The 114,317-nt window shown below is 50.6% G+C and overlaps 5 protein-coding genes across 8 annotated transcripts; 2 read left to right on the top strand and 3 right to left on the bottom strand.

Annotated features, from left to right (window-relative positions):
- Positions 1-18,590: 18,590 nt before the first annotated feature.
- On the top strand, positions 18,591-34,197 carry EPHB4 (EPH receptor B4). The gene is made up of 17 exons (XM_070412699.1): positions 18,591-19,065; positions 21,724-21,794; positions 22,030-22,317; positions 23,188-23,584; positions 24,575-24,730; positions 24,894-25,226; positions 25,545-25,669; positions 26,009-26,174; positions 27,418-27,520; positions 27,708-27,772; positions 27,885-27,998; positions 28,100-28,347; positions 30,321-30,536; positions 30,818-30,967; positions 31,358-31,551; positions 31,745-31,900; positions 33,121-34,197. Exons 1-17 carry the CDS (start codon positions 19,014-19,016, stop codon positions 33,248-33,250), a joined length of 2,964 nt encoding a protein of 987 aa, XP_070268800.1. The 5' UTR covers positions 18,591-19,013; the 3' UTR covers positions 33,251-34,197.
- A 1,400-nt stretch (positions 34,198-35,597) lies between these two features.
- On the bottom strand, positions 35,598-64,226 carry ZAN (zonadhesin). The gene is given in 41 exon segments (XM_070413751.1): positions 35,598-36,326; positions 36,402-36,445; positions 36,539-36,635; positions 37,461-37,601; positions 38,030-38,168; positions 38,257-38,301; positions 38,303-38,457; positions 38,984-39,057; positions 39,331-39,504; positions 39,757-39,928; positions 40,117-40,246; positions 40,724-40,971; positions 41,306-41,447; positions 42,173-42,384; positions 43,757-44,064; positions 44,405-44,529; positions 44,727-44,891; positions 44,990-45,237; positions 45,903-46,044; positions 46,280-46,488; positions 47,285-47,461; positions 47,768-47,862; positions 48,216-48,327; positions 48,622-48,802; positions 49,044-49,291; positions 49,592-49,733; positions 50,893-51,095; positions 51,799-51,968; positions 52,084-52,188; positions 52,930-53,073; positions 54,307-54,452; positions 54,915-55,039; positions 56,472-56,588; positions 56,766-56,907; positions 58,889-59,073; positions 60,192-60,818; positions 61,826-61,913; positions 62,097-62,368; positions 62,532-62,678; positions 63,164-63,226; positions 64,184-64,226. Coding segments are annotated over 41 exon segments (6,537 nt in total). The 3' UTR covers positions 35,598-36,291.
- Positions 64,227-73,938: 9,712 nt separating this feature from the next.
- On the bottom strand, positions 73,939-76,267 carry EPO (erythropoietin). The gene is made up of 5 exons (XM_070411511.1): positions 76,255-76,267; positions 75,564-75,709; positions 75,218-75,304; positions 74,778-74,957; positions 73,939-74,611 (listed from the first exon to the last, which is right to left on the bottom strand). The coding sequence occupies exons 1-5, from the start codon at positions 76,265-76,267 to the stop codon at positions 74,453-74,455; spliced, it is 585 nt and encodes a 194-aa protein (XP_070267612.1). The 3' UTR covers positions 73,939-74,452.
- Positions 76,268-86,804: 10,537 nt separating this feature from the next.
- On the bottom strand, positions 86,805-99,583 carry POP7 (POP7 homolog, ribonuclease P/MRP subunit). Of its 3 annotated transcripts, none has more exons than XM_070412697.1 (2): positions 99,306-99,583; positions 86,805-87,486 (listed from the first exon to the last, which is right to left on the bottom strand). In XM_070412697.1, exon 2 carries the CDS (start codon positions 87,474-87,476, stop codon positions 87,054-87,056), a length of 423 nt encoding a protein of 140 aa, XP_070268798.1. In that variant the 5' UTR covers positions 87,477-87,486; positions 99,306-99,583; the 3' UTR covers positions 86,805-87,053. The 3 variants fall into 3 exon arrangements, with proteins under 3 accessions (XP_070268798.1, XP_070268799.1, XP_070268796.1); XM_070412698.1 differs by lacking the exon at positions 99,306-99,583 and adding an exon at positions 96,813-96,914; XM_070412695.1 differs by lacking the exon at positions 99,306-99,583 and adding an exon at positions 87,795-88,043.
- A 4,339-nt stretch (positions 99,584-103,922) lies between these two features.
- GIGYF1 (GRB10 interacting GYF protein 1) lies at positions 103,923-112,720 on the top strand. Of its 2 annotated transcripts, XM_070412692.1 has the most exons (27): positions 103,923-104,491; positions 105,187-105,338; positions 105,416-105,474; positions 105,586-105,696; positions 105,791-105,920; positions 106,034-106,129; positions 106,263-106,374; positions 106,485-106,593; positions 106,968-107,008; positions 107,230-107,400; positions 107,626-107,879; positions 108,010-108,118; positions 108,857-108,991; positions 109,187-109,287; positions 109,498-109,669; positions 109,791-109,957; positions 110,053-110,153; positions 110,238-110,354; positions 110,476-110,576; positions 110,698-110,780; positions 110,883-111,023; positions 111,106-111,333; positions 111,569-111,753; positions 111,850-112,010; positions 112,102-112,265; positions 112,348-112,477; positions 112,577-112,720. In XM_070412692.1, exons 4-27 carry the CDS (start codon positions 105,662-105,664, stop codon positions 112,627-112,629), a joined length of 3,096 nt encoding a protein of 1,031 aa, XP_070268793.1. In that variant the 5' UTR covers positions 103,923-104,491; positions 105,187-105,338; positions 105,416-105,474; positions 105,586-105,661; the 3' UTR covers positions 112,630-112,720. The 2 variants fall into 2 exon arrangements, with proteins under 2 accessions (XP_070268793.1, XP_070268794.1); XM_070412693.1 differs by lacking the exons at positions 103,923-104,491; positions 105,187-105,338; positions 105,416-105,474; positions 105,586-105,696; positions 105,791-105,920 and having other exon boundaries at positions 105,934-106,129; positions 106,282-106,374.
- The last annotated feature ends 1,597 nt before the right edge of the window (positions 112,721-114,317 follow it).

Here is a 114,317-nt window from a genome sequence, read left to right as displayed (position 1 = left end):
ATGCTTTTATTTATCTTGTCTTAAAACAAATTTTCTTGAACCTACTACACTCCCCCATCATCACTCTATTTCTTTGTTGTTAATTCCTTATAGCAAAACTTCTTATATGAGCTGTCTATACTAGTCATTTCCAATCCCCTCCTCTTTCTCCTTAAACCCACTACACTTAGGCGTTTGCCCCCCAGCAAAAGGGAAACTGCTCATCAAGTCAACAGTGACTTCCAGTTGGCCAGTCCTCATTTTACTAAACTCCCAGCAGCATTTGACATACTTGCTTACTGCCTTCTCCAACACCTTCTCATGTGGCTCATAGATTTCCTCCTGTTCTCTCTCTCTTTTGCTGGTTCTTCCTCAACTCTCCTCCTTTTAAAAAATAAAATAAGATTTTAAAAATATATATATATTTAATATATTTTATTGATTTTTTACAGAGAGGAAGGAAGAGGGATAGAGAGTTAGAAACATCAATGAGAGAGAAACATCGATCAGCTGCCTCCTGCACACACCCCACTGGGGATGTGCCCGCAACCAAGGTACATGCCCTTGACCGGATCGAACCTGGGACCCTTCAGTCCGCATGCCGACGCTCTATCCACTGAGCCAAACCGGTTAGGACTAAAATATATTTTTATTGATTTCAGAGAGGGAGAGAGAAATAGAAACATCAATGATGAGAATCATTTATCAGCTGCCTTCTGCACGCCCCCTATTAGGGATCAAGCCTGCAACCTGGGCCCTGACAGGGAATCTAACTGTAATCTCCTGGTTCATAGGTCGATGTTCAACCACTGAGACATACTGCCTGGGCAAGATTTTTTGTTGTTGTTGTTCATCCTCACCTGAGGATATTTTTCCATTGATCTTTTAAAGACAGTGGAAGAGAGAGGGAAAGACAAAAAAAAAATCGATGTGAGAGAAACACATTGATTGGTTGCCTCCTGCACACACCCTGACCAGGGCCCAGGCTGGGGAGGAGCCTGCAATCAAGGTACATACCCTTGACCGGAATCGAACCCGGGACCCTTTGGTCCTCAAGCCGACACTATCCACTGAGCCAAACCAACTAGGAAAATTTTTTTAATTGATTTTGAGAAAGAAAGAGAGAGGGAGGGAGAGAGAAACATCAATGTGAAAGCACAACTTCTCATCAGATTATACATTCTTCTCCAGTGCACATGGAACATTCGTAAGGATATACCATATGTTGGGTCACAAAACTAGCATCAATGAATTCAAGAAGATTGAAATTATACCAAGCATATTCTCCAACCACAATGCCTTGAAATTAGAAATCAACTGCAAAAAGGAAGTAAAGAAATCCATAAATACACGGAGATTAAACAACATACCACTAAAAAATGACTGGGTCAAAAAAGAAATAAAAGATAAGATCAAAAGATATATAGACACAAATGAGAATGACAATACAACATATCAAAACTTCTGTGATGCAGAGAAAGCAGTAATAAGAGGGAAGTTTATATTATTAAAGGCCCATCTCAAGAAACAAGAGAAATCCCAAGTAAACTATCTAACATCACATCTTAAAGAACTAGAAAAAGAAGAACAAAAGCAACCCAACATCAGCAGAAGAAAGGAAATAATAAAAATTAGAGCAGACTTGAATAAATAGATAATAAAAAGACTATACAAAAAATTAATAAAATGAAGAGCTGGTTCTTTGAAAAGGTTAATAAAATTGACAAACCCATGGCTAAACTCATTAAGGAAAAAAGGAAAAATACCCATATAAACAAAATCAGAAATGAGAGAGGAGAAGTCACCACAGATATACAAAGGATCATACTAGAATATTATTAAAGACTACTAGAGGCCCAGTGCACGGATTTGTGCACATGGAAAGAAAATTAATTAGAAGAAATATTTTAATATCGCTACTCACCTTTCTCTATAATAGAAGTGTCAACCAAATTCACGATCAACAATAACATATTGAAACACACATGTGCAGCCCTAACCGGTTTGGCTCAGTGGATAGAACGTCGGACTGCGGACTGAAAGGTCCCAGGTTTGATTCTGGTCAAGGGCATGTACCTTTGTTGCGGGCACGTCCCCAGTAGGGGGTGTGCAGGAGGCAGCTGGTCGATGTTTCTCTCTCGTCAATGTTTCTAACTCTCTATCCCTCTCCCTTCCTCTCTGTAAAAAATCAATAAAAAATATATTAAAAAAAAAAAAAGAAACACTCGTGTGCAATTGGTGCCAGCAAGAGCTTTATATGTATCACACATGTGTGAATCAAATTAGCCTTTTATATAGAGAGAATAAACTTGCTTAATTAGACCTGCTTTCTGATTTAGCTAAACTTTTTCCAGCCCAGTGAAACACCCCAACTTCTCTTTCAGGTAATTGTCAGCAACACAGCAGTAAATATCAACACGAAGCACATTATTATTGTAGATCATGCAGGGAGAACAAAGGGTAAAATATTTAACTGCAGCAGTGTTTGACTATATTCTGCAGAGTGAGAAAACCTGAAGTCATTTTCAGGGTCCACCATTTCTTACTTCTTTTCAGTTGGGTCAAGTTTCTAAACTTTCTAAATCTCTGTTCTCTGGCTAATGAAAAGAAAATAGGATTCTACCAAGTCTCCTATCTACCTACTCCAAGACTTCTGTGAGGATCAAATGAGATGAGGCACGTGAAAATGCTTCACAGACATTTGGTTATAGTGTAAAATGTTTGCACCTGGCTATAAAGCAAGTCGTGTTCCTGGGCCGAAGAAACTCTAAGGAGGCTAGTCACTAGGGCAGTGATGGCAAACCTATGACACTCATGTCAGAGGTGACACGCAAACTCATTTTTTTGGTTGATTTTTCTTTGTTAAATGGCATTTAAATATATAAAATAAATGTCAAAAATATAAGTCTTTGTTTTACTATGGTTGCAAATATCAAAAAATTTCTATATGTGACACGGCACCAGAGTTAAGTTAGGGTTTTTCAAAATGCTGACACGCCAAGCTCAAAAGGTTCACCATCACTGCACTAGGGAGAGGAAGCCGGGCTTTGCTCTATGATGTCATTACCCGGTGCTCACAGTGGTCGTTTCAGGGCTGGGCTGGGCTGTGGGCCTCATTTTGCACCATGGGGTCTTGGCAGCATTGGCTGCAATTTGGTGGGGTGTTGCTCTAGGGTGGTGGTGAGACCTGTGTCCCACTTGGGGGAAGCTCAGTGTAGGTTTATTGGCACCAGGTCTGCAGTGCTGTTTCTTTTTAAATAGCCAGTGCAGGTCATGGCAGCTCTTGCATTTAGTGCCTGCCCCCTGGTGGTCAGTGTGTATCATAGCTATCGGTCAGATGGTCGGATGGACACTTAGGCTTTTATATATAGAGATATGCCACCAAATTCAATAACCTAGGAGAAATGGACAAGTTCCTAGAAATATATAACCTTCCTAGACTAAATCATGAAGAATTGGAAAATCTAAATAAACTGATCAGCAGTGAGTAAATTGAAACAACCATCAAAAACCTCCCCAAAGCCCTAGTCAGTTTGCTCAGTGGTTAGAGTGTCAGCCAGCAGACAGAAGGGTCATAAATTCTATTCCAGTCAAGGGCACATACCTTGGTTGCAGGCTTGATCCCGGCCCTGGTGGGGTTGTGTCTGGGAGGCAACAAACCAATGTGTCTCTCTCACATTGATGTTTTTTTCTCTCTGTCTCTTCCACTCTCTCTAAAAATCAATGGAAAAACTGTCCTCAGGTGAGGATTAAAAAAAAACACACAAATCTCCCAAATAATAAAAGTAAAAAAAAAAAAAAGTCCAGGACCACATGGTTTCACCAGTGAATTCTACCAACCATTCAAAGAAGATTTTAAACCTATTCTTCTCAAACTCTTTCAAAAGATTGAAGAAGAGATAATACTTCCTAATACATTTTATGGGGCCAATATAACCCTGATACCAAAACCTGGCAAAGATAACACAAAAAAAGAAAACTGCAGACCAATATCTCTGATGAATACAGATACAAATATCCTAAACAAAATACTAGCAAATCAAATACAATAGTACATCAAAAAATGATACATCACGATCAAGTGGAATTCATTCCATGGACACAAGGATGGTTCAACATACACAAATCGATCAATGTAATACACCACATTAACAAAAAAAGAATAAAAAGTATAGGATCTTATCAATAGACGCAGAAAAAGCTTATGATAAGATACAACATCCATTTATGATTAAAACACTCAATAAAATAGGAATAGAAGGAAAGTACCTCAACATAATAAAGGACATATATGATAAACCCTCAGCTAATATCATACTCAATATTGAAAAACTGAAAGCTTTTTCAAAAAATACATTTTTATTGATTTCAGAGAAGAAGGGAAAGGGAGAGAGAAAATAGAAACATCAGTGAGGAGAGAGAATCATTGATTGGCTGCCTCCTGCATGCCCCCTACTGGGGATCTAGCAGCAAACCAGGCATGTGCCCTTAACTGGAATTTGGAATTGAACCTGGGACCCTTCAGTCCCCAGGCAGACAGTCTATCCACTGAGCCAAACCAGCTAGGGTAAAAAGCTGAAAGCTTTTCCTCTAAGATCAGGAACAAGACAAGGATGTCCAGTCTCACTACTCTTACTCAACATAGTGCTGGAAGTCCTAGCCAGAACAATGAGGCAAGAGAAAGAAAAGGCATCCAGGTAGGAAATGAAGATGTATAACTGTCACTTTTTGCAGACAAATGATCCTGTATATAGAAAACCCTAAAGACTACACCAAAACACTATTAGAAACAATAAACAAATCAAGTTGCAGGATACAAAATCAATGTGCAAAAATCCATTGCCTTTCTGTATACTAACAACAAAGCTTCAGAAAAAGAAATGGGGTGGTGGTGCAGAATTCTTTTTGCAACTGCAACCAAAAGAATAAAATACCTAGGAATAAATTTAACAAAGAACGTGAAAGACCTATACACTGAAAATTACAAAGCATTATTAAAAGAGATTGAAAAAGACACAACAAAATGGAAAAATATCCCATGTTCACGGATTGGAAGAATCAACATAGTTAAAATGGCCATATTACCCAAAGCAATGTATAGATTTAATGCAATCCCCATCAAAATCCCAGTGTCATTCTTTAAAGAAATAGAATGAGAAATCATCAGATTGTATGGAACCACAAAAGACCCCAAATAGCCAAAGCAATCCTGAGAAAAAAAGAACAAAGCTGGAGGTATCATGCTACCTGACTTCAAATTATACTACAGAGCTACGATAATCAAATCAGCATGGTATTGGCAGAGAAACAGACACACAGATCAGTGGAACAGAACAGCAAGCCCAGCCATAAAACCACATGTATAAGGACAAATAGTTTTTGACAAAGGAGCCAGAAACACGCAATGGAGTAGACAGTCTTTTCAATAAATAATGCTGGAGCCCTAGCTGGTTTGGCTCAGTGGATAGAGCGTTGGTCTCTGAGCTGAAGGGTCCTGGGTTTGATTTTGGTTAAGGGCACATGCCTGAGTTGTGGGCTTGATCTCCAGTGGGAGGTGCACAGGAGGCAGCCAATCAATGATTATCACTCATCATTGATGTTTCTGTCTCTCCTTCTCCCTTCCTCTCTGAAATCAATAAAAACATATTTTTAAAAAAGAAGATGTGGTACATATGCACAATGGAATACTACTCAGCCATAAGAAAGGATGAAATAGCACCATTTGCAACAACATGGATGAACCTTGAGAGCATTATGCTAAGTTAAACAGGTCAGTTAGAAAAAGCTAAGAACCACCCTAGTTGGTTTGGCTCAGTGGATAGAGCATTGGCCTGTGGACTGAAGGGTCCCAGGTTTGATTCCGACCAAAGGCACATGCCCAGGTTGTGGGCTTGATCCCCAGTAGGGGGCGTGCAGGAAGCAGCTGGTCAATGATTCTCATCTTTGATGTTTCTCTCCCTCTCCTTTCCACTCTAAAATCAATAAAAATATTTTTTAAAAAGAGAGAAAAATAGCTAAGAACCATATGATTTCACTCATATGCTGGATATAAAACTGAAACTCATGAACACAAACCTCAGTGTGGTGGTTGCCAGAGGGAAGGGGTGGAGGGAATAGTGGGTCGTAATACTAGTATATGGTGACAAGAGAAGATCTGACTTTGGGTGGTGGGCACACAGTGCAATATACAGATCTTATACCATAGAAACCCACACCTGAAACCTATATGTTCATGTTGACCAATGTCACCCCAATAAATTTAATTTTTTTTAAAAAAGCACAACTTTGCCCTGGCCGGTTTGGCTCAGTGGATAGAGCGTCTGCCTGCGGACTGAGGGGTCCCGGGTTCGATTCCGGTCAAGGGCATGTACCTTGGTTGCGGGCACATCCCCAGTCGGGGGTGTGCAGGAGGCAGCTGATCGATGTTTCTCTCTCATCGATGTTTCTAACTCTCTGTTCCTCTCCCTTCCTCTCTGTAGAAAATCAATAAAATATATTTAAAAAAAAAAAAAAAAAAGCACAACTTTGATCAGCTGTCTCCTGCATGCTCCTTACGGGGATCAAGCTCACAATCCCAGCATGTGCCCTTAACCGGGAATTGAACCAATAACCTTTTAGGTGCATGGGATAATGCGCAACCAACTGGCTCACACAGGCCAGGGCCCATCTCTCCTTTTTAACTCAGGAGCACCCCAAGATGTTGTTAGAGAAATAGCCAAGAGGTCACTGTAGACTGGCAGCTCTATTGAGGACTGGAAGCTCAATTCTCAGATTTCTTTTCACATTTACACCAAGCTTGTCAAACTCAAAGGCTAACATGGGCCAAATAAAAAAGGTTTAAGTTTATGTAGGCCGCAAAAAAAACAAAAGCTTCAATTTTCATAGAAATGTAAGTTTATTTCAATAGAGACATGCTGAATACAAAGGGCTGAAATAAACGAGTAATCGTTAACAAAATAATAGAACATTTTACTAATAAAAATTATTTTTTCTTGAACACTAACTTACCAGACACTGAATAACTGCACAAATTAATAAATGTAACACAAATAAACCTATTTTTCTTGTTCTCCGAAAGCAAAATATTTCTTGCTGCGCACACCAAACAAGTCAGTCTAAGAGTAATCATTCCCTGCTAGTATTAGTGGAGAGAAATGGTGCGCCTGCGTGTAAGGCACGTAAGGGAAATGAATGCAACATGATTACTAGTATAGTAATCAGTCATTAGTGAACGTTGTAGTTCATTATTAATAATTATGTATAGCAGGATATTATAAAAATTAAGTTACAAAATTTTTATTAAAACATTTCTTACATACCATTATATTGGCTGGGCCATAAAAATATTCGTTGTGGGCCGCATGTGGCCTGTGGGCGTGAGTTTCACATGCTTGATTTACACCCCTTCTCTATATGATCTCATTCAATCTTAGAGTTTTAAATACTATCTGTAATCTGGAAACAGCCTAAGTGCCCATCAGCAGATGAATGGATTAGAAAAATGTGGTACATCTACACAATGGAATACTATGCTGCTATAAAAAAGAAGGAACTCTTACCATTTGCAATGGCATGGATGGAACTGGAGAGCATTATGCTAAGTGAAATAAGCCAGTCAATGAAGGAAAAATACCACATGATCTCACTCATTCATGGATAATAAAGACCATTATAAACTTATGAACAAAAATAGATACAGAGGCAGAGCTGCCTCGAACGGACTGTCAAACTACAGCGGGAAAGCCTGGGAGGGTTGGGGGGGGGGGGGGGGGTAAAAGATCAACCAGGACTTGTATGCATGCATAAAAGCATAACCAATGGACATAAGACACTGAGGGGTAGGGGAGGCTGGGGGATTGTTAAGGGCGGGGAAAAAAAGGAGACATGTAATACTCTTTGTAATACTTTAAGCAATAAAACAATAAAAAAGTAGAAAAAAATAATAAATAAATAAATACTATCTGTAATAATAAAAGCGTAATATGCTAATTAGATTGGACAGCTGAACGACCTTCCCGAGACTTTCTGGATGAAGCCGGGGCTGCGAGGGCCGAGCCCCTTGCATGAATTTCATGCATCAGGCCTCTAGTCTATATATATATAAAAGCCTAATATGCAAAGTGTCCCCTTGGGAGTTTGACTGACCGGAAGTTCGGTCGCTCACTATGACATGCACTGACCACCAGGGGGTAGCATGGATCAAAGGAAGGCCCTGGATGGAAGGGAGACCCCAGCAGCTGCTAGGGACCCTACCCGTGCACGAACTTTGTGCACTGGGCCTCTAGTCTCTATAATAATATCCCCAAGAGTGTACCTCCAGCCCCAATCTCTACTTTGAATCTCAGACTGTATGTCCAACTACATACTAACTTCTCTGCTTGGACATCAAACAGGCAACTCAAACTCAGTATGTCCAAAATCAAATGCCTACACTTACCCCCACAACCTGCTCCTCTTCTGATCCTCCCACCTTACCTTGGGGTTGTGCTTGAATACTCTTTCTCATACCCAACATCCAACTCATTAGCAACTCCTTTGCCCTACTTTTAAAATATAACCAGCATCCAATATCAAACCACATCTTACCACCCTCCTACAAGCCACCATCATCTCTTACCTACATTATTGCACTAGCCCCCTAACTGGTTTCCGACTCTACCCTTGCCCCTACAGTCTATTCTCAATAGAGCAATTAGAGTGATGTTATTAAAGCAAATATTAGTCATGGTGTTCCCCTTTTCAAAACTCTCCAATGGTTTCCCATTTTCCTTATGCACAGGGTATCTGTACTCACCTCCCGATTCACAGACTACAGTCCTACTCTAAGTTTATGCCTGTCGCCTTGTCATATGTACTGACAGCGTTTGCTTTGCTCAGACATGACCCAGAGTGGTCTATACATGATATGGCCAACCCACCCATGAAGCCCTACCGATTTCCGTCCTTCCCCACCACCTCTGCTCACCTGCTCCTGCCCCACAATGGCCTCTGGCCTGGCACTAGAAAGTGCTGCGGTTCCCAGGGCGTGAGCCTCCTTTGTCTTCTCAACTCAAGTATCACCTTTAGTGAAATCTTTCCCGCCAACCCCGTTTAAAATTGAGCCATGCAGTGGTCGGCAAACTGCAGCTGGCAAGCCACATGCGGCTCTGTGGCCCCTTGAGTGTGGCTCTTCCACAAAATACCACGTGCGGGTGCCCATGTACAGTGTGATTGAAACTTCGTGGCCCATGCGCAGAAGTTGGTATTTTGTAGAAGAGCCACACTCAAGGGGCCAAAGAGCCGCGTATGGCTCGCGAGCCGCGGTTCGATGACCACTGCAACCGGTTTGGCTCAGTGGATGGAGCATCGGCCTGCGGACTGAAAGGTCCCAGGTTCGATTCTGGTCAAGGGCATGTGCCTTGGTTGCGGGCACATCCACAGTTGGGGGTGTGCAGGAGGCAGCTAATTGATGTTTCTCTCTCATTGATGTTTCTAACACTCTCTCCCTCCCTCTCTGTAAAAAACCAATAAAATATATTTTTTAAAAATTTAAAAAAATTAAATAAAATTGAGCCATGTTGTCCTTCCTACCCCCTTTCCTACTGTTTTTTTCCTTGTAGCCCTTAACACCATCTACTCTATGTCGTTTACTTGTTTCTCTTGTTCATTGACTGCCTCCTCTCAATATAAAGTTAAGCTCCACGAAATGGTAACGTTTGCTTTCTTGGCGGCAGTACGTGTAACAGTCCCTGGCATCCGGGCGGCCCTTGGTCAGCATCCATGCGGGGCTGGAGGGACCTGGAGGGACCTGGAGGGACCTGGCAGGGCTGGAGGGACCTGGAGGGCCTGGAGGGCCTGGAGGGACCTGGAGGGACTGGAGGGACCTGGAGGGACCTGGCGGGGGGCTGGAGGGACCTGGAGGGACCTGGAGGGACTGGAGGGACCTGGCAGGGCTGGAGGGACCTGGAGGGGCTGGAGGGACCTGGAGGGACCTGGAGGGACCTGGAGGGGCTGGAGGGACCTAGAGGGGCTGGAGGGACCTAGAGGGACTGGAGGGACCTGGAGGGACCTGGAGGGACCTGGAGGGACTGGAGGGACCTGGAGGGGCTGGAGGGACTGGAGGGACCTGGAGGGGCTGGAGGGACCTGGAGGGACCTGGAGGGACCTGGAGGGACTGGAGGGACCTGGAGGGGCTGGAGGGACTGGAGGGACCTGGAGGGGCTGGAGGGACCTGGAGGGACCTGGAGGGACTGGAGGGACCTGGAGGGACCTGGAGGGACCTGGAGGGGCTGGAGGGACCTAGAGGGGCTGGAGGGACCTAGAGGGACTGGAGGGACCTGGAGGGACCTGGAGGGACTGGAGGGACCTGGAGGGGCTGGAGGGACCTGGAGGGGCTGGAGGGGCTGCAGGGACCTGGCGGGGCTGGAGGGGCTGGAGGGGCTGGAGGGGCTGGAGGGGCTGGAGGGACCTGGAGGGACCTGGAGGGACCTGGAGCGCCTGGCTGGCTCCTCCCGAGGGCAGCGGCCCGCCCACCTCTGGGAAGGGAAGATGGCGGCGCCCGGAGTGGCCTCAGAGGGCGGGCAACGACCGAGAGGGTGCGGGCCCGCTAGAGCGTCCACGCCGCAGCCCGCCTCGCAGTCGCGCCCGGGAAGGCGCGAATCCTGGGCCTCCGTGCGGGCCTCCTCCTCGCCGTTTTTCCAGGGGCGGGGAGAGCTCCGCTCCTCCTGAGGTTGCTGGGTCAGACCCGCCTGGCGCCTCCCCACCCACTGGGATCCCGGGGCCTGAGGCTGTCGGAGAGGCTGTGAGATTTAGTATCTTGGTTTTCCTCCCCTGGTGTTGGCTCCTGGCTCCTAGTTGGCGACTTCGGAGTTCCGGCCCAGCCACCAGCTCCAAGGAGCCCCTAACACCTACCCAGCCCGCCCCTCGGGGCGAGGACATTCAATGCGCCCGCTCCGGGAGAGCCTCGCCCCCGAGAGCCCCGCCCCCCGAGAGCCCCGCCCCCCGGAGAGCCCCGCCCCCGGAGAGCCCCGCCCCCGGGGAGCCCCGCCCCCGGGGAGCCCCACTCCGAGTTCAGGCTCTCAGTGCTAATCCCTGGTGACCCACCCTCCGTGCCCCAGCCGGGAGCTCCCCAGGGTCCAATCTAATGAGTCCGGACCCCCTCCCGCTGGCCTCTGGGGCAGATGAGCCCTTGGCCACCGCCCCTATAATTTCCTGCAGACCCAGCAAACAAAAGGCTCGGGAAGAGAGGCGAGGCTGCGCGGGGCGCCCTTCCTGCAGGAACAGCTGATGGAGCAAACTGGCCCGGAGGGAGCGGAGGGGAGGGATGCGATTCTAGGGTTCCCAGTGGCAGGCCAGACTCCAGGTCTCGGGGAGGTAGGAAGTCCAGGGACGTGGACGTGGAGGGCCCAGGCATGTCACCTGAGTTTGCCGGGCTCTACGAGGTGCCTACTGCCTTGTGGGAGTGATGTCAACCTTAGGGAATGGAGGGGGTGGAGGAACGCGGGTTCAGGTGAGCTCTCGGCCCGCGGAGGCTGGAATGGTGGGGGCTGGGAGAAGCCCGAAGCCCTACGTCATCTCCTCTGGGGCCCAGCCTACAGCCCCCTGGCCTGACCTGCTACCCTCTGTGCGGGCCCCACCCAAGCGTGATTTCCTGCCCCTCCCCAGGCACAGAGCTTTCCCTTGGCAAGCTCCACGAACCAGCCCAGGAGCTTCTTGTCCCTTCAGGACCCTGATCGCCTATCCCCCCACCGCAAATAGTCCTTCTTAAATTCCCTCCTACAGCCAATGTCCCTGCCCCATTCCTGTCAAGGACACAATGGTAAGGGAAGGGCCACATCCAGTGGGTGGGGGGATGTTGGCATGGAGGGGGGGCTTGGCCTCATATCCTGTCAGTCTGCCAAGGGAAGAGAGGAAACAAAAGACTTCCCCCTGCTGGGACAATGAGCCTCCCACTGCCGCTCCCCCTTTCTACCCCCCCTCTGCTCCCCCCCCCCCCCATCACCACCACCAACAACCTCTCCCTTTTAGCTCTGACCTGCAGCCTCTTTGCCTCCTTCTAACCACCACCTCCTTGCCCTCAGGTAGCCTTGGCCTCTGCTGTGAGCTCTGCCCTTCTCCTTCCCTCCTTCTTACCAGGCCCCTCTGATGCTCACTCCCAGTCGTAGCTGGTTCAGATCCCTGCTTTCCCATCAGTGCTCAGGGGCCCTTCTTCTATCCCCAGCACCAAGATTAGAGGCTGGATGGGCAAGGCTCTGGTGAATGTTAGCGGGGAGGTCACACCCCTTTCAAGGCTGGTGGAAAGTAGAAGCTCTGCAAGAGAAAGGCTTCAAGTCAGAGGGAGGGAAATGCCCTCGGCCTGGCCTGGGTGAGAGGAAGAAGGAAAGGGCCTTGGAAGTGGGGCTGGAAGGCGTCCTGGGTGCAGTGGGAGAGCCCCTCAGAGGAGTCAGGCCTACCTGCTGACGACTGGTGAGTGCACTGGGCAGGTCACCTAACCGTTTGAGCCTGTCTCATCTTTAAATTATTTTTCATCATCACCCGAGGATATGTTTTCATTGATTCTTTAAAGAGAGAGGAAGGGAGCGAGAAACATTGATCGGTTGCCTCCCACACACAACCCAACCAGGGATGAAACCCTCAACCTTTTTGGTGTACAGGACAATACTCCAACAAACTGCACCACCAGGGTGCCTGCCTCTGCTTTTTTAAAGTAGATGTCATAATAACACCCATCCTGCCTGTCTAACCAGGTTCTTATGATGATCTAAATATGATAATGTTTGTTTTTTTTAAAGGTGAAGTAGTAGGTTTTCCTCAATCTTCCCAGTCTATAGTCTCCTCCACACCCCCATTCCCAGTCCCTGCAGCTTACATCACCACATATGCTCAAAACTCCCAAACTTGCAATCTCCAGCCAAAAAGCTGTCTCTGAACTCCTAAATAGGACACAGCGATCTCAAACTCAACAGGCGCCTCATCTTCCTCCCTCATGGTCTGGTTCACTAGCTCCTACCAAGCTGCCCAAATATGAAACTTGAATCATGCTTGATTTCAGCCTCCCCCATCCCCACAACTAGGTTGTAAGTCCTGCCTACTTTAGCTTTTTGACATCTCTTAAGTGCTACCCTAAGATACACACACACACACACACACACACACACACACACACCTATGTCCATCCAAAACCTCACTGTCATTTGGAGAACTGCATTTAGTTTCTCTGTCTTTTTCTTTTTAAAAATATATCTTTATTGATTTAGAGAGGAAGGGTGAGGAAGAGAGAGATAGAACCATCAATGATGAGAGAGAATCATTGATCAGTTGCTTCCTGCACGCCCCACACTGGGATCAAGACTGCAACTCGGGCATGTGCCCTGATTGGGAATCGGACCGTGACCTCGTGGTTCATAGGTCAGTGCTCAATCACTGAGCCATGCCTGGCTGGGCTCTGCCTTCAGTCTTTATCCCTTTTAATTCATTCTCCAAAGTTGTATAGTGGGATCTTTCTAGACAAATCCACTGATGTTTCTTTGCCTAAAATACTTTAATGGCTCCCAAGGTATTCAGAATAAGTATATACTTCTGGAAGATCCTATAATGGCCAAGGTTGGCCTTGCTCACCTCTCCAGCTCATCCATTGTCACTGTCCTTGCACTCTACACCCTGGTATTATGAACTCTTGGCAGTTTGGGGGCAATCTCACCATGTTTATGCTTTTGTATCTGCTCCTTCTTCCTCCTTTAAAGCAACATTCCTGCCAGTCTCCTTTATGACTCATTTAGAGAGCATTAGCTTCTCCAGAAAGCTCACCTTCACCCTGCAGGCTGGATAAGGTGTGCTTCCTTCCTAATCCCACAGGATCTTGTGTATGGCACCATTTATGCTCAATACACTTCCTATGTTAGAGGTTCCATGGCTATTTCTATCCCTGGCTGTCAAGTCCTGAAAGGCAGAGGATGACTTTGTGTCCCCAAGCCTGGCCCGTAGTGAAATGTTCAATAAGTAATTTCTGAGGAGCCCCGGCCAATGTGGCTATGTTAGTTGGAGTGTTGCCCCATATACCAAAAGGTTTCAGGTTCTATTACAGGTCAGGGCACGTGCTCAGGTTGTGAGCTCGATTCCCAGTGGTGGAAGGTGGCGGGGGGGGGGGGGGGGGGGGGGCGTGCAGGAGACAGATGATCAATGATTCTCTCTCATCATTGATGTTTCTATCTCTCCCTCCCTCTCCCAAATCAATAAGAATATATAAATATCCTATATAATAAACGCCTAATATGCTAAGTGTCCAGTCGTCTGGTCATCCGTTCAACCAATCAAAGCGTAATATGCAAATGACATGCTAAGACCACTCAACCGCTCGCTATGATGTGCACTGACCACCAGGGGGCAGATGCTCTGACCGGTAGGTTAGCTTGCTACTGGGGTCCAGCCAATCGGGACTGAGCGAGAAGGGCCAGACACACCTTGGAGCCTTCCCGAGTCCTTTCCTGGCCCCGATCATTGCACCAGTGGGGTCCCTAGGCCTGGCCTGTGCCCTCTCACAATCTGGGACCCCTCGGGGGATGTCAAAAACAAGTTTCGTTTTGGCCAGATCCCAGGCTGAGGGACCCCACTGCTGCACGAATTCGTGCCCGGGTCTCTAGTATATGCATATATTTATTTACTAGTATTTACTATGGGCCAAACAGTATATGTTGAAGATCTGTTGTACCTGCTTTCATGAAATTTAGGGCCACATACAAGTGAATATACAATCACTAATAAATTAATAAAGGCTTTTATGTGTGTGTCTAATACAACTTTGTATATGATGATTTCAGAAATATTTGTGGTAATCAGATGAGGCCTGGGTTCAGATTTTGTCAGTCCTGAAGTTTATATAATTTGGGGAACCCTTATTAAGAAAATACAATTATGAATATAAAATTAGGTATAAAAGTTAATGTTTATTTAGATTGAGAAATCACAACCAGTTGCAAATGTTAAGGTGATAAATACCATAAATATTACAAAAGCTTGATAAAAAGTTATTTATGACTAAAGATGTTAACCATTTGTCATACATTGCAAATGAAATACCACATGTCTTGCTGTCATTTTATTGTGGTGTTTTATATTTTTGTTGTACAAAAGTTGTGTATTCAAATGTAATCACATATTGTTTTTTAAAAAGCTAGATAAACAACCCTGGCCGGGTAGCTGAGTTGGTTAGAGTGTCATAAATAACTACTGAATACACCTTTATAATACTTTCATGTCCTGCCCTGGCTGGTGTGGCTGGGTTGGGCTTCATCCTGTGCACCAACAGGTTGCTGGTTCAATTCCTGGTCAGGGCACATGCCCGGGTTTTCGGCTCGATCCCCAGTAGGGGTTGTGCAAGAGGTAGCAGATCAATGTGTCTCTCTCTCATCATGTTTCCCTCTCTCTCCCTTCCTCTCTCTCTTAAAAAAACAATTTAAAATATTCTTAAAAAAAAACATTAAAAAATACTACTTTCATGTCCTACCTTTTTCTTACAGGTATACTCTTTGACCACCTCTTCATATGATGATGATTTTGTATTATTTTCTATTCTCTCTATATCTCAGTCTTCCCTCTAGTATGAACTATTTAATTTTTCCTTCCATTATTGGATTTATTTATTTATTTATTTATTCTCACCCAAGGATATGGGGATATTTTTTAAAGAGAGGGGAATTAAGGGAGGGGAGGGAGAGAAACATTAACATGAAAGAGACACATCAATTGGTTGCCTCCCACAAGGGGCTGTGAAACCCTGCAACTGAGGTACTGCCTTTGGCTGGGAATCGAACCCGCAACCTTTTGGTCCAACACTGTAATCTCTGAACCAAATCGGCCAGGGCCCATTATTGAATTTATAAACATCTTTTGGCTCATCATTGGTAAGATGAAAAGCCTCTATCAAATTCCTTTCCAACAAGAGGTATAGGATTCCAGACCATTTCAAAGGTTCTCATGCAGTGACTCACCTTAAAAACTGTTTAAATTGATGGCACTCATTAACCAGGGCTTTGGCAGGAGCTCCGTAGGTGAGGGCTGCTGAAGTGTAAACTTCAGGAGCTTCCAAGTACATTTAACTTGACAGGCTTATATGGGCCAGAGGACGGGGCCTGGGATATGGAAAGAAGAGTGACAATTTCTACAATGTATGATGAAAAGAGATGACCTGTTGTGTGTTATTTTAGTATGTATAGGAAAAGTTCTAACTCCAAGACTAATCCAAACTGTAATGATGTGGATAGCAAAAAGAAAGCCCTGCCAGCTGTTGGGGGGTTAACTGGGGTGTGGGGGTGCTCCACATAGTTACTGTCATGGCGATAAATGACAGCAGCATATTGATCATAGGCAGGGAATGGGGTGACAGCCTAATATTTGGGGTGGGAGGACAGTGACATGCCCTAAGTGCTCTGATAATGAAGAAAGGAGGGCCTGAGATTTGTTTGGGCTGGTTGAGGTAGTGATATGCCTGCTACCTGTGTAATGGTGGATATGGAGTTAGCTTGCCTAGGAAGTAGTCTTGGATGGTCAGAGTGTGGAGGAAATGACCTCACACCTACAGGATAGACCAAGGGTGATTCCTTAGCATTGATTGGAGTGAAAATCTCAGCCATCATCTCCATGAAAAGGGGAAGTAATGGGATCTCTGCCAGATTATAAGATCCTTGTGGCCAGAAGCCATGTTTTACAAATCTTGCAAATCATCTGTCACATAGTAGATGCTCCATACGTTTCATTTTATTCATTCTTTTATTGGTATGTACTAGGTACTAAGAACTGGATTACATGCTGGGGTGTGGGAGCTGAGGACCCAATGATATGGGATCTACTGGGTATTTTCTTACTTAAGATGCTCTATTCTCTCTAGTTGAGGGGAGAGGGGTCTGGTACTCAGGGGTCAGAAATACAGGGTTCAAGTCTACAGTGAGGGTGAGCTATTACACTATTTCACCCCTCTGTCTTATCAGCTCTTCACTCACCCTGCCTCATTTCTCTGTGCATCTTGGTCTCTACCATTTAAGCCATGCACACCTCCACCCCATCATGATGAATCTGATTCATCCATAATGATGCACCACCCCCACCTCCACCACCAAGTGAGAAAAATCAAGCGGAGCCCAGGAGGAGACATAACTTTTGGAGGAAAGAAACTGAATGTAGAGTAAAAGCAGGGAAAGGTGAGGGAAGGGGCGAGTGTAACCTGGAGGAGAAGCTGACTTAGATCAGAGAGGGAGGAGGGTGGTATTCCCAGTCCCGGCCTGGTCTGCATGACTCCAGCCAAGCCGGCTGTTTCCTGCCCTTTGTGACCCCCCCACCCAGGAGCAGGACCCAGGCTGGGCAGTGAGGAAGGGCAGGGGTGTGGGGGAGCACCACTTGTGGCAGGAAGATAAGTGAGCTGGGACAAGAGGTCACTAGAGGCCTGGCTGTCCTCTCTGGGGTGTTAGAGGCACTTGGCAGCCCCCCAGGCATCAGTGACTCCTCCTTCCCCCTCTCTTGGCTCCTCAGCTCCTCCAGACTCTGTCCCCCTTAAATATTTTCTGAGTTTAAGCCCTTTCCTTCTAGTTCTCCCACTGGAAGACTCCTGCTGCACCCTCCATCCACCCCTGGACTCACACTAGGTGCCCTGATGTAGAAGGGGGTTGGTGGGAAGTTGACTGCTTTCCTAGACCCTCCCCTCTAACTGATGATATGGGGGGAGGGTGGTGGCAATGAGAGGAAGAGCCCTCCCAGCCATCCCGAGGGCCCCCAGGAGCCAGACAGGAAACAGCTTCAGGAAAGACAGCAGCAGCCCCGGCCCCAGCCCCAAGGGTCAGGACAGCGGGTGGCGCGGAGCCCTCCCAAACTTGAGAGTAAGAATGAGGCCGGTGAGTTGGGAATCCATCAGGACCCCTCACTCGCTCAGACCCACCTACCTTTTATCTACCCTTGCTTCCTAGACTTTGTATGTTCCTCCCCATCTCAACCCAGTTGCCTCACTTCCTCCCCGCACTTTCCAGCGCTAGGTTGAGTGCATAGTAAGTCCCCGATACTGTACTTAGTTCGTTGAATGATTGTGTGAACGTTCACTCCAGGGTTATCTAAGCTGAGATCGCTGCCTCCGGACCCCCGGGGCCACCCTCCATCCTCAAAAGCTTCCCCCAAACACGTTCCCCAGCGCCAACTAGGGGGTGGGGGGCTAATCCAGAAGAATCCGAAGTCCGCAAGAAAATAATGCGCACCTCTGGGGGGCTCTCCGCGCAGCTGGGTGTTTTCTCCGCTCCCTGGTCGGCCGGGTTTGGGTCTGCCCCCGGGGTCCCTGGGCCCCGATCCGGACACGCGAGATCCGGGTGGGAGCACACAGCCCAGTGCACTTCTGGGCGGCCCCGGGCTCCGCGCCCTCCGCCCCTCCCCCTTCTCCCAACTTTCTCCCAACTTTCCGAACTGCTGCGCTCGGCGCCCCGCTCCGCTTCCCTCATGAATTATTCAGCAGCGCGCGGTCCAATCAGCGCGCCCCGGCCCCCCAGGCCGAGCCGGGCTGGGGGCGGCCCCCCCCGCTCCCGCGCGCCCCTCCCTCCTCCGCCAGGCGCCGCCTGGCCCAGTCCCGGCCCCGGCCAGCCCAACCCGGCGGTCCGGCCCCGCTCCGCAGCCTCCCTCCCGCTCCGGCTTCCACCCTCCCCGCCGGCGCGGAGCGCAGTCGGCTCGCAGCGCGCGCAGCGCCACTCTAGGGAGGGGGCTGGAAAGCGCGAGACAGGCCCACCCCCAGCCAGCTGGGGCGGGACCCCGAGGCCCCGGAGGGACCCCGACTCCAGCCACGTCTCTCTCGGCTCCCGCCCGGCGCGTCCCCTGCGAGGACGCCCCCCGCCAGCCCGTGCGGTGGGGACGCGGGGCCACACCTGGGCGCCGCCGCCCGGTGCCCGGCGCGCCCGCATGGGCCTGCGCTGAGGCTCCGACCGAGAGTCCCGCGCGGGGAGTCGGCGTCTGCCCGCTCAGAGGGGGTTCAGAACTGGGGGGGCTAGCGCCCCCCAAACTCAGATCGGATCCGACCGGAGTGAGGCGGCGCCATGGAGCTCCGGGCTTTGCTCTGCTGGGCTTCACTCGCAGCCGCTCTAGAAGGTGAGTTTCCTTGACGGCGTCCCGCCACTCCTGGGGCCCCCAAAGTTGGGCCTCGGAGTGGAGGGGCCGACCTCTCCCTACCCTTACCCAGCACCTCAACCCCGAACACTTCGGACCAATAGTGCTAGACCGGGCGGGGGGCGGGGAAGAGGCGGCCCAGCGGGGAGTGGAGTTTTCTTTTGTTTGGAAAAGAGATGGAGTCGGGCTCAGTCCTGGGACGTCCCCCTGCCCAGGCTCCCCAAACTCTCACTCCGGACTTCAGACGCTTTCGGTGGCCTTTCCTTTCCTCCCTACTCCAACCTTCAAAACTCTCTTCGAAGTTTCTGACCCTCTTCTCACCTCGGCAAAAAAGAAGGAAAGGCTTCTGGAGAAACAACTGCAGACAAGGCAGAATTCGGTGCTAGGCCATAAACTGCCCCCACCCCTCATTCCTTGGCATTTACACCTGGATCCTGCAATTTCACACGCCTCTGTCGGGATGGCCACCTTCCGCACTCACACTCGGAACACATCTCCCAAAGCCACTACCCCTGCCACAGAGAGGCCCCCTTCCTGGTGCCCCCGGCTTGCACCCCAGTCCTTTAAATGCTCTCTGGACCCCAGCCCTGCCCAAGTCCTAGACAAGCTGGCTGTCCTCCAACCCTGCAGGCCAGCAGAAACTGACCTGTGCAGCCCCTCTGTCGTCCTGACTCGGCCTAATGACCACCTACCGCCTCATCTTTCTAAATTTCTAATTTTTCTATATTCTCCCCCAGATTTCCCTCATCCTTGAGCCTCTCCCCTTCCTTCACCTCCTAGAGGGGGAACCAAGAGCCCTATAAACCCTCCTGATCTCCTTTCAATGAGCTGCTCCTCCCCCCCGCGCCCCTCCTCTTCACTGCCTGGAATCAAAGGGGTCTTTGGGGAGGGGGTTTTAGGGCGGCTGCTGAGGAGGAGGAATCAAAGGCAGTTGGAAACCCCTCTCCCTCAGGCTGGGCAGTGCTGCTCTGGGCTGGGGATCAAAGGCTGGGAATGGGGAGAGGGAAGACTGGCCCGGCTCAGAGAAAGAAGGTGAGACTGGGAGAGAAGAAAGCAGAGCGGAGAGAAAACCCACCCGGATGAAGTGGAGTGAGAGGAAAAGAAAGATGCCAAGAGGAAGAGGGAGTCACTTCTAATTGCCGTTAGGAAGTGCTTTCTAGGCCCCAGGCCCATGCTCAGGGCTTTATATTTTCATGGTTCCCACAGCCTTGTGGGTGGGAGGGATTGTTCTCCCATTTTACAGATGAAGAGCCTGAGGCTTAGAGGAGTTAACTAGTTTATCCAAGGCTGGGTGAAAAGTGGGAGACAGGAAAGAGGAGAGAGATGGCTAGAGAAATGGAGGTGGACAGAGGGCTGGAGAGAGGTGAGAGGCAAAAGAACTAACAGATCAAAGAGAGCTCCAGGAGGAGGCAAGACCAGAGAAAGTGAGCCACCCAGAGCACAGGAACAGCCCTGAAACAGACAGCGTGTAAATTGGAGACAGGAAAACACTATCCAGGCTGGAACAATGGAGGGTGGAGACGGCAGCCTCTATCCACCCCTTTCCCAGAACCCTGGCATCCTGTCCCCAGCATGCTGGTCTGTCTCATGGGGGCCTGGGCCTTACCTGGGCTGGCCAGTCTCGACTAATCCCTTGCCTAGGTGGATATCACTTGGTCCCTGGGAAGAGGTTGCCTCACCCACTTGCCCTCCCTTCTCTCCAGCAGCCCCCCATGCTGGGAAGTGGGGACCTGGTCCCAGGTGTGCTGCTAGCTGCCCCCCTAGGGGCCGTCCACATTGCCTCTGCCTCCAAGGGGATTCCCCTACCTTCCCTCCACCCTCAGCTGCCAGGGCCTGTGCAGTTTCCCCTAATCCACCGCTTCCGCCAGGGGCCCACCCCTCTCTGGTGTTCCTCCCCCAGGCTGAGCTGAGCCAGGTGCGTTCACCACCCCGCATACACACACCCCTAAAGTCTCCTCCCCTTTTCCTCCCCATAACCAAATCCAGATGTGAGGCCTCTGCAGGCTGGGGCCAGGGCGGGAACCCAAGCATCCCAGCCTCCAGCACTTCCTCCTCTGACACCAGTGAGCTGAAGGGAGGGGATGGAGTCGGGGTTCTGGCTGGGCCTCAGGAGCTGAGCACCACCTTCCTGAATCTGCAGGACTGGAGTGTTGGGTCTCAAAAGGGGTGGGGACATGGAAGAGGAATAGAGTTGGGGGCAGGGAGGCAGCAACTTGGGGCTTGGGGAATTGACCCTGGAGGCCCTGGCCCTGGAAGGGTGTCCCCTTGCCAGCAGCCCTTTGCCCACCACAAGGTCAAGGCCAGGTCCGGGCTCTAGTTTAATCCTTTCTGAGCTGTTTGTCTTTCTCCCTCTTCCAGTGTTTGCACCTTCCCCTATCCTCCAGGGTACTGCCATCCAGGGAGGCCTAGATCTGGGAGTCCTAAGAGGCAGCCAGCCTACCAGCTGTTAGGGATGGGGTAAACATTGAGAAAAAGGCAAGAAACAGGAGGGCAAGGCTCACTCCCCTCCTCATCTCTTGTCTCAGCCTGACTGACCCCTCCAGCTTGGAGCTAGGAGGACCCCCACTATCTCCGTTCTCAGGCATCTGGTCTTCCCAGTGTCTCCCCTAAGCCCTCACTGGCTCTGTCTGTCTGTCTTAGAGACTCTGCTGAACACAAAATTGGAAACTGCCGATCTGAAGTGGGTGACGTTTCCTCAGGTGGATGGGCAGGTAAGAGCTGGGCCCAGGAGCTGGGGTTCAGAAGGGAAACTGAAGGACGAGTAGCACCAGTGCTGACCTGCTTCCCCTGCCACTGGCCCCCAGGTCCCAGCAGCAGGACCCAGTGTCCCCTGAGCTCTTGCTCTCAGAGGCCCCCTTCCCTAGCCACTCCTGCTCCATGACGAACACCCTCCCACTGACCTTTAAGCCATTCAGCAGCCCCCATGCTGACCCCTTCTGCCCACAGTGGGAGGAGCTGAGCGGCCTGGATGAGGAGCAACACAGCGTTAGGACCTATGAGGTGTGTCATGTGCAGCGAGCCCCAGGCCTGGCCTACTGGCTGCGCACAGGCTGGGTCCCCCGGCGAGGTGCTGTCCACGTGTACGCCACCCTGCGCTTCACCATGCTCGAGTGCCTGTCCCTGCCCCGAGCTGGGCGCTCCTGCAAGGAGACCTTTACAGTCTTCTACTTCGAGAGCGACGCCAACACGGCCACAGCCCTCACGCCTGCCTGGATGGAGAACCCTTACATCAAGGTATCCACTCAGGGCACAGCCGCGGGGCAGGCCTGTGGTCTAGGGGCAGTGGAGGTGAACTTCCAAGGCCCTTGGTTGGGGTACTGGGAGCAGGAGCCTCAGGTCTGGAAGGGAAGAAGGTGGTCTGCTCGGTGGAGCAGCAGCATGCAGTTGGGCTGCCGGCCTGGCCGCCAGGGGCGGTTCTCTCAGTCACTCTACTCTACTGGACTTAGGCCACCCTGCACTCCCCCCTTTATTTTCCTGCCCCTCACCCTGGAGTGGCTTCTCTCTGCCTCTTCTTCCCACCTACTATGTCTTCTGAGTTCCAGCTCCTTTGGGTACCTTTGCTGAGGTGCCGGGCTGTGGGGTCCCACCTGTTGTAGCACTCCTCATACTTTGTAACATATCCGCGTTGCCTTCATTTCTGATTCCTCCACACTGAGTTCAGGACCTGGCATAGAATAGATACATTTAAAAAAAAATACATTTTATTGATTTTTTACAGAGAGGAAGGGAGAAGGATAGAGAGTTAGAAACATGGATGATGAGAGAGAAACATCTATCAGCTGCCTCCTGCACACTCCCTACTGGGTATGTGCCCGCAACCAAGGTTCATGCCCTTGACCGGAATCGAACCTGGGACCCTTGAGTCCGAAGGCTGACGCTCTATCCACTGAGCCAAACCGGTTAGGGCAGAATAGATACATTTTGCGTGTTGACAAGGTTTTGTAGGATGAGTGAATGAACAGAAAGGGGGAGTGCGGGACAGTCTGGACACATCACAGGAGCTCCGAAAGTATCCGCGGAAGGATGAGCCAGGAACAAGACAGCCCGCTGGGTCCTTGGGGCATGGAGGACTGCAGCAGTTGAGTCTCTTCTCCGACCCGGCAGGTGGACACAGTGGCTGCTGAGCATCTGACCCGGAAGCGTCCTGGGGCTGAGGCAACTGGTAAAGTGAACGTCAAGACGCTGCGTCTGGGCCCACTCACCAAAGCTGGCTTCTACCTGGCTTTCCAGGACCAGGGCGCCTGCATGGCCCTGCTGTCCCTGCACCTCTTCTACAAGAAGTGTGCCCAGCTGACCGTCAACCTCACCCGCTTCCCGGAGACAGTGCCTCGTGAGCTCGTGGTGCCAGTGGCAGGGAGTTGCGTGGCTGACGCTGTCCCTGCCTCCGGCCCCAGTCCCAGCCTCTACTGCCGGGAGGACGGCCAGTGGGCTGAGCAGCCGGTCATGGGCTGCAGCTGTGCTCCGGGGTTCGAGGCCGCCGAGGGGAATACCAGGTGCCGAGGTGAGGGCTGGCACGTCCCCAAGGAATTGTGGCCACTCCGTGTGGGGAAGGCCCTGTACCCTGGTCTTGGACCCACTTTTTAAATTTCCACTTGGAACAGTCTTTGCTCTCCTAGGCACTCAGTTCCTGGGGGGCCTCTCTTCCTGCCCTGCCCATTCCCAGCGCAGTTCTGAGCCTTCCTCACTTACACATTCTTCCTATGTCCACTCCGTTCTGGACCTGGAGGCCGTCCAGGGATGCAGGACCTTGTTGGGCTGAGAGGACAAAGGTGTCATGGTCTCTACTCTTGTTCGTTATGGTTCCTGGCTATTTTCATAGCCCAGTATGACAGATGAGGCAAGCATGTCAGATTCTGTGTGTGTTCCTCACCACTTCATGTTACAGTGGCTGTTAGTTCGGCTACTGTGTCTTGCTAAGAAGCACACACATCGCTATGTCACAAACTCTTCTTCATTTTATGATCATTGTATTTCAATTTGCTTGATTTGCTTTATAATCCAGTGTGTTTTGTGGTGTGCATTTCAAATTGTTGTTGTGAGCCTTGGTCTTTGGGGTGAGGGGTTGTGGGTACTAGGGTTAAACCCTGGTCTGGAGGAGGTTCCTTCTCTTCGATGTGAGATTTCCGAGCTCCTCCTGCCCTGTTTCCCCCTTTGCACTTCATGCAAACTTAAAAGCAACTGCGTGTTTTTTTGTTGTCACTAATCCTCACCTGAGGATATTTTTCCATTGGTTTTTTTAGAGAGCGTGGAAGAGAGGGAGGCAGGAGGAGGGTGAGGAGAAAAACACATGATGTGAGAGAGACATGTCTACTGGTTGCCTCCCACATGTGCCCCTACCAGGGCCAGCGAATGTATAGGTACGTGCTCTTGATGGGGAATCGAACCCGAGACCCTTTGGTCCCTGGGTCGATGTTCTAACCACTTAGCAACACTAGCCAGGGCCAACTGCATGTTTTTTATGCATGTTTATTGAATGCTTGCTTCCTTTCAGCCTGTGCCCAGGGCACCTTCAAGCCTCTGTCTGGGGAGGGGTCCTGCCAGCCATGCCCAGCCAACAGCCATTCCAACACCATTGGCTCACCCATCTGCCAGTGCCGCGTAGGGTACTTTCGGGCCCGCACAGACCCCCGGAGTGCACCCTGTACCAGTAAGTGACCAGTGGCCCCCATCCCAGCCTCCACCTTCCCAGGCCTTCCTCTTCTTGACCCTGGCTTGCTGGTGCCCAGCTAAGTCAGTGTGGCTGCCTATTTGTCCCACTACCCACCCCTTCCATTTGCTCAGCCTCTGTCTGGTTTCCTGGTTTCCTGCAGCCTCTCCCTCGGCTCCAAGAAGTGTGGTTTCCCGCCTAAATGGTTCCTCCCTGCGCCTGGAGTGGAGTGCCCCCCTCGAGTCAGGTGGCCGGGAGGACCTCACCTATGCACTCCGCTGCCGGGAGTGCCGCCCTGGGGGGTCCTGCACACCCTGTGGAGGAGACCTGACCTTCGACCCTGGCCCCCGGGACTTGGTGGAGCCCTGGGTCACAATTCGAGGGCTGCGTCCTGACTTCACCTACACCTTTGAGGTCACTGCCTTGAATGGGGTATCTTCCTTAGCCACCATGCCCGCCCCGTTTGAGGCTGTGAATGTCACCACTGACCGCGAAGGTGAGACTGGCGGCTGGGGGCAGCCTGTGGTCAGATGGGAGTGATGTTGGTGGGTAGAAGAAGCCAGCGAGGTGTAAAGGGGGAAAAGGCAGAGGCTATGGAGTGGGATCCCCAGGAAGTATGGAGTGTCAGGGCTTTGGGCGCAAGAGGCAGAAAGAGAGTGAAAAAGTTGCAAGGTGGGCTGGAGAGTTGAGGATGGAAGTCAGAAGGGATTCTTGGAACGTCTGCAGGGTCAAGACAGGGGTAGCCAGCAGAAGTGTTAAAGGCAAGGGACAAAATGCTAAGTGGAAGAGCCCCAACATGTCTTGTCTCTCACAGTGCCACCCCCAGTATCCGACATCCGGGTGACTCGGTCCTCACCTAGCAGCTTGAGCCTGGCCTGGGCTGTTCCCCGGGCACCCAGTGGAGCAGTGCTGGACTATGAGGTCAAGTACCATGAGAAGGTGAGACCAGGGACCACCCCTGGGGTTGGGGGTGGGCAGTGCGACGTGCTCTAGGAGTGGAACGCTGAATGGCAGACACTTGAATTCCAGCTCTGTGAGACCCTGGGCCAGCCCCTGGGCCTTTCTGAGCTCAGCATCCCCATCTGTAAAACAGTCGCCTTATCACGTAACTATTAAATGAGACAGTAAATGCAACGCTCAGCACAGTGCACAAAGTCCTCGCCTGCTACATTACAAGACCAAGATGCTCACTATGGGGGTGCAGGGCAGGGGGAGGTTGGAAGAACAGCGGAAACTGGGGGCCTCTACTTATGGCCAACCCCTCCTCTTCCTGGACAGGGTGCAGAGGGCCCCAGCAGCGTTCGGTTCCTGAAGACCTCGGAAAACAGGGCAGAGCTGCAGGGGCTGAAGCGGGGAGCCAGCTACCTGATCCAGGTGCGGGCACGCTCTGAGGCTGGCTATGGACCCTTCGGCCAGGAGCACCATAGCCAGACCCAGCTGGATGGTGAGCCTGGGACTAGGCATGGGAAGGGTGCTACTCCTGAAGGACCCCTAAAGTCACACTCCCATGCTCCTTTTTCTCTCAACTGAGAGGTATTTTGTCCTGGTGAAGAGAGCAGAGCGTGCAGAAACCCAAACCAACAACTGAGTGTGAGGAGCTGCTCAGCAACCTTCCCTCAACTGTGTGACCTTCAGCAAAAACTTGATCCCTGAGTTTCAGCTCTCTCATCCAAAAAAAAAGGAAATATGAGTCCTCTCTCACAGGGCTCCAGGGATAAATAAGATGAAACCTGTTAGTTATAATATGCTGGCCCAGTGTTTTACTTTTTTTTTTATTGATTTCAGAGAGGAAGGGAGAGGGAGAGAGAGATAGAAACATCAATGATGAGAGAGAATCATGGATCGGCTGCCTCCTGCACGCCCCACACTGGGGATCGAGCCCGCAACCTGGACATGTGCCCTGACCAGGAATCGAACCCAGGACCCTTCAGTCTGCAGGCCGACGCTCTATCCACTGAGACAAACCAGCCAGGGCTAAACAGTTTTATTGAGATATGATTCATAAACCAGACACTTCACCCATTTAAAGTGTATAATTCATTGACATTTAGGATACCCACAGAGTTGTGCAACCATCACAATTTTGGAACATTTCAGCACCCCAAAAAGAGAACCAATACCCCTTTCATCACCCCCCAGCCCTTGGCAAATACTAATCTACTTTCTGTCTCTATGGATTTGCCTGTTCTGGGCATTTCATACAAATGGAATCATACAATACATGGTCTTTTGTGACTGGTTTCCTTTACTTAACATAATGTTTTCAAGATTCATCCATATTGTAGCATGTATTTGACTGTGTGGCTGTGGCACATTTTATTTATTCATTCATCCATTGATGGACATTTGGGCTATTTCCACTTTGGGGCTATGAACCCTTTCATTTTTATTTAGCCTTTGGAACCTTTCGTTCAAATGGGACTGTTTGTGGTCACCAGTATTTAGAACCAGATCAAACCCACCCTGGCAGAAATAAGGCCGGAAACGCCCTCCCTTGCCCTGAGGGGCTCTGTAGGGGCCCACGGCCCACGAGAAGCAGTTTGAAAATCCCACTATGCTTCCCCCACCCTGCTTCTCCTCCGTCCTCCCCCACCTGCCACACGGCTCTCCGGGGAGCCACAGCTCATTCAGTTGGTGGGGCCCTCAGTGGTCATCAGGTTTTCCTGATCATGGTTTTTCTTCCCCAGAAAAGGAGAGCTGGCGGGAGCAGCTGGCCCTGATTGCAGGCACTGCGGTCGTGGGTGTGGTGCTGGTCCTGGTGGTTATCGTCATCGCAGTTCTTTGCCTCAGGTGAGAGCTCGGGGCGCCTGGAGGCCCTGTGAAACCTGGCCTCTTGCTCCGGGGCAAGCCTCCTTGGCTGCCCCAAGGGCCCATTTCCACTTGGAATCTTTTCTGATCCCCGCTCCTCTCCTCCCGTCCTGTCTCTCTGGGAACACATATGTGACTCCGTTTACCTTTTCTTTCCCATTGGCTACAGGAAGCAGAGCAGTGGGAGAGAAGCTGAGTACTCAGATAAACACGGACAGTATCTCATTGGCCACGGTAAGTAGGCCTATCCTCAAGGAAACAGGGCTGGGGCAAGGCTGTGTGCCAAGAATTAGGGCATCTGAGTGCAGGAAGTTACCTGGCTAATGGGCCCCACATGATTCCTCAGGTACTAAGGTCTACATTGATCCCTTCACTTATGAAGACCCTAATGAAGCTGTGAGGGAATTCGCAAAAGAGATCGATGTCTCCTATGTCAAGATTGAGGAGGTGATTGGTGCAGGTGAGAGGCAAGAAGACTGGACGCCCAGGAGGGAAATGGGGTGGGGAGGGAAAGCAGGGCCAGACTGGGGGGAGAGCTGACGCTTGGCATCCTTCCTACAGGTGAGTTTGGGGAGGTGTGCCGGGGGCGACTTAAGGCCCCGGGGAAGAAGGAGAGCTGCGTGGCCATCAAGACCCTGAAGGGTGGTTACACCGAGCGGCAGCGGCGGGAGTTCCTGAGCGAGGCCTCCATCATGGGCCAGTTCGAGCACCCCAACATCATCCGCCTGGAGGGCGTGGTTACCAACAGCATGCCAGTCATGATTCTTACTGAGTTTATGGAGAACGGTGCCCTGGACTCCTTCCTGCGGGTGAGCCCCCTGCCTCCAGCCTCCCCCGTCCACCTGTGCTCCCCCAAAGCAGCCAAGGAGCTGAGAGCCCTGGGCAGATGGTGGATTCCACATCACTCCCCCTTCGCCCGTCATTCCCCCTTTAGGAAAGGTTGGGGTCCTGGGACTGGCCCTTCCTTAGGCCTTGGGGGGAACTGGCCTCTCTGTGGGGCAGCTGACCCTCTCCCTTCCTCTCTCTAAAATCAATAAAACTATCCTTGATGAGGATTTAAAAAAATAACATTACATTTAATCAAATTACAATTTCCTGGATCTTCTAATACTCGGTCGATATCCACATTTCCCCGGTTGTTTCCAAAATGTCCCTTACTGCTGGCTTATTCAAACCACCATGCAGTTCAGGAGCAAGCGTTACACCTGATGGTTCTCACTTTTGAGCCTGACATGCTGAAGAACTGGGCTACTTGTCCCCTTGAATGTCTCGCCCTGTGGATTTATCAGATTCTTCCCTGTGGGGTCATTTAGCTTGTTTATCTATATTTCCTGTAAGAGAAACTATGCCTAATGTTTTGATACATTCAAAATTAAACATTGGTGGCCAGCCTACGTCGGAGGTGCTGTGAATTTCACATGGCACCCCATCAGGAGACACGGGCCACCTGGCTCCCCCATGAGTGATGAGGAGGTTGACCTGGAGTAGTGTGATGATGGCCTGACCCTCCCTTGTGGACACAGGTGTCTATTCCCTTGGTACCCGACAGAGATCCTGTTGCAGGGAGGGGAAGAGGGCCTCTTTTAGAAGAGATGGCATTTGGGTCAATGGGAAAGAGCCAGCCTTGAGAAGATGGGGGAAGAATGGTGTTGGGGGCAGAGAGGAGCGACCAGAGTGGTCAACAAGAAGCAGAAAGGCAGGTGAGGCTGAACCTGGGGAGCAGAGGAACCTTGGTGGGTCTTAATGTAGGTGGTGGCCCTGCCACATGGGCCTCTTGGCCTTGGTCAGGAATTTGGATTTGATTAGAAGTTCAAGGGCAAGTCTTTGGAGGGGTTTCAGTAGGAGATCCCTTTGGTGGGTGCCGGGGAGCAAGAGTGGAAGGAAGCCAGAACCAGTGAGGAGACTTGTAGCCATTCAGGCCATGAAGGTTGGCTCGGGGTGCAGAGAAGAGGTTGGATTTGGGGTATGTTTTGGAAGCAGGGCCAGCAGAACTTGCTGATGAACTGTAAGTGGTGGGTGAGGGGGAAAAGAGGAAGAAATCATGGAGGTGCCGAGGTCTATACTCTGAGCATCTGGCAAGTGGTATTTCCACGAACAGGTCAGAGGCCTGGGGTGTATTCAGGCTTGGAAGTTTGATTCAGAATTCTGTTTTGGACTCTTGTGTCCCTGGCCCTGCAGAGCTGCCAAGGGGCCCCTGCATGCTAGCTGAACCCAGACGATGGGATTAGTTAACCATTTCTGATTGCTTGGCTTACCTGGTGAGAGCAAACTAACGGTCAAGGACAGTGTTTAGACCTTGGTTTTGATGCTGTGGTTGCTGATGGTACCTCGATTCCTCACTGTTCTCTTGATTCTATCCACAGTCCAAGAAGGCTGAGCTAGATTTTGGCTCACAAGAGTGTGTGGTAGCTCACAGCACACTCTTGTCAGAACTCCGTTGCTCTTAAATAAAAAGCATTTGTTGAGTATGCCCTGGGTATAAAGCACTGTACTAGATTAAAAGGAAGAAAAATTTTAAATCTCTCCTTACGGTCTAATTAAGAGAGTGAATGTATACATTTGAAACAGGAACAGTTATGAGCATTGTGTTATAGTGTAGTAAGAGCTCAGAGAACCTGGGGTAAGAGAAAGGAGGAGGGCTTACCTGGGAAGTCTGCAGGCCTGTTCTACAGGTGAACACGAGATGGATCTGAAGTGCCAAATATGGTTTAGAATGTGGAAGGAAGGGGGAATGGAGAGAGAGCTATCCTAATCATGCCCCTCTCTCTTGCTTGGTCTCCAGTTGAACGATGGGCAATTCACTGTCATCCAACTGGTGGGCATGTTACGGGGCATTGCCTCAGGCATGCGGTACCTTGCTGAGATGAGCTACGTTCACCGGGACTTGGCTGCCCGGAACATCCTGGTCAACAGCAACCTTGTCTGCAAGGTTTCAGACTTTGGCCTTTCCCGATTCCTGGAGGAGAACTCTTCTGACCCCACCTACACGAGCTCGCTGGTGAGGCTGAGGGACTGACATAGGAACTAGGTTCTTAGGGCCAGGTGGGCAGGAAAAGGTGGGTTGACAGCTCTGATCTAGGGACAAGATGAAGGAGCAGACCACAGGAGTGGGGGGATCCACTTAGGGAATCTGACTTCTGGTTGTGGAGGAAAAGAATTGCGTTGGGGAGCTGGGTGTTTGGGTCCCAGGAAGAAAGGAGATCTGAGCTAGGGGAAAAGCAAAGACTGGGATCAGAGCGGTTGGGTCCCTCAGCTCATCTTTGCTTTCCTCATCTTTAGGGAGGAAAGATTCCCATCCGATGGACAGCCCCTGAGGCCATTGCCTTCCGGAAGTTCACATCTGCCAGTGATGCCTGGAGTTATGGGATTGTGATGTGGGAGGTCATGTCTTTTGGGGAGCGGCCATACTGGGATATGAGCAATCAGGACGTAAGTGTCCCATGATCCTACTGTGTTTTCTTGAATGTTCTCACCAGGGATATGGGTGGGGGTGGGGTTCCCAGAGAGCTCATCACTGCTGGCTCCTTGAGATAATGAGAGGAGCACAAAGAAGAATTGATCTTTGTGCCCAAGAGCATGTTTGGTCACAGGACACAGGATGGAGGTCATGGTTGGGAAGTTATGCATCTGGATCACAGCCCAAGAGTGGCTAGGGCTTTGAGTCAGGGCCAGCCTCAGCCCCAGCCAGGAGGACCCCTAGATTTGCCATCTGGAGGGCTGTTGCACCCATCCAAGCATCTGCTAAGTCACCATTTCCTTGGGGTCCTTGGCATCCTCGTTCTCCCTGGACATCCTCACCCAGTTCTTCTGTCATTCTAGGTGATCAATGCCATTGAACAGGACTACCGGCTACCCCCTCCCCCAGACTGCCCCACCTCCCTGCACCAGCTCATGCTAGACTGTTGGCAAAAGGACCGGAATGCACGGCCCCGCTTCCCCCAGGTGGTCAGTGCCCTGGACAAGATGATTCGGAACCCTGCCAGCCTCAAAATCGTGGCCAGGGAGAATGGCGGGTGAGGACTCCTAAGAATGGGCCCTCCTTGCTGCACTCTGCCACCACTGCCCCCCTAAAACCTCCAAAAAAGTGTGTTCCTTTGTCGGTATGTGGGATTGTCCCTGTCCGCCTCTCCAAGGCTGGGCTCAGTGTCGTCGACATCCTGCCACAGCCCTGGTACTCAGTGCATCCTCCCCATCCTTGCCTTCCAGGGCCTCACACCCACTGCTGGATCAGCGGCAGCCTCACTACTCAGCTTTTGGCTCCGTGGGTGAGTGGCTTCGAGCCATCAAAATGGGAAGATACGAAGAAAGTTTTGCAGCCGCTGGGTTTGGCTCCTTCGAGCTGGTCAGCCAGATTTCCGCTGAGTAAGTCATGGCAGGAGCTGGAGGTGGGGGGTAGAGCCAAGCCAGAGGGGCACCTGGGGACCAGAATCCAGCCCACAGGTTCATCGGGGGCCTTTGGGGTCAGCTCCTGGTGCCAGCTATTCTAGAGCTCTCCAAGCAACAACAGCTGCTGGGGCTGAAAGCCCAGGGAATCTTCCCGGCCAGCTGTGCCCGCCTCACCCTCTTGCACCATTTCAGCCCTCGGTCATGTCGCTCCCGGCCTGGCAATCTGTATCTATCTTTGTGCATCTATCTACATTCCAGACCCTGCTCTCACATTAACAACGTGTCAACTTTGGATGTTTTCTCACCCATAAAAGGAGAAGATTGGACTAGGTTTTGGAGAACCTTTCCAGCTTTAATGTTAAACGGTTTTATTATTTCAACGCTTCCCAAATACTTCTTTCCCCCTTTAGTTGGCTCTCTCTGGTACGTCTCCTTTCTGCCCTCCCATCTCTCTCCCAAGGACTCTTCTGGCCCCAGATCTGAGTAACAGAAATAGAAGAAAAAGAAATCTGGAGCCAGGGGCCCTGGAGGCCCTCTCCCTGGGGGGCAGGTCACAGGCCAGTCTGCCCCACCGGGCTGGGCGCCCTCCTCACACAGTGTTCCAACCTCTCCTTGACACGGGTCTAGCTCTCCTTTCCCGCCTCTTCTTTTTCTTTTTTCCCTTATCTCAGTCTCCAGGCCTCGGGATCGGGGGGCGGGGGGGCGGTTTGTTTCCCCCCTTCCCTCCCCTTCCTCTCCACCCAGCCCTTCCTCTCCGGCCTTTTCCTTCTCCTTCTGACCGCCCCTTTCTCCTCTAAAGCAATCTGTGCATCCCCTCCCCCCATTTTGTGGGCCTTTCTTTCCTTCTCTGATTCTCTGCCTTAATCCTTCCTGGAGCTTCCATCCAGGCAGACCCCGCCCCCCAACCTCCCGCCTTTAGACCCCGCCCCCTTGGCCGGGGGCCTGCTGGATACTTAGGTCCCGTCCCCTACTAAGGCTGTGGAAACTGCCCTGCCTGCCCGGCAATTATTCACGTGTGACCCTTCCCCTCCCTCCCACCTCCACCTTCTCCCCCTCCTCCACCCCCACCCCCACCCCAGTCTCCCGCTGGCCTTCCTGATTGGCTGGCCATCCGGAGGCGGTGACCAGGTTTCTGGAGCTAAGCTAGGAGAGTGGTCCCAGCAGCCTTATGGCCTCACCTAACTCTTCTTCCTCAGGGACCTGCTCCGAATAGGAGTCACTCTGGCGGGACACCAGAAGAAAATCCTTGCCAGCGTCCAGCACATGAAGTCCCAGGCCAAACCTGGTGCTCCAGGGGGCTCAGGAGCGCCAGCCCCCCAGTACTGACCTGCACCTCTTCACCTGGCCCACAGCTCTGGAGCAGCAGGAATTCCCATGCTGGGGACACCGCTCCCCTTCTTTTGGGGGCAGAGTCAGGTGGGGACCCAAGAGGCCCCCATCCCTGCGCCCCATTGGATTGCACTTTGAACCTATGGGGGTGGGGAACTGGCAATTTGGAGAGACAGGATTTGGGGATTCTGCCATACGGGGGGGAGTGTAGAAATAACGTTCCCCCCGCGGGTGGGTGTGCCCCCAGGTGGGTGTGCCCAGAGGGAAAGGAAGTGCCCATAATCTGCCAACTCCCAGGGGTGGCTGTGTGCAATCCCTGCAGCTTCCCTTTGATCCCCAATGAGGGCCCCGGGTGCCCCTCCTCACCTTGAAGGGCTGCAGACCCTGTAGACCAAAGAGAAGAGGGTGACAAGCCTTTAAGCTCGGGAGTGGAGCACCATAGTGGGAAGCGGGGAGGGTGTCGTGGCCCAGGGACAAAATCATTGGACTTGGGTGTCCCAACCTTGCTGCTGTCTCCACCCAACTCAGTTTGCCCTTGTAAATGCCCCTCCCCCATCTGCTGCCTTCATATTGAAGGTTTTTGAGTTTTAATTTTTGTTTTTGGTCTTATTTTTTGCTTCTTTCTTTTTCTGTTTTTGTGGTTTTTTTTTTTACTGTCCTTGTCATAACTTTTTGTGTCGGAAGGGACCTGTTTTGTTATCACCTCCTTTGCCCAAGTTGAAACAGGAACCCATCATTGTGTCTATTTTCAGAACAGTGCCTTGGTCATGTCACAGCCCCTAGACAGTTCCCTGCCCTGCCAAGTATCCCCAAATAGTGTCCATGAGGGGGTGTGGGGGGCAAGGTGGAAGTAGAAACCAGAGACAGACACTGGTGCTTGGAGGGGTTCTTAAATTATATTTAAAACAGTTTTTTTTGTATAAATAAAAGAAAATGGGAAGTTCCCAGCCCCAGGGTGTGTTTGAGGTGGTGGGGTGGGGGCAGTGGGAGATGAGTCATTGGCAGCTGCTTCTAACGGCTCTGGATGGCTCTGCCAAGAGCCTGGGGCACCTCCGGGGTGGGGCTGGCCCCCCTCCCTTGCCCTGGTTCCCTAGCCCTGGAAGGGTGCTTGTTTGAGGCAAAGAGGAGGCCTTGAGCTCATAGTTCTGCTCTATAGCCCCCTAAAGTGGGGGGGAGAATCCACTGGGATGGGGGTCCAGTCAGATGGAGACAGATGTAGACCAGATGTTGACAACGGGTGGGTTTAAAGACAGAGGGGGAAAGTGTCTGCATTGGCCGTGGGGGAGGTGCGGAGAGCTGGGGTGGAGGATGCAGGCCCCCACGTGTGTACACATAACACAGATGCTGGGCTGGATCAGGAGGACAATTCCCCCTTTCAAGATGCTGCCCAGGCAGGTTCTCCCAGCCTCTGGGGAAGGGGAGGGGGAGAGTACTTGGGTTCTTCCCCCACATCCCCCTCCCAACCAGAAGGATGAAGATGGGTCAATCCCCGTTGCTTTTCTCTGCCATCTTCTGCTTCTTTCTTCCCAGTCTGCCGGCCCTCAGGGACACCTGCAGGGGCAGGCCTGGACTGGGGCAGCTTTGTTTAAATGGCGCAGCTGTTATTTCTGCATCTCAGCTGCCCCCCCTGTTGTGGTGTTGGGGTCAGTGCAGGATCCTAAATCATAGCTTCTGCCTCTCCCAGCCCAGGGAGCCTCAGGCAGTGATCCCATCTCAGTGATCTGGAATTCTGTCTCCTCGCCTGATGAGATATTGCCCATATTCTACCTCCAAGGGAGGGAGGGACTCAGTCCTGCCAAGGACAAGGGGCCTGGATCCAGGAGGAGGAGGTCTATCTGGAGAATGCTGGCTCAGGCCACCCCTTCCCCTGACAACCGGACACTTGGCTGAGAAGGTGACCTGAGCTGGCTGGGGGAGGAATAGATCAAGGGAGCAGGGCACAGATGAAGAACGGAGGCACAGGGTTAAAGACTGGTGGCGGTCTGTGCAGGTTTACAGCAGGAAGCCCCATGGCACCCAGATTAAAGCATGGCCAGCCCAGTTCCAGGATTCCTGAGCCTGCCTACCACACCCCACAGTGTGAGCTGCTTCCTCCAGCAAAGGTTCAGGGTGGGCTGGCCATGGGCACTCCTTCCTCCCCCAGCCCTATCGCCAACCACGTTAGGTCTTGCTTCCTAAAAGGAAGGTGGCTGCAGGTCGGTGATCTCAGAGGATAAGCACAGAGTAAGGATACCTTTCTAGAACCCAGTGTCCTGCCTGCTTTGGTGTCCCCAAACCCAAGCCACTGACGTTGGGATCCTACATCCCGATCCCCCCACACCCTAGTTGGGGGCCTTCCTTTCCTTTGAGCCCAAGGAGACTGTCCCACCCCCTCTCCCACACAAGGACCCACCTGGTGCGAGGCACAAGGCAGGGGTGGGGTCAAAATGTTTTCCTTTTGACCTCAGGCTGAAGTGTGGGGGTGTTGTCTCTCCTACTAAGATGGAACTTAAGATTCCTCAGCAAGGCCCCAAAGTCCTACTCTGTTGCCACGGTAACCCTTAGGTCCTTTTGGGAAATGGATGTGTGCATAAGGTGGGGGCCTCCTCAGAGGGTCATAGGCCTGTTCACCCTTTTGAAATAAAACACACTTCCCATTCTTAGCCTCTGCCCACAAGTCATCGCATCATTAGGAATGTCAGACTCCTCGGGACCACTTCACTACCCCTGGTGGGAAGCTCAGGGGCCAGGTCCTCTGAGAACGAGGATTCCTAGGGGGGAAAACATGACGGATGCAGTCTTTCCTCCTGTGTCTCAGAAGCCAGAGGGCTGACTGCCCATCTAGATGTGGCTTTGCTTCAGGAACAGACCTCACCTCCTCAGACGGGATATCCCCTCTCTGGGCGTTCTGTGGGGCACTGAGCCTGATGGCCCACACACCTCTCCCTCCTAGTTCTCCCCGCAGAGACCCATCTCACAGACCCTCCTTCCACCGTGATTGAAATCCACATCTCAAAACAAATTATTTTATCTCTTCCTTTCTCAGGACAACTCAAAAACTACGTGACTTTGAAGGCAGGTTCTAGAAGAAAATCTGGGGGGAAAGGGAGAAAGCCTGTGTTAGAGGCTGCCTCCGCTCCCGGTTCTGGGCGGTGGGGTTGGTTCTCACCTGTGTCTGCCAGCCTGGCTCTGTTCTGGCTCTGCGTTTTCTCCCTAAGGGGTGGTGGGGAACAGAGGGTCGGTGCCCACCCCCCATGTTCACTCACCCCCCAGCTGCCCCTCCTCATCCCCTCTCCCAGCACTCACCTCCTCCTCCTCTTGGAAACACATTCTCTGACCACCGCCAGCGCTATGACCACCACGGGCACCAGCATTCCCAGCAGGATGGCCGCAAAGTTGGACACTTCTGGAATGGGTCAGGAAGGGGTGGAGGGGGACACACTTGCTTCTGGTCTTTGGTTGTCATCCTGAAGGTCCTGCATCCCCCTAAATCCCTGGTTGTGACTGGTAACTCCTCCAGGGGGCTGTTGCCCCAGGGGCTCCAAGTCCTTAGTGCCACCCCGCCCCCCCCAGGAACTCTTTCAGTTTCTGGGCACATAACTCCCATGTGCCTTTTAGGGGGGTGTTCATCCAGACAGTCCCTGGAGTCCAGGGCAGCATCTCCACCAGCACTTCTCAAAGAAGAATCCTAGAATCACTTCCATCCGTCACCTGGGAGCTTGTTAAAATGCAGATTTCTGGGCCCACTCCAGACCTACTAAATCTGAGTCTCTGGGGGTGATTCTCGGAATAAATGTGTTACACAAGCCAACCCTCCCAGCCCAGCCCTTCCCAATCCTAAGTAAGACAAAGTTGGAGAATCACTGGCCCAGAGGCTCAAGGGAATTGTAGTTTTGGAGGGGGGAAAGCAACAAAAGGTCTTGGAGAGGCCTGGGGTGACACCTGAGGGGAAGTAACAGTGGGGGTGAGGCATGAGACCTCAGAAGAGAGCCGGGGTTCAGAGAGCTTCCCCAGTGACTCAGGTTCTTTGAGAACCCCGTCTTGTTAATCTCTACGGATCATATTATAATATTATATTTTCTATAATATAGATTATATTAACACTATATTACCTATCTGTTATATGCCTGTAATATCTATTAGATGTGAACATTACATACACGGAATAGTGGCAGTTGCTGGTGGGGCGGGGACCGTGAGGACCCAGGGCCAGAGATGAAATTCTTACCTGGCTTTTCGGGGAGCGGCACGTCCCGAAGCTCCGTGCAGAGGTCTCCTCCATAGCCCAGTCCGCACTCGCAGGTGAAGTGGGCGCCCTGCTCCTGGCAGTGCCCGTCATTCTGACAGGGGTTCCGCAGACACGGGCTTTCTACAAGGATGAAGGAGGTTGCGGCGGGAGGTTCTGGGAGGACACCCACAGTCCAGGGGAGGGAAGAAAGCAGCTTCCATTCCTGTCTCTGTGCTCACTAGCCCTGGCTCTAGGGAAATTGTTCACCTCGGAAATCCTTGTTTTTTTAACCTGTAAAATGGGACGGTCGTGCTTGCTGCCAAGTGCTGAGTGAGGCCTAAAGGAGATCGTGGAAAGCTGGTGCTCAGTGCTTGGCAGGCGGCAGATGCTCAGGACACAGCAGGCCCTTGCCTTTTGCCCCTCTTGACAAAGGAAGGGGCTAAGCGAGAAGGAGCAGAACTAAACGGCACACACTTGCTGGCACTGATGGGGAGGAGTCCCATCAGTCCTCAGGCCAGGGATGCCTGAGGTATGGAGGCAGCTGAAAGCCAAGGGTGGTCTAGGCTCACCTCGGAAGCAGCCACGAGTGCGGTTCCCCAGGGTGCAGATTTCCCCCGCGCTGCAGCTGAGGGGCTCACACAGCAGGCGCTCTGAGCTGACACAGGTGCAGCGCTGAGAGCAATCCTCAGTCACAAAGGTGTCACCCCGCTGGAGAGGGAAGAAGGGCTGGGAGGAGAAGGCCCTGGTTTCCTGCCTCCGCCCCTCCACCCCCCAGGGCCTCCCACACACCCCTGACCTGGTAGTAGATGCCATTGTTGGTGCAACCACAGAGGGCCAGGGGGAGGCTCCGGGCACCGCTGTAGACGTAGCCTGGGAGGCTGGCACAGCCTTCCACACAGGGGCCCTCACAGTCCCTGGGAGCCGCCAGGTTGGCACAAGAGGCAGGGCAGGGTGTCATACAGCTCTGATAGATGGTATTGGCTGGGCATGCCAAGGCTGAAGGGACAGAGTCACAGTCAGAGAGTGGCCAGCTGGGCTCGGCCCAACAGGTGTGGGGAGTGTGGGACTGGAGGGGGAAAAGAGGTCTCCAAAAATTGAGCATTGTTCCAACTCGGCCAAGAAGGTATAGCCGGCCAGAGAGTGGGCCGTCTCTGAGTGTCTCTCTGTGACATTAAAGCACATGAAGGAAGTGGAGGAGAAACGGTGGGCATTGGTGAGAAGGAGCAAGATTGGTGACTGGTGGGGCTGAAGATTCCCTGGCAGAGGCAGAGAGGGCTTAGGTTGGGAGGACGCTGGCATGGTGAGCGTTGAGTGATGGGGCACCCATTGGGGAAGGAGGACGCTGGCATGGTGAGCATTGAGTGATGGGGCACCCATTGGGGAAGGTAGGAGCAATGGTGGTGGCACAGAGCTGAACAGAAGTAGAAGTGGCTGAGGGGGTCAGGTCAGTGCCTCACCGCAATGAGTGTGGTCCCGCCAGCTGACCAGGGTGGCGCCTGCCTCCTGGCAGATGATGGCGTAGGCGCCGAGAACCTGGCAGCGCAGCTCCTCCTGCTCTTCAGGGTCCCGGGTGGCACACAGATCAGACAGACAGTGCCTAGGGGAGCCGCGGGGACAGTGAAGGCTGTCAGAGACAGGGAGGAGACAATAATACCCAGCCCTGCAGAATAAGCCTGGAAGCCCCAGTAGAAAGACATCAGGCATTTTGTGTGTGTGAATGTGTGTGTGTGTGTGCGTGTGTGTGTGTGTGTGTAGGGGGCGGGTCACAAGGTATGGAGGCCACAGAGAAGTGAATCAAACAGGGAAAGACAGAGATAGGCAGCAGGACCCAGAGAAAGGCAATTCCCAGTGTCCTGGGCTCCTGACTCACTCCTGGAAGGGCTCCGGGGCCACAGTCTGGTGACAGGCGGCAAAGGGGCCCTGGGGGTCCACCAACACCCTGCAGGCCTGGGTGCTGTTGATGAGCTCCAGCTGCTCTGGGCTGCATTCTGACACATGGAAGCCTGCCTTCTCGTCTCCCTCCTCCTCCTCCTCCTGGATGGACCTGGGGCAGAGACAGCCAAGGGCCAGGGGAGGCGCACAGAAGCCCATGAATTTAGGAAGAACTGAGGGCAGGGCATGGGCACAGGTGCCCCTGCACCCCCAGGATTAGGAGAATCAGGCACTGTGTCCGGCACTCGCCTGCGGGTTTCCTCCGCTGCTGAGACGATGGGGTGAGCGGGGTGTGGACAGATATTGGGCTGTTGCTCATGCCCTGGAGCCTGGGCCTCCCTGCCCCGAGCCCCGACCCTCTCACCTTGAGAAGCGGGGGAGGCCTCCCTTGGTCTTCACCTCCCAACTGTTGCCGAAATGGTTGAGGTGCTGGGTGAGGGCACCGTTGGGCAGCATAAATTCATTGTCCTGATTCTTGTCAAAGTTCCCGCACAGGCCACACACAAGCCCCTGGTACGTGCTGGGCAGGGAGATCACTGCAGAAGGAAGGGGCATCCAAGACTCCCCGCCTCTTTGCTTTCCCACCCTCCTGGGGCCTCCATTGGAGCTCAGGGCCCCACTCCCAGGCAGGGGTCCTCTCTCACCACGCTAGGTCTGTCTAAGATGTGGGCCCCCGCCTCCCCCGCTGCCAGCCCAGAACCGTCCCTGTCCCAGCTTCAGGTACCTGCACTGCTCTTCCCATCAAAGCTGACAGTGAGCTCAAAATCAGTGATCAGATACAGCCGATTGCTCCGAATGGTAACCTGCAGATGCTCGTTGGGGTTGAAGGGGGTGTCCATCTTCTGGTCGTTGACCTGGAGAGGGGAGACAGGAGCCAGAGGAGCCCTGACTCAACCTGCCCCTCTGCAGCTCTGGCCCTGCCTCTCCTGGCTCAGCTCAGTGCCTCTCTGTGGCCTTGTTCCATGGAATGAGACACGCCAGTAGGCTTCGCTGTCTGTGTGGCAAAGGCCTCCCAGAGTTCTGCTGCCTCTGCAGCCCCAGCCCCTTTCTTGCAAAAACATTAGCAGAGTGGATGGCCCTGGTAGTTCCTCAGGCGGCTCCACCTTCTCATTGCAGGCTTTCTCTTTCTCTCTCATCCCCTCTCTCTCCCCAGCCTTTTGCTTAATCACATGCCCTCCACTGCCTCTCCCCATGACATGAGGATGACCCTAACTCCGAGTTCTGTAATCAGGCAGCCGCCGTCAGAAACTTCCCAGGGAACAGAGTCCAGGCTTCACCTGCTCCGGCCCAGGTGGCCTCCCCAGAACCTCCCGGCCTGGCCCGCCTCTTACCACAAGCTGCAGGTCAGCCTGGAGCTGGACTGTGTAGCTGTAGACTATCACAATGACTTCCTGCAGGAAGATCTGGCTGAGGGGCGTATGCATTTTGTTGCGTCCCTCCACGACCAGGGGCACCACATTCCTGGGGAGCGTGTCCACGGTCTTGACCAGGATGTAGGTCATGCGGCCCTGGAAGTGGTAGCTAACACCGTCAAATGTGCGGTAATGGGGGTCTCCGAAAATTGAGCAACGTTCCAACTCTGCCAAGAAGGGCCAACACTGAGAAGGCATCCTGCCCAGATATAATGGCCCCCAGAATCCTGCCCTGGTCTCTTGTCGCCGCCCCCCCCCCGCCCCCGCCTTAGCCCTGAGCCCCCTTGATACTTAAGCTGAAACTTGCCCCTCTCTCAGTCCCATTAAAAACCCGAGAGCATCTCGTCCAGTTCCCTCCTTTTGCTCTTAAAGGAGTGAATCCCATGGAGGGTCATGCCTCGCAGGGAGCCATGGAGAACCCAGGCCCACCCCAAGCCTGAGCTTGGCTTTCGCTCTGCAGAGCTTTGCAGCCTCTCTCCACCTCCCATGTGCCTCCCTTACTGTGGGGGGCGCATGTGCTGCTGCCGTTGGAGTTGGTCTGGCAGTGAGAGCCAGAGGAGCAGACGAAGGGCTGGCACTGAATGGTTCCTGCTCTGCAGGTACAGTTCTGGGTGCAGCCACTGGAGAGCCAGGTTGTCCCTGTCTGTGGAAGCCATAGGAAGAGCAAGGGAATGAGGCGGGCAGGCCAGTTCTCCTTCCTTCACCCCTTCAGCCCAAGCCCACAGTCTAAATAGCTTAATTGGCGCAGGCTAGAGGCAGTTTTGGAGCCATCCACACACTTATGTCGCTGTACCACCCCCTAGAGCAGCCGTGGGCAAACTACGGCCCGTGGGCCGCATCTGGCCCTTTTGAAATGAATAAAACTAAAAAAAAAAAAAGACCGTACCCTTTTATGTAATGATGTTTACTTTGAATTTATATTAGTTCGCACAAACACTCCATCCATGCTTTTGTTCCGGCCCTCCGGTCCAGTTTAAGAACCCATTGTGGCCCTCGAGTCAAAAAGTTTGCCCACCCCTGCCCTAGAGGCATTGTGCTTGGCGTCTTACATATGTTGTTCAGGAGTTAACTACTGGACCCATATTACAGATAAGGAAACTGAGGTAACACAGTCCCCTGAGTGGTACCATTAGGATTCAAACCAAGGCCATGCTCCTCCAATACACTGTGCTGTATCCCAAGGTTTGAATTCCTCAGATCCAAACCACACCCCCCCAGCCCAGGCCTGGCTGGAGACCGCCCTGCCCTGTTGCCCCAGGTAGGGCCAGCCATGCAGACACGGCACTCCAGGCTGAGAGAGGCTGAGGAAAGGAGAGAGTACCATCCTCAAGGTGTGTTTTTCCCACCCCAACCCCCTTCCCCACTCACGGGGAGGGAGCGGCCCTGGGCATCCCTGCAGCCACACTGCGTTCTGGGCACACACTGTTGCTCACTGAGCACATAGCCAGACTGGCAAATGCAGCCCTCCTCGCAGGTGGAGGGAACGTTGGTGTCATCACACTGGCCTTCCAGGTCCCAGCAGGAAAGTGAGCAGGAGGGAACGCAGGACGCATAGGTGCTGTGGGTGGGGCATTTCAGAGCTGGGGGGAAACAAGGGGAGGGGTAAAGACTTGGTGATGGTGGGCTATGTGCCAGGGCCCCAGGGAAGGAAGGAAAAAGAGTGGCTCTCCCAGTCCAGCTTGGGAGACAAAAGATTGGAAACAACTGGAAAGTCCATTAACAGGAAACTAGTTAAATAAATGATGATAAACGGATTATGATGTTATAATGGCACGTTACTCAGCTGCAAGACAAAGTGGGACGTGGCCATCTGACGTGTAAGAGAATCTCTGATGTAGTAGCATCGCCAAGTTAGATTGCCAAGTGAAAAAACGTGCAAAAAACTGGGTCTCAAAGGCTATTTGTGAGAAGATAAGGAAAGTAGAGTTGTACGTTTGTATGTGCAGAAAGACCTTGGGAAAATACTGAGGTGCTGATAAGAGCAGGCTAGGCACTCCACCCATGGGGTCAGGGTGGGAGGGAGACTTCACTAGGACTCTTAATACTTTTAAAGTTTTTGAACCATATGAATGCATCGCATACTAACAACACTTTAATCACTGTTTTAAATTTTAAAAGTTTCAGGAATTAGATAGTAGTGATGGTTGTAGAACCTCGTGAACGTTCAAAAAGCCAGTGGACTGTACACCTTAAAAGGAGTGCAGCCCGACCAGCGTTGCTCAGTGGTTGAGCATGGACCTAGGAACGGGGAGGTCACGGGTTCGATTCCCGGTCAGGGCACATGCCCGGGTTGCAGGCTCCATCCCCAATATCCAGCTTGCAGAAGGCAGCCGATCAATGATTTTCTCTCATCATTGATGTTTCTAGCTCTCTCTCCCTCTCCCCTCCTCTCTAAAATCAATAAAAATATATTTTAAGGAAAGGAGTGAATATTATGGTATGTGACTAATCTCTTTTTTAAAATGTTAAAGAAAAGCGCTCCAGAAGGACGCCTAGAAGTCTGCCAGGAGGGGAGAAGAACTTTCTAGGTGCCAGGAGCAATGTGTGTAAAGGCAGGGAGGGTGCGGGAAAGCAGGGCTGTGTGGGGAATGCGGTCGCTGGGTGCAGATGATGGCAGATCTCAGGACAGGGGTGGGCGAGGAGAGGCTGGGGCAGTGCGCAGGGCACCATACACCTCAGGCAGGACCTTGGACTCATATTGCAGACAACCGCCATGCAGGGGAGTAACATGGTCACATATCCTTTGGAAAGACAGTGTTAGCCAAGTAGATGAGAAACAGCGTGCTGTCCTGGGGGGAGGGGCCTGGGCTAAGAGGTTATTGTCACAGCGCTCCTCAGAGACGGTGAGGTCAGAAGTGGGTCGGAAGTAATTGGAAAGGAGAACAGCTTTTTCTACCCACAGATAGAAACAGGGGTTGGGAACTATTTGGGATGAGCACAGGGGACACTCACGGCAGAAACTGCTGTTTCTCCAGATTGGGGGCTTGAGCCCCTGGGCCTGGCAGGCGGCCCCAAAGGCTTGCAGAGAGTCGCAGAGGGCGTGGCTTAGGCCTCTTAACTCACAGAGGTTGTGCATACAGTCCAGCAGAAAGGGCGTGAGGGCCACCTGGGCGGCACACTTGGTCCAAGCCGGGGTCTGAAAGGCCACTTTGCAGTGCTTCATGGCTCTCATTAGGTGAGATGGCTTGCAGTTTGCACTCCGAGTCTCCTGATATCCTGCTTTGGTCTTCATCTGCTCATCTATTTGCTCATCTTGGCAACTGGGAAGGGGAAGGGGTCATGTAGGGGTAGCCACTGCCCCACCTCTGAAAAGTATCTGGTGCTCCCAAGTGACCCTGAAGACACCTCTTGTTTTCACTGGGAAGCTGGTCTGAGCTCTGGCCACCTTCCATGCAGCCTCGGTTCCCGCCCATGTTTTGAAGCCAAGAAAAGAAAACTTGCATGTTTCTCCAAATAGGCTCCCAGGTCCCAGAAGCCATCCCCAGTCACATTACACACATGAAGGAAGGGCTCCGCGCCCTCTACCCCAGGTGTGCCACATTATCCAGAATCCCAACTCCTGCTCCTATGAAAAGGCAGAGCGAAATTGGGGACAATTACTTTGGGTTGGCCTCCTTATCTTGCCAACTATGCACAAAATCGATGTCATTCTGGGCTAGCTCGTCATTGGGCATCATTATTTCATCCTCTTCCTCATCATTGAAGTTTCCGCATATGCCACAGACCTGGGCGGGCAGAGGGGAGTCAGCCTGCAGGGTCGGGGCAGGAAAGCACTTCTCATTTAGCACCCCTTTTCCACTCTAAAGAGAAGGGAGCACTTGTCATCCCTCTCCTGTTCTGGGCAGGGCCATCTTGGGTCGAGGGCCCCACCCCTTGTGGGGATGCTGACTCCCCTAGGACAAGAGCCAGGTGTTTTCCTCACCTTTCCATAATAGGCTCTAGGGATTTCGATCTCTAAGAACCCGTTGCCATCAAACTTGACTTCCATCCCAATGTAAAGGCTGAGCACGGTGTAGGTGCCACTGGCAGAGATGCGGACGCCCCGGACCCGGTTGTTTGAGGGAAGGGTGACCTGTTTGCCATTGATCTGCAGAGGAGAGCAGGGCGTGCGAGTAGGAAGAAGAACCAGGGAGCCCTCTCCCCAGAGCTTGCTTCCTTTGTCCCTGCCTGTGTCGCCCAGCTCACCAGCACATGATGGTCCTTTTGTAGGGTGATCAGGGAATCAAAGATGCTAATATTGAGCTGGCGGAGGTAGAAAGCAGGGGATTGGCCTTCCCTCTCCTCATTCTCTCCACTGATCTTGAAGAAGGGCAGGTCCGTGGTGAAGTGACATGTCTTCACCAGGACATAAGCACAGGTGCTCCTGATGGCATGATAATGGCCATCAAAGCTCACATAGTAGGACTTGTCTTCGATCCGGCACACTCCCATACCTGCAGGGGAAAGGTGGCTGAGGAGTGCCCAGCCTCAATCAAGAACAGGCATTCTCGCCCTGACCGGTGTGGCTCAGTGGATAGAGCGTCAGCCTGCGGACTCAAGGGTCCCGGGTTCGATTCCGGTCAAGGGCATGTACCTTGGTTTCGGGCACATCCCCAGTAGGGAGTATGCAGGAGGCAGCTGATCAATGTTTCTCTCTCATTGATGTTTCTAACTCTCTATCCCTCTCCCTTCCTCTCTGTAAAAAATCAATAAAATATATTTAAAAAAAAAAAAAAAAAAAAAGAACAGGCATTCTCCTCACCTTCAAGGGAAGGATGTGAAGGCAAGGGGCCTCCAAAGGGAAGGACGACAAAATAAAAGAATCAAGAAACAAGGGCTAGGCTGGTGTGAGGCTTAGGGTAGGACGGGCGTTATTCTGCCAGGAAGAGACTTCGAATGTCCCATCTAAGTCCACATCCGCTATGGGAGAACCATGAGTGACTTCAAGGAGCCCTTCCCAGCAGACAGTGCAGTGGTCATCTTTCCCCACCGGAAGCTCTGGACAGCAGGGCCACAAACTGGAGCGCTACAGACCGCAGCGAGGAGAGTATAAGGGGAACTTGGGGAGAGCTTGTCTTGGTGGCTGGGGTGTCCTCTTGCATGTTCAGTGGCCTCATACCTGAACTCCGGCAGCGTATCAGCCCGTGCAGGGCCCAGCACAGTTGTCCAGGGTTGCAGGAGGTGTCAAGGCAGGAGATGTTGTGGGTGGAGCAGGAGCAGAGCCTGGAGCAGGTTGTGTCCGTGTACCAGCTCTCCCCAAGCTGTGGGATGTGGGCATGCAGCAGAAACTTGGAAGCCAGAGACAGACTGACCCCCTACACCCCAAGAGCTCCCTGTGAGGCTGGCTTCACTCAGTTTACCTCCATCGCAACCCTCTCTCAGCCTTTTGGCTCTGGGCTTACTCCTCAGCCCCGAGTACTGGCCTGCCTTACTCCTTCTGCCCCCAAACTCGCAGAGCTTGGAAGGGCAGGGCACCGCTTTTGTCTGGCCTCTCACCGGGTAGTAGGAGCCCCGGGGGTCGGTGCAGCCGCACTCGTTGAAGGGCACACAGGAGGCTCCACTCAGGACATGGCCTTTCTGGCACTCGCAGCCCTCGGCACAGGGCAGTGCTGCCGGGCAGTCTTTTGGGGTGTTCAGGGTGCGGCAGGTGGCTGGGCAAGGGTTGGCACAGGGGCTGTAGCTGCTGCCAGAAGGGCACTTCAGAGCTAAGAAGAAACCAGTGTTAGGAAGGGCTGAGTGATCTCCACCTCCCTGCCCTTGGGACATCAATAATTCCTGGGAATGTGTATTAGACCAGTGGACAAATGAAATGGGGTCAATCCAGGTAATGGAATATGATTCAGCCTTAAAAAGAAGGGAATTCTGGCACATACTACAACATGGATGAACCTTGAGTACATTATGCTAAGTGAAACAAGCCAGTCACAAAAAGATAAATACATGAGGTCCCTAGAGCGGTCAAATTCATAGAGACAGAGAAGAAAATGCTGGGTGCCCAGGGTTAGGGAGGGTGGGGTAGGGATGGGACGTTAGTGCTTAATGGGGACAGAGTTTCAGTTTGGGAAGATGAAAAAGTTCCAGAGATGAATGGAGTTGATGGTTGCATAACAGTGTGAATGTACTTAATGTTATAGAACTGGACTTAAAAATCTTTAAAATGGGAAATTTTACAGTATGTATATTTTACACGCAATTTTAAAAAAATGAGTTCCTGGGAAAGACAGGAAGAAAGGAAACAGAGCTGGCCTGGGTAAGAGGGAAAGATGCAGTAACCAAGTGAGGGTGGAACCTTTGGGTGAGGTGAGAATCGGGTGGAGGAGGCTCCCGGTGCAGTAGAGGATGAGGGTTGGGCTTGGGGAGACTGGAGAGGGGAGAACAGAGGAGGGCCCCTGTGGGCGCTGAGGATCAGGCTGTGAAGGGAAGATCAGAGGAACAGAATGTAGGGAAAGGAGAGGACAAGGCTGGGGTGGGGAGGACTCCTCCAGGCTGCAGGTCACTTACGGCAGAAGGTGCTGTTCCGCCAGACAGGGGGCTGGCCGGCCTGTGCACACTGGGATGCATAGGCCTGCAGGGAGCGGCACAGGGTCAGGGCATCTCCCTTGGTCCCACACTGGCCATGCACACAACTGGCAAAGCTGGGTTCTGGGGGTACCACCTTGTGGCACTGGGAGAAGGGGCCTGGAGGAGGAAACCATAGGTGTATGAGAGAAGAGCAGAAACCTGGGAAGGGACCAGAACCAGGCAGCTGCTTGGGGCAAATTCGACATCCATTTTCAACAAAACCTGTATTTACTGAGAACCTACTTCCTGAGACGTAAAAGCAGCGTATCCTTCAGGCTCCCAAGAAGGTACACACTACCTCTGCACACCTCTTCCTGACCTTCTGTCTATTTCATGTCTCTCTTCCTGCCTCCCTGACCAGTCCCCCTCCTCTTTCTCTGGCCTTGGGGGTGGCAAAAACAGCCAGTGGGGGATGAGGCTTACCCTGAGGGTTGATTAAGACATTACAGTTCTTATTCCAGGTGTCTGCCACTTCGTTCTCCTGGCATCTGGGAGGTTTGCCACCTGCAGAGAAGCAGCTTTCCCCAAAAAAGGGAGGAAAGATAGGAATTTAGGGTTGGAGGAACCTTCCTCAAAACTGAAAAGTAGAGAGAAAAACAGGGACATGAATAAGAACAGGAGAAGAGAACAAAGTTGTGCCCTCAAGTAGGAAGGTCAGAAGACACAGAAGGAAGGAAGGTTCCTTCTCAGTATAGACTGCCCAAAGGTTCTCCAAAGGGACAGATCAGTAAGCACAGGAGGCAGAGGCACGGGAGGTCCGAACAACCTTCCATCAAATCCAGTGTCGGAGAGACTGGGAACACCGAGGACACCAGCAGGCTGCCTGCTGAGGCTCTCCCCCGGGTCCATCGCCCCTCTCTTCCCAGCTCACCCAGATTCAGAGTATTCATTTGACTTCCAGGCAACCCCCAGTTCGATGGAGTTGTCTGCAGGCTTTCCATCTGGTTTCAGATTGTCATCTGAGCTGTTGCTGTTGTAGTTTCCTGGAGGAGGGAGCAGTTAACAGAGGCCACAGACGAATCCTGCGAGCAGCCCCAGCCCCAGGACCACCACCCTCCTTCCCCCATGAGGCTCCTTCGCTCTGCACTCCACAGACTAAGGTTAATTTTCTCTTCACCTTGAGTTTCCCTTAACACCCACCCTCACGCCTAATGCCCTCCACCCATGCAGCAGGGACAAACACCTGGGACACCGAACTGAGTGTGTGGCTAAGCAATGAATGGGACGGGCTCCTTCCTGTTGTCCTGGCTTTGCCTGCAGGTGCCCAAGGAACTCACCGCACAGCCCGCAGAGCCGGCCAGCATAGGTGGAGGGCACTGTCACTTTGACCAGGTGGTTCCCATCATAGCGAACTTGAAGCCCCAAATCCGTGTAGAGGACAATAAAAGAGCCACTGTGCCTAATGCCTACCCGACCTTGTGCAGGCCATACAGGCAGGGTCACCCGGCGACCATTCAGCTGCAAAGGCAGGGAGGACATGGTAAAGAAAGGCATTTGGAACAAGAATAACAACAGGACCAAGACAGGAGCAGGAGGGGGGCAGAGGGTGTGTCTCAAGACCTGGGGCTGGATCTGCTGTGGGGAACTCCTAGGGGCTCTGGAAGCCAGATAGGCAGGTCTGCAGGCAAGGAGGGGCAGAATAGAGGTTCTGAGCAGACTGCTCGGTGTGGAGCCTCAGGAGGTAGGCAGAGGCACGTACCACAACCTTGTAGCCTTTGATCAGTGAGATTTTGAGTTTGAAGACCTGTATGTGGACGGCGGTCACGTGGGAGACCTCCGCATTCCCACCTTGGAATTCGTTGGTGGTGCTCACGACAAAATAGTTGTCGAAGGACCTTGGCCAGCAAAGCTGGGCGAGGGTGTAGCTGCAGGTGCCCATGAAGTGGTGCAGGGCTCCATCGAATGTCAGGTAGTGGGGATCCCCTGAGACAGTGCAGGTGGCGGTCCCTGGGAAGGGCGAGATGGAGTTCAGAGGTGCACTAACCCGGAGGTCCCATCCTGGTGAGTCCACATTGGGGTGGTCCCCATATCTCATTGGGTGGTCAGCCTGGCTTGGAGAGGTCAAGAACAGGGACTACCCCAACCTCACTCTCTGGGTCCTTGAGGACACTGCTCGGTTCTGGGCAACTGCCTTCCAGCCCCTGGGTATGCTCCAGCTCTCTGGGGAGCCTGCTTTAGAGCAAGTTCATGCCCTTGCTTGAGGCTGCATAGGCAGCCCCTCTGCTCACCTCCCACCTGACTGCTCACCTGTGGCATGGCAGCCGTAAACGCCATCCTGCTGACTGCACACCTCCTGAGCCTCGCACTTCCAGAGCACACAGCGGATTTTGCTGTTGCCCTCACAGATACAGAGCTGCCTGCAGTCTGGCGCAAACCAGTGCTGCCCTACCTGGGGAAAGACAGGGAGGACAAAAAAGAGGTTATTCCCAGGTCTGACTGTTCAGTGTTATTCAGCGTCCACTGCTATTCAGACCATTGGCCTGCTCATTGGCCTGCCCAAAGCTCCAGGATTAGTGGCAGAAGTCTGGCATTCACTCACCAACCCAATCATTCTATCATCTGCTTGTTCCTTCACTATTTCAACAGATATTTATGTCTGCAGGGTGCCAAGCATTAGGAATTTAGTAACTAACTGGATGGACGATGCCCTTGCCATAAGGCAACTCATACCCAGTGGGGGCAGTGAACAAATAAACTGATAGACCATGTACTCCAACACAATATGCACCCAAAGAAGACAAGCAGAGCATCCTGTGAGAGTTTCCTGCCTTCAAAACAGACGGTAAGTGCTTGCTACAAGAGATTAGAGGGTGCTTTCTGACTTAGCCTTTCAAGAAGGCTTCAAGGAGGAGGCAGCATTTCAACAGGACCTCAAAGGAGGTGAAGAATTCCAACAGGCATAGGTGGCTGGAGGCAGAGCAGGGTGAAAGGAGCTGAAAAGAAGGTGAAATTGAGAGGAAGGCAAGACAGAGAGAGAGAGCGTTCAGTGGGCCTGGAACTGGGGCCGAGGGGAGGAGGTCCAAGTGGACCTCAGGTGGTAGATGGCTTTGACAGACATCAGTGTTATTTCCAGAACTTGGGGTGAATGAAGGACAGGCAAAGAAGGAAAAAGAGAAGCGATATAGATGAGGATTTGACTCCAAATGCTGCCTCTGAGAAAAATGTGGAGACAGTGGCCCAGGAGGGAGCCGAAGTCTTTCAGCAGAGAAAGAAGGCTTGGTAGGAGAGAAGAGTGTTTGGAAAAAGTGCAGGGAAGACACAGATGCAAGAAAATGACTCAGGGACATGGAGGCAGGGAAGATGGGAGGGGAGAACAGCAGGGGTCTCCAGCTCAGCCGGGTAGTGTAAGCAGTAGCTGATTCCATCCCTGTCTGCTTAAAAAGCACTAGAGCTAAACAAGGGAAAAGGGCAAGGAGAACTGAGCCAGAATTTCCCTAATCCCAGCCCTGCGGGGCCCTGCCACACCCCCTTCTCTCTTGCTGTCACTTCAGATGCCTGAGGAGGGCTTTCTGGCTTCAAGGCTAAGAGGCCCAGCCCCAGAGACTCACCATGATGTAGTGGCCCATGGAGTCAAGGCACCCACATTGGGATCGGGGGATGCAGTGGAGACCACTGAGGACGAAGCCAGGGTTGCACTCACAGCCCTCCACACATCGGTCCTGGCAGGACATGCCAGAGAACGTGGAGTGGCAGGTCTCAGGGCACTGCTTGGCACATATGGTGTACTTGCTGTTAGGTGGGCAGTCCAGAGCTGGTGGAAGGAGAAGCACAAGTGAGTAGGGTATGAGGCCAGCTGAGGACAAGAGAAAGAAGGTCGCATCTAGTTCGTAATCCAGAGTTCAGAAGGCCCACAACTAGAGACTTCTGCCCATGTTGAGAAGAAGAGAGGAACTGGGAGCAGCATGACTGAGGAGCTCAGTGTCTACCTTAAGCCTGGAAGAGAGACCTGCAGGGGACGACCAAGAGTCAGGTCTGTGGGAGCAGACTGATCCAAGAACCTCAAGAGTGTGCTATGTAGACAAAGCCAACATAAATGGTCCGGGTGGAAGGAGAGCTAGGGGACCACCACGTGGCCTCGAACAAGGGCATGGCCTTGCCCTAAAGCATCTCTCCAGAGAGCTGGGTCATAATCAGCAGATGTGCAGCAGCCGTGGTGCAACCTCCCAGCCACAAGTCTGTATTTTGTGTGTGCACCAGGCATCTACCCATAGGCATTGCTCTGCACAGCTCAGGCAGTTGGGAAGGCTTTCTGAGTTTCTAAGTGACTGATTTTCTCAGTGGATGTTTATGATTCTGCAGATTTCCCCTCCACACGTGGAAGTGAAAGGATTAAACCAGGTGCTCCCAAGCCTGTGCTAACACAACACCCTTAGAAGTTGGCCCTCTGCTTCCATGTGCCTGAAGGAAGCACTGCCCTCCCCCCACCCCCACCCCCGCTTCTCTGCACAACTCACAGCAGAACTGGGGTCCCCTCCAGGGCTTCACCATGTAGCCAGCATCCTGGCAGGCCTCAGTCAAGGCTGCCATATGGACACACAGCGTCTGCTGCAGCCCCTGGTATTTACACATGTCAAACATGCAGTTGTTGAAGAAGAAAGAGGCCATGAGGTGAGGCAGACATGTTCTGCAGAGAGAAGCCAGGTCAGAGGGAACGAGGGGCAGAGAGGGAAGACCTTCTTGTCTTGGAGGACCCCCAACCGTCCCCCCCACACACACCCCCATTCTGCCCCCCTTCATACTCAAAGGCTCCATGGAAGATTGTGATCCGTCCACAGAACTCTGGCCCTGATAGAGTGTTCTGCAAGGTTGAGTTGCAAGATGGGGGATTTGCCTTGTTATGGCACCTAGAAGAGACCCCCCAACAAATGCCCTAAGAGCCAAAGTTTTCCTCCATTCAGCCCCTACCCCAGCAGTCTCCCAGTTCTCAGCAACCCCTAGTAGAGAACACTTGAACACCAAGCCCTAAAGATGGGAAACCTGGGCTGGACAAGCAAGAGAGGGCCTGTTCACAGCTGTCTGAAGAACACCGGTGGTAGGGTGAGCATGTTGGTAATGAGTTCATGGACTTGGCTGGGGCAAAAGTGGGGGCGTGCAGAAGAAGAGGAGAAAAGGGGTGATGCCAGTCAGAGTGCTTGGTTCTTAAAGGGGGCAAAGGAGGCTGCCGAAAGAGACGGAGACGTCTTCACTCACTTCTTTTCCATATCGTCTTCTGCCGGCCAGCTGTTGCCCAGCTCCTCGTGTTGCCCTAGCATGCCCTCAGGTATCTGATAGTTGTTGCTACGTGTGCTACTGTCGCTGTCATGGCTGCCACAGAAACGACAGAGCTTGCTAGTGTAGGTGCTGCGGGGGGCAGAGAGACATGGAAGCATTAATGGGAAGAAGAGGCCTTCATCATGTGAGGGGTCATAGCAGAGTGGGATGAGTGCGCGTGTTGATAATGAGTTCATGGACTTGGCTGGGACAGAAGTGGGGGTGTGCAGAAGAAGAAAGAGGAGGAGAAGGGTGATTCCAGTCAGGGTGTTTGGTTCTTAAAAGGGACAAAAGAGCTGGAGGGCGGTGACAGAGATGGAGACGTCCTCACTCACTCCTCCTCTATATCCTCTATTGTCTGCCAGCTTATGGCCAGTTCCTCCTCATCTTGTGCTAGCCTGCCATCAGGCATCTTGTTGTCGTTGCTACTGTCGCCATCATAGTTGCCACAGAAACCACAGAGTTGGCCATAGTAGGTGCTGCGGGGGGGCAGGGTGAGGAGGAGGCATTAATGGAAGGAAGGGGCCTTAGTTATCTGAGGGACCGCAGCAAAGTGGGATGAGTGAGACGGGCAGGGAAGGAAGAGGTGCAGACTCAGATCAAGGGTTCCATGCCAAGTGCCAGACACACAGGACCTCGCAGCCCTCACCCCCAAGCCATCTTTATAGTCTCCTTTCCTCCCTTTCTTTTGCACACATTTCATATTCCAGCCTAACAAATCCCTTTGTCTTTTTTTTCATTGATTCCAGAGAGAGGAAGGGAGAGGGGAGAGAGAGAAAAAAAATCAAGCCGGGGAGGGTTGGGGGGGGTGGGTAAGAGATCGACCGAAGGACTTGTATGCATGCATATGAGCATAACCAATGGACACAAGACACTGGGGGGTAGGAGAGGCTAGGGGAGGTTCAAGGGGAGAAAAAAAAACCGAGACATATATAATACTCTTTGTAATACTTTAAGCAATAAAACAATAAAATAAATCAATGTGAGAGAGAAGCATCAATTGGTTGTCTCCTGCATGCACGCACCCTGAACCTGAGTATGTGCCCTGACCGGGAATCGAACCCGCAGCCCTTCGGTATATGAGATGACGCTGTAACTGAGCCACACCAGCCAGGTCCATAATAAACCTTTTGCTGGTCCCAAGACATTCCAGTTTTTTCTTTTCTTTTTTTTAAAAAATATATTTTATTGACTTTTTACAGAGAGGAAGGGAGAGGGATAGAGAGTTAGAAACATCGATGAGAGAGAAACATCTATCAGCTGCCTCCTGCACACACCCCACTGGGGATGTGCCCGCAACCAAGGTACATGCCCTTGACCGGAATCGAACCTGGGACCCTTGAGTCCGCAGGCCGACGCCCTATCCACTGAGCCAAACGGGTCAGGGCCAGTTTTTTCTTGCATTTGCTGATCACTATTCTATAAAGTCTTTCTTTCTCCTATGAGCCTTCCTTGAAGACTGAGATCAAGTGACCACTCTTCTGAAAGCTCCCACTGCCCATTAGTGACTTCTTCTAGTACCTTCCCAAAGCACTGTGAGTATATCCTGCTATCATCCACTGCCCGGAAACCATTTCCTCCTGTCTCCTCACCCAAAGGGAGGCCTGCTGTTGAGCTAGACTGAGAATTAATGCCCGGAATGGAAAGTGAAAAGGACTGGAGGGTCCTGGGAGACAGAGGAGCGGAGCAGGGAGAAGTGGCAGCTGCCTCACCTGGGCACACTTATAAACAGCTGCTGGTCACCATCCCATCTTATCCGCAAGCCAAACGCAGTCTGCAGCTCCACAAATCGCCCACTTGAAACCAGAAAGATGCCTTTAGAAGGCATGGCTGGGAGGTTGACTTCCTGACCCTCAACCTGGAAAGAGGGGCCGAGAAAAGAGACAGAGAGACAGCTCCGCGGGTCAGGGAGACCCCCGGAACTCTCCTACATCCCCCCTCACAGCATCCTAAAGACATCTTCACGGGGAGTGCTCTGAAGCCTGTCCCTCAGAGGGTCACAGTGATGGCGAACCTATGACACTCGTGTCAGAGGTGACACGCGAACTCATTTTTTTGGTTGATTTTTCTTTGTTAAATGGCATTTAAATATATAAAATAAATATCAAAAATATAAGTCTTTGTTTTACTATGGTTGCAAACATCAAAAAATTTCTATATGTGACATGGCACCAGAGTTAAGTTAGGGTTTTTCAAAATGCTGACACGCCGAGCTCAAAAGGTTCGCCATCACTGGTCTAGAAGCTGCAGGAACTGGCCGGGACAAGGCTGCAGCAGCCCCCAGGGGGCCCCAGCAGAGCTGAACAGAAAATGGACTCACCAGCGTGCGCCTGCCCCTGAGCAGGGTGACTGTGGTCTCAGGCAGCGTCACGTAGACTTTGCTCAGGCAAGACATGTCTTCCTGTGCTCCCTCCTCGTTCTTCCCCGCCACCCTGAAGAAGGGCTCTGGTTGGGGAGAGGAGTGAAAAGCACCCAGGAGCTCATTCAACAAGCTTTTCTGAGCACTCCCCCGCCCCTGAGGGAGCGCCCCACACCTGACCCTGTGGGGAGAAAGGGCTACAGAGACACTGGCTTTGTCGTTCAAGGGGTAAGCCCGGACCCACATGTGAGTGGGACGTGGCAGGTGAGTGGCATGTGTGTCTGCCTCTTCCAGAACAGTCTGTGAAGGTGTGCTGCCAATCCACCTCCGTGGACAGGGATGTCCTCCAGAGTGAGAGCTTGTGTTACCTCCCTTGTCCCTTTATGGCCACTATGCCAGGTTCGCCTCTCAATAAACGCTGGCCAAGGAAGCAACTGAGAAAGAGAAGTGTCTTGGCCAAATCAAGGTTCAGCCAGCCCGGAAGAAATGTGGGAGTGGCTGCAGGGCCACAATGAACAGTGTCTTCACATAAATGGAAAGAAATCTTCAAAAATAAAAGTAAATAAATAAATAAATAAACCTTTAGCTTTTTCTATTTTACAATTAACACGTGCTGTTTAATTTAGTTGTTAGAAGGGAAACATGGGAGATAAATTCAAGAATGGCATTGTGCTTTTAACCGATGTCACTTCGATAAATTCAACAAAAAGAAATTGTAAGAAAAAAAAAAAAGAATGGCCTTGTACATCTTAGGATTAGAGACTGAAGTATAAACACCATTGGCTTTGTCTGAGGGCAAAGCCTAATATCTTTTCTCACTCTTTTTAGAATAAAATACTATATCTCTTGAACGGTGATTGTTGAAAACTGTCATTTTAATTTATATTTCAACATTAGATTCTGAAATTTTAAAGGTATCTTTGATTTGTTGTATAAGAACTTTGATCAGATGCCTGCAACTCCCAAATCCGAGGAAGATCCTTTTGACGTGAATGTGCAGAATTTTTACCATTTATGTGCCTCATGAACCTAAATTTTTTATGTTCCTTTTTCTCTTTCTTTTCTTTGCTATATATGCTGTGGAAGTGAGCACTAATTTTTTGTTTTGAAATAATTTCAGACTTATAGGAAAACTGCAAAAATAGTGCAAAGCATTCCAGGGCAGCCTTCACCCAGATTTTGCAAATGTTAATTTTACCCTATTTGCTTGATCATTTTCTCTCTCTCAATCTTTCCGTCACTCCTCTGCCTACTTTATCTATCTATCTATCTATCTATCTATCTATCTATCCATCTATCATCAACCGTCTATCTATCTATCCAACCTCGCACCCAACCTCGGTTAAAAAAAAAGACAAGTGTCTTAAGGTACATTTTCCCAAGTAGTTTGGTCTTGAGAAAGTCCTGCTTCTGAGGTGGACATGTCCACCCTTACTTGTCTTGCTCTTCCCATTTGCTCTCATGCCCAACTTTTCTGTCAGACCCCCCCACCCACCCAGGCCACAGGGGCAACCCTACCTGTCGAGTTGCCACAGAATTGGGCCAAGATGTAGGTGCATTTTCCCATGAAGCTAAAGTGCCTCCCGTCAAAGGTGAGATGATGAGGATCTCCATAGACAAAGCAGGTGGCAGAGCCTGTTGAGGGAAGAAAGGGGACCATGGGAAACAGTGTCACCATGCCAGGTCCCACAGCCACCTCAACCCCCCCCCCCCCCCCAGTGGCTTCTCTTGTCAAGGGAGGGATTGGAACCCTGGTATCACAGCCACTCTGAAAGGCTGGCAGGTGGGGACAGAATAAGGGGCGGGTCTCACCATAGGTGTGACATCCATACTGGCCGTTCTTCTGCTGGCACACCTTGTTTTCCTTGCATTGAAAGGTCTGGCACTGTACCCGGCTGCCAGGCCAGCAGTGACATCGTTCTGTGCAGTTGGGGCTGAACCATTCTGCCCCAGGCTGGGAGTAAGGGGTCAGGGGTTACAACACTATATGTCATCCCATGCTATAACCCCCTTCTCCTCCATTGCACCCACCCTAACCGTTTCCTCTTCCCACCCACTACTAGGTATTCCTGCCCCCACAGCACATTTGCACTTGCTGTTCTCTCATCCTGGAATTCTCTCCCTTATCCCTCTTTTAAATCATTCTTAGGCATCAGCAGGTTCAGTTCAAGGGACAGACTCTCCAGACCTCCCTGACTAGGGGTCTGCCTCATAGCTCTGGGTACTTTTCCTTCCCAGGACTTACCACAATTGCACTTTTATATTTTCTTTTGGGATTGTTTGATTATAACCCCCTGTGAGGCACCATGTCTATCTCCACTCACTACTTAAGCCCCAACACATAGTACAGTGCCTGGCAGAGAGCTCTCATTCAGTAAATACCTGTTGAATGAAGATCCAATGTGTCCCAAAGGATCAGACAGTATTAGGAGAGCAAGGACCATGCCCTATTCATGGTGACCCCAGTGCCAGGAGGGTTCAAAGTACTCAACAAACACTCACTGAATGCATATGTGACTATAGAATAAGTTAATGTATGTCTTCCCTGGCAGGGGAGAGATGCTTGATACTGACAGCCAGCACAGATCTTTCCACCCAGCTGCAGCTGAGGCTAATCCTAACACTGACACAGGGACACCCAGCAGACTGGTAAAGGGAGGAGGACTAGGGAGGAAGTAGCCCCTGAAGAGACAATTAGGAACTCTGACAACCAAAAGGAAAAACACTAGGCGCTGAGAAGAGGCACTGGACACTAATAAATAGCTGAAATGCACTGTTAATTAATAGGCTGCAAATGATAGTTACACACTGTTAATAATAATTATTATTATTAACATGTATTAAGTAATTGGTCTGTGTCAGGATCTCACTTCATCTCACAACCATCTTATAAAGTAGAAAATCTTACTGTGCACATTTTATGGATATGGAAACAGATTTGAGGAGGTAAAGAACCTTGCCCAAGGTCATCCGGCCAAGTGCTGGAGCAAGGAGTCAAGCTCAGATTGGCCGGACTCTAGGGAGGCTCTGTTCAACACAGTGGCCATTAGCCATGTGGCCATTGAGCTCTTGAAATGTAGCTGGTCCAAATTCAGATATACTGTAAGTGTAAAATATACACTGGGTTTTGTAGACTATTTGTATGAAAAAAAAGGAATGTAAACAATATTATTAATAACTATTGATCACATGTTGAAATCAGAATATTCGGAACTGAGGTGCTATTGGTATTGGTTAACCTGTTTCCTTTTATTTTTTTGATGTGTTTATTAGGAAAGGTAAAATGGCGTGTGGCTTGAATGCTATCCCCTTTGGACAGTGCTGGCCCAGTGTTCCCCTTTAGAGCCTCTGTTCCTGCCAAATGTTCCCCCAGGGTGGGCATCGACAAGGGGATATAAGAACAGAACTCCGCTCTTTCGACCTATCCTATCAGGATTTGCAAGTTCCTTTGGAAGATTCTGGAATACTGTACTCTGCCCTGAACATGCCAGAAGCTGTACTCAACACCCAGGGCTCTCTATATACTCACGGACCCCAAAGTTCCCTCATGATGGAAATGAGGGCCCTGTGTCACCTGGTGGTCTAGTGTCTAATGCATCAAGACTGCCAGTATGGAACAGAGAAGTACAGAGATATCCAGACAGTTAGGCGCACTTAGCACAGAACCACAGGATAATGGAATCATCTGCACAGCTTAGCACCATGCCCGGTCAAAGTGGGTTCTTAACAAATATTTATTATATGAACAGAGATGCCAATCAAAACCACAACCTGAATGAATGGCTCCATCATTGTGTTACCAATGCTTGAGCGCTGACCCCTTTGGACTGTTCCATGGATCCAAATCCACCTCACCAGGGAAGCAGATGGAACCAGAACTCAGGTGTTCCACTCGCCATCTCCCTTGGAGGACCTGGGCATCCCGCTGGCCTTACCTTGTAGTAATTATCGTTGTAGAAGCAGTCACAGGAAGAGGCATTGATGCAGCGGGAGTCACTAAACACAAAGCCAGGATTGCAGACACAGCCGGGCTTGCAGATGAGCTCACAGTTGGGCTTGGGGTTCTGGCAGGAGGCTGGGCAGGCGCAGGGTTCGTGGTGGGCATTTGGGGGGCAGCTTGCTAAAGGGGAAACAGTTTCCATCAAGCAGACACTCTACAGCTTCCCTAGGGGAGACTTCCTGTCTCTCATCTATTCTCCTTCTTCTCTAAGAAGTAAGTCTATATTATTCAGCAAAAAAAAAGAGAATGGAGTCCTGCAACAAGGATGAACCTTGAAAACATTATGCTCAGCCCAGCCAGCACGGCTCAGTGATGGAGCATCAACCTATGAACCCGGAAGTCATGGTTCAATTCCCTGCCAGGACATATGCTTGGGCTGCAGGCTTGATCCCAGTGTCGGGCGTCCGGGACACAGCCGATCAATAATTCTCTCTCATCATTGATGTTTCTATTTCTCTCTTCCTCTTACTTCCTCTTTGAAGTCAATAAAAATATATTTTAAAAAACACACAAATATTATTCTCAGTAAAAGAAACCAGTCATATATTATATGGTTCCATTTGTATGTAATGTCTAGAACAAGTAAATCCATAGAGATAGAAAGTAGATTAGTGGTTGCCAGGGGTTGGGGGGTTAGGGGGCGTAGGGAGTGACTGCTAATGGGTATGGGGTTTCTTTTGAGGGTTATGAAAATATTCTGGAATTAGAAAGTGATAATGTTTGCACAATCTTGAGAATATACTAAAACACTGAATTGTATACTTTATTTTTTTAATATATCTTTTTTGTTAATTTCAGAGAGGAAAGGAGAGGAATATAGAGAGATAGGAACATCAACAATGAGAGTGAATCATTGATTGGCTGCCTCCTGCACTACCCCCACTGGGAACTGAGCCCGCAACCAGACACGTGTCCTTGACCAGAATCAAACCTGGAACCTCTCAGTTCTCAGGCCAACACTCTGTCCACTGAACCAAACCAGCCAGGACTGAATTGTATACTTTAAGAGAATGAATAATAAGAATAAAGCCCTGCTTGATTCCCAAATACCCCCACCCACCTGTGCCCTACTGTCCCTCTCTCTCAGTGAAATCAGTCCTCATTATTTTTTCTAAAGCCCCCATGTTTGATTCATCCTTCTCTAAGACTGTAGTTTTCTACTTGAAGCATCCCTTTCCCTAATGGTCTCTCCTAGTCATTGTCTCTTGCTTTTAGCTCTTTATCCAATGATCACCTACCTGGAGTAGGTCTAGGTGTTGTAGTGGTGGCCAGGGTCACAGTAGATATGGAGGTACTTGGAAGATTAAGAGGCAAAAAGAGTGCAGGCCTAGTGGGTGTAAGTGTGGTAGGAGCTGTAGGCTTTTCAGTGGGGAGGGTGGTTTTTTCAGTGGGGAGGGTGGTTTTTTCAGTGGGGAGGGTGGGCTTTTCAGTGGGGAGGGTGGTTTTTTCAGTGGGGAGGGTGGGCTTTTCAGTGGGGAGGGTGGTTTTTTCAGTGGGGAGGGTGGGCTTTTCAGTGGGGAGGGTGGTTTTTTCAGTGGGGAGTGTGGGTTTTTCAGTGGGGAGTGTGGGTTTTTCAGTGGGGAGGGTGGTTTTTTCAGTGGGGAGTGTGGGTTTTTCAGTGGGGAGTGTGGGTTTTTCAGTGGGGAGGGTGGGCTTTTCAGTGGGGAGTGTGGGTTTTTCAGTGGGGAGGGTGGGTTTTTCAGTGGGGAGGGTGGGTTTTTCAGTGGGGAGGGTGGGTTTTTCAGTAGGGAGTGTGGGTTTTTCAGTGGGGAGGGTGGGTTTTTCAGTGGGGAGTGTGGGTTTTTCTGTGGGGGCCATAGGTTTTTCTGTGGAGAGAGGGGTCTCAGAAGGGCCAGTAAGGGGAACTGGATATTGGGAAGGAAGCATTGTTGGCACAGATCCTGCAGAGAAAAAAAATAATTCCTGGAGTTTAGTCAAAATCATACCACTACCCTCTTCACTCACATCTAATTGGAGTGGATGGGATCAAAAGGGTAGCATTCGTATTCCTCCTTCTACTCCCAACCTAACCTTCACTCACTTAATAAACACTCAGCAACCACTGTTCCTAATATATGTCAGATGTTGTGCCAGATACAGAAAACACAAAATGAATAGGATATTGGTCCTCCCTCCAGGATCACTGTTCCTTAGGTGAGGTGTTCTGGACCCCACCACAGGTGAATGAAAGGAGGGAGGGTTAGCTTTATCTAAAAGGAGGCAGCTCCACAAAGTACACCTCCATCTGGAGTCAGAATTGTGGGTCCCAATCTGGGTCCTGTGAGCCATGGAAGGCTTTCAAGCAGCTACAGTTCCGCTCCCCTGTGGCTGTTCCTGGCACAGAGTACTTAAACTGCCCAATCCTCTGTTTCCTCATCTATAAACTGGGAACAACAGTGCCCGCATGTTGTAACCTAGATGATGCGTGGGGAGCATCTAGCACAGTGCCTGTGCTCAGTAACTGGTAGCTCCTTGCATCCAGCTTCTGGAATTTTCCTTCCTTTGAGTTTGCTCTCCTCAAATTTCTAACATCAGCTTAGAGAGCTAATTCTGGATGGATCTGGGGTCGCCTCCAGGGTGACGAAACATTCCAGTTTGGCCAGGACTGATGTGCTCCCTGAGATGTAAGACTGTCAATGCTGAGACAGGGACAGCCCGGGGCAAACTGGAATGGTTGGTCACCAGTGCTCTGTGTTAAAAGAGAACCTCTTTTTAGGTGTGGTTGCTTCAGGAATCAAAGGTACAGGGGATGAAGGTAGAGAGAAGCAAGTAGACTCAACTTTGCGAGAAACCAGGTCATGGTTCCTAAGCTACTCCTGCCACCCTAGCCAGATGGTGAGGTGGGAAGGAAGAAGGAGAGAAAGGGACTCACCCCTATTGCAGGAGCCACGGTGGATAGAGACAGAATCCAGAGAGATGTCCAGGAAGGCAGGGCTGCCCCTCACTCCTTCAAATATCAGCTGTGGGAGGGAGCAGGGATGACCCACCCTGTGAGCCCCTTTGCCTCAGGCTCCCAGTTTCCTGATGGTCCAGCCTCCTCCACACCTCCTCATCGTCCCAGTCCCTTCTGGCCCCTCCTGACCCCCCACCACACCTGATACCAAGATTCCCAATGGGTCCCCAGACTCTGCCCTTGGCCTCACCTGGGTGGGCAGGACATTCCCCTTGGGCACAGTGACAGTGGTGGGCATCCAGGCGGGGCTCTGTATGTTAATGTGTTTCCAAAGCAGGTTGGGCTGCCTGTTATTTGTGCCCGTGAGCAACAGCAGTTTGAGCTGGGCACCCCACGACAGCCCGAACATGTAGTAGGCGAAGTGCACACACAGAGGGCCTTGCTCCCATATGGGGGAGCTGAGCAGGCGGGCCACCCAGCCCCGGTGGGAGGTGCCGAAGTCCAGATGCAGGTAGCAGCCCTCTGAGGAGGCAGAGACCAGGACAGTGAGGCTCTGCCACCCCCTGGGCTGCTCCAACCCTTCCCCAGAGCCCAGATGCCCACTCCCAGCTCCTTCCCTGGTCCCTCCACCCAGATCTGCCTGTGCCACCTCCCAGCTGCCTCCCTAAACTCTAGGCTTTCTCACGTCCATTGGGGTAACCCCCGGTGGGCCCAGTGCTGCCCATGATGGAGGGCCCACTGGCTCGAATCCAGTTCCCATAAGTTGTGGATATTTGAGTCCAGTCACAGAAGGGTTTGGAGTTGTCCTCAAAATCACACTGGGTGATAATGGCTAGGAAGAAAAGACCATTGTGAGGCCCAGAGAGGGGAGAGGACTAGCTACAGAGCCAAACTAGGGGGGGGTAGGTGTTAGCAAGACTGCTAAGCTTAGAGAAGGCAGCCACTAAGATTAGGATCCAGAGCAGAGATTTGGGAAAGAGAAGCTGAGAAATAAGTCACCGCTTAGGAGAAATTCAGGGCAGGGGTGGGGTGGGGTGGGGTGGGCAGGGCAGAATGTCTAGGTCTGGAGTCACAAACTGAGGTCCAGAGGGCTGGATTTGGGGAACCAGACAGGCTTTGTCTGGGCAGCATACACTTTGTTGTTGTTGTTCATTTGAATGTGACTCTTTTAGGCAGGGCTTGTACTACTCACTGTTCCCGCCACCCTCTGTCATGTAAGGGCTGCCCTTCACACATTTATGTAATTGCCTGGCCTGGAGGGCGCATGGGTGGCCACCGTGGAAGGGGGAGAGTGAGCAGTCCTGGTTTTCAACTCACAGTTGTCCCCAGAACTGTGGGCAACTGGCTTCTGGTCTGGAGGCTTCTCAGTCCTTGAGGTTGATTTGGAAAAAAAGAAAAAATGTAATACTTGTCAACATCAAAGAATTATAAACCTCAATAATTGTGAGTTCAGCTTAAGTTCTCATCTCTCTCCAAAAATGTATCTTCCCTGAGAGGTCCTCACATCCCTGCCAGTACCCTCTATCCCTCTATCCCTCTATGCCCTGGGGGTCAGGCATGGTTGAATCTTGGGTGAGGAGGAACCAGTTTATACCTGGGGAATCTCCTTCTTTTGGGTTGAGATCTTCTTGTCCTATAGCCCAGATTTCCCCACAAAGAAGGGACTATTTTGGGTCCTGTTTTGTTAGGTGTGTGGTGGGGGTGATATTGCCCCAGCTACATGCATCTGAACGTAGGACTAACCAAGGGACCGCCCCTCCTCTCCTTCCAAATTCTACAGAGAAGTCCCTGCCCCTCCTCAGGTGGTGTGGGCCACATAAAATAGTCCTTGGTTTTAGTTGTTCAAGTTCCGCTTGTTCAAGTCCCCCCAAATGAGCGCTAGGACGCTGAGCCATGCATTTCATGCTTCCTATTTGAAGTCTCTCCTATGTGCTGGGTCTGCTCTAGGTTTTGTCCATTTTCTGACGATCTGACGTCTCTCTTCTCCTCTGGGACAATTTGAAGTGTACCAACATTCACATTAAGGGGGTGCCATTCTCAGACCTGTCACCCCAGCCCTATACCTCCTCCCTCTTTCCTCATGTTTCAGCTCTATCCTGCTCCCACTGAGCTCTCGCACCTCTCAGTTCCCGGCTCTCAGGCTGTGGGGCCCCCCTTGTTTCTGTTCATCCTCTTTCAATCCCATGGGGTTCCCATTTTCCTCCCCAGGGCTGTGCCCTTCATCACTAGTCCCCTTGCTCCTCCGACTTTGCCCCTCACTATTCCTCAGAGCCAATCCCAAGCACCCCCTGAGCCCAGCTTACCAGACAGAGGTGGGAATGTAGCCCTGGCTGTAGGCAGCCCCCATCATTAGCACCAGAATCCAGACTGTTGAAGCCATGTGGGACCTCAGAGTCAACTCTCAGGGGATAAGGGGAGGGAAGAGTAAGGGGTCCAGGCTACCTTAAATATTCCTGATCCTCCTTGCTGGGCATCCTTCCAAGGATGCCATGAAAAGTGAACAATCAGAGAACTAGAAATAAAAACTATGATGGATGAAATTTAAAATCCAAATAGAGGAGTTATAAATTGAAATTGAGAAAATAAAATGAGAGTGAAAGAAAAGGAAAACAAGAGAGAAAGAAAAGAGACTTGGAAGGTCAGTCTAGGATGTCTAGTGTCCAACCAAAATGGTTCAAAAAAAGATAAAAAGAAATTACTTCAGAAAAACTACATAAGATTTCCCAGAACAGAAACATGAGTCTCTTGATTTAAAAGAGTCTGGTATGATGAATGCAAAGAGACCCATGAAAGGCTTGTCATAAAATTTCAGAATATTGAGGTGAAGGGAAAATCCTGAACACTTTCAGACAGAAAAAAGCAGGTCACACACTAAGTATCAGGAATCAGCATGGCAACCATGGATTCTAAGAGTCAGTGGAACATTGTCTGTAGAATTCCAACAGAAAATAACTTAAAACCTGAAATTCTATAGCTGGCAACAATGGCAAAGGCAATAGGAAGGTCAAGCAAGTAAAGTGAAGGCTGAAGTCCTTATTGGCAAATAATTGAAAAGGACAAGTCACAGAAGAAATATAAGCAGCCAGTAAGTATTGGAAAGTATTCTCTACTTCAATAGTAATAAAGAAAATGCTGAGCAAATTAAGTTGCCATATTGACAATAATTTAAAAGATTGAAAGGATCTTAGTGAGAATGTCAAAGACATGAAAAAGGATCAGTCAGAAATTAGACATACACTAACTGAAATAAAGAATAATTTACATGGATTCAACAGTAGAGTAGAGGATTCTGAGAATCAAATCAATTATTTGGAATATGAGGAAGCAAAAAAAGAAAATCAGAAGAGCAAAAAGAAAAAAGAATCCAAAAATATGAAGATAGTGTAAGGAGTCTCTGGGACAATTTTAAGTGTACCAACATTCGCATTATGGGGGTGCCAGAAGGAAAAGAGAAAGAGCAAGATATTGAAAACCCGTTTGAAGAAATAATGACAGAAAACTTCCCCTTGAAAAAAATAGATTTACATGAGGAACCCAAAGAGGCCCACATCAAGGAAACATCGTAATTAAAATGCCAAGGTTAAAGACAGAGAGAATCGTAAAAGCAGCAAGAGAAAAGTAGTTAGTTACCTACAAGGGAGCACCCATACAGCTGTCAGCTGATTTCTCAACAGACACTTTGCAGGCCAAAAGGGAATGGCAAGAAATACTCAAAGGGATGAAAAGCAAGGACCTAGGACCTACAACCAAGATTACTCTACCCAGCAAAGCTCTCATTTAGAATTGAGGGTCAGATAAAGAGCTTCACAGACAAAAAAAAAAAAAAAAAGCAAAAGGAGTTCATCACCACCAAACTAGCATTACATGGAATGTTGAAGGGTATTCTTTAAGAAGAGGAGGAGGAGTAGGAGGAGGAAGGAGATATGAATAAAAAATGGCAATAAATAGATATCTACCAACAACTGAATTTAAAAATCAAAATAGCTGAAACCGGTTTGGCTCAGTGGATAGAGCATCGGCCTGCGGACTGAAAGGTCCCAGGTTCGATTCCGGTCAGGGGCATGTACCTTGGTTGTGGACACATTCCCGGTGGGAGATGTGCAGGAGGCAGCTGATCGATGTTTCTCTCTCATTGATGTTTCTATCTCTCTATCTCTCTCCCTTCCTCTCTGTAAAAAATCAATAAAATATATTTAAAAAATAAATAAAAATAAATGAACAAGAAATCTAATGAACAAAATAAACTGATGAATAAAATATAATCAGAGGCATGGGAACATGGAACAGACTAATGAATCTCAAAGGGAAGGGGTGAGGGGGGCGGTGGGAAGAGATTAACCAAAGATCTTATATGCATATGTGCATTACCTATGGACACAGACAATAGGGTGGTGAAGACCTGTGATGGTGCAGGAACTGGGTGGAGGGGGATAACAAGGGTTGGGGGAGAGAAGGGGGACATCTGTAATACTCTCAACAATAAAGATATTTTTTAGCCAAAACCGGTTTGGCTCAGTGGATAGAGCGTCGGCCTGCAGACTGAAAGGTCCCAGGTTCGATTCCGGTCAAGGGCATGTACCTGGGTTGCGGGCACATCCCCAGTAGGAGATGTGCAAGAGGCAGCTGATCGATGTTTCTCTCTCATCGATGTTTCTAACTCTCTATCTCTCTCCTTTCCTCTCTGTAAAAAATCAATAAAAAATATATTTTAAAAAAAGATATTTTTTTAAAAAAAACTAAAAACAAACAAACAAATAAATAAATAAATAAAAGATTGATAACATTGAGCCTTGGTCAGTGTGGCTCAGTTGGTTGAGCATCCTCCCATGCACTGAAAGGTCACCGGTTCAATTCTCAGTTGGGGCACATGCAGGAGGCAACCACTTGATGTTTCTTTCTCACACTGATGTTTCTTTTCCTCTACCTCTCCCTTCCTGTCTCTCTAAAAATCAATATATTTTTAAAAAAATATTGATAGCATTGAGTGCTGATCAGCATGCAGGTAGATACACTCAAATACATTGTTGATAAGACTGTATGTTGGTGAAAACATCTTAGAAGGTAATTTGACAATGACTATTAAACTTCCAAATGTGCATTACCCAGCATTACCTTTCTAATAATCTTCCCACAGAAATACATGCTTATTTGCACAAAGATGTACATACCTTTAATATGTTCATTGCAGCATTGTTTACAATAGGAAAATAATTGAGATTACCCAAATGTTTACCAGTAGATCATATTCAAGGAATATTATTTATATCAAGGAATATTATGCAAGTATTAAAAAAACAAACAGTGTTTCTGAAAAAAATAGTTACCATATGGTTCATCAATTCCACTTCTAGGTATATAGAATTGAGAAAATTTAAAAGAATTGAAAGCAAGGACTGGAACAGATATTTGTACACCCATGTCCATAACAGCATTATTCATAGTAGCCAAAAGGTGGAGGCAACCCAAGTATCCATAGACAAATGAATGGATAAACAAAATGTAATATTTACATACAGCGGAATATTGTTCAGCCTGGAAGAAAACTCTTACACATGCTACAACATTGAGGACATTATGCTAAATGAAATAAGTCTATCACAGAAGGACAAATACTATATGATTCTATCCAGTAGTACCTAGCATAGGCAAATTCATAGACAGAGATTAAAATGGTGTTGCCAGAAGCTGGGAGGAATGGAGAATGAGCAGTTAGTGTTTAATAGGTATAAAGTTTCAGTTCTACAAGATGAAAGTTCTGGAGATGGGTGGTGGTAATGGAGGCACAAACACTGTGAATGTACTTGGTGCATCTGAACTGCACACTTAAAAATGGATAAGATGATAAATGTTATGTGCATTTTACCACAATCTTAAGAAATATTTTTAGCCGAAACCGGTTTGGCTCAGTGGATAGAGCGTGGGCCTGTGGACTGAAAGGTCCCAGGTCCGATTCCGGTCAAGGGCATGTACCTGGGTTGCGGGCACAACCCCAGTAGGAGTGTGCAGGAGGCAGCTGATGGATGTTTTTCTCTCTCATTGCTGTTTCTAACTCTCTATCTCTCTCCCTTCTTCTCTGTAAAAAATCAATAAAATATATTTTTTTTAAAAATATTTTTTTAAAGTGCTACTTGATAATATGATACTGTTAGAGTTTATTACTGGCTTAAATTTTTAAAAAAGGAATGGTGGTAGATCCATAGAGTCCAATGGTGGGAAGAGCACCTACAAATATATTAAACAAAAGAGGTGAGACAGAAAAATTTTTATAGTGTGATCCCATTTATGCAAAATCCCACAACAAAGATTTCCACTAAGATGTCTATAAGAAGCCATATTTATACATAGGAAGACCTGGTAGCTTTGAGGAGCCACCACAAGTTGGGGGCATCCAAATGGGGGGGTTCCATCCCAGCCAGAGCAACCACGCTTTTATCAGTTTCACAAATGGCCATTCTACATAAGATTGCAGTTGAAAGGGCAGCTTTTCAACTTTTGAAAATCCCGTTGATCCTCAGGACTCATACAAAGCTGCAGCGAGGCTGAGAGCTGGCCCATAAGGAGCTGAGCTATTAGGTCCAGATTTCCTGTAGCCCACCACACCCATGTGTTCCTAGAAACCTTCAGTGCCATTCCCTTTACCTCGGCAGTCCCTCAGCCCCCGCTGCTAATTCTATGCCCGGGCACCTGACAAGTGACAGTGCCATTCTCCTGGACTCTCAGGGAGGGGGCGGTACAGCTGAGCACCAGGCTTACAAGAGGGAAATCCACAAGCCCCTTTTCCAGTCTTGGGGACTCCTCTGCCCAAATGAGCACCAACAGGGCCCGTGCAGGGGTTGGACCCAGGGAGAGGGATCCTCTGCCCCTTCACATCAAAGATGGGATAGAAAGGATGCCCATCCCAAACCTTGGTCTACCCTTCCTCTAGGCCATTCTACATAAGATTGCAGTTGAAAGGGCAGCGGTTCTCAACCTGTGGGTCGAGACCCCTTTGGGGGTCGAACGACCCTTTCACAGGGGTTGCCTAAGACCATCGGAAAACACATATATAATTACATATTGTTTTTGTGATTAATCACTATGCTTTAATTATGTTCAATTTGTAACAATGAAAATACATCCTGCATATCAGATATTTACATTACGATTCATAACAGTAGCAAAATTACAGTTATGAAGTAGCAACGAAAATAATTTTATGGTTGGAGGTCACCACAACATGAGGAACTGTATTAAAGGGTCGCGGCATTAGGAAGGTTGAGAACCACTGCTCTAGACCAAGTTAGCAGAGCAATCAGCAGAGGGACAAAGCCAGGAAATGGTTAACCCAGGGAAGAGCAGCAGAAGCCAATTGATCCACAGCCCCTCCTGGTTGGGCAATAAGGCCTCTGAGGGCTGCCTTTCCTGACCTCCCTTTGGCGCCACAGCTTCCAACCTGCCTGGTGGTGGGGGTTGGGAGCTCAAGGCGGGACAGGAAAGAATGAATAGTGGTGACTGGAGGGAACCATCAGGCTCTGCATTTTGGGGAGTTAGAAACAGGCAAGACCCCAGAGGGTTTGTCACCTGACTAGACTGGCAGCTACAGGAATAGATGTGAGAGGCCCTGGGATGTAGAAAAACCCTGGAGTCAAAACCGGTTTGGCTCAGTGGATAGAGCGTCGGCCTGCGGACTGAAAGGTCCCAGGTTCGATTCCAGTCAAGGGCATGTACCTGGGTTGCGGGCACATCCCCAGTATGAGATGTGCAGGAGGCAGCTTATCGATGTTTCTCTCTCATCGATGTTTCTAACTCTCTATCTCTCTCCCTTCCTCTCTGTAAAAAAATCAATAAAATATACATTAAAAAAAAAGAAAGAAAAGAAAAACCCTGGAAACTACTTCAGAGAACTGGAGAGTCAGTCCTGGCATCACTGTGTGCCCTTGGGAACTTTGATCACCCTCTCTGGGCCTCAGTTTCCTCATCTACAAGACTGAGAGGAGAGACTATCACAGTTTCCTTTCTTTCTTTTTTTTTTTCTTTTTTTGTTGTTGTTAATACTCACCCGAGGATATTTTTCCATTGACTTTTAGAGAGAGTGGAAGGGAAGGGGAGAGAGAGACTTCAGTGATTGCCTCCCACATGCACCACACCAGGCAGGGGACTGAGCCTGCAAATGAGGTATGTGCCCTTGACTGGAATTGAACTCGGGACCTTTCAGTCCACGGGCCAAGGCTCTATCCACTGAGCCAAACCAGCTAGGGAATTTTTTTTAAGTATGTTTTTTTAAAAATTTATTTTAGAAAGACAGGAAGGGAGAAGGATATATAGAGAGAAACATTGATTGGCTGCCTCCTGCATGCTCCCTCCCCCCCCTACACACACCCCGGGGAACGAGCCCACAACCCGGACACGTAGCCTGACTGGGAATCGAACCAGTGATCTCTTGGTTCATGGTTCACCGCTCAATCACTGAGCAACACTGGCTGGGCCAAAGTTTTCTTAAATCAAAAATTGTGTGTGCCACATAATTTTTTTAAATAATCAATTTTTTAAAATAAAAAAGGAGGTTTATAGACATCTGGGCATGACTCACATTAAGTTGGGAAACCATACTGCTGTCTGTTTTTCTGTTGCCAATAATTCATGATGTCAATTTTATAATGAAATTTTAGATGAATTAGCCTTGACCAACTGGAAATGATATAGTTACCTTTCAGTTTAGAGTCCAATGTCGTCGAAGAGGCCCCATTTAGCTAACTCAGCTCCAGCCATAGTCACACCTGCTGTGGTGAGACTTGCACACTGAGTAGTTTAAAAAAACAACAACCCTAGGCAGCCGTGAGCCAGAGGCAGGCAGGTGCATTTGGCAGCCTGAGGTTCAGCTCAGGCCCAGGGAGAGGATTCAGGCCAGTTTTACCCAAGACCAGAGGCTGCTGTCAAGGTGGGAGCTGGGGCTGCAGGAGGAAGCTGAGTTGGCCCCTGGTGCTGGGAGGCTGGGCCCTGGGGAGATTGGGAGGCATTTTTGGGCTATCTTGGGAGGAAGTGGGAGCCCAAGGCAGGGAATGGAGTGGGGAGGAGCTGGTAGTGAGAGATGGATGTGCCTAATGCTCTTTCCTCCCTTCCATCCACTCCCTCTACTCTCTCCTCTGCCTCATGATATGTGCTTCCTGTAGAAGAGGGACCCAGCGTCAGAGAGCCCGGCTATGATCTGGGCCCTTCCTCTCAGGATCATACACTCTCTAGACCTTGGTTTCCTCTTCTGCAAAGTGGGGATCCTCTACTGTCTCTGTCTTCCTCATGGAGTTGGGAGAACAAATGAGAGATGCCTAGGAGAACACCGCACGGTACAAACAGAAGGCATCTCCACTGAACAATTATGTAACCTGCTGACTCAGAGCTGGGCTGCTCCGGCTCCTGTCCCACCAGGAAGTCAGAAGAGCTGGTTCCATCACTTACCTGGCAGAACTTCGTTTTCGTTTCCCATCTGACAAATGGGGGTGGTACCTATTGTCTTCCTACACCATGAAGTTGTGCTGCAAATCACAGCAGATCATGTAAACGCCAGAGTTTAATATATTGTTAATCATAATCATAATAACAGTAAGAAGAAAGTTCACATCTTGACCTGCACTTGAAGCACCTCAGCAATCTGACAATGCCCTTTATGCATATCTGTGCATCTGGCAGGAACTCTGGCCCTCCCCGGGTTCTTAACATCCTGGGCCTCTGACTTCTCCACATCTCAGCATTCAAGTCACATAGCGAGCTGACGATGGCTAAATTAATGAGCTCCTGTCTTTTTGCTCCTGGGAACTGCCAGCTCTTGGAATACACTGGGCTGTGAGTACCACAGACTGTCATTTCACTAGCACTTAGTGCAAAAGATAGCGCATAGCTGGCACTCCATATGTGCGGAATAAGTGAATTGGGGAGGGGTTGTTGTGTCTTTTTAAAATCCTCACCAGATGATATTTTTTTCCATTTATTTACTTATTTTTGACAGCGTGGAAGGGAGGGAAGAAGGGAGGGAGGGAGGGAGGGAGCAGACACAGACATCCACGTGAGAGAGACACATGGTTTGGGAGATCAAACCTGACACTGATGATCTTGACTGGGAATTGAACCCACGACCCTTTGGTCTGTGGGCCGACGCTCTCACCTCTAACCAAGCATGTGTAACTCACAACCAGCAGGTGCATGCCTCATTAGGCGTGTGGCCCACCGGCCACAAGTTTGACATGCTTGCTCTAAGCCAAACTGGCCAGGGCAAATGAATTATGTTTTAATGTTCTTAACATACTTGCTTTCCCATTATACTTGGCCCAGGTCATATAGTTCAGGTACCATTGACTAATTTTTTTTGTTTAATTGAAAGCAGTAAGAAGTCTGAAGAGAAGTCGAGGGTCAGTGGCCCTGAATTCTTGGGACAAAAGAGCCAGGGTATGAATAGGCAGTAAGTCAGGCTGAAAAGGGGTGGACAAAGCTTTGGAATTATGATTCCTAAATCTCAAGTTCAGTCCTGTCATTTATTAGCTAGATTTTTTGGGCTTCAGAACAAATCTCTTAGCTTCAATTCCCTCATCAAGAAAGATAGATTCCTCGCTGATTCACAGCAGTGGGTCAAGAACCAGATGCCACATGTGGAATCCACAATGTAAATTTTTATTGAAATGTGTGAGGTCAGAACTGTAAGGATGCTAATTGCTTGCAGATTTCTCTAGCATTTCCTAGTAGGGCCTGAAGAGGGCACTGTAGGCCAGGAGCTGGGTTAGCCAGGGTGAAAATTCGCCTGAAGTCCACCCCTCGGCTGCATCTTCCCACCATAGCTTCTCCCTCCCCGCTACACATTGTTGGCAAATACCCTACAACGCCCCCAACCTGCCCATAATTTTTTCCTGTTGAAAATTGCAAACATCCTCTCCTTTTTGCATATTTTCAGGAGAAAAGGCTGATTTCTCTAAGTTTTGCTATAAAAGCAGAAAGACTCATTGCCATATCTATAATAAAAATTTAATATGCTAATTAGACCGGGCATCGACCTTCCAGACGAAGCCGAAGCCGGGGCTGCGAGGGAAGCCCGGGTCCTGGGTGCCAGAGGGAAGCCAGTGCTGGCAGCCGAGGGAAGGAAGGCCTACTCTTGCACCAATTTCGTGCATCGGGCTTCTAATGTACTATAATGGCCAAGATTGGAGTCCAGATACAGTTTGTGACATCTTTTGCTGTCTGCACAGGTCTGTCTTGGCCGCTGCTTTTCCCCTGGGAGCATTATTTCTGGGAAGGAATTTGAAATTGGTTGTCAGAGTAAAGGGTTAGGTAAGAAGTAGGAATCAGGAACGAAGGTTGAATTACTTTGTTCCGTGTCCCCAATCCCAGAGGAGCAGGGAGCAGGGAGGGATTACGTGGAAGGAATAAGCAGAAGAGGGAAAGGTGAGTGCTGGGGGAATTCCTTTGCTTGGTCTTGGGCAAGTTACTTCTTTTTCTGTACAATGGGAATGACAGCAGGAACTTTCTCAGGGGGCTGTGTGAGGAATAAATGAGGGCACAGAAGTGAGCTACCTAGAGCAGCAACAGGCACCGAGGGGTGCTCAGTGAGCCGGCTATCTGGGAAAGCGGCTCCGGCACTGTGGTCTACTGCCCCTTCTGCAAGTCCAGGGGCAGAATATTTATGATGACCATCCCCAGGCAAGGAGAGCGGTCAGCTGGATATAAAGGGGGTTGGTGCACTGAGGTGGCAAAGACTGATGCTGGGAATGTGGCATTAGCTGAAGGGGTCACAGAGAAGAAGAGGCAGAAAGAATAAGCGTTGGTAGCTGCCTACAGAGGAATAGCCTTGAATGGAACCACCTTATTGACCAGTGTGGGCAGAGCTTGTGGCCTTACGCCCAGTGGGTCAAGAGGTCAGATAGGCCATGCAAGACAGCACGTAGGGCCCGACTCCCTCCACCTCTGATTTCCCAGGCCTGCTGCCTGCTGCCATGATGGGGGGGGTGGGGGGGGAGAAAAAGTGGGGGAAGAGCCAGGGAAGTAGTGGGCTCCCAAGAAAATAGAAAAGCCAAGAGCCATGTTATGGTTTCATTTCTTGCCAGTGAGATTGAAAAATACACAAAACACACAAAAACATACAAAGCCAGGGGCCAGCCCCCATCCCATCCTCATGGCTCCCACCACCTTCATTATCCAGGGGGATCTTGCTGTCACGGAGTCCCCCATGGAGACCGAGAGAATTCATGACTTGCCACCTAAATTCTCCAGTCCAGCCTATCCCTGCTTGGTAGGTGCAAAAAGAGGTATTTGCCCTCCAGCTGGTCCTGGCATCACAGTTCTGCAGGGCATGGAGATGAGTTTGGTGTCTCTCCAGCAGGGCACCGTCCCAAGTTTAAGCTGATCTCCTCTGAATTTTTCTGGCTTCAGGGCCTCAGACTGGCGCCGTGACATACTTAGATCTGCGTTGAACTCTGGACAGTTCCTCTGGCCCCTAAGATGTCACCGCTGGTCCTGGAGTGTCCTTGGGACAGGCTGGTGCTGAGCTGACAGCCCCTCGATGGGGGTCGGGAGTGGTGGTGTGGGAGACGTGGCATGGGCAGTAGTGGTGAGCAAGGTGGTGGATGTGCCCAGGGTGGGAGCATCTGATCACCTGTCCCCTCTCCTGCAGGCCTCCCCTGTGTACAGCTTCAGCTTTCCCCGCAGGAAATTGGAGTAGATTCGGAAAAATTTGCACAAAGTATCAACAGTGAATGTTCGGAGTGGAATAGCAGAGGCCGTTGCATCTGGAAGGGAGACGGCTTCCTTCTGTAAGGAGAGAGTACAAGATCACTGCGGTGCCAGGGACCCTGGAGGGCGCTTGGACCCAGGACAGAAGTGGAGGGGGTATGAGGAAGTCTCCGTGTTCCTTGGCAGGCCCTTCTCCCATTGTACAGAAAGGGCAGAGTGTGAGGGAGGGCCTATTCCTACACACCTGGCTTCCCAGTGCCCGAAGCAGGGAGGTGAGGCTGCGCAGGCCGCTGATGGCTTTGTCCACATGTAGCTGCAGGGTCTCAGATGTCTGGGAGGAGTTGGCCAACAGGGCCTGGCCTCGCAGGATGGCTTCTGAGAGCAGAGCCAGGCCCTGCCAGACTTCCAAGGCCTGCTGCTCAACCTAAAAGGAGCAGAGACTTGGATCAGCTGGGCCCAAGCCACCCCTTATTCCTCCCTGTCAGCCACCCTCAGCACAAAGCTGAGCAAACGAACAGAAGGCGTACGAAAGGGTCTGTGGAATGAATGAATGAACAGATGAACATAGTCCATGCAGTCCTCATCTTTGCTACTCCATTTCTTCTCTGTCTCTATCCTTCTCCCTCCTGGCCTTATCAAGTTTTCAAAATGAGACTCCCCAAGAGGAAGGGAAAATGAACTCACCTCCATCCTCTTCCAGGCATAGAAGTTAACCTTGGTGTCTGGGACGGTGATATTCTCACTGAAGCTGCAGCCTTCAGCACAGCCCATCTAGAAGCACAACCCCAGGGAGTCAATGCCCCAAGGGCTCTCAGCCCAGCCCGCAGGCCACAGCCCCTCGGCTTTGCCCCTTACCTAGCTCCCAGGTGTGCATAAGGGGCTACGGGTTTTATCAGTTTTACTGGGGTGCTGGCTTCTCACCTCCAGCCTGAACCCAGGGCCAGGAATGAGTCCAGGTCCCTGGATTTGGGAGGAGGCCCCTGAGCCCCTCAGAGTGAACTCTGTGCCCTGTCCTGGGAAGGGGTCTCACCGTGACATTCTCAGCCTCCCGGGCCTCCAGGATGTACCGCTCCAGGACGCGGCTGTCACAGATGAGGCGTGGGGGGGCGCCCAAGACTGGGAGGCCCAGGGGAAGCAGCAGCAGCAAGGACAGCAGGAGCAGCGAGGCAGGACATCCTAGAAAAGAGAGCCAGGCTTGGTGTGAGGAAGGGCGGGGAGGAGAAGTGTGAGTTTGGAGGGGCCGGTTCACACACCCCGCTCCTCGCCTGGGCTGGTCCTCCCAACCCCGATCTTCCGAGCGCTCGGATTCTGCCTCCTGCGCCTTCATTCAATCCTGCGGCGGAGCGCACACCCCACCCCCCAGCTACCGGCTCCGCTCCTGGGGCCAAACTTCAATCCGGCTGAGCCAGAGGCTTTCCCTCTCGCAGATCCCGCTGGTGGCTCCAGGACGCAGGTAGCAGCTTCCTCCCCACCCACATAGCAGCTCTTCTTTCCCTCGAGCCCCCAAACCTCGTCCCCGTCTCCAGGTCACTTTCCGCCTTTCCCGGGGACTCCCCAAGCCTGGCCGACACGTGGAGGCTGCCCCACCCCCTTTGCCCTTCCGGGGTCCCTCGGCAAGTCGTGGGTCCTTGAACCCAGCCACCGCTGGGCCAGCAGTCCTGGCGGCAAATCCCTTCTCAAACAGGGGCCGGGGCGGGAGCTCCCCTGCGGGCGACACTCACCGCGCGCCCCCATCTCCGTGCCCCGCCGGGCCGTTCAGCGACCAGGGGCTCGCCCGGCGCCCGTGCCCCGAGCCCTCATCCCGGGAAACTCGATGGGGCTGGGCCACCCCACAGGCCGGAGGAGGGGGCTCGCTGTCCAGGGGCTGCCGCGCCGGGGGTCGGGCTGAGCAAGCGCAGGGCCAGCGTCCGGGGAGACGTGCGGCGAGGCGACCGGCCGGCGTTGGCCCTGGGACTGCGGCTGCGGCCGGGGGTCGGGGCTGTTATCTGCATGTGTGCGTGCGTGTGTGGGGGTGGAGGGAGGCTGTGTGCGTGAGTGGTCGCCCGGAGTGGGGGCCATGAGGTCAGAGCAGGGGGCAGGACGCCTGGGTCGCGGGTTCGCCGGGGCAGGCGCGGGTGCAGGAGTACCCGTCTGCCCGCCTGACCCCGGTTCCGGGGGTGCCGCTGGGTGTGCACCCGCGGGATGGGCAGGCCGCCTGCGCCTGGAAGGAGGGCCACTCTGGGAAAGGCGAGGGGCCCCCGCGCCTCCCTGGGGGGCACTCAGGTCGTGCGCGGGGGCTCAGAGCTGGAAGTGCCTAGGTTTCTGCGAAGGCGCTGGATCGGGAAGCCCGGAAGGTGCTGGCAGGGACGAGTGAGCTGCCTTTCTTCTCACCGCCCCTGTACTTGTTCTAGAACCAGTGTTGTTCGTGTTGAGGGATTTGATGGCGTGGGGAGCAAGAAATGTGGGGGTCTTCTCCCCCCTCCTCACTTTCTAGGACCGTGAAAAGCCAGGAATTGAACTTTTAGGGCACACATCACATGGTATGCTCTGCAGGACACACATGCACTGCGACATCGTTTCTTTGTCCTGTGACACAGGCCAGCCTGTGTGGCAGAATTCTTAGGAACTCTGGAATAAAGCTAACCCCCAGAGCGCTGGCAGTTGGGAGTTGCAGCTACTCCTTTGTGAATTGTAGGAAGCCCTGAGGCAGGGAGGTGGCTTTAGGAGAGCAATCTTCCTAAAGCCTGGACCAAGGCTGGCTGGCTCTCAAACCTTAGAAAATGGCCTCAGCCCCTGAGCCTGTGTCCTCACCTGTCAAATGGGTACAAGGCAGGCACCAGGCCTACCTCGTGCAGGTTTCATAAGACAGCAAAGTCCTATAGGTAGTTCCTTCACTCCCTACCTGGTCTCATGATATTAGAAATATTTTACTCATGTGTTCAGTGCCTTCTTTATGCAAGACACTTGACTACACACTCTGCCAGACAAAAAGATGTGCTGAGACCGAGCTCCTGTCTCCTGGGTGGAGTCAGCAGCTTACGTAGAGATAAGGTGTGCGCGCGGGGCAGTGTGGGAGGACTGGAGTGCATGGAGCTGAGCTGTAAGAGTTTGGAAGAGGGTGAGCTCCTGTGGGGGAAGTCAAGGAAGCGGTAATGGAGGAGCTGACAGTGAGCTCAGCCTTGAAGGGCAGGTAGGATTTCAATAGGAAAAGATGTGAGGTGGGTGTGGGAGGCCAATTAAGCAAAGTGAAAGGAGGGTCCGGTGCCTAGGGTACAGAAAGGAGAGGTAGAGCTCAGACCAGAGAGCTGGTTAGGGAGGGGTCAGGTTCCTTGAATGCCACTCTAAAGAATTTGGCTTTTGTTGGGAAATGTTCATTCATTCATTCAAGAAATATTTGTTTCACCCAGCTGGTACGGCTCAGTGGTTGAAAATTGACCTATGAACCAGGAGGTCATGGTTCCATTCCCAGTTAGGGCACATGCCCGGGTTTTGGGCTTGATGCCTATTAAGGGGCCGGCAGAAGACAGCCAATTATGATGTTTCTCTCTCATCGATGCTTCTATCTCTCTATCCCCCTCCCTTCCTTTCTCTCTAAAAATCTTTATTTTTTTTTTTAAAGAAATGTTTGTTTCTTCAAGGAATGAATATTCAGCCTTGGCCGGGTTGGTTGGAGCGTCATCCCATACAACAAAAGGTTGTGGGTTCGATTCCTGGTCAGGACACATACTTCAGTTGCGGGAGGCAACTGATTGATGTTTTTCTCTCAGATATTTCTCTCTCTCTCTCTCTCTCTCTCTCTCCTCCCACCCTTCCTCTCTCTCTCTAAAAATCAGTGGAGCTAGGATGGCGTGGCTCAGTGGTTGAGCATTGACCTATGAACCAGGAGGTTACAGTTTGATGCCCGGTCAAGGGCACATGCCCAGGTTGCAGGCTCGATCCCCCATATGGGGCATGCAGGAGGTACCCGATCAATGATTCTCTCTCATCATTGATGTTTCTATCTCTCTCCTTCTCTCTTCCTCTCTGAAATCAATAAAATATATATATATATATTAAAAAAAGAAAAAAATGATTCTCTCATCATTGATGTTTTTATTTCTCTCTCCCTCTCCCTTCTTCTCTGAAATCAATAAAAATATATTTTCAAAAAATAAATAAATAAAAATCAATGGAAACATAGCCTCAGTGAGAAAATTTTTAAAAATGAAATAAATATTCATTTATTCAAGAAATCTACATATAAATACCTACTCTTGGCCAGGACCTGGGGATAGAGCAGTGCATGAAACAGACAAGAATGCCTGCCCTGGTGGAGCTAATATTCTAGTAGAGGCAGACAGCAAACACAAATATGAATAAAAGAGGATCTCCAATGGCAATATAGGACTAAGAACAGGCACAGAAGGGGGGACAGGAGTGTTAGAAGAGGATGCGATTTTAGATCAGGCAAGCAGGGACGCATGCTGAGGTGACCTGAATGAAGAAGACCTGAATGAGTTGAGGGGAGACATAAGGGGGTGGGGGGAGAGCATGATCAAAGAGGGGTTCAGAAAGATGGAGAGGTGCCGTGTTTCTGGCGGAAGTAATGAGGACCTGACTCTCTCCCACTCTGCTCTCCTGCCCTCGGCTCACCTCGAGCATACACTGGGAGCCCTCCTTGAACCAGGTGTACTGGATGTGGGTCTGCACGCCCCACTATACCCTCTGGTCCCTGTTTCCCTCTCAGCACCAGGCAGGCTCTCAGCCCCTCTTGGCCTTCAGAACCTAGTTCTGCTTCCTTCCCAGATTCCAGCTGTGAGACAAGCACATGCACACTCACGTCCAAACACGTCCGCACATGTGTTCTGTCCCTAACCCCCAACCCCCAGGCTCTTTCTCTCAGTCCTCAACTCCCGACTCCTGCGTCACTGTCCTGACCTGACCACGAAGAGACCAGGAACAGATGGGGGGCGGGGGCGGGGGGGGGGGGGGGGGACACAGCCTGAAGAGAGGGAGGAGAGGAGGAGCCTCTTGGGCTGTGGGACCTGCTCCTCCCTCCCCTCTGACAGCAATTTGTCAGAGGCCCTTACCTTCAGGAAAGGAAGGAAGATGGGTCATGAGCACAGGTGCTGGGCCTTCTGGACAGGGGTGGTGCTGGCTCATCCTCTGGCTTCCAAAGAGAAAGCTATGATAGCAGCTTTCCCTAAACTGTGGAATCCTGCTATGAGGGCAGAGGCTGGTTCAAAGGACAACTTCAACCCAGGTGTTCTTGGGTACTGCCCAGCAGGGTCCACCTATCTGTCCTCATCAGGGGACCCTGAGGATAAGGAAGAAAACAGGAAGCTACCTGGGGCTCTCCCTCCAACATTCATCAATTCACCATCTCCTGCCCAGCACCCCCTCCACCTTCCTGCTTCTATTCCTCTGGCATGGTGCTCAGTCCCAGGACCACTGCAGGCTCCTCACTGACCCCTCCAGTTAATCCCCAACCCTGCCATTAGACTACCTTTCTTATGGAATAGCCTCATTTGAGTCACTCCCCTGAGCAGGAATCTGCAATGGCTCTTGGTTGCCTCCGAACTAAGACCCTCTGTGTTCTGCCATCCAACTACCCTCCAGCCTGTTCTCCCACTTTGTTCATCACACAACACAGTTAGATGATTTTCAGCTTCCTGCCCTTTGCTCAACCTATGCCTTCCACCTGATCACCTGCCCACACTCTCGCCCCTGTTCTTCAAAGACCAGACCCAAGCATCACCTCCTCTATGAAACCTTCCCTGTCCCCCAGCAGGAAGTTGTCTCCTTCCTCTGTGCTGCCATCCGTATATGTCTCAGGTCTCTCATTGGCAGGGCCACCATGTACAACTGTCAAGGTTGAGCACTGCACAACTGCAGGGGGTGCCATTCATAGTCTCTGATGGGAATGGCACTCTCTGGAGTCATGCAGCACAGGTGCCCTGTTCATCAGAGCAGAGAGCGAAGGACAGTGTCTGACAGGCCTTGTTCACGTTGGTACTCACGAGGCACTGAACATGTTTCCTGTTTAAGGCTGTCGCTTATATGTGGCTTGCATTATGTGGTCCCTCCACTTCAGACACCTCAGCCAGAGATGGACACAGAGAGGGGAAATAAGCCATTCATCCTCAGAGTGCTTGCCAGAGCCGCGCCTGGACAACCTAGCTCTGGGATCTTGGGAGCTTGAGAGGCCTCCCTCCACTTCCTGTGAAGACAGCCACTGAGGCAGAATCTGAAGAGGGACCGTTGTGACCAGAGGATGGCGGGGGTGGAGACAGGCTCTGTTCCATGAAATCTTCCTGGCAGCCAATCCAGATTGAAAATCCAAGGAGAAGCAAATTTACAGCCCCCCTGAGCTGTCACAGACCCCAGGCAGCATGAAGCCCCAGCTGCCGGGAGTGGGGTTGGGGATAAGGGGGAGTGGAGGGAGGGCTCTGGGCCCCTCCTGCCCTGCTTTCCAAGCAGTTGCTTCTCAGCTTGACTCTCAGCCAGTGGCCCAGAAGACCTTCTGTGCTGGGAAGTGAGGTGGCTGAGGATGGGGTGGGGGAGGGCTTCCTAGCCCTTGGGAAGCTGGAAAGGGAGCAAGAATGCTGCAGAAGGGATTCCTGCTGGAGAAAGAAAATCCTGTGCAAAGATCAATTTGGAGAAACTGAGGCAAGGGCTGCTTTCTTGGCCACAAGTAGCCAGAACCAGATCCAGGTTTTTGTTCTCCGCAAGCAGCACTGTAACCCAACGACCTAAAAGGGTAGTTCAGTAAACAAGGGAGCCCAGATTGGTGGCCTGAGCTCTGCCTCTTACTAGCTACCACCGACTTATGACTTTATCTCTGAACCTTGTTTCTATAGAATGGGGATGGTGAAAATCATAGTAATCCCTTCCCAGGGCTGAGGTGGGATTATGTAATACCTGACATAGGGTGATCAACAAATGCTAACTATGATTTCTACGCTCTCTGCTCTATTATACCAGCTACTTGTTCTCACTTTGGAGGCCGGGAGACCAAACCCCCAGCATATTCTCTGACCTTCCTCCAACATCTTTTACTGTTCCCTCTGGGGAGCTGGGCACATTGACTGCACTTGGGAGACACTTGCCCCTGAATACAACTGAGTGAAATGGAGTCCCTGTGGGAGTTGGAGACGGGTTAAGACACAGATATCAAGACAAGACTCAAACTTTGTTTATTCAAAGTAGGGCCAACCAAGAATTTCTTGCCCCATCAATGTGGGTCCCCAAAGAAGCTCAAAGCCCTTGGACTGAGTGAGGCCTGTGGGCCCACTCGAGATAAGCATTATGAGGCCACCTTTCTCAGTTACTTGCCTCTTGAATCCCCCAAGCACTTGAGTCCTTACAGCAGGGCTCCCAGAGCACCAATACCTCTATCTCGAGCTCCAGAACCACTTCCTCCAGTTAAGTTTCTGTGAAAAGTGTCAGCCCAATCCTAGAATCTCTAGCTCACGAGCACCGCTGAATATTCCTAAGCCCCTTCCCACATCACCCATCCTATATCGGAAGACAGAGCTACTAAATTGGCCAGAGTAACTTTCCTGTCCAAGCAAAAATAAAATTAGAAAGTCCTAATTGAAACCAAACACTACTTGCAATATTAATGGGAGTAATGTTTTTCTCCCATGTAAGGTCTTCACAGGTGTACAATTGTGAATACAAAAGCTTCATTTTGTTAACATGGAGATTGGGGACTAAGGATTTTGCATGAACTCTACTGGGTGGTCCTACAGGCTCTTCCTACTTCTGTTCATGTCTTATTTCATGAGCCAGCAAACAATTTTAGTATTTTCAGGTATTTAGTACATTTTTCTTGCAGCCAACAAGATGCATGGACTTGGAAGGGACCTAGGAGGTCCCGTGAAGATGAAGCTCTCTGCTTGCATATTTCCAGTGACAAGACATTTGATGTTTCCCAAGGGAGCAGAGGCTTGTTACAGAGTAGACAGCAAGCTGTCTTACTGTGCAGCCACCCACCCACCCATCCATCCATTCATCAGATATTTATTCCTTACTGGACTGGGCAGTGAAATCACTTCTCCTTGAGATTATCTCATCAGTTTGATGACTAGCTCCCTGATCACCCCACCTAGATAGAGAAGAGAACAAAAGAACAGGGTTTGTAAAAATGTAACTTTTCTTTCTTTTTTTAAAAAATATATTTTATTGATTTTTTTACAGAGAGGAAGGGAGAGGGACAGAGAGCTAGAAACATTGATGAGAGAGAAACATCGATTTAGCTGCCTCCTGCACACTCCCCACTAGGGACGTGCCCGCAACCAAGGCACATGCCCCTTGAACGGAATTGAACCTGGGACCCCTCAGTCCTTAGGCCGACGCTCTACCCACTGAGCCAAACTGGTCAGGGCTGTAACTTTTCTTATTACAAAAATAATACAGCCCTGGCCAGGTAGTTCATTTGGTTAGAGTGTTGTCCCAATATGCCAAGGCCATGGGTTTGATCTCCCGTCAGGGCACATACAAGAAAACCAATAAATGCATAAATAAGTGGAACAACAACTCGATGTTTCTCTCCCTTTCTCTCTCTCTCAAATCAATTTTTAAAAAGAGTTAATACTATACATTAAGAAAAAACACACATGACCATTGAAAAACTAGACAACATGGCTAAGCCAAAAAACATAAATTAAAAAGCACCCATAATGTCATTAGGAAGATGGAGTCTTAAGTGGTCATTTTCACAAACTTCTTTCTTGGTGGGAAGACCTTGGCCTCACTCCAAATCTCTGTGCAGCTAGACATCTCCTTCCCTAAGAAACTGCATTGGACACATACTTCTAATCCAATTTCTCCATAGGTTCAAAAGGGTATGTGGGCCCTGGCCAGTGTGCTCAGTGTTTAGAGCATCATCCCCCTCAATGAGGGGTCACGGGTTTGATTTCCAGTCAAGGGCATGTACCTGGGTTGCTGGTTCATTCCCTAGTCTGGGTTGCGGTGAGTGCAGGAAGCAACCGACCAATGTCTCTCTCGAGCCAATATTTCTCTCTCTCTCTCTCTCTCTCTCTCTCTCTCTCTCTCTCTCCCTCCCTCCCTTCCTCCTTCCCTCCACCTTTCCACACTCTTAAAAAAAAATCAATGGAAAAAAATATCCTCAGGTTAGGATTAACAACAAAAAAAGGTATGTGGAACATACCATTCTTTCCCCAACTCCTGAGGGAGCATCAGGAACTCATCTGGGACATAATATGGGACTTGCTTATCAGCCCATCCAAACCAGTTCATGTGTCCTGAGGGCCTTCTTCCCTGCCAGGCAAGCCACAATGAAAAGCTGACCAAACTAATAACCCAGCCTTGTGAATCAAACACACACAAATCACTTCCTACCCCTCTCCCTAGTTACATTGGGGCTCCAAACCATTCCTTAGCAAACTGTCCTACGAACAATAGTAGCCTTTACAAACACCAAGACAGTTCCAAGCACTATGCAAATTGTTTGTCTTTTTAAGTCTATCTGTCCTGCTTCCTATTAGACTTTACAGGACCAACAGTTTAGACCTCTCCAGGCAGGCCTGGCACCTAACACAAATCCCTGCAACTAAAGGACACTCAATAACGCTATGGATGTTGGACAAATGTCTACACCCACTTCCAAGCTAAGCATTTGAATTCTAGCTTCTGAGGATGTTTTTGAAGTAGGAGGTTATTATGCACTCATTGTGGGCTCTGCAGCTGTTGAGTAAAAAGAAGGGAGGGAAACTGCATTTGGACATACCTTCCCCCGTTTCCCTAGTTTTGATGAAAGACACTTCAGAGAGCCAGTAGAAGTTGGGGATGGAGGGTGGACAGAAGCCAGAGTCAGCCTCACTACAAATGGGATGGAGTTCCTTGCCCCACCCACCATGCATGGACTCCAATAGTTGCAGAAGTCTTCCCCTCATCTTTACATGCCCTCACACACTCAAGGGTGAGCCCTCACACCGTCCAATGTCTAAGGGCTATTTCTATAAAACTGCCACTGAGGGAAGCCGCACTGGCAAGCAGTGAGAGAACATGGAGTAGAAACAACAAACAAATAGGCTGGGAGACATAGCTGCCAAAACAAACCAAATGCAAAAGGCTGCCTGCCACCACCTCAGCTGGGCCCAGGCCAGAAGCGTAGACACAAGAACACATACGTGCAGGAAGACACATAGTTCCATCCAGCTCCCTCTGCTACTGGGGGGCTCCAGGGCAAGGGAGCCTTGCAATCAAGGATGATAGGGGGATGCGGGTAAAGGGTGTGATAGGAATATCTCCCATGTCTCCCTCGCCTCCTGCTTTCTAGCCACTGAGTGACCCTCCAGCCCCAGAACATGTCCTGCCTGTTCATGAACCCCTTTTGTGCATACCAACCCCTCTACCCAGATATGCCCTCTCCCTTCTTTTTTGCCTGGCAAACTCGTATTCATCCTTCAAAACCCAAGTCAAAGGTGAAACCAGCTTGGACCCCACCAGGAAGTTAGCATTTCCTTTTCCACATTTCCATATTATGACTACTTAATTCTTTTATAACACATCTTCCTCATTCACAAAAACTGTATATCCACCTTTCCAATTAAATGATGAGCTCCTTGAAGACAGAGGCCATTCTATATCCACCCCTTTGTATTCCCAGGGCCCAACCCAGGCCTTGGCTCACAGCAGGTACTCAGCACTTGTTTAGTTGTTTGACTGAAGCACTGGTCCTTTTGTAAGGAATCCACTTTACTGGCAGTCACTCACCCAGCATCAAAGTCCCTCATCAATACTCAAGCCAGAAGGGATTTCAATAAATGAGAAGCCTGATTTTCAAAACCTAAATCAAACTACCTCCAAGCAAACTAAAATAAAATTCTGGCCAAACCGGTTTGATTCCGGTCCCAGGTTCGATTCCGGTCAAGGGCATGTACCTTGGTTGCGGGCACATCCCCACTGGGGGGCGTGCAGGAGGCAGCTGGTCGATCTCTCTCATCGATGTTTCTAACTCTCTATCCCTCTCCCTTCTTCTCTGTAAAAAATCAATAAAATATATTTAAAAAAATAAAATAAAATTGTTACTAACCTTTAAATCAGATGCTTTCAAACTTGATTTCAACCACAGTAAAACAATTCATATACCTATTACATATTATATATATATACATATGTATATATATATATCAGCCTAATATGCAACTTGTCCCCCCGGGGGTTTGACCGGGAGACCAGGAATTCAATTACTCTCTATGATGTGTGCTGAGCACCAGGGGGCGGCCGGCAGCCAGAAGGAAGGCCTCACTGGCCAGGCCTAGACACCCTACCTGTGCAAGAATTTCATGCAGTAGGTCTCTAGTGTGTATATGTAAACACATTGTTAACTAAAAAATTGGCAACAACACTGCCACTTCAGTTGCACTTTCTTCTACTTGCTTTTTTTAAATTTTTATTGCTTTGAGGGTTGAAGTTTTTTGTTTTTTTAAAATATTGATTTTGAAAAGAGAGAAAAAAACATCAATGATGAGAGAATCATTGATCAGCTGCCTCCTGCAGGCCCCACACTGGGATGGAGCCCACAACCTGGGCATGTGTCCTTGACCAGAATCAAACAGGGACTCTTCAGTCTGCAGGTTGACACTCTATCCACTGAGCCAAACCAGCTAGGACTCTACTTGCTTCTTAAGTCTATGATCCAGTACATTGATTTCAAGACCCACAAATAGATCACCAACCACATGGCTTTAGATGACTCTACTTTGATAAACATGAGAAATCTGATCTTTCTAAAAATATCCAAACTAAAACTATTTATCTGTGCCCAGTAATTCAGGGGAGAGGCTTTCTTTTTCCACTAGAGCAGCCCAGCCAGAAAGGTCTGAAGGGCTCTGGACCGTAGTTGCTTAGAACACTTTGGGCTCTGCAGGACCAAGAAATGAATGAAGCTATGTGTCAATCCCTACCAGAGGCTGATACAAAGGAGACCCTAGTTTTTGCTTCTTTCATTTTTAAACCCCCACCTTTTCTGTGCCTGGGAGTCTCTACCAGAGCCTGATGCTTCTGAGCATACAACTATCCCAGCTGCATTCAGCAGGCAAAAGTGTACACCTTATCCATTAGGCCTGCCTCTGAGCGAATGAGAAATTTTAAGGCAAACATTGGGTTGTCATGATTTTGCATTGTACTAAAGTTTGTTACACTGTCCCTAGTACAATGTATGCTCTCTGTGAAGGCACCTCAAGTTTCCCTCCTACATTGACATACTTGTCAGGTTTCCTACTCTTCTTTTCAAGCACAAACAGACTTTACACAGGGGAAAGGAGTGGCAGTGGGGTGGATGGACACTAACACAACTCGATACTTTTTATTGTCTAGGACAATGGTGGGTTACAGACCACAAAGATTCAGGAAGGCCTATTGCTTGGGCCCAAGAGACACACTCCCTGTCTCAATTCAGAATCCTTTGGGCTATGAGAAGACAGGCTTTTCCTGACTCTGGCAGGAGGTCCATGACAGTACTCAGTACAAGGAGAGTCATACCTGAGCCTAGCTGAGGGTGGCTGGACAAAGTGAGCCAGACTCATTTTAATTACTTCGGTGTGACCCTGAAAACTCGGATGTGGATGGCCGAGTTGTTTCTGATTCGGGTCAGCGGCTCTCGTGCATCAGTCTCTGGTTCCAGGTCATCAACAAGCTCCACCGTGGAGGTATTGGCGGCCACCTGCAGGGACCCGAAGCTGCCCGCCTGCAGCTGCAGGGCGATGTTGATCGCACGATTGATGGCCAGGCCCAAGCCATGAATGTAGATCTCAGTGCATGCGTTCTGACCCCGCGCCCCACCGTCCAGCAGCTTCTGGCAGCGGACCAGCTGGGCCTTAAAGTCAGTCTTCATGTTGACATAAATGTCATTGGGCCTCCGGGGCAGGCGGTGGGGCAGTCGCTTCCGAAGGGTGTACTCCACTGGATCCAGTTCAGCCTCGACGGCCGCACGGTGCTCTCTGTTTTCTGCCATGGTGCGTGCCCTGGCGGGAAAAAGACGAAATCAGTGAGGGGTGACAAGCGACTTCGCTTCTTTTTCTACTCCATTTCCTGTCCAATAGGTGTAACCAGGAGGGGGCGCACTCAATGCCCCTCTTCGCTTCCGGCCTCAGTCCCCGCCCACTACCCCCAAGCTTCCGCGTCTCCTGCACCGCCACCGCCGGCTCTATTCATTCATACATCGCCCCAACCTCAAGCCCCTCCACCGCCCGCTCCCCGGCTCTCGCGCCTACTCTCTCGGGTCCAGGTGGCCCCCTTGCGGACGCGGCCCTCTCCCCGTCAGGTCACTTACGCGTTGTGCCAACCGGCCTAGTAGAGGGTGCAGCCAGGACCCCAGACCCGAAGGAGGGAAGGAAAGGGGCGCTCAACAGGAACGCCAGGTCGCGGGCGACCACGGGCTTCTGCGAGCTCCGCGAACCGCCTTCCCGGCCTCCGTGCTCCCCGCCCCTAACCTACAGCCGCTCGGGGAACCGCGCGAGGCGTTGGAGTAACGCGAGGCTTCCGGGATGATGGATCTACCACGTGTCTTGGAGGCGGGCCCAGGGGCAGGGGGCGGGCCCAGGTCAAAGGAGGAGGAGCGTCAGCTGCCCTAGGCCAGACCAAGTTCCGGCTCTCGGCGGGTCTTGCGGGGAGAGAGGGGTCTTGGGTGCGGGGGGGGAAGCGGCTATACCAGGGGCGTGGAGAATGTGGGTGAGGCTCTGGCAATGACAGCAGGGAAGGCAGTGAATGCAGAAGAATGGGATCGCAAAGGAGCTAAAGACAAGCCTGGGCTCCTGCAGCCATCGCAGTTGCTCTGGTCAGAGGTGGCCTAATGGAGCTGAACTCTCGCCCAAAGTCCCCGTTGCCCAAATACGGAGGGGGGCATTGAGTGGTGAGGGGTGGCCCTCGACAGAGGACAGCATCCCTGGGCTCTCCGGCAGTTCACGGGGACCTGTCCCTCTCCCTTGCCTGTTGCCGGCCGACCCTAGGCCCACCCTTGGGGATCCAAGCTATGAGGCCCAGGTTTCACGATTCCCTCGGGGTACGCTAACTCACCCCGCTCAACTATCACCCACCGGTTCTTTGGTGGCTTCCCGAGACCTGGGAGCAGGAACGTGCGCCCCCTGGCGGGCAGGGCAAGGCGAAGCACTGAGCGGGGGGCGGTTCCTCGCTCCCTAAGACCAGTGGGGAGAAGTTCTCTGCCCAGATTGGTGCAGCTTCTGGAGTTCCCTTTGGAAATGCGTTAGGCCTGCATTGGGGATCTCGAACTACGCTCTGCTTGAGTTTTCCCATCATTCAAATGGGGTAATTCCTGTCTTGCCATGGAGTTGTGAAGTCCAATATAACCTTGTAAACTGGAAGCCTACACAAGTGAGTTGGAATTTTTATGGGCCCCAGGCCCCTCTCTAGTTGCCTAGGGTAGAGTCTAACCTTATTTTACTGCAGGTTAGAAAGAACTCTCAGCACTAGTTAAATCCCATAGTTCTCTTTTTTAGCTTCAGATTATTTCATTAACCACCAGTTTGGAGGGTAATGAAGGAGGGCAAGGTAGTAGGTGAGGAGGAAAGGCTGGCTACAACCCTATTCTCCCTCAGAAGTGACACCTGAGCTGAGTTTTAATGGGTAAATAGTTCTTCTGGGAACCAAGGAGTATTCTGAAACAACTGCTCAGTATTTTTAAAAGAAAGGAAGCAGCCCTAACCAGTTTGGCTCAGTGGACAGAGCATTGGCCTGTGGACTCAAGGGTCCCAGGTTCGATTCTGGTCAAGGGCATGTACATTGGTTGTGGGCACATACCCAGTAGGGAGTGTGCAGGAGGCAGCTGATCAATGTTTCTCTCATCCCTGTTTCTTTCTTTTTTTTTTTATTTTATTGATTTTTTACAGAGAGGAAGGGAGAGGGATAGAGAGCTAGAAACATCGATGAGAGAGAAACATCGATCAGCCGCCTCCTGCACACCACCCACTGGGGATGTGCCCGCAACCAAGGTACATGCCCTTGACCGGAATCGAACCCGGGACCCTTCAGTCCGCAGGCTGACGCTCTATCCACTGAGCCAAACCGGCCAGGGCTCATCCCTGTTTCTAACTCTCTATCCCTCTCCCATCCTCTCTGTAAAAAAAAATCAGTAAAATATATATTTTTTAAAAGATTCTCTTTAGAAAAAAAAAAGAAGAAGGGAAGCATAATCTAAGTTACCTCAAGGAACTAGAAAAAGAAGAGCCAAATAAAGCCAAAGCAATAAGATGGGAGGAAATAATAAAGAGCAAAAATCAATGATACACAGAAAGACAATAAAGAAACTCAACTCAGAAGCTAGTTCTTTGAAAAGATAAATAAAATTGACCTTGCAAGACTGGCTAAAAAGAGGGACAAGAGAAAGAAGACTCAAATTATGATTATTAGAAATGAAAGCGGGAATAGCCTTAAAGATCCCTCATACACTGAAAGATACTAAGAGGATAATACAAACAACTCTACTTACATAAATTTGACAACTTGGGTGAAATGGACCAATTCCTAGAAAACCACAACCAACCAAACTCACTCAAGATGAAACTGATACTCTGAATAGCCCTATAACTATCAATTTAATTGACAGCTTTAAGAAAAACCTTTAGAAAAAGAAATATCTAGGTCCAGATGTTTTCACTGGTGAATTCTACCAAAGAAGAAATAACACGAATTATATACACAATATCTTTCAGAAAACAGAGTGGGAAGGAACATTTCCCAACTAATTTCATGAGGTCAAAACTAGACAAATATAAAAGAAGAAAACTACAGACCAGTATCTTTCATGAACAAAGATGCAAAAATCCTCAACAAAATGTTAGCAAATTGAATTCAACAGTAGTAGTTGGTCCGACGGTTGTGGGTTATTGTTAAGCTGAATTCAACAGTAGTCTCCCTTTATCCCTGGTTTCACTTTCCAAGGTTTCAGTTGCCCATGGTCAACTTGCTTCTGATAATATTACATGGGATATTACAGAAATAATTCATAAGTTTGAAATAGCGTGCTGCTCTTAATAGTGTGATGAAATCTCGCCTTCCTGCTCTCCAGGGATGTAATTCAATCCTTTGTCCAGCATATCCACACTGTATAAACTACCCATCCATTAGTCACTTTGAAGCCGTCTTGGTTATCAGATCAACTGTCGAGGTAGCCCTTATTTTACATATGTAATACTTTCAACAATAAAGATTAAAAAATGAAAGAAAAACACAGTATATATAAGGTTTGGTACTATCTGTGTTTAGGTAGCCACTTGGGTCTCGGAATGTACCCCAGCAGATAAGTGGGGACTACTATATATAAAAAGAATTATAAACCATGATCAAGTGAATCTGATTTCAAAGATGGCGCAATATAAGAAAACCAATTAACCTATCTACCACATCATGCCTTTTGTCGGAAGCTTTCAGACTTAGAGCATTAGGCAGTGAATGCCCTCTCTGGGGATCGAGTTTTCCCTGGAAAAGGCAGCAAGAACTGTGACCAGGAGCCTGTCTTCAGAATTGTGACCACTAGGTTTCAGGGGGGAAAGGAAAAAAAAATGTTTTCTATGTAATAGCATTTTACTTTTTTCTCTCCCTTTTCTGAGTTCTTCCCTGAGCCTTTAACTAATAAAGAATGTGGGGATAGAAACAGTTCTCTCTGAGGTTCTCCTTATTTGTGACTTAACATTCTTGACCTGGGTGGAGCTGAGAGCTGATGCCTCGCTTTGTGCATCAGTGTGGAAGTTAAACAGAAAGCGTAGGTGAGATTTTTGTTGGCTATTTTAAAAGTGTGTCATTAATATAAGAAACTTTATATTCATAGTATTTAATCTTTCTCACTTGTAAAAAATAAGAAAAACAGCAGGTAAATATTCATACAGGGAATAGCAGAGCTTTAAGATTCATTTCCATTTTAAGTCCATTTGTTTTGCCAGTGTGTTCATGTTCAGGTCTGTTATACTAATGTTATTTATTAATTTTTTCATTTATATACAGTTAACTAAAGAGTTTTTTCAAACATCCATGTCTGTAAAGTATTTTTTTAAATATATTTTTTATTGATTTCAGAGAGGCAGGGAGAGAGAGAGGGAGAGTGAGTGAAAGAGAGAGAGAGAGAGAGAGAGAGAGAAACATCAATGATGATAGAGAATCACTGACTGGTTGCCTCCTGCACACCCCCTACTGGGGATCAAGCCTGCAACCCGGGCATGTACCCTTGACCAGAATGGAACCTGGGATCTTTCAGTCCACAGGCTAACGCTCTATCCATCGGGCCAAACCGGCTAGGGCTGTAAAGTATTTTTAAATAAAATTTCTTTTGAGATATATATATATATATATAAAACACATTAACACTCTAAAGGAAAAAGTTCATATGATCATTTCAGTTTATGGAGAAAAACTATTCAGCATAATCATTCCATTTATGATTTTTAAAAATGTTAGGCAAACAAAGAATAGAAGAAACTTCTTCAACCTTATAAAGAGCATCTGCAAAAAACCTACAACTACCATTATACTTAATAGTAAAACACTGGCCACCTTTCTTTTTGTTTTTATTTTACTGATTTCAGAGAGGGAGAGGGAGAGATAGGAAGAAACATCAATAATGAGAGAATCATCAATCAGCTGCTTCTTTCATGCCCCCTACTGAGGATTGAGCCAGCAACCTTTGTATGTGCCCTGACTCAGAATCAAACCGTGACCTCTTGGTTCATAGTCCCACACTCAACCACTGAACCACACAGGCTGGGCATGGCCACCTTTCTTTTAAAAGACTGTCTTCTCTCGCCACTCTTATTTCAGCCAATGCAATAAGGCAAGAAAAGGATATAGATTGGAAAGGAAGAAATAAAACTTTCTATTTGCAGATGACATGACTATATACATAAAAAATCCCAAGAGTCTATAAAAAAACTTATAATTAATAAATGAATTTAGGAAGTTTGCAGGATACAAGATTAACATACAAAAAATCAATTGTATTTCTACACACTGGCAATAAACAATTGGAAACTAAAATTTAAAACAATAATACCATTTATAGTTACCCCAGAGATGGGGGGGGGGGGGAGAGAAATATTTACATATACATCTAACAAAACATCTACAAAATCTATATGCTGAAAATCTACAAATGCTGATGAAAAAAATAAAAAATCTAAGTAAATACATAGCTATACCATGTCCTATTCCATAGCTATTCCATGTGTATTGGAAGATTTAACAGTAAAGATATCAATTCTCTTCAAATTGATTTCTAGCTTTAATACAATTACCAGCAAGAAAATCCCAGCAAGAATTTTTGCAGATTTAAACAAGTTTGTTGTAAAAGTTATATGGAAAGGCAAGAAAAATTAAAGCAATTTTGAAAAAGAAAGAGTTGGAACCATACTCCCTGATTTTAATACTTAAAATATAAACACGATATCAAGATAGTGTGGTATCTCCCAAGGGATAGACACAAAAATCAATAAAATGGAACGGAGAACCCAGAAATTGATTCACACAAGTACAGCCAGCTGATTTTGACAATAGTGTAAAAGCAGTTGAATGGGGAAAGAAAGTCTTTTCAGCAAATGGTATTAAAGCAATTGGACAAACAGGAAAAGAACTGGACCTCAGCTCTATGAAAAAAATTAACACAAAATGGATGATAGATCTAAATATAAAATGTAAACCTTTCAGAAGAAAACACAGGTAAATATCTTCATGACACAGGGGCAGGTGAAGAGTTTTTGACACAACTCCTACAACTCCAAAAGCATGATGTACTATTAAACAAAAAAATTGATAAATTGCCCTAACCGGTTTGGCTCAGTGGATAGGGTGTCGGCCTGCGGACTCAAGGGTCCCGGGTTCGATTCCGGTCAAGGGCATGTGCCTTGGTTGCGGGCACATCCCCAGTGGGGAATGTGCAGGAGGCAGCTGATCAATGTTTCTAACTCTCTATCCCTCTCCCTTCCTCTCTGTAAAAAATCAATAAAATATATATTTTTTAAAAAATTGATAAATTGTATGTCAACCAAAATTTAAAAAAACTTTTACTCTGTGAAAGAGCACATTAATAGGATGAAAAGAGAAGTCAGACTGGGATAAAATATTTGCAAATCATATATTTGACAAAGGACTTGTATTCAGAATATATATAGAACACTCTAAATTCAAGAGTTAGAAAACAGCTCAATTAGAAAATAGGCAAAAGTCTTTATATATATATATATATTTCTTTATTGATTTCAGAGAGGAAGGGAGAGGGAGAGAGATAGAAACATCATTGATAAGAGAGAATCATTGATCATCTGCCTCCTGCACGACCCCATCTGGGGATCGAGCCTAGAACCTGGGCATGTGCCCTTGACCAGAATCGAACCCAGGACACTTCAGTCCACAGGCCGATGCTCTATCCACTAAGCCAAACCGGCTAGGGCTAGGCAAAAGCCTTGATGAGATACTATCAAGATGCCAAAAAAGCACATACGACATTCAGTATCATTAGCCATTAAAACCATGACTGCTACACACCTATTAGAATATCCAAAATAAAAATCCTTCACAATACCAAGTGCTGACAAGAATGCAGAGAAACTTGTCATACATATGTATGGATCTCTCATACACCGCTTGTGGGAATGTTAAATGATACAGCCTCTTTGGAAAACAGTTTGGCAGTTTCTTGTAAAGCTAAACATACTCACCATATGACCCAGCAAGAATCCTCCTGAGCATTTAAAACCTGTACACACATGTCCATAGCAGTGTTAGTTATAATATCCCAACCTGGAAACAAGCCAGGTGTCTCTCAGCAGGTAAATAGTTTAAAAAACTGTGGTACATCCACACCATGGAATACTACTCAGCAATAAAGATGGGCTCAAGGAGCCCTGTTAGATGGTTGGAATACTGGTAACATCATAGAATACTGTGCTAAGCAGCTCATAGTTAGTGTGGAAGGCAAACAAGATGTGAAAAATAGTATGACCAGTGCGGAGAATGTACAGGAATTTGGTAGACCCCCAAGGGGAAATAGCCAATAAGACCTTGGGGGAAGCAATGGCTAAGCTGAGACAATTTCTAGCAGTGGGACTCATATCCTGTGTAGTTCCTCCTATTACAGAGAGGAGGTCTAGAAGGACTAAGTCATTGGAGATAGGAGAGGAGAGAAGGAACCAGCAAAGGACTCAGGAGCAGCTAGTGAGATAGGAAGAAATCCAAGGGAGTGTGGAAGCCAGATGAAGAAAGCGTTTTCTGGAGGAGGGAGTGATTGACTCCGAGAGGCCACATATGACACTGGACCAGTGGATTTAGCGACATGGGTCACTGGTGACTTGAGAAAAAATTACATTTGGTGGACCAAAGAACTTAGTAGAAACTAATTCTGAATGCAATAAATTAAGGCCCATTTTGTCTGATAATTAAAAATAAGAATAATTTGTGAACTGTTACTTAAGTTGTGTGTCTTTTCATGTTATCTAAAATATGTTTTCCAAACTTTGACATCCAGATAAATGTAAAGGTTCACAATTAGTTGGGTGAAGCCAAGCCCTGTAATACTGTAAGCTGATTTGACACTAAGATGGTCCTTACCTTTTTACATTTCATTGAAGGTAAACACCACAGAGGAATCTTCCATTAGGAAAAAAGGCAGAGCTTGGCTGTTTAGTCTTTTTTTTGTGTGAGGCATGAATCTTCTATTTTTATTTTTTTAAGCTTTTTTTTTTATTGACGATAGTATAACAGATGTCCCCTATTTCCCCCCACCCCCCTCCACTGAGCCCCCTTAGCTGTTTAGTCTTACTTGAGACCTTCCTTTCATCTAGATTAATCATCTCACTAAATCTCTTGTTTAGTTCAAAAGCTTGCAAATTTAAAACAACACAGACCAAGACATTTTACAGCATAGTATCCGAATAAAAAATATTTTAGGTCCAAGTGATTTGTTTGTAAATTTTTTCTTTAATACTGCACACGAGAGATTGTCTGATACGGTTTCCTTTCTCAAAGAGGGAGCTTATAGGATTCATTTCCATACTGTCATCATCAGCACCATGGTGGTTCCCATTTTACAGTTGGGGGACAGGACTTGCCCAGGGTCACAAACCGGCACACAAGGAACCATGGGGGATCATTCCAATTTTATACCCTGGAGTCAGTCTTGCTCTTTTTTTTTTTCATTCTCATTGGCAGTTTTGCTCTTCTTGACTCACTGCATCTAGTGAGTGCTACACTTGGGTCAAAACCATTTTCATGGTAGCATTCAAGGCCCTGACTGAAATTTCACTTCACTTCTCATCTAACTAGCAATCCAGGTCCTCTTCTCCCATCAGCCTGCATTGTCACTATTCTCAAGAGGATGTCACTTTTCCTAAATTTACTTAAATCTTGCCCTTCTTTCAACTCAGCACAAGCCACCACTGTCACCAACTGCTCCCAGTGCACAGAGGTCTCTTTGCCTGTGTACCATTTCTCCACCATAATTTACAACCTCACATTTGCTAATCTGTCCTATATAATAAAAGCCTAATATGCTAAGTGTCTGGTAGTCCGACCATCTGTTCAACCAATCAAAGCATAATATGCTAATGATATGCTAAGACAGCTCAACTGCTCGCTATGATGTGCAGTGACCACCAGGGGGCAGACAGTCAACCGGTCAACCAGTTGCTATGATGTGCACTGACCACTAGGGGGCAGACAGTTGACCAGTCAAACAGTCACTATGACATGCACTGACCACCAAGGGACAGATGCTCCGACCAGTAGGTTAGCTTGCTGCTGGGGTCCGGCTGATCAGGACTGAGAGAGACAGGCCGGACATGCCCTGGAGTCCTCCCCCAGTCCCTCCCCGGCCCCAATCGTGCACCAGTGGGGTCCCTCGGCCTGGCCTGCACCCTCTCGCAATCCAGGACCCCTCGGGGGATGTCAGAGAGCCAGTTTTGGCCCGATCCTGCAGACCAGGCCGAGGGACCCCACTGGTGCACGAATTCATGCCCTGGGCCTCTAGTCCTATCTAATAATAGACAAACATGGTAATTAACCGTACCTCCGACACACTTCCCATTGGCTAATCAGGGCGATATGCAAATTAACTGCCAACCAAGATGGCGGCCAGCAGCCAGGCAGCTGAAGCGAACAGGAGGCTTGCTTGCTCCAGTGATGGAGGAAGCCAAGGTTCCCCACCTGCCGCTGCCGGCCTCTGAGCTGCACTCTAAGAAACAATGTTGCAATTATAGAAGCTAAACAAACCCCAGAAACCTGCTTTCAGCCAGCCGGCCCCAGAGCTGGAGCTGCAACAGTGTTTCAATTATAGAAGCCAAACAAACCCAGATACCTGCTTTCAGCAGCCGAGGTCTCAGAGCTGGAGCCGAGCCTCAGAGCTAAAGCCAGCTCTCAGTTCCAGTGACAGCCATAGAAGGTAAATAAATCCCAGAATTTTAAAAAAAAAAGGAAAAAAGGAGAGGTTAGGAGCTTCAGTCACCCGCCAGCCTGAAAACGGCCCTCAGCCCCTCACCCAGACTGGCCAGGCACCCCAGTGGGGACCCCCACCCTGAAGGGGGTGTGACCAGCTGCAAACAGCCATCATCCCCTCATCCAGGCTGGCCAGGCACCCCAGCAGGACCCCTACCCTGATCCGGGACACCCTTCAGAGCAAACCAGCCGGCCCCCACCCGTGCACCAGGCCTCTATCCTATATAGTATAAGGGTAATATGCAAACTGACCCTAACAGCAGAAGGACTGGGAATGACTGGTCACTATGACACATACTGACCACCAGGGGGCAGACGCTCAATGCAGGAGCTGCCCTCTGGTGGTCAGGGTGCTCTCACATGGGAGGAGCTCTGCTCAGCCACAAGCCAGGCTGATGGCTGCCAGTACAGCGGTGGTGGTGGGAGTCTCTCCTACCTCCTCAGCAGCGCTAAGGATGTCTGACTGCAGTTTAAGCCTGCTCCCCGCTGGCAAGTGGACATCCCCCAAGGGCTGCCAGGCTGCCAGAGGGATGTCTGACTGCCATCTCAGGCCCAATCCCCCAGGGAGCGGGCCTAAGCCAGCAGGTGGTCATCCCCTGAGGGGTCCCAGACTGTGAGAGGGCACAGGCTGGGCTGAGGGAACCCCCCCCCCCCCCCCCCGCCGAGTGCACAAATTTTTGTGCACCGGGCCTCTAGTATATATATAAAAGCCTAATAAACTAAGTGTCCTACCGATTGGTCGACCACTCAACCAGTCACTATGATGCACACTGACCACCAGGGGGCAGACGCTCCAACTGGTAGGTTCGCTTGCTGCTGGGGTCCAGCGGACTGGGACTGGGCGAGACGTCCCAGACACGCTCTGGACCCCTCTCGCAGTTCCTCCCCACTGGCCAACCTCCTGCGGTCCCTCCCTGGCTGGCCGGCACCCATCGGGGACTGGGCAAGACACCCCGATTGCTGGTCAGGCCGAGGGACCCCACCTGTGCATGAATTTGTGCACTGAGCATCTAGTTAATAATAAGACATGCTAAGACCTCACTCATTCAGAGGTTAGACTGCTGATAACTTCCAACCATCCAGAACACAATCTAGCAAAGTTAAAAAACAAATAAAAAGCAACAACAAAAGCTTTAAAAAAATTTTTTTTTAATCCTCACCAGAGGATATCTTTCCATTGATTTTTAGAGAGTGGGAGGGAGGGGGAGAGGCAGAGAGAGAGAAACACTGATGTGAATTTGTTGCCTCCTGCAGGCACCCTGACTTGGGCCAGGGCCAGGGATCGAGTCTGCAACCGAAGTACATGCCCTAGGAAGGAATCCAACCCTGGACCCTTCAATTCACGGGCCGACGCTCTATCCACTGAGCAAACTGGCTAGGGCAAAAAGCTTTTGGGTAAAAAAAACAAACAAAAATACCCAGCTGTCATAAGCATATTCTAGGAGAAAAATTCTGATCCAAGACTGGATTCTGTTGATACATTTTCATACAGTATTAATAATCTGAATATTGTGGGCTGTGTGTAATCAAAAGCCGCTATTACCTAACATTTGTGAAGTACTTGCCCTGTGCCAAGCACTGTGTTAAATGCTTTACTATATAATCCAGAGGAGAGAGATTAATAATTTGCCCAAGGCCACAGTTGGTAATGGATGGAATCAGGACAGGAGCCCTTGCTTTAAACAACTGCCATTTCTGGGCCTGTTTGACGGACAACAGAGGCAGGAATCCTGTCTGCAAGAAAGACAAGGGAACTGAAAAAAGCAGACACTAAAACTACAAATGCATAGAAGCCTGGGGGGAGAGCAAGGTATTCGGTGCAGGAACAAAAGGCTTCTTCACTGGCTGCTCCTAAGGTCCGCTACTGGTTATGGCACAAGTTGGAACTTACTTTCCCTGTTTTGAGAAGGATTATTTTGTATTTGGTAACAGCTATTTTAGGAAGCTGGGCGGTAGAGTATACATTCTAGAATGACTTCCAAGGAAAATCGTGAAAACACACACAACTTTTTCATCCTAAAAGGTTCAGGGATTCAGAAAAGTCATTCCGGAAAACCTCTTTAAACAAAGGAGGTGTCGATCTACATTTTACATTTGCATAGTAGTTATCATCCTTTCAAAGCCTTTCACATTCACTTATTCTAATGATTTCAGCACTCCAGGAAGGGAGTGGAGTGGGGGCCAGGGATGGGACTGCGAACAACATTACCTCCTAGTTACTACAAGAGAGTCAATTCTTAGTCAATGGCAGAGCCAGACAAACTCCAGGTCTCCCCGGCCAGCACCGCCTCGGGCTGTTGTGAATCAGTAGGTTCCTCACTTGGTGCGTGTATCCCAGGACCCCTGATAAACGCACCTTTCAACACCGGCGGGCTTCCTGGAGGAAGCCGACTGACTGATCAGAAGCCGGCGATGTCACTAGCGCCGGACTCCACGACGGTCGCGCGTCACGTGTCAGGGGGCAGCCAGGGAGTACCCCGGGGGCACCCCCACCCCTGACCGCCGCGAGCCCCGCGTCACGTGACCAGCCGGGCTCCCGGGTCACGTGCCGGGGGGCTGGGGGGCGGCGGGCGCACAGGCCGCCCCAGCAGGGCACGCGGAGAGCCGGCGAGGCCGTGTGGGTCGGGGCCGGCCGGGCCGCGGCGGGAGGCGGCGGCGGCGGAGGGGGCGGCCCTGCGGCCCCGCGTCCGCGTCACGTGGTGCGAGGCGGGCAGCCATCTTGCTACAAACACAAACAGAGAGGAGCGGCCACCGCGGGAGCGCCAGCGCCCCTTCCCCCGCCGCCTCCGCCGCCCCCAGCCAGCCGCGCGCCGCCCGCCGCCCGCCCGCCGCCGCCGCCCGCGCCCCGCGACCGGAGCCCCGCGCCTCCCGCCAGCCGTGGTAAGCGCTCGGCGGCGCCGCGGCCCCCGGCCCGGGGCAGGCCCGCCCCCGACGCCGAGGCGGCCGCGCCGAGCCTGCCGGAGCCAGAGCCAGAGCGCGGGCTGCCGGCACGGACCTTCCCTGGCGGCTCTCGAGGCCGCTGCCACCCGGTGCGTCCGCCTCCCAGCCCCCCTGTCGGCCCCTTCCCCGGCGCGGCCTCCGGCGCTGCCGTCCGTCCCGGGGGGCGGCTGCCCGCGCCCGGGGCACCTGGCGCCCCTCCCTGAAGGGCACGCTGTCCTCCGGGCCGGCCCGCCTCCTTCCCACCCCCGCGCTCCTAACGGTCGTCCGCCGACCCCTCCAAAACCGGCCGGCGGTCCCCGGTCTGCCCCCTGCAGCATCCTCCGCCAGCCCCGCTCGGCGCCGCGGACCCGCCTGCCGCTCGCCCCCCGGGACGCCTCGGCGCGCCTCCGGGTTCGCGCTGCGATTCGCTGGGCCCTGCGGGTCTGGGAGTCCCGGCCTTGCACTCTGGCTAACGTGGCAGCCTTTCCCCTCCTGGGTCTCCACCTGAGCCTGCTTCCCGCCGGCGACGTTAGTGCCTGGTCATGGGGTCTCCCGGTGCCCGGTGCGTTCCACACGTTCGTCTTTTCTGATGCCAGCCCGGCCCTTCCCGGCCCGGCTCCCCTGATGCAGCAGCTCCCCGGCTCCAGCCCGGTCACACCGCCTTTTCTTTTCTTATTCTTCCAAGTTAACTTTAAGGCGATCCTCACTTCTTACCTCCTACTCAGTCATTCCTGGGATCCCCAGGAAGCCTCCAGGTCTGGTCCGCCAGGTGGTCCCTGGGTGATGCTCCATCAGGACTTGTTGGCCGGTTCTTCACGCAGCCACCCCAGCTCACTCCTCTCCTGCCTCTCATTACCGCTTTCCCAATGGTCCCCGGCCTCTCCGCTGGGCCTTCGAGCTCACATGCCAGTTGCAACCTCGCTCCCCAGCGAGAGCCCCCAACTTGCCTCTGCAATTGAAACAGCGTGGGTACCAGCAGGCCGGTCCCCTGTGCGGTTCTCGGCGTGTGGGAGTTTGCTTTCTGGTTCTTGCATCTGCACTGTTCCCTGTGCAGTCCCAGGACACCGACCCTGACTCCAGCTCCAGCTTTAGTTCCTGCATCGTAGGTCTAGCATGTCACTGGGAATGGTGGGGCAGCTCTGGACTTGGTGTTGCTGCCGTGGCCTGGGATCCGGGTACCATATGTTGTATACAGTCAAGTGAGTTGTGTGCTTAGACCCCTGGTCTGGCTTTTTCAGCCATTGGATGTGTTAGTATTGTGTGTGATTTGATGGGTTAAAGGGCCCCAGTTTGCCCTCCATTTTACATCTGTGGTTGGAGTTTGGAATAGAAAAAAATAGACCCACTTTAGAGCAGAGGTGAGAAGAGGCTGGCAGCCATGTGAAGGATTTAAAAAATTCTAACAAGAAATGTAAAATGGCTTAAAACTCACAAAGTCTGCTTGAGAGTTTGGGGTGGTTCTCCAGTCTGGATAGAGTGTCTAGAGACTTCTGGGTCCCCTCCTGAGGCAGCTGCAGCCTCTCTTCCTTGTTTTCCCTGGCTGGAGCCCAAGACTGGGCAAGTGGGCAGAAGGGATCAAATGAGTTAAAGTGTGAAAGTGCTTTAAAAACTTAACTAGTAGACATGCTGTGCATTTGTCAGGACAGTTCAGAGAGTATAGAGCTCGGATAGCTGACCAGCCAAGAGGATTGGGCTTACGCTGTGTGTTTGTGTGTGTGTGTTTATACATTCTTATTGATTTTTTTTTTAAGGGAGAGAGAGAGAAACATTGATCAGTTGCCTCTTGCATGTGCCTGGATGGGGGCTCAAACCCACAACCTGAGTGTGTACCCTGCCCAGGAATTGGAACCTGCCACCTTTTGGTGCATGGACGATGCTCCAACCAACGGAGCCACAGCAGCCAGGGCCTGCGCCGTTTTTTAAGCCTCAGAGAGTTCTCATTTACCATGCAGGGAGAATCTTTCCATCCTGACAAAGGGCGGAGTCACCTCCAACAGGCTTGAGGCTGGGCAGTTTCTCAAATGTTGGGGAATTTGGGATTCTACTTCTGTTAATAGTGGTACCTTTCTGTGCCAAGGCACATTGCTTTGGAATGGGACTAATTTTAGGGGTGATGGAATGAGGAAGTGATGTTCTTAGCTTAGTGTGTACTGGGACTGCCTATTCTCTGGATCTTTACCTTCTCCTTGGGTTCTGAACCCGAGAACAGGCTCCCCTCCTGTTCCTTCAAGCCTATTGTGAGCGCCCAGGATCAGTGTGTCCTGTCCCCATGACTCCAGCAGGGGGCAGCCTTTTAATAGTAATAATTCAGACGCCAGGAGAGTGAGGGTATACTGAGGCCTGAGAAAGAGGAGCTGGTAGAGGAGGCAGGCAGATGGGGAGGGGTGGGGGCTAAGTTGGAAGGAGCCTATGAGGAGATCCTAGATCAGGTAGCCAGGAAAGGCCTTGTCCCCACTACTCTGCCTGCTGACTCCCACTCTTCCATGGAAGGAATCCAAATGCTTGGCTTTGAGAGTTTGTAATAGAGAAACTTAGGATAATTTTTTTTTAAACCTAGGTTTTCCCCAATGATTTCCCTCCTGACAGGATTTCAGATTTCTCTCATGGGACAGTATAATTAGGGAATTATTTCCTTGCTCTTCATTGGGGAGAATGAAATTCAATTAATTTGGTTTCTCTGGTCTTTCATTCTTCTCTATAAACAGAGAATAGGCATCACTTCTGCTTGTGGCATAGAGGAGGGTTTCTCAACCATGGCAATAATGACATTTAGGGCCAGCTAATTCTCTGTTGTGGAAAGCTGTGCTATGCATTATAGGATGTTTAGCAGCATCCCTGGTCTCTACGAATTAGATGCCAGTAGCACCTTCCAGTGATGCCAAATATGTCTCCAGATTTTGCCACACGTCTCCCCGTCCCTTCCCCCAAGTTGAGAACTGCTGGCTTCGAGGAAGCATGTGGAAAGATACATGCCTATTTAGAAGAGTGGAAATTATGGGAGGCATGCGTGCTGCTTGGCAAGGAAGGGCCAGTCAGCTCTGGGACCAGATTCTCCTCCTGGAGTCTTGGCCTTTTTCTCCAGCTGCTCCTATGCTCCCCACCCCGACCCCTGACTGCTTCTCATTTTGCCTCTGCAGATATCTTGCTTCTCACACTGGGAGCCGTTTTTCTTCACTTTGCTCATATAGGACAGAGAGGCAAAGGCAGCTGTGGAAAGCACCACGGAGTGCCGCCTTTGCCCCACTCCCTGGCGGGGTGGCAGGGTGAGTTGTCCCTTTTCTGTTCCCCTCTCCCCATATCAGCCTTCCATGCCACAGGACTCCTTTGTTCCTCTAGAGCAGCGGTTCTCAACCTGTGGGTCGCGACCCCTTTGGCAGTCGAATGACCCTTTCACAGGGGTCGCCTAAGACCATCGGAAAACACATATATAATTACGTATTGTTTTTGTGATTAATCACTATGCTTTAATTATGTTCAATTTGTAACAATGAAATTGGGGGTCACCACAACATGAGGAACTGTATTAAAGGGTCGTGGCATTAGGAAGGTTGAGAACCACTGCTCTAGAAGATGGAGTGAACTGGAGGAGGCTCAGAACAGCCTCTCCTAAGATTTGTTTGAAGGAATTTGAGGTGTTTTTCTTAAAATGGGGAAGACTTAAGTTTGTGATAGCTATCCCCAAATGCCTTTTATTGTTTTCCTTAAACCTTTTTTTTAATGGTGGTAAAATATAACATATGCCATTTTAACCGTTTTTAAATGCAAAGTTCAGCAACATTAAATACATTCACATTGTTCAGCTATCACCACCATCCATCTCCAGAACTTTTTCATTTGCCCCATTTCAGCTGAAACTCTGTACCCATTAAACATCTCCTCTTGCCCCAGACCCCCGCCCCCGCCCCCATTCTACTCTCTTCTCTCTTTGAATTTGAGTCCTCTAGGAATCTCATATAAGAGGAATCATACAATGTCTGTTCTTTTGTGACTGGCTTGTTTCACTTAGCACAGTCTTTAAGGTTCACCCATTGTCCAAATCGCATAATGGTTGTAGCATTGAAAGAAGTAACCTTACTCTGCTGTCTGGGAGGCTTACTTGCATTCCATGAAGGGAAGAGCTTTTCAACAGACTTGTCTTCTGACGGCCGTGTGTGCGGTATCGTGTTCCATCACCAGGAATATCCAGCCAGAGCAGTTGTAGAAGAGATGCCCGTGCTGGGAGAGGTCAGCCCCATTCTAGCTGGTCTTAAAAGCTCCATTTCATCCTGAGATGCTGGGATTCTGGGAGTGGGTACTGTGTCTGTTCTAGAGTTTTATATTCTGGTATGCAGCTGTAGGTCAGAGAGCCTCTGCCCCTTGGCCCCTCTGGTAAAACCCTTCTTCTCCCTTCCCAGAGTTGTGGAGTCTTGGAGTTAATGGGCATTGTGGGGACACTCCAGTCCAGCCTTCTTCCCAACCAGTGAGAGAATCCTTGCTCAGCCACCTGAGACGCTGCTTGCCCGGAACCGCCAGGGATGAGCTGCCTCCTGAGAGCATCTTTTATCGGTCCTTAGAGGGACAGGTCACTGCCAACGCCGCCACTTCTGTCAGCCTCAGTAACTCTGAGCTTATTTGGACTTTATGGTGAGGGGCCTTCTTCCCAACTTGTATCATCATAACTTGGTTCCCTTCTTGGCTCATTTTACTTACGTTTGGATTCTTCCTGATTGGGAAGAAGAAGGGGTTTGGGTGTTGGTTCCTGTTTGGTAAACCAGCCCATGGGTGCACTGGCTGGACTTGCCTTCATGAAGCCTTCAGCATGTGCCCACCTGTGTCCCTGGAGTAGCATCCCCACCCCCACTCCCCTTGTACTGGGTTTCTCTTGAAACTGAGTCTCTGGATTCTAGCTGCCAAGCAGCCAGCTCTGAAATTTTTCAGAAGGAAAATAATTTTTCTCCCAGATTAATTTCTAATCCTTCTCTTCATAACTGACCTTTTTTCTCTTTGCAGTATTTGTGGTTTCAGTGGGTTTTTTATTTGTTTGGTTATTTTTGTTTTAACTTTGTCCTGAATGTCCATGCAAAACTTAACCACCCCCTTACTGAATGCTATGCCAGGCAGCCAGAGTGCTGAGACCTAGAGAGGTGCCTGGAGTATTCTCTGCCCACCTCCAGTACCTCAGTCAGGCTTTGCTGGGTGAATTAACTGTTTGTGGGACCAAACATGGGGGACAGAGATGAGAGGGAGTAGAGGCTATAGTCACCATTATGTAGGCCACAGGCAGGGAGACCCGTCTGACCCATTAATTTAACCCACCTTCTTCCCCTCATCTTATTAAGGATTTTTCCCAGATGTGAAGGACCCTCCCTGGGCACCACTGTGGTCAAACCAACATCTAGTAGCTTGGGGCCCCTGGTTCACTCCAGCATAGGCTTCTGCCTGAAGAGAGGCTGGTCCGTACTCTACCTGCTGCCCAGAGTAAGGCTGTCAGGTGGGTCTGGGTCGAGGGAGGGCACCCCTGCAGAAACAGAAGGGTCCTAGCTGCCCTGTTTTCTACCTTACTCCTAGGTCTTCCCCTGCCGTGACTCTGGTTAGCTCATGGTGTAAGTGGCACGTGGCTGGTTTAGGTGAGTCCTTTTAGAGCCCATTACTATGCCCACCAAGGTGGGGACCTATTAACCATCTAGGGTTATCTGGGTGTGCTCTCTCTAAGCCCGGTGTCCCCTCTGCCTCCACAGGTATTTGGAGAGTGAACTCCAGGTCCCCCCACCCCTGCTCATCTCCTCTGATCTCTAGGACACACCCAGCTCCACAATGGCAGCAGAGACCCTCAACTTTGGGCCTGAGTGGTGAGACAGATATGCTTTGGGCGGCATGGGAAAGCCAGAAAGAATAGAGCTGCTCAAACTCCGGTCTTTCTTCTTCCCTGTGTCCCTTTTCTAGGCTGAGGGCACTTTCTAGTGGTGGCAGTGTGGCCTCCCCGCCCCCATCTCCTGCTATGCCCAAGTACAAGCTGGCTGACTATCGATATGGGCGAGAGGAGATGCTGGCTCTCTACGTCAAGGAGAACAAGGTGGGAGGGTGGGTGTAGGGGAGGGTACGTGATCCAATTGCCTTGTCTGTCCTTAGTCAGTGGAGAGTTCCCAGGAGCATGTGGTATCTCGGCCCTCCTGCCTTGATTGACAGGTCCCAGATGAGCTGCAAGACAAGGAATTTGCTGCGGTGCTACAGGAGGAGCCACTGCAGCCCCTGGCACTGGAGCCTCTGACGGAAGAGGAGCAGGTGGGGCTAGGGCACTGGATCTCCATCTTGGAGGGCTGGATTGGGAAGACAGGTGGTGGAGGGTACAGTTCTGGACAGGGTGGGGGCAGTCAGGTACCTGGGTCCTCACTCCCACCCCTGGCTCCCTCCTCAGAGAAACTTCTCCCTGTCAGTGAACAGTGTGGCTGTGCTGAGGCTGATGGGGAAAGGGGCTGGCCCCGCCCCAGGCGGCGCCTCCCGTGGCAGGGGCAGCACTCGGAGCCGAGGTAGGGGGCTGATAACATGTGCTGGGGTAGCAGGTGGTGGGGGCCTGTGGTTTGAAGATGTGCAGAGGTGATCTGGCAAGTTTCCTATGTGCATCTCATTCCTGTTCCAGGTCGTGGCCGTGGTGACAGTTGCTTTTACCAAAGAAGCATTGAAGAAGGCGACGGGGCCTTTGGTCGAAACCCCCGGGAGATCCAGCGTAGCCAGAGTTGGGATGACAGGTGCAGGCTGGAAGGAGATGGCATAGAGGCTGAGCAGAGAGAAGCCCTAGGGTTAAGATCTAGGATCCCATGAAGAAAGGCTTAGGTCTTTGTCATTAGAGGGCAGCAGGAGAATAATCAAATAAGCCCTGGTCAGCAACTGCGCTCTCTGCCCTCTGACCCCTGCAGCCCTGCCCTTTCCTTATGATTTCCTTAGTCCCCATTTGTTCTGTGACCTTCGGTTCTGTGTGCCCCCTTGAGCTCCCTCCCAGGTCTGACCTTTTCCTAGTCCCCCCTCCCTCCCTCCCTCCTCAGAGCAGAATGGACAGGTGTGCAGAGATCTCAAAGTCAGGGATGGGAAGCTGTCCTTTGACCAACACCTTTCCCTCCTGCAGAGGCGAGAGGCGGTTTGAGAAGTCGGCCAGGAGGGATGGAGGTATGGATAGTGGTGAGGGAGGTTCCAGGCCCTGAAGGTCATTGAGAGGTGGGGGGAGATGGGAATGGGTGGCCCCAGTGAGGGGGGCCTTTCCTGGGGAAGGTGCAGGGTGGGGCAAGAGAACCTGGAGCTGGGCTCCTCTTTGTCAATGAGGATTATAGAAAGAGTCTTCCAGGGACTGTGGCTGCACTCTGCTGACTGTGTCTTCCCCTACCCCCAAGCACGATCCGGGTTTGAGGAGGGAGGGGCTGGTCCAAGGAAGGAACATGCCCGCTCAGATAGCGAGAACTGGCGTTCTCTCCGGGAGGAGCAAGAGGAAGAGGAGGAGGGCAGCTGGAGACTTGGGGCAGGACCCCGGCGAGATGGTGACCGCTGGCGTTCATCCAGCCCTGGTGAGATTGGGGCTAGATGGGTGTTGTAGGGGGTGGGGAGCAGCAAGAACGTCCCATGCAGGGGGCTTTCATGGCCAGGTGGAGGGAACTAAAAGTGTTCTCGAGTGAGGAGGGTGGGGGAGAAGTCCTGGAAATGCCGGGAGTCCCAAGGGTCCTATGGGCAGCAGAAGAGGAGCCTCTGGCTCAACTGGGATACTGATTCTCCTTCTGACTTTTCCTCCACAGATGGTGGCCCCCGCTCGGCTGGCTGGCGGGAACATGGGGACCGCCGTCGCAAGTTTGAATTTGATTTGCGAGGGGATCGAGGAGGGTGTGGTGAAGAGGAAGGGCGGGGTGCGGGGAGCAGCTCTCACCTCCGGAGGTGCCGAGGGCCTGACGGCTTTGATGATGACAAGGATGGGCTCCCAGAGTGGTGCCTGGATGATGAGGATGAAGAAATGGGCACCTTCGATGCCTCTGGAGCCTTCTTGCCTCTCAAGGTATCCATGAGGTGGCCAGGGGAGGATTTTGTTAGAGATTGGTGGGAACCTGCCCTGATGGAGTCCTCTTACTCCCACCTGTTTATCCTCTGCCCCCTCACCTCCCATTGTATTCTCTAATCCCATGCAGAAGGGCCCCAAGGAGTCCATTCCTGAGGAGCAGGAGCTTGACTTCCAGGGTCTGGAGGAAGAGGAGGAAGAGCCTGCCGAAGGGCTGGATGAGGAGGGACCTGAGGCAGGTAAGCCTGCAGGGTGGACTCAGGAGAAGGCCCGAGAGCCTGAACTGGGCTAGGTGGGCAGAGGGTTCCCTCACCAGGCTGGGTACTGAGTGTCCACTCACCTTTAGAAGAAGGCTGCTTAGAAACTCCAGAAAAGCAGGTACTGACAAGTGTGGGAAGGAACCCAGAAACAGCAGGGCTGTATTTTAATGGCAGTGTGTCATATGAAAATCAAGCGTGATCAAAATGACCTTTGCAGCCCTGACCGGTTTGGCTCAGTGGATAGAGCATTGGCCTGCGGACTCAAGGGTCCCAGGTTCTATTCTGGTCAAGGGCATGTACCTTGGTTGCGGGCACATCCCCAGTAGGGAGTGTGCAGGAGGCAGCTGATCGATGTTTCTAACTCTCTATCCCTCTCCCTTACTTTCTGTAAAAAATCAATAAAATATATATATTTTTAAAAAATGACCTTTGCAAATGCCTTGAAGAATCTGTAGAACATAGTAGTAAATTTATGGTATTGTGCATACAGCCCTGGACAGTGCCATGGACACATGCCAGGGTCCAGTATTAGAGTGGCAAAAAAGGAAGTGTGCAAAGCGGAGTTTGTGGTGTTGAGTTACTGAATGTTGAGATGACCAGGGTTACGTTGGTGGACTCTACCTAGAAGCCCAAGGTTTGGACACAAACAGAGGGCCTATGCTATTTTTAAGGACTTCTGGCTCTTTGGTTTTGAAGTCTGGTAATTACCCTTTTCAGGTGGGAAGGAACTGACCCCACTGCCACCTTCAGAGAAGTCCAGCTCTCCATCCCCATTGGCCACCTTGGGCCCACTCTGGGGAGCTAATGGGGAAGGAGGTGATGCTGTGGAGAAAGACCTGCCAGTTACTGAAGGTAGCCAGAGGGTGGGGCTGCTCTTTCATTGGAACCAAGGGCTGGTGGTGAAAACCTGCCTCTTCCTTATGGGAGGGTGGTGCATGGGGTGTTTGTGTGAGAGCTAGAGTAGAGCCTGCTTTTCTAGAAGAGGGTGGATAGGGGACTGTCTTGCACTTTCTCTGGGCCCTCCATTCCACCTTCCTTTGCTCCCAGGAGATGATTTGAGGGGCATGCAGCTGAGTCCTGGAGTGAGCTCACCCCCCGGCCCGCCTGGAGATCTGGAAGATGATGAAGGCTTGAAGCACCTGCAGCAGGTTGGGTGGGGGCAAGGAGCCTAAGAAGGCTCTGGGGATCCTCCCCTACAGGGGGACAGAAAGCCATTGTTAGTCTGTCTGCCCCGGTACCATGCTCTTCCCCATCTGTCCCACTGTGTCTAGCTCACCCTCACTTGACCTTAGCCCCAGCCCTGTCCTGCTATTGCGTGATTGGGCAATTGAGCCTTCCCTCTCTCCCTGGGCTCCCAGGAGGCAGAGAAGCTTGTGGCATCCCTGCAAGACAGCTCCCTGGAGGAGGAGCAATTCACGGCTGCCATGCACACCCAGGGCCTGCGACACTCTGCAGCTGCCACTGCCCTCCCCCTCAGCCATGGTGCGGCCCGAAAATGGTTCTACAAGGACCCACAGGGAGAGATCCAAGGTGCCCATGGGGAGTAGGGGGCATGCAGGAGGGGCTGTTAGGGGTGGTGGCACACCATCGTTCTCTTTCAGGGTTCCTTTGGCATACCTTTCTGACCAAAGCCCTCTTTATGCCTGTCCAGGCCCCTTTACAACACAGGAGATGGCAGAGTGGTTCCAGGCGGGCTATTTCTCCATGGCCCTGCTTGTGAAACGTGGTTGTGATGAGGGCTTCCAGCCACTTGGTGAGGTGATCAAGATGTGGGGTCGTGTCCCCTTTGCCCCCGGGCCCTCACCACCCCCACTGCTGGTGAGCATACCCACCTTTGGGCGAGGCAGGGAGGGGAGGCAAGATGTCAACCGGTTGTGTGGAGCATGACAAGGAATACTCTCATCCTTGTTCAGGGAAACATGGACCAGGAGCGGCTAAAGAAGCAACAGGAGCTGGCAGCAGCGGCACTGTACCAGCAACTGCAGCACCAGCAGTTTCTTCAGCTGGTCAACAGGTACAGGGCCCAGGAGGACCTGTAAACAGGAATGGACATGGGTTATATGGGTGGGCCTCCTCATGCCTGTCTTCCTTTCCACAGCCGCCCCCTCCAGCAGTGTGGGCTCCGGGAAAAGGTGGCTCTGGGGGACTTGACGCCACCGCAGCAGCAGCAGCTCACCACCTTCCTGCAGCAGCTCCAAGCTCTCAAACCCCCCAGGTCTGTGGGTTGCTGTGCCTGTCACATCTCAGTCTTTGCTTGGCTGCATGTGTGAGCCCTCAGGATATGTAAAGTGGGGAGATGGGTTTAGATTGCTGAGAATCAGTGCTTTGCTCCTCAGAAGTGGGGACCAGAACCTGCTCCCGACGATGAACCGGTCCTTGTCGGTGCCAGATTCCGGCTCCCTCTGGGATATACATACCTCAGCCTCATCACAATCAGGTGTGTGTCCAGCCTAGTTGTCTCTGGGGAAGTAGGGAGCTCAGGGGCTTCACCTACCCCTCAGGTTGCTTCAGTCCAGGGAGCCTGAGCGCCCTCCTGCAGCTGCCTTTGCCCCTTGCAGGCGGTGAGGCCAGTCTATGGGACATACCAATTAACTCTTCGACTCAGGGTCCAATTCTAGAACAACTCCAGCTGCAACATAAAGTGAGTAGGCATCCTGGGGCTGGAGTCCTTGGTGTCAAGAGCTGAACTGACAGGGAAGTCAGGGTGCCCACATGTCTGACGGCTGATCTCGTTGACTGTCAGTTCCAAGAGCGCAGAGAAGTGGAGCTCAGGGTGAAGCGGGAGGAGGAGGAGCGCAAGCGCCGGGAAGAGAAGCGACGCCAGCAGCAACAGGAGGAGCAGAAGCGGCGACAGGAGGAAGAGGAGTTGTTTCGGCGCAAGCAGGTGGGTTCCCAGCTGAGCCCTCCCGCTTCTTGGGCCTGAGCTTGGGGCCAGATTGCTGGCCCTCACTGTCTCACTGGTTCAGGTGCGGCAACAGGAGCTACTACTGAAGCTGCTGCAGCAGCAGCAGGCAGTGGCCGCAGTCCCAGTGCCCCCTGCACCCAGCTCCCCACCCCCACTGTGGGCTGGCCTGGCCAAGCAAGGACTCTCCATGAAGACGCTGCTTGAACTGCAGTTGGAGAGCGAGCGACAGCTGCATAAGCAGCCTCTGCCTCGGGAGTCATCGCGGGCCCAGGCCTCCAACCACCGAGTGGTAAGCACGCTGGGCCCTTCCCTGGTTGACTTGCAAGTTTTGGACCTGCAGGAACCCCTTCCAGTCAGCTTTCAGGGGTGACTTGGGTGTGGGGTGGGGAGCTCTGGTCCTTATATGACTAAAGGATCTCTCCTCTATGTGGTCTTTACTTTGCCCCTCTATGTGGTCCTTACACGCCTCCCCACTTAGCTTTCTTTCCCTATTTGGGCCACTGACTTTCTGCCATCTATACCAGCTTGGGGGCCTGGGCGCTACTCCCGTGAACCAGTGGATATCTGAGTCTGGGCCGCTGTGGGGCGGGCCTGACAAGAGTGGGGGCAGCAGTGTCGGCCTGGGGCTTTGGGAGGACACCATCAAGAGCAGCGGGAGCGTGGCCCGCAGCCTAGGCCTGAAGAACAGCCGGAGCAGCCCCTCTCTCAGGTGGGTGCCAGGGCCTGCAGGGTCTGGGCTGGGGCTGGAAGGATGGAGAACACCTGAACTGATCTCTTGCCTCTAATCCATCTTTATCCAACCTAGTGACTCGTATAGCCACCTGTCTGGTCGGCCTGTGCGCAAAAAGACAGAGGAGGAAGAGAAGCTGCTGAAGCTGTTACAGGGCATTCCCAGGCCCCAGGATGGCTTCACCCAGTGGTGTGAGCAGATGCTGCACACACTGAGCACCACGGGCAGCCTGGATGGTATAGGGGGCAGACTCTGGGAGGCTGGGCTGGGCCAGAGGTGCCAACCTTGCACCAGCTGGGCCCTGACAGCCACCATCCTGCCCTATAGTGCCCATGGCTGTAGCAATCCTCAAAGAGGTGGAATCCCCCTATGATGTCCACGATTATATTCGTTCCTGCCTGGGGGACACGCTGGAAGCCAAAGAATTTGCCAAACAATTCCTGGAACGGAGGGCTAAGCAGAAAGCCAGCCAACAACGGCAACAGCAGCAGGTGAGGTTTCGCATCCCCTGCAGGTGAGGATGAGGTTGCCCAGCACCCTCCTGACTCCCTTTCCCTTTCTGCTGCCTGGCAGGAGGCTTGGTTGAGCAGCGGCTCTCTGCAGACCGCCTTTCAGACCAACCACAGCACCAAACTTGGCCCTGGGGAGGGCAGCAAGGCCAAGAGGAGGGCACTAATGCTACACTCGGACCCTAGCATCTTGGGTATGTTTTGGGGGTGGGGTCAGTAAGGAGGCTCCTTCCTCAGCGTGGAGCAGGCACCTGTGGGTGAAAGAGCTCAAACCCAGCTTCTTCCGGCTTCAGGGTACTCCCTGCATGGACCTTCTGGTGAGATCGAGAGCGTGGATGACTACTGACCAGCCCGTCCCACCAGCCCCCCTGGGCTGTAGGCCAGGGGCAACAGCAGCAGCTTGGACTCTTGGGTCCCCAGCTTGCAGGCTCCCAGCAAGGAGCATAGGAGGAAGCAGGGGCAGGGTCCCCAGCACTTGTTACAAACCACACGATGCACCTTAACTCACCCACCACGAGGCACTTTAATAGATTGGGGGGAAGGTTTTTTTTTTTTTCCTTTTAAAAAAATTTTAAACATTGAAGAAAACGTTAGGAGAAACGTAATTGTTAAAAACTAGACTCTGAGCACCCCTTTCCCCCTCTGGGGATTGTGGGGGTGACAATGGAAGGTCCACAGAGTTTTTGGTTTTGTTGGGTTGTGTTTTTTTTTTTAAGAAAAAAGAAAAACAATGAAAAAAAAAAGGAGGCTGAAAGAAAACACACACTGTTATTTTTGGGCAGTGGGGACATGGCCCCATCGGTCTGTCCTGCCTGGCCCCCAAGGCTGCACTTACCCTCCCTGCCCTGCCAGGTGGGCCATTGAGGTAACTGGAAGCTGGGGTGCCAGCAGTTTGCACAGCGACGTCCCCTCAGCCCCACCGGCCGGACTGCTGTGAAAGGCCCCCTTATTGCTATGACTGTGGCAGAGGTGTCTGGGGTCGGGGCTAAAGGAGCCCCTTGGCTTTGCTGCTTTGGGGGAAAGTTGCACAAATGGGCCAGGCCACCTCCCGTCCCCAGGTGGCTGACGGGGTAGATGGCAGAGGGCCAGCCAGTGCCAACCTCATCTGGCTGTCAGGACAGCAGAACTTCCACTCTGGCCCTGGTGAGGGGCTTCCCCCACCACTGCCATTAGGGGAACTGGGTGTGAAGCTGAAAGCCCAGCTCCCTGCCTTGCCACATGAATGTATTCTTTGGGCCATAAGCCCCTGCTGCGTCCCTTCGAGTGAGGTGGGGCCAACTAGTTCCTTCTGGGGCTGGAGAGAGGCACCACTTAATGACTATTTCTCCTGTGAAGGGGGTGAGAGGAGGGGCCCAGGAGGCCAAGGGAGTGGACAGCTTGGGGCTTCAGGTTGCAGTGTGGCGGCTGTTAGAGGGGAGCTTTCCACCTGTAGCCAGCTGGCTATGGGATGTGGACCACCCAGCTCTGCCCTGACCCCTCCATTGACCAAACTGGAGAGGAGTGAGTGGCTTCTCCCCTCCTTACTCCCCTGATAAGTTTTTAATGTTGGGTAAGGTGGAGGGTGGGGGGGGTCAAGAATAGATGTGTCGTTTCGCCTAAGTCAGGGGGAGGTGGTCCTTCTGCTCATGGACCTATTCCCAGTCACCTGCCTGGGTTTGTCTTCATTTGTGTGTGTGTGTGTGTGTGTGTGTGTGTGTATGTGTGTTTTAAGTTTGTTGTATCTTTTGGGTTTCTCGCCTAATTTCTCCTATTGACCTCACTGCTCAGAGTGCAGTATTAGGGCAGGATTCTGCCACTGCCTCCCCTCCATGAATGTATTTCTCCTTCCTGCCCTGGGGAAATGGGGAGTGGCCCCAGTTTTCCCCCCTATCCATCCCCAGAGAGACCATGCATTTTTTGTTTTGGAGTGGTTGTTTTTGTTTGTTCGTTTGTTTTTGCACCAAAGTGGCAACTGGGTCAGTGTTGGGGGAATAAAGCTGGCCTTGAGGGGTGGAGGGGCTCCCTCCACCTGCTTCTCCCTGGTTTCAACAGTGT

Source organism: Myotis yumanensis, unplaced genomic scaffold, assembly GCF_028538775.1.
Source record: "Myotis yumanensis isolate MYYU_CA2020_CCGP unplaced genomic scaffold, mMyoYum1.0.hap1 SCAF_4, whole genome shotgun sequence".
Taxonomy (NCBI): domain Eukaryota; kingdom Metazoa; phylum Chordata; class Mammalia; order Chiroptera; family Vespertilionidae; genus Myotis; species Myotis yumanensis.
The sequence above is the reverse complement of the archived record's forward strand: the minus strand, read 5'-3'. Positions and strand labels throughout refer to the sequence as shown.

What these genes read in the sequence shown, in the direction of transcription:
- EPHB4 (XM_070412699.1), top strand. Translation starts at nt 19,014, where the DNA reads ATGGAGCTCCGGGCTTTGCTCTGCTGGGCTTCACTCGCAGCCGCTCTA. An exon ending in ACAGTATCTCATTGGCCACG is followed by an intron (nt 27,773 to 27,884) that starts GTAAGTAGGCCT and finishes ATGATTCCTCAG; the next exon opens with GTACTAAGGTCTACATTGAT. An exon ending in GTCAGCCAGATTTCCGCTGA is followed by an intron (nt 31,901 to 33,120) that starts GTAAGTCATGGC and finishes CTTCTTCCTCAG; the next exon opens with GGACCTGCTCCGAATAGGAG.
- EPO (XM_070411511.1), bottom strand. An exon ending in ATGCCTGGAAGAGGATGGAG is followed by an intron (nt 74,958 to 75,217) that starts GTGAGTTCATTT and finishes TGCTCCTTTTAG; the next exon opens with GTTGAGCAGCAGGCCTTGGA. An exon ending in TTCGGGCACTGGGAAGCCAG is followed by an intron (nt 74,612 to 74,777) that starts GTGTGTAGGAAT and finishes CTCTCCTTACAG; the next exon opens with AAGGAAGCCGTCTCCCTTCC.
- POP7 (XM_070412697.1), bottom strand. Translation starts at nt 87,476, where the DNA reads ATGGCAGAAAACAGAGAGCACCGTGCGGCCGTCGAGGCTGAACTGGAT.
- GIGYF1 (XM_070412692.1), top strand. Translation starts at nt 105,662, where the DNA reads ATGGCAGCAGAGACCCTCAACTTTGGGCCTGAGTG. An exon ending in GTCGGCCAGGAGGGATGGAG is followed by an intron (nt 107,009 to 107,229) that starts GTATGGATAGTG and finishes CCTACCCCCAAG; the next exon opens with CACGATCCGGGTTTGAGGAG. An exon ending in GCTTGAAGCACCTGCAGCAG is followed by an intron (nt 109,288 to 109,497) that starts GTTGGGTGGGGG and finishes CTGGGCTCCCAG; the next exon opens with GAGGCAGAGAAGCTTGTGGC.